This window comes from Salmo salar, chromosome 05 (genome assembly GCF_965601325.2).
Source record: "Salmo salar chromosome 05, fSalSal1, whole genome shotgun sequence".
Lineage (NCBI taxonomy): Eukaryota > Metazoa > Chordata > Actinopteri > Salmoniformes > Salmonidae > Salmo > Salmo salar.
The window spans coordinates 64031776-64150680 of record NC_138295.1 but is presented as its reverse complement, the minus strand read 5'-3'; the positions used below and the strand labels follow the sequence as shown (position 1 = coordinate 64150680).

Genomic DNA, 118905 nt, shown 5'->3' with positions numbered 1-118905 from the left:
TTGAATTATTGCCCATGGTTGAGTTCATGGAGTAAATCATATTGTAGGTGTCTTACTAGAATAATCAGATTGATAAATCACATACTGTGGCATATTAATAACACAATGGCTACATTTGCACAATTATATGAAGGAAAATATACTCACCACCAAGGTTAGTGCAGGGCATGTAACCCCCGTAAGCCTATTGCCACACAGTCCTTGGAGGGGGAAAATACCAAAACACTGCATAGGAGTAGGGAAAGGTAACTCCAGAGCATTGAACTCTTGATTAGACTTTTATGCAACAGGGCCAATAGGAGATTATGAAATTGAAAAACAACAACTGTACATTTTGTAGTGTACCCCAAAATGTTATATGTAATTAATTGTATGGTGTATGCTTACTTCCGACTCATTGATTTATAGTAGCTTGATGTAATAATAATATATGCTATTTAGCAGACGCTTTTATCCAAAGAGACTTACAGTTATGCGTGCATACATTTTTACATATGTGTGGTCCAGGGAATCAAACCCACAACCCTAGTGGTGCAAGTGCCACACTCTACCAACTGAGCCATACAGGACCACTATGTAAGTATCATATAGAATTACAGTGTGAAAAGCTATAAAATAGTGACACAATGGACTGAAATAAGGTTAGGCCAAAGGGCTGGAACTGAAATAAAACCTGAGCAATACTGTGAACTTTCCAGGGTCCCCACTCCACTTCTTAGCACCCACATGCTTACTTCAGGCTGAGACCTGAGACCCCAGTGCCTGATTTACATGGGAACGAGCATGGGGGCTGTATCTAGTGATTTGGGAAATGTTTGCTGTGTATAGAAGTGTCTATTTTTGCAGCAGTGTGCTATGTCTGCAGACAGGACTTCTCAGCATGTTTCTCCCCCCCTGCACACACACACTCCATGTTAATGTTTGAAAATGTATGTCAACTGTAAAGTATTTTATCTATAATGTATTTTTTGTTGTCGTACACTAGTAAGACTAGCTGTCACCATTGGCGTCGGCTAATGGGGATCTTAATAAATAAAATAAAATGCTATCTCTCTCTCAAGTGGCTTTATTGGCATGGGAAACATATGTATACATTGCCAAAGCAAGTGAAATAGATAAAAGTGAAATAAACAAAAAATGAACAGTAAACATTACACTCACAAAAGTTCCAAAAGAATAAAGACATTTCAAATGTCATATTATGTCTATATACAGTGTTGTGACGAGATGCAAGTTAAGTCGCATTTACAATGGTGTTTGTTCTTCACTTCTCTCTCTCTCTCTCTCTCTGTTCAGCTGATGAGTCTACTGAATATTCCTCTAGAACCCAGAGACATGAGGCGATGTGGGCGGAGTCAGCCGAGAGGGGAGGGAGGAGTTGTTTCGTGTGTGTTGAGGAGTCAGCTGAGAAATAAACTGTTAGCTGCTTGTCCTCATCGGGAATGTTGACCACTGGAGCGTTCTGAGCAACAAAAGCAAAGCTGTTGCGCGAGCTACTATTTTCAAGTTAAGTGTCTTCCCATCCCAAGTGCAAGGCTGTTTGATTGCTCTAGTTTTTGCAATTCTACAGAGACCTGTCAATAAGGTGAGTGTATTATTCAAAGATCAAGGGAGTCTTGTGTTATTTGAAATATGGTGTAATTGTATGCATCTTTCTTGACTTTCTAGAACACAGCAAGCAAAGTTTAGTGTAGCTAGCTAGCTAGTGCCTCTGGATGTAAACTGCCGTCGGGTGAGAAGAACACAGCGCAGCGTGGCTTGTAGCGTGAGGCTCTGTCTTTCTCGAAAGCGTGAGGGGGGTTTGGATGTGAATAGCTGTTAGAACTTGTTTTGCAAATCAGTGTAATTTGTTGTCTAAAACAGGTTACCGTTGTAGGTTAACATTGTTAATCACAAATGTGACAGTTACTAAATAGCCAGAGCCGAATATAGCCACATGTCTACCCAACGCTGTCGGGACTGCATGCAGGCAGATAAACAGTGTTCGTGTAGGGACGAGGTTGGGAGAAGCATGATATTCTGTATTGGGGCAACTAAAGCTTACTAAACTACTATAGTTAGGTTGGTAAAAGTACCAATCCAGCGGGGTATCAATGAGTTAGCCAGCTAACTTAGATTTTTTTTTAAACTATTGATTTTCTGGTTCATTAAGAAATGTGTTTTTGGTTGCTGAGTCAATTAGACCATGCCCATTTCAAGCTTATCGTAAACTGTTTACAGATATTGCATAACTGCTTACTATCCAACTACCAGCCAGGCGCAGCCCCTGGTGAAGTCCCTGCCTGTCCTACCCTCAGTAGCCTATCCGCCCTACCCTTTTCACCGGTCCGGTCAGTCTTATCCCATGGCTTCATGTTTCTTTGGGGGTGGGGTGAAAGGCGTTTTTCCAGGCATCTAGCTACTCGTGTACTGAACCATGGATGGTGGTTGGCTTCTACCACCCCTTTCAAAACGAGCAGCGAATATATACAGTATACATATAGTTGGCTTATTCAGAGGCTAAGTATTTGAAATCTAACTGGGTGGGACATCAGGGATGGATTTTGGCAAGGATTTTATCAAATAAAACGAATGTTATGCTGTAGATGTGATATGTGATCGTATTAGTAATCCAAAAACAACAGATTTGTTTGACTTGATGCTGATTCAGCAGAATTGCCCAGCAGTGTACTGTACAGCTCATCTAAGAAATGTAGTTGGTTAGAACCATAAGAATATATAGATTGATCATAATGGCATAGTACGTTTAGGGAACAGTCCCTATCCCCTTCCACTAAACTACATCTTTACTATACACTTAAAATGCCATTACTAGTGTAGGCCTACTATGTAACATGTTAATACAAAATTATTACTACATGTGCAATTACAGCGTCACTACACCAGTATAACAGCAACTTAATGGAAATTGTTACCAGTATAAGGTGTCACCAACTAGTTTTAAATTCACACCCTCTGATACAATCTAGCTATTTCAAGTCCATGCTCTGTAAGAGACCGACATGATGGGGCATGAGTTTAGGAGGCCGAAGACAGACAGCTAGCTCAGAGCTGCTGAGCTCACACATTTTACATATGCAACCTGTCTTGCCATGGCGGTTCAGATCTCTTCTCTGGAAGAGTCTGACTAACAAATGGCTTTGTTGGATCGTATCCTATTGGCATTTCATTTGTTCTACCAATCTATTCCATTCATCATACAAGCCGTTCATTCAGTGAATGTAGGCAGGCCTATTAGCTTGTTGGTTTCCTTTATTATCGGGGATGGAAAGTCAAAGGGATAGGCCTTGTTCACCCAAATTACAAATTCCCTTGTTGAGAGCTGTCCAAACTTTCAGTCTGAAGAGGCCTTGCAGACATAAATTGTACTCCCACATACACTTTATATTATTATTATTATGTTCTCTGTCATAGTGGTGATCTCTCTCACCCAGGCCCTAGCATTCCATTCGGCCTTGCGCCAGTTTGCAGTCATATAACACTCGCTATTCAGTGCCAATACCCCCTTATTGAAGGCTGGTCATGGCGCTTTCTCCGAAGTCTGGGATGCAGAGTCAGGGTTTTGGCCTAAATCAATGACACCAATTACTAGGTTATGTACTATTATTGCCCAAATTATTTCTCTCATCAGTTATGAGCACAGCTGATGTTGACACACCTCCTGTATTCTGTCTAATAAATTCTAGTAACTGATTTGAAACAGAATTTTGGTCTGTGGGTGTGGCGGTAGGTGCTGTTTGGAAACAGGTAGCTGAATCATGAAAAAAAACTGGATGTTATAGGCTAGGCCTACTTTTCTTGTGTAGGTAGGCGTCAATGGCTGTACAAAGCATAAAAATACTTCCGAAGAACCCCAAGGCTTGTGGATGAAAAAAGTTGTAATGCCTTTATTACATTACTTGGCAGCAGGACAAGATGAAAAAGCTTTGCAGGCAGCCAGAGAAGCCTTAGTTTGTCTGTGTCACTTACCTTTCATTTAAATGTAATCATTATTTTATCTAGCTACCTCAGTTATAGCTAAGTAATTACATTCTGCTTACTAAAGTAGTCTGTAATTGATTTCCAGAAGGGCAACTTAATATATTTAGCTTACTGGTCCTATAAATACTTGACTCTCACCCGCCATCATCCACCCATGATTACCCAGAAGGCAGAATGACGCAATGATTGTCTAACCAACCAACCAACCAACCACAGCACGGTGGATTCAATTTCTCAATGTCTGGAGGCGGTCCAAATCTGTCTGAAACCTGAGAAGCAGGAATGCTGTATTTTCTAAAGCAGGTAACTGAACACCCCTGCTAGTATGTTTGTGTGCAGGAAGATCAGGGAGAGTGGTGCAGAACGATGGCGATGTTCCAGAAAATGTCACTCAGCCTCTACGAGCTGGAATCTGTGCTGTAAAATCTAAAACAAACCAGGGTTAGTGGGCTTGGCGAGATGTATTCATGAAAACAAAAGGGTTTTGAGTGACATTCTTCCCCAGTGCAACTTCAGAACAATAGAGGCATTTTGTGCTCTTGAATTTTATCGCTGTGCCTGGACATCATTAGTATTCTCTTCTCAGAGTTGAATGTGACATTTGGCTTTATCTGTACATCGTTTCTCATATTATTATTAAAATATGTGTTGCGGACAATGCGAATGGAATCACGGAATCTAGACATTAAAACGGAATTCAACAATATAATTTTTTTATAGAATTTCGTAGGAAATCAAATAAATGTAAATGTATTGAACTTATTGGAAAATGCATTAATTTGCTCAAATAATCATAAGACATGAACAAAATGCATACGTAGCAAGATTTTCATCCAATTGGGACAGATTTTCATGCAAATATTCTAAAATAAAAATAATATGCGCATTTTCCCACCATTTCCCACCCATGTGTTTCCATCAAATTGACTTGTTGCGGATAAAAGGTTGTGCGTGATGACGTAGTGTACATAAACATTTATTTTGCAGTTAAATTCCCATGTACCAAATAAAAAATACAAGTTAAATGGGTTTCCATTGCATTTTCAACTCTACTGATGGTTTTGTCACAAAGAAATTGCGTTATATAGTGAATGTTCCCAGTCTGGTCTTGGCATGTGCGCTCTAGCTAATAGCTCGCAGATACAGTGTGGGTAGGTAGTGTAACGGCTGTCGTCGGATATAGACCAAAATGCAGCGGGGAAATGTGCACTCATCTTCTTTATTATAATCGGACAAGAAGGAGAACCAAAATAAACACGTACACAAAGAAAACACAACGACTATTCACAGGCTGGTAAGGCACAAGGCTATACACAGAACAATCTCCCACAAAGTACTCAAACACATACCTATATATAGGACTCTCAATCAGAGGCAACTAGAAAACACCTGCCTCCAATTGAGAGTCCAACCCCAATTAACAAAACATAGAAATACAAAAGACTAGACAGAACATAGAACAGTGCCCAAAAACCCCCAGAATACATAAATCAAATAACCTACTAAACAAACCACCACCCCGAAACACATAAAACAAATACCCTCTGCCACGTCCTGACCAAACTACAATAACAAATAACCCCTATTACTGGTCAGGACGTGACAGGTAGGTTACCTATATAATGAAATTTAGGGCAAAAGATCATTTTTTTATTTGTCAAACGGCAACCAAGCATGAAGCTCATCAGCCTAATAAACTGCATGCTTTCCCAGTCATAGTGGGAGGACCACACAACATATCATCACGTGACTCCCAAGTTCGATATGATGGTCGATATGATGGTTATTATATCAATATTTGCGTATAAAGACATTCCCACCACCATTTCTCGCATAATACATTTTACAGACACAAAAAGATCCCACATTGTCTAGTGTATTTTGTTTTGTTGACATTTGTAAATTTTACCAACAAATTTGCTTTTTCCATCAGGTCTGTTTATCCGACATGTACTTTACTCGCATGAAAAAGTTGGATGGAAACCTGGTTAGTGATTCGTACTTTCCTGCAACTTTCTGAAATGGCACAGGAATGCCCCTGTCTCTGTGTGTGTGGATCGTCCGTTTGCCCAGTCTACACTTTGTGTAGCCGTTAGCAATAATGCTAATGATAGTCAGCTGGTTGATAGAAAGGCTTTCCCAAAAACCTTATAAATTAAATGTTACCTACACAGTAACCTATGCCTACCTGGCGGAATGATATCATGATTATTTGCATCAATCCAGCTGTCATTTGTTTTGTAAACGGCTTTGTTTTGTAAAATCAAAATCACATTAGCGCTACAGCTGTACAGTAACAAACTATACATGATGTCAATGGTTTGCTGCAGTTCTACACATAATCTGCAAACTGTTCACTTTCAATTGATACCATGGTTATGCATATGCTTTTCATATTTCTTCTGGAACAAACATTTCAATGTTAAAGGGTTTAGCGTTGTTGTGGACTTAGAACATCCTATTTTGTTGTGATTTTTTTGTTATTGTTGTTGGAAAAACCAAAACCTGGAAAAACAAAACTGAGAAAATTGAATTTGGGGGTAGAACTAAATGCAATTGGGTACAAAATACACCAGATTTTATAAGGCCCTACTATCATAGGGATAGGGGGTTTCTGGTAAAATGAAGTTTGTCTAGGGGGTTTGTGTTGAAAATTACAAAGACCATAGATACAGCAAGCCTGTTCTTCCTTTTCTCTTCTAGCCTCATGAAGCCTAAATTCCCTATTGTTTATACCATGTTTATTACATAACTCAATGTAGGCTATTCAATGTTAGTTAGAAACTCTCATATGTCCAGATGATCAGTCTGATCCATTGTACAGTAGCCTAAATAATAATTTATTCTACTTACACTTCTTGATCTTATTTAAACTTTTTGAATAACACGTCCCATAGATGAAAGCTTAAGTTCTTAGTTTAATAAAAACTAAAATAGCCTAGCCATAGCCCACCCTGGCAGCAGGCTTGTGCACAAACATAACATCTCCCTCCCGTCCAAGCCATTCATTATGCACATTGCATAAGGTCATTTCTCCCAGCCGGCCCAATGAAATCCTCATCCAATTAGCGATTGTCCATGTCTCTCAAAGCCTTTCTCAGAGACTTCTGCTATTCAGCCCTCCACGATGACATCAGGTTCTCTCTTATAACCTTTACGCTGCTGCCCCGAAATAATGAAGCTGCCATTTAATGAAGAATCAACATGTGAAACAAGAACATCTACTGAGGTGTGACAACAATCTGAACCATCCACTGATAAAATAGTCAGTCATGACAGAGATGGCAGTGTTCATTTGGAACTCAGTCCAGTAAATTAAAGCCTGTACTGTACTACAGACAGTCAGAAGAACCTTATTGGAGAAGTAGGTACTTATTTATGATCTTCATTCTTCATATGCATTCATTACCGCAAGCTACTACATTCATCAACTATGCTTAAATGCTTGTATTGTCTATGGATTACTGTGTATTGTGCAATTTTACAGATTTAAAGTGATGATTTACTCCTCTCATGGCCCTTATTTTAGAAAGTTGTGGAATCTGGCTGGATTTTCTTAGCACAACAAATGAAACGTTGCAAAAATGCAGGCATTCCAGTAGTTGTCATCCCTTCAAGACACATCTCTCAGCAAACTGTTTTCTTAATTCATTTGCCATATCCTTTGAGTGCTTCTACCTTAAAAATAGGTTTCACCTTACTGTAGAGAGGCAGGCAGTCCCAAACCAAAATCTTCCTTAAATAATGAATTTTGTATGACGGTGAGTCTTCCAGCAACATCGGACTGCTCTGTTCTTGCTTGACTTCAGATTTTTTATGGTGTTCCATGTACAGCTTGAAATACTGCTGGAAAATACAAGGCTACATCTCTTCTTCAGTTGTTTGAGCCTAAACCTCTTGTCATTTGCCCTGATCAATGTGGACATGATGATGTAGGTTAGTGATAAGACAGATGCCCATGAACCCTAAAGAACAGCACCTTGCTAACTATTTGGCGCTTCCTACCATTGCAGCAGTCTCCTCAACCCTGAGTCTGTGCATGTCAGTTTCAGTTGGATGTTACATATGTCATTTAGGTGTGAGAAGGAAACAATGGGGTCTTGGGAGGGAGGAGATATGTTCAGTTGAATTTCACACGCTGCTCTTGCAACCGTCACTGCTTGGAGGGAGGACATTTTAGCTGTGTGAGCTCTTGTTGGCGTTTGGATGGTTCATAATGTGGCTCTTAATAGGGCTGGCACAATTACCATATAATCGTGTAACTGACGATTATGGATGAAGACCTTCACAAAAATAAAATAACTGTCATAACCGTTTAATTATTATTATGATTGTTATTACAGTGCATTCGGAAAATATTCAGTATTCAGATCCCTTGACTTTTAATAAAAACGGAAAGATCACATTTTATATAAGTATTCAGACCCTTTGTTGCACCTTTGGCAGTGATTACAGCCTCGAGTCTTCTTAGGTATGACGCTACAAGCTTGGCACACCTAAATGTAGGGAGTTTCTCCCATTCTTTGCAGATCCTCTCAAGCTCTGTCAGGTTGGATGGGGAGTGTCGCTCCACAGCTATTTAAAGGTCTCTCCAGAGATGTCTGATCGGGTTCAAGTCCGGGCTCTGGCTGGGTCACTCAAGGACATTCAGAGACTTGTCCCGAAGCCACTCCTGTGTTGTCTTGGGTGTGTCCTTAGGGTCATTGTCCTGTTGGAAGGTGAACATTTGCCCCAGTCTGAGGTCCTGAGTGCTCTGCAGCAGGTTTTCATGAAGGATCTCTCTGTACTTTGCTCCTTTCATCTTTCCTTCGATCCTGACTAGTCTCCCAGTCCCTGCCGCTGAAAAACATCCCCAAAGCATGATGCTGCCACCACCGTGCTTCACCGTAGGGATGGTACCAGGTTTCCTTCAGACTAGAGGTCGACCGATTATAATTTTTCAACACCGAGACCGATTATTGGAGGGCCGAAAAAGCCGCTACCGATTAATCGGACAATTTTTTTTACATTTTTCTTTTTTTAATAACGACAATTACAACAATACTGAATGAACACTTATTTTAACTTAATATAATACATAAATAAAATCAATTTAGCCTCAAATAAATAATGAAACATGTTCAATTTGGTTTAAATAATGCAAAAACAAAGTGTTGGAGAAGAAAATAAAAGTGCAACATGTGCCATGTAAGAAAGTCTTCAATATTTCCAGGTAAGAAGTTTTAGGTTGTAGTTATTATAGGAATTATAGGACTATTTCTCTCTATACCATTTGTATTTCATATACCTTTGACTATTGGATGTTCTTATAGGCACTACAGTATTGCCAGGCTAATCTCGGGAGTTGATAGGCTTGAAGTCAACAGCGCAATGCTTGAAGCACAGCGAAGAGCTGCTGGCAAACGCCGGAAAGTGCTGTTTGAATGAATGCGTACGAGCCTGCTGCTGCCTACCACCGCTCAGTCAGACTGCTCTATCAAATATCAAATCATAGACTTAATTATAATATAATAAACACACAGAAATATGAGCCCAGGTCATTAATATGGTCAAATCCGGAAACTATCATTTAGAAAACAAAACGCTTATTCTTTCAGTGAAATACGGAACCTTTTGTAACGATCGTCTGGAAGAGGGGACCAAGATGCAGCGTGGTCATAATGATTTTTACCCACAACTACCCACAAAACCCCAAAGGAAACAGGCCGCCTAAGTATGATTCCTAATCAGAGACAACGATAGACAGCTGCCTCTGATTAGGAACCCTACTCTGCCCAAAACAAAGAAATACAAAAACATGGAAAAAGGAACATAGAACGCCCACCCAATGTAACACCCTGGCCTAACCAAAATAAAGAACAAAAAACCCCTCTCTATGGCCAGGGCGTTACAGTACCCCCCCCCCCCCCCCCCCCCCCCCCAAAGGTGCGGACTCCGGCTGCAAAACCTGACTCTGAAGGGGAGGGTCCAGGTGGGCCTTCCTACGGCGGCGGCTCGGGTGCGGGACGTGGACCCGCTCCACCCTTGGCTTCGGCCCTATAGGTGGCGCCCCTAGCTGCGCCGGAGGACTGGTGGGCGACCCTGGCTGCGCCCGGCTGGCGGGCGACCCTGGCGGCTCCGGCGGCTCCGGGCTGGCGGGCGGCTCCGGCGGCTCCGGGCTGGCGGGCGGCTCCGGCAGCTCCAGGCTGGCGGGTGGCTCCGGGCTGGCGGGCGGCTCCGGGCTGGCGGGCGGCTCTGGCCCAGGATTCACCAGGCTTTATTCGTGGAGCTGGAACAGGTCTCACCGGACTAGGGAGACGCACTGAGGACCGAGTGCTCAAAGCAGGCACCGGCCGTACTGGGCTATGGAGGCGTACTGGAGGAAGAGTGCGAGGAGCAGGCACAGGACGTACTGGGCTATGGTGGTGCACTGGAGGGAGAGTGCGCGGAGCAGGCACAGGACGTACTGGGCTCTGGAGGCACACTGGAGGGAGAGTGTGAGGAGCAGGCACAGGACGTACTGGGCTTTGGTGGCGCACTGGAGGGGGAGTGCGCGGAGCAGGCACAGGACGTACTGGGCTCTGGAGGCACACTGGAGGGAGAGTGCGCGGAGCAGGCACAGGACGTACTGGGCTCTGGAGGCGCACTGGAGGGCAGGAATGCTGAGCGGGCATACTCCAAGCTGGCTGATTGCCAACCCATGGTAAGCACGGGGAGTTGGCTCAGGTCTTAAACCCGCCTTAGCCATTCTACCCGTGTGCCCCCCCAAAACATTATTTTGCCACTGCCTCTCGGGCTCCTGTAGCTCTCTTAGCCATTCTTCCTAGTATCGTTGTTCCGCCTTCGCTGCCTCTATCTCCTCCGGCGGGCGGCGATACTCTCCCGGCCTTGTCCAAGGTCCTGCCCTATCCAGGATCTCTTCCCAGGTCCAGTCCTCTGATCCACACTGCTTGGTCCTGCTCGTCTTCCTGGTGAGCGCACGCTGCTTGGCTTTCTTTTGGTGGGATCTTCTGTCACGAGTGCTGTCTTCGAATTCCCTGTCATAAATTAGCCAAGGCGCAGCGTGCCGGTAGTTCCACATCTTTTATTTGCGAACTCGAACAAAACAAGAAAACAGGTGAAAACTGAAACAAACGTGACGTTCTGGGGCTGCTCACACACAGCTGCACAAAAACAAGATCCCACAAAAACAAATCAGAGACAACGATAGACAGCTGCCTCTGATTAGGAACCATACTCGGCTCAACACAAGGAAATAGACCAACTAGATTGCCCACCCCACATCACACCCTGACCTAACCAAACTAGAGGAAAATAAACGTCTCTCTAAGGTCAGGGCGTGACAACAATCTCATTATGAATGTCGCATAATCCGGGAATCTGAACAAACTCGGGTCCCACCAATGAGTTCGTACCACACCAATTTTAGTTGATTATTTATTTACTAGAAAGCTAAAATGATGATAAAAGATACACATACACAAAACACAGTCTAGGCTATTGATTAGAACTTAGTATAACGGGCCAACACACTATGGCGCGTGTTACCCAAAATGGGGATTTAAAAGAGAGAGAAAAAGTGAAAGTACACGAGAGAAATATACATTTGGGTGCATTTGTCAGCTATGCTTATTTTAACCCTAGCCTTGCCCCGAACTGCCACTCTTATGGGTCAGAATATAATGATGTAATTACGTGTTGGAGGTCTCAGATGGGAAGCTCCACGTGGGTTGTTTAGGCTTCTAAATGACGCACTTCTCCAGCGCAACTCTCTGGTTATCCTCACGATTTCAGTGTCCTTTTGGCTTAGTGGTCTGATTCCTCGCCCTTGCTCTGAAAGGGGTCTTCTGAGGACAGACAGCTCTGTAGCTCGGAGCTCACAGCGTAGGAATGAAACAGCGTAGATACCACGATTCGATGGGGAGTGGAGACCAGGTGTTCCGGCTTGAATTCACCCGCTTAGACACAGCTACTCATCCGTAGCATGGGTAAAAAAAAAAGATTTCTTTGTCTTCAACCTTGTGTTGCGTTTTGGGTTTGTTGACTTTTTAGACCTTGGCTGCAGCTCGGGTCACTTAGTCTGATATGTTCATTCTTAACTCACATGTCTTATACCCTCGGGTCAGAAGTGGGCGTAACCGCCTTTAGGACAATTCTCTGGGCGTACCAAGTTAAGAGGCAAGGTCTAGATTTGACTCAAATCCAATTTTAGACAACTAACTTCACAATTCATCTTTACCAAAACATTCTCTTTGATTTGGACATTTTCCACACAACGTACAATGTATAAACATCAAGCATATACTAGGAAAACTCTTAAAGTTACAATGTTTTCGTAATAACGTAATCTATTAACCTTTAATAACAAAACCAAAATGACATACATTTTCATATTCCATCTATCGTCATGACCACCATTGTGGCTGACGGAAACCATTGTTCCAAAGTCCCTTTATTGCATGTTTAATTGTTCTGAGGCTGGTTCTCCATAGTGAGAGGACAAAGGAATTTTGTCTGTTGCCTAAGATTTACCATGGGCGTGAGGGGTCATAAAACCCCCACATCTTCCTATCCCTTGAGATGCCTTCTCCTCTGGTGGGGATGAAATCTCTCTGCAGGATTGTGGTCATTGGTAACCTGAGCCGACGAGGATAGTCATGACAACACCAAATAACTTGAAACTCTCGACCCGCTCCACTACAGCCCCGTCGTTGTTGATGGTTTCCTGTTCGGCCCGCCTTTTCCTGTAGTCCACGATCAGCTCCTTTGTCTTGCTCACATTGAGGGAGAGGTTGTTGTCCTGAACCACACTGCCAGGTCTCTGACCTCCTCCCTATAGGCTGTTTTGTAGCTGTTGGTGATCAGGCCTACCACTGTTGTGTCGTCAGCAAACTTAATGATGGTGTTGGAGTCGTGTTTGGTCACGCAGTCTTGGGTGAACAGGGAGTACAGGAGGGGACTAAGTACACACCCCTGAGGGGCTCCGGCCGCAGTCCCAGCTCCCCAACCCCAGCGTCTCCAGCCGAGTCCCAGCCCCATCCCAACCCCTCAAGTCCCAGCTTCCCTGCAGCTTCAGCCCAGCTCCCCTCCCAGGCAGCTCAGCTCCCCAGCCCCAGCTCTCATCCAGCCCAGCTCCAGCTCCCGTTTCCCCTCAAAGTCCAAGCAGCTCAGCTCCACAGCTGAACAGGCCAGTGCCCCGGCCCGCACACTGCCAGAGGGCCTTCTCTCATCACTACTCTTTGGCCTACAAATCAGTGCATACCATTCAGGGCATTGCTCTTTTTTTTATCCAATAGCCTATGTGGAAAGAATTTGCTCCCAGCATTCCAAAGAGGACTGCAGTGAGATCATCCAGCGATCATGTGGTGTGGTATGGAGGGGATGATCTGCAAGCAGGCAGGCAGTGAGGCAGGCAGTGTGGCAGGCAGGCAGTGTGGCAGGCAGGCAGTGTGGCAGGCAGGCAGTGTGGCAGGCAGGCAGTGTGGCAGGCAGCCAGTGTGGCAGGCAGGCAGTGTAGCAGGCAGGCAGTGTAGCAGGCAGGCAGTGTAGCAGGCAGGCAGTGTAGCAGGCAGGCAGTGTAGTAGGTTAGTAGGCAGACAGTAAGGCAGGCGGACAACGTAACAGTCTGCAAGAACGGGCCTCACCTGCTCATGTGGAAGCTGGCCTGTGTATTCTCAGGCACAATCTGGGATATTTCCTGCTGTTCAATCAATGGGCTGAAACACAGATTGTGGCTTTAAGGTGGGCCAGAATGCAGGGTCGCATAATTTACTGTTTGTTCTAGAGGTCGACCGATTAATTGGAATGGCCGATTAATTAGGGCCGATTTCAAGTTTTTGTAACAATCGGTATTTTTGGACACCGATTTGCCGATTTTTGTATTAATTTTCTTTATAAATTTTTTAAGATATTTTTTATTTATTTAACTAGGATTCGTTTTTGCAACCTTCCGGTTACTAGTCCAATGCTCTAACCACCTGCCTTACATTGCACTCCACGAGGAACCTGCGTGGCAGGCTGACTACCTGTTACGCGAGGGCAGCAAGAAGCCAAGGTAAGTTGCTAGCTAGCATTAAACTTATCTTATAAAAAATAATCAATCTTAACATAATCACTAGTTAACTACACATGGTTGATGATATTACTAGTTTATCTAGCGAGTCCTGCGTTGCATATAATCGATGCGGTGTCTGTTAATTTCTCATTGAATCACAGCCTACTTCGACAAACGGGTGATGATTTAACAAGCGCATTTGCGAACAAAGCACTGTCCTTGCACCAATGTACCTACTAACCATAAACATCAATGCCTTTCTCTAAAATCAATACACAAGTATATATTCTTAAACCTGCATATTTAGTTAATATTGCCTGCTAACATTAATTTCTTATAACTAGGGAAATTGTGTCACTTCTCTTGCGTTCCGTTCAAGCAGTCAGGGTATATGCAGCAGTTTGGGCCGCCTGGCTTATTGCGAACTGTGTGAAGTCCATTTATTCCTAACAAAGGCCGTAATTAATTTGCCAGAATTGTACATAATTATGACATAACATTGAAGGTTGTACAATGTAACAGCAATATTTAGACTTAGGGATGCCATCCATTAGATAAAATACGGAATGGTTCCGTATTTCACTGAAAGAATAAACGTTTTGTTTTTTAAATGATAGTTTCCGGATTCAACCATTTTAATGACCAAAGGCTCGTATTTCTGTGTGTTATTATGTTATAATTAAGTCTATGATTTGATAGAGCAGTCTGACTGAGCAATGGTAGGCACCAGCACGCTCGTAAGCATTCATTCAAACAGCACTTTCGTGTGTTTGCCAGCAGCTCTTCGTAATGCTTCAAGCATTGTGCTGTTTATGACTTCAAGACTATCAACTCCCGAGATTAGGCTGGTGTAACCGATGTTAAATGGCTAGCTAGTTAGCGGGGTGCGCGCTAATAGCGTTTCAAATGTCACTCGCTCTGAGACTTGGAGTAGTTGTTCCCCTTGCTCTGCATGGGTAACGCTGCTTCAAGGGTGGCTGTTGTTGATGTGTTCCTGGTTCGAGCCCAGGAAGGAGCGAGGAGAGGAATGGAAGCTATACTGTTACACTGGCAATACTAAAGTGCCTATAAGAACATCCAATAGTCAAAGGTATATGAAATACAAATCGTATAGAGAGAAATAGTCCTATAATTCCTATAATAACTACAACCTAAAACTTCTTACCTGGGAATATTGAAGACTCATGCTAAAAGGAACCACCAGCTTTCATATGTTCTCATGTTCTGAGCAAGGAACTTAAATGTTAGCTTTTTTACATGGCACATATTGCACTTTTACTTTCTTTTCCAACACTTTGTTTTTGCATTATTTAAACCAAATTGAACATGTTTCATTATTTATTTGAGGCTAAATTGATTTTATTGATGTATTATATTAAGTTAAAATAAGTGTTCATTCAGTATTGTTGTAATTGTCATTATTACAACAAAAAAATAAAGAATCAGCCGATTAATCGGTACCGGGGTTTTTTGGCGCTCCAATAATCGGTATTGGTATCGGCGTTGAAAAATCATAATCGGTCGACCTCTAGTTTGTTCAACATACAGTGAAGCTTTTTGTTTTGTTTGGAGAAACAATGCCACTAGAAGATTGTCACACTCTTGAGGGTTACCACCCAACAATTGGCTTTCAATGCATATTAGTACTAATCTTTTATCTTTGATGGACCTTGAGGTCACCATTATTCTTTGCATTTGAGAACCAAGCCCTATCAGTGGTTGTGTTTGAACTGTTTTTCAAGACGGAAGGACAGAGTTAGGCTATTTCATATAAATGTTTCTTTAAAAAAAGAAGACATGAAAGCAATTCAACTGCAATTGACCTTCAGTTTGATCTTAGTCATACTATTTTTGTCCGAAGGCTCAGACGGTAAGAAACACCAGTTGTTTGTATTTCAAGTTTACACATCTATGCCTATATGCCCATTTCAAAGTTTTCCCCAACGTCCACAGGCCTACCTCACAGATCTCAGGCTTGTAAGCATAGTGCTGTAAACGTACTGGGTAGTAATGACTAGACTGACTTGTGTACAGGTCTGCTGCACAGGTTGCTGTTATGATTCTGGACGGGCAGAACTATAAATAGCCCTACTATTTTGAAGTGTGCCCCAATTTGGAAAGGAGGGGAATGTATAGCCCTGTGAATGCTATGCATTTCTGCAGTGTGAGGTGAGGAGGGAACACAGACAGGTCCCAGAGAACCCAACCCACCAACTCCGTTTACAAGGAAATATTTGGCAGCCTGAGCCATAAGAAGTTTATAGATTTCTGCTTTACTTCAATTATTTGGCCCAGAAAGATGAGGTTAAAAGTTTAATATTTCCCACTCACACTGTATTTAATGGAATGTAGGCCTATTCAAGAGAATGTGTTAGCAGTTTTCTACTTTCCTGAAGTTTAGGCACTTGTTTAGGACCATATATTTATTTATTGTTTTACGTATAATTTGCTCAAGTATCTATTTTAAGCTGTTCTGTTTACCCTATGTTAAGTTTAGCATTAAGTTATGCATATCATTAGGGTGTTTGTAGTTGATGGAGGCATTTGTACATATTTTTTACCTAGAGGTTTGAGGTAGAGGTCGCCCGATTAATTGGCATGGCCAATTAATTAGGGCCAATCACATGTTTTCATAACAATTTGGTAATCAGCATTTTTGGATGCCGATTATGGCCAATTACATTGCATTCCACGAGGAAACTGCGTGGCAGGCTGACCACCTGTTACGCGAGTGCAGCAAGGAGTCAAGGTAAGTTGCTAGCTAGCATTAAACTTAGCTGATAAAAAACAATCAACCTTCACATAATCACTAGTTAACTCCACATGGTTGATGATATTACTAGGTTAACTAGCTTGTCCTGCGTTGCATATAATCAATGCGGTGCCTGTTACTTTATCATTGAATCACAGCCTACTTTGCCAAACGGGGGATGATTTAACAAAAGCGCATTCGCAAAAAAGCACAATCGTTGCACGAATGTACCTAACCATAAACATCAATGCCTTTCTTAAAATCAATATACAGAAGTATATTTTTTTAAACCTGCATATGTAGTTAAAATAAATTCATGTTAGCACGCAATATTAACTAGGGAAATTGTGTCACTTCTCTTACGTTCATTGCACGCAGAGTCAGGGTATATGCAACAGTTTGGGCCGCCTGGCTCGTTGCGAACTAATTTGACAGAATTGTACATAATTATGACATAACATTGAAGGTTGTGCAATGTAACAGCAATATTTAGACTTAGGGTTGCCACCCATTCGATAAAATACGGAACGGTTCCGTATTTCACTGAAAGAATAAACGTTTTGTTTTGGAAATGATAGTTTCCGGATTTAACCATATTAATGACCAACGGCTTGTATTTCTGTGTTTATTATATTATAATTAAGTCTATGATTTCATAGAGAAGTCTGACTGAGCGGTGGTAGGCGGCAGCAGGCTCATAAGCATTCATTCAAACTTTACTGCGTTGGCCAGCAGCTCTTAGCAATGCTTGCTCACAGTGCTGTTTATGACTTCAAGCCTATCAACTCCTGAGATTAGGCTGCCAATACTAAAGTGCCTATTAGAACAGCCAATAGTCAAAGTTATATGAAATACAAATGGCATAGAGAGAAATAGTTGACTCGTCATAATTCCTATAATAACTACAACCTAAAACTTCTTAATCTCTCTAGGGTGGATAGGCTTTCAATGAAAAAACAGGCATTTCAAAATAATAGCACTTCCTGGATGGATTTTCCTCAGGTTTTCGCCTGCCAAATCAGTTCTGTTATACTCACAGAAATTATTTTAACAGTTTTGGAAACTTTAGAGTGTGTTCTATCCAAATCTACCAATTATATGCATATCCTAGCTTCTGGACCTGAGTAGCAGGCAGTTTACTTTGGGCACGCTTTTCATCCAAAATTCTGAATGCTGCCCCCTACCCTAGTGAAGTTAGCTGGGAATATTGAAAAACTTGGAATATTGAACCACCAGCTTTCATATGTTCTCATGTTCTGAGCAAGGAACTTACACGTTAGCTTTTTTACATGGCACATATTGCACTTTTACTTTCTTCTCCAACACTGTGTTTTTGCATTATTTAAACCAAATTGAGCATGTTTCATTATTTATTTGAGACTAAATAGATTTTATTTATGTATTATATTAAGTTAAAATAAAAGTGTTCATTGTTCATTAAGTATTGTTGTAATTGTCATTATTACATATATATATGAAGGAGGACCAAATATATTTGGTCCTCCAAGAATCAGTATCGGTATCGGCGCTGAAAAATCATAATCGGTCGTTCTCTAGTATGAGGCGTATAGGCTATTTGATACCAGTGTAGGTCTTAATTAAATGATTTGGTGTTCCATTCCTTCATTCAGTCCGTGTTAATGGAAGCAATGATGTTGACGACACCGTTTGTAAATCTGTGCTCGATTAAGAAGCTTGTTAACCAAGAGAGATTCCACCTTGCATGGAATCACAGCCACTGACTGCCCATGCAGTTAGTGTGGTAGCTAAAGTCTCCTTAACACCCATCTCTGGTCCCAGCATGGGCCTTAAAACCAGCAGCGACATGCAAAAGAGGAGATCTCTTCAGGGAAATGTTGGTTCAGTTTCAATTAGGCTTTACTTTAAATAGCCAGCGCTCTTGATGATCCCAAGCCTGGGCTTTGCCTCTGTTCTGGTGCTAATCACTGCAGGATATTAAACCTTTCCCCTCACAGTGTAAGCACACATGAAGTTCTTACTGTATTGTACCAAGCAAACCAAGCCATCCCACCACCGTATGACTATCAATGTGTGGTTGAAATCTAGAACGTAAAGAATAAGCACACATGAACTTGTTACTGTACCATAATGACCAAGCAAAGCAAACAAGCCATCCCAGAGCCTGCCACAGTAGGGCTACTGCATAGTTCCAGTATTGCACATGAAGAATGAATCCCAATGAAATTCATGCAGTCAGCTCTCATCATAACATCAAGGACCAAGTACAGTATAGTAGCTATGTTCTTGTTAGGTGCCCCTTTTCCACCGTATGTTAAGATGACATTGATTGTCACAACATAGTTGTACCGTCACGTACAGTATAGACCTACCATTGTTCTCTAGCTCTGTGTGACTAGACCGGCAAAGACAACAGAACGAGTTAACTGCAAGAGAAACATGAGCATAGCCCGAGGAATAGACCTCAAACCTCTGCCTGCACCCCTCCTTCCCTCTCTGGCATGGAGAAATGTTGACTTGAAATCCCACAAGCAGACAGAGGAAATTTGTCTTGTTGAATAAGAGCCCAGTGGAGAAGGAGAACCCCTTAGTTTAATAGTTAAGGCTAAAAGTTAGCATGCTCTCTCTCTCTCCGCTCTCACACGGCTGTAATAATTAAGCCTAGCTGTGATGAAGATGTCCATTGTTAAGGCTCTGTTTGAAGTTACATTCTTCGTTCATGCAAGCTTGAGCAACAATCTCTCTAATTAGTACAGATGCGTACAGTACCAGTGGCACATGGTGCTCTAAAGTGCCCAGCCATTCTAGTTGATCTATGCTTTGGGGCTAATTGCTCCGTTAAGGTCACAGTTAATCATATTTCACTATTCTGTTCAAGTGGAATGAGTCAAATCAAAGGCCCTTTTAACCCCATCCACACACAGAATGACTTTGATTCTGAAAAGGAATGATTAAACATAGGTATATGTTTTTTGTCAATTTGTCCAATTATGCCAAGTAACCCCCAAGGCACGTGTCATAAGAACACACTAGAATGTTCTGATTTTATTCATGGAGGAAAGCCCTTCCATCCATATCTCACAGCAAAGAGTGTTTATCACACATAGGAATGCCTTTTGTGCCTCTCCTCTCAGACCAGCTTTATGATGAGGGCTTTACTGTTAAGTGTCGTAGGCGAGGGGCAAGAGATCAATGTGTTCTCAAGATCACCCGTACAGTACAGTATGAATTGTGACAGTAAATTAACCTTGGCTCTTACATCGGTGGGGCAACACACACAGACCGGGACTGAGACACACATAGCAGTTCAAAGTGAGGTGCATACACACAGAGCGCACACACACCGCACACACACACACACACACACACACACACACACACACACACACACACACCACACACACACACACACACACACACACACACACACACACACACACACACACACACACACACACACTAATTACAAGTGAGCCCATTCAGTGGTCCTATTGATCCAAGTGCCAAGCTCTTTATTGCAGATAAACTCATGAGTTGATCATTATTTGCATGTTAAAAACTTTGTTCATGCTGTGCTTTCTCAACAAATTGGAAACGATGACAGTTGCTCAGGAGTTTTAATGTAATTTATGTCCAATCAGCTTTTTCTATTTTGGGGATAATTCATATTTTATTATCAGGTTTGGCGGACTGTGTTGCTGAAAATACACAGTTATTTAATTCTGAGGAACTTGGAGGAACTGTTGTAAACTATAAATTCATTGTTTGGGCTACAACAAAATTTTTATTTAAATGTTTGCCTAGCTGAAGTTTGCTTGACTACTCAAGATGGCGATGATGAGGGTCCAAGAAAACTCTCTGTGCTTTCTCACATCAGACCTTATCTCTGCTACCTCACCCTACCAAGCCTGTTTCTCTAGGTTTTTCTATTTAAGTCATTATTTAAAAACCCCAGGAGAAGATTTTGCTGCATTTGTTTGTCAATCTCAGAGAGAGGCAGCTTTAGGAAAAAAGCTCATGGAATCTGCCCACTACTTTTCTGTTGAAGCTATTGGCAAGGTCCTCCGCTACCCACTGGAACAGACATCTTTTTCAAGGAACTCAAACTGTTCAGTCAGTTCCACTCAGCATCAAGGCCTGGGCCTGCCTGGCTCTAGTTCTCTATCCGATGAGAGTGGAAGGCAGAACTGGTGCTGAATGAAAATGCTGTGCAACTGTATTTCCCCTGCTGATAAATTAACAGCAGATACCTACTAACAAAAGGAGGTCTCTCTCTCGGCTCTGACGATGGTCCACATGATCTATGGCTACAATTACATCCTTCAGGGGGCTTCTTCTAATTTGGTTTTGGAGCAGGAAAGAGTAGGAGTGGTGCTCCTTCTGGCTGTGAAACTTGCGGCCAGCTTTTACTTTCTTATGTAATCAGGCAGGGCCATGGGATGGGAAATAGCACTGTAAAAGTACCAGGCAACCTGAAAATCCTGACAATTCCTGAAAATAGTCCATGACTACATGGCATGGGACAGTCTAGGCTTACTGCAACTCCAAACACCAATTAATAGCCTGATATAAGTATTTCTGGAATAGCATCAAAAGGGTCTCACTCAGAGCCATCTACATTGAGTGTACAAAACATTAGGAACACCTGCTCTTTCCACGACAGACTGACCGGGTAAATCCAGGTGAAAGTTATGATCCCTTATTGATGTCACATATTAAATCCACTTCAATCAGTGTAGATCAGTGGTTCCCAAACTTTTTATAGTCCCGTACCGGTCAGCGCATTCTCAAATGTTGTTTTTTGCCATCATTGTAAGCCTGCCACACACACACTATACGATACATTTATTAAACATAAGAACCGCTTGTTGTAATTTTGATGAGGCTCTCTTGTTCAGATATCGGTAAGTAGACTGGAGGCAGGGAATGAAAGGGATAACGAATCCAGTTGTTTGTGTCGTCCGTTTCGTGAAAGTACTTGCGTAATTGCGCACCCATTTCACTCAGGTGCTTCGCTACATCACATTTGACATTGTCTGTAAGCTTGAGTTCATTTGCACACAAAAAATCATACAATGATGGAAAGACCTGTGTGTTGTCCTTGTTAATGCAGACAGAAAAGAGCTCCAACTTCTTAATCATAGCCCCAATTTTGTCCCGCACATTGAATATACACTGCTCAAAAAAATAAAGGGAACACTTAAACAACACATCCTAGATCTGAATGAAAGAAATAATCTTATTAAATACTTTTTTCTTTACATAGTTGAATGTGCTGACAACAAAATCACACAAAAAGAATCAATGGAAATCCAATTTATCAACCCATGGAGGTCTGGATTTAGAGTCACACTCAAAATTAAAGTGGAAAACCACACTACAGGCTGATCCAACTTTGATGTAATGTCTTTAAAACAGGTCAAAATGAGGCTCAGTAGTGTGTGGCCTCCACGTGCCTGTATGACCTCCCTACAACGCCTGGGCATGCTCCTGATGAGGTGGCGGATGGTCTCCTGAGGGATCTCCTCCCAGACCTGGACTAAAGCATCCGCCAACTCCTGGACAGTCTGTGGTGCAACGTGGCGTTGGTGGATGGAGCGAGACATGATGTCCCAGATGTGCTCAATTGGATTCAGGTCTGGGGAACGGGCGGGCCAGTCCATAGCATCAATGCCTTCCTCTTGCAGGAACTGCTGACACACTCCAGCCACATGAGGTCTAGCATTGTCTTGCATTAGGAGGAACCCAGGGCCAACCGCACCAGCATATGGTCTCACAAGGGGTCTGAGGATCTCATCTCGGTACCTAATGGCAGTCAGGCTACCTCTGGCGAGCACATGGAGGGCTGTGCGGCCCCCCAAAGAAATGCCACCCCACACCATGACTGACCCACCGCCAAACCGGTCATGCTGGAGGATGTTGCAGGCATCAGAACGTTCTCCACGGCGTCTCCAGACTCTGTCACGTCTGTCACGTCTGTCACATGTGCTCAGTGTGAACCTGCTTTCATCTGTGAAGAGCACAGGGCGCCAGTGGCGAATTTGCCAATCTTGGTGTTCTCTGGCAAATGCCAAACGTCCTGCACGGTGTTGGGCTGTAAGCACAACCCCCACCTGTGGACGTCAGGCCCTCATACCACCCTCATGGAGTCTGTTTCTGACCGTTTGAGCAGACACATGCACATTTGTGGCCTGCTGGAGGTCATTTTGCAGGGCTCTGGCAGTGCTCCTCCTGCTCCTCCTTGCACAAAGGCGGAGGTAGCGGTCCTGCTGCTGGGTTGTTGCCTTCCTACGGCCTCCTCCACGTCTCCTGTTGTAATGGCCTGTCTCCTGGTAGCGCCTCCATGCTCTGGAGACTACGCTGACAGACACAGCAAACCTTCTTGCCACAGCTCGCATTGATGTGCCATCCTGGATGAGCTGCACTACCTGAGCCACTTGTGTGGGTTGTAGACTCCGTTTCATGCTACCACTAGAGTGAAAGCACCGCCAGCATTCAAAAGTGACCAAAACATCAGCCAGGAAGCATAGGAACTGAGAAGTGGTCTGTGGTCACCACCTGCTGAACCACTCCTTTATTGGGGGTGTCTTGCTTATTGCCTGTAATTTCCACCTGTTGTCTAGTCCATTTGCACAACAGCATGTGAAATTTATTGTCAATCAGTGTTGCTTCCTAAGTGGACAGTTTGATTTCACAGAAGTGTGATTGACTTGGAGTTACATTGTGTTGTTTAAGTGTTCTCTTTATTTTTTTGAGCAGTATAGTTGCGTAGAGTCCCTGTAATCCTAGATTCAGATCATTCAGGCGAGAAAAAACATCACCCAGATAGGCCAGTCGTGTGAGATACTCATCATCATGCAAGCGGTCAGACAAGGGAAAATGATGGTCTGTAAAGAAAACTTTAAGCTCGTCTAGCAATTCCAAAACACGTGTCAATACTTTGCCCCTTGATAACCAGCGCACTTCTGTATGTTGTAAAAGCGTTACATGGTCACTGCCCATATCATTGCATAATGCAGAAAATAAACGAGAGTTCAGGGGCCTTGCTTTAACAAAGTTAACCATTTTCACTGTGGTATCCAAAACGTATTTCAAGCTGTCAGGCATTCCCTTGGCAGCATTAGCCTCTCGGTGGATGCTGCAGTGTACCCAAGTGGTGTCGGGAGCAACTGCTTGCATGTGCGTTACCACTCCACCATGTCTCCCTGTCATGACTTGACCACCAAAGTCCATTTGATGTCACAAAGCTGTCCAGTACTTTAAACAGATCCTCATGTCCTGGTTTCCAGTGGTTTGCAGAAGAGGATGTCTTCCTTAATTGATCCCCCATAAACGTAACGGACATATACCAGGAGCCTTGCCAGGCCCGCCACGTCTGTTGACTCATCCAGCTGTAACGATTCACTGGTTTGTATGCAAAGCAGTAATTGTTTCAAAACATGTCCTGCCATGTCACTGATGCGTTGTGAAACAGTGTTGTTTGATGAATGCGTTGTCTGTATAGTGTTTTTGGCCTTTTCCACCAGCATTGTCACCTCCATATCCGCGGCAGGAGGAAGAATTAAGTCCTCCACAATAGTATGGGGCTTGCCTGTCCTAGCCACTCGGTAACTCGCCATATAAGACGCTTCTAGCCCCTTCTTATTAACGGTATATGTTGCTTTTATTCATGTCTTACTACTTGAAAGTCATCTTTATTCTCGCTCAAAAAACTCCCGTGGCTTATTTTTCAAATTGTCATGTTTCGTTAATAAATGACTGTGCAAGAGTGAAGGTTTCCCGCAAGAGAGTAACGGTTAATGTGATTGGATGTTAATTATTTGACTAGGCTACCTGTATTTGACGTGTTGTTATTTCGCTGAACACTAGATGGTTTAATTTTATTTTTGGCAGTGAAATGAGGCTACTCATGCGAGAAAAAAAACTCACCCAAGTTTATAGCCCCGTTGGAAAATATAAATGTACTGTTTGAAAATGTGAACTTCTTTTTCTCTTCTTTTTCTCAATCACATTTTTATGTGTCAAGAACTGCAATTCTGCTGGGTTTTTCACGCAGTTTTCTATGTTTATCAAGAATGGTCCACCACCTAAATGTCATCCAGCCAACTTGACACAACTGTGGGAAGCATTGGAGTCAACATGGGCCAGCATCTCTGTGGAACGCTTTCAACACGTTGTAGTCCATACCCCCAACGAATTGAAGCTGTTCTTAGGGCAAAAGGGGGTGCAACTCAATATTAGGAAGGTGTTCCTAATGTTTTGTCCACCCTGTGTATACGTCCAAACGTGCAAAATCTATGGTTCTTGTCTAACTGTACATGTATGAAAAAGTATTGTAAGGTAATTGTGGTTTGAGTTGGGGGGAAAAACTCCAAAAAGGCATTCACCTTCATTCAGTGAGAAACTGTGCTAGGCCTAAGCCTGCAGAGGACTGTGTCATGTATAGGGCCTGTATTTCAGGGGAAATGTTTACAAGTGTTTGTATTTGTAGATGTAGGCTATCAAGAGGTTAATAGGATACTGACTTTAAGATGTTCAAATAGACCAAAGGTCCAACTTGTTGTTGAACGTTCTCCTGTCTTGACCCAGGGATTGGACGAGGCTTTAGCTACATGTCAACACTCACAGGAAGCACCAGCAAAGTATTGGCTGAAGGGCTTGGAATAACAGCATCATTGTGTCAGTCTCCGTTTCTGTTTCTCATAAGTTTAAAATGTGATCTTGTCTGACTGACCAGGATTCTCAGACAGTGGTTGCATCAAAATACTACGTGATCTGATCTGCACCAACTTTTTCCTTTTGTATCTGTTTTCATCTGGGTTGGAATGATCAACACCACCAACCAGGCCGGGTGATAAAGGTGGTCAATTGTAGTCTATAAACCTCTTGAGAATGATTATAAAAGCAACATAAAAAGCTTTTTTGAGTGAGGAAGTTCACTGTAGGTTTAATTTCTATCCACACACCACATGAGTACAGTAGTTTCAATTTAGAATTTTTGAACAATCATACCATAGCCTTTAACTAAGACCTGAGAGTTGTTTGCTGCTAGAAGCTGTTTACTGTTTACGCTAGTGTTTACTGACCTGTAGAACTATGTGGGTTAAGATGTGCTCTGTGCTATATTAGTCTCCACTGTTTGTGAGACTTCCTTTTCCTTCTGAAGCATTTTAGATTAATTCACGTCCGTCATGAAGCTACACAGTGAAGAAAGATGTTAACCCAAAACGTCTGTGTATGCTATCCTTGATGCAGTAAAATTAATTGTAAAAGATCATCAGAAACTGTTTTATTGTGGACCCATTAGCTACATTTTTGTGTATCTAGTTACATTAATCTCTCCTGTTTTCTTTTACAGGTTCTTGCATCATCTATCAAAAGTGAATGGGAAAACCCAAAGAACAGAGATTGAGAAATAGCTCCATAACATGGCTGTAGCCGGATGTCCAGATTATTTTCTACACCATCCAAATTATCAGGTAAATAATACATGTCTTTTACTAGATGTTTTGAACCATCTATATTTCAGTACATTGACCTCTTTGTCTTTGGTCTTGAGTGTTCATGTGTAGATTTTAAAGGTTTTAATATGTCAGAGATATCAATTAATTTGGAATAGCAATTACAAATGTTACAATTACTCAAATTTACTACTGTGATGTTTTCTGTTAAAACTATTGGCTTGGACCATAGTTTAACCACACCATCTATCAGACCTAGCTTCAAATATGATTTGTTTTCTTTCAGTAACTTTGAGCGTTTACTTGAGCCTGGCTGCAGTGCCAGTTGGGCGCGGTTTTCACTTTTGTGAGTATTCCATTGGTACTTTTTCACAAGGCAAGCACAGCTAAAGCAAGCACAGCTAAAGTGTTAAAAGGATTTCAAATACTATTTGAACCCAGGTCTGCCATGTTTTATAAGCTCTTTATTAGCTGTGGTAATATTCTAGTGTTTGCTGAAGCAGCACCATTTGGGATTTGGAACTCTTATTTACACAAGTCATAAACTTAAAAATAATAAAACGCTGTATATGCATCTAACATATGGAACTGTATATAAAACTATACATGGAGTGGTTAGGAAAAGACTGTTTAAACACTCCCAGTTCTCCTGCTATAAGCCCTCCCTCACCCCAGAGCCAGAGCCGAGGGAAGACGGGAGCGAGAGGTAAAAACCAGAGCCCACTCTCTCAGCTGGGCCGTAGCATAAAAACCTTGCTGTGAATGTACCTGTCATGGCCAATAGATTTAGTGGCAGAGCATGAATGAAAACAGAAGAGCCAATGAATGGCAGTGGCATGGACGCACATTCCTTTGGGCTGAATACATTGATGGTGATTCACATGGTGCATGGCCCAGCATGGGGAATCTGGACCCGACGTAAAACCGTCAGCAGTGGTCTCAATCAATGGATTAACCGGATTGTTTTTTACATTGTTTGTTTCCACGTGCAGCAGTTCAACCCCAGTCTAGTGGGAAATAGACTATCAATCAGCCTGGTCACTCGCGCTGTAGAGGAGAGTTCAACCCATCCAGCCCTAAAGGGCTATTTAGGAAGCCTGTGCTGTGGGGATTTTAGCTTGTCATCCACCACCCACCCTCTCCCTTGGGCTTTCATTGTGGTTAAGGCTAAAGAATAGAATATGAATAGGCTATGTCCACTTTTCTAGTATAAGACACACTCGTTTAGTCATGCAGCTAAACTCAAAGTATCTCTGCTAGCTTAACAGTTCTTAGAAGTAGCTAGCCTATGCATCTGATCTCTTCCTCGACGGGCTCATTCACACTGTCAGTTTTTTCATTTGTAAATAATGGGCAGAAACAGCCTCTTTATCCTGGGGTTATATAACTAGTAAATGTTATGGGATTCTGGGCTCAGCTCCAAGGCGGTGTTGGAGAAAGAGCGAGAGAGAGCTGGGTGAACTGACTGGAGGTTTGCCACAGCACTCCAAGGAAAGCTTACCAACTTAATTACTGTATTGAGTAGAACTATTGAACTGGATTTTATATGGATTGAAATGTCTCCGTTTTTTGTACTTTCAATTAGAGCTGGGGGATATGGACCAAAATCCATATCGCAATAAATTACCTGAGTTGATGCAATAACGATAAATAGAACTATACTTTTATAAAAAAAATAACAATTATGATCCTTTAAACTACTACTATTAGTCTGATGGAAATTGTCCCATTTAAAAATCACCCATATTAGGAAACGTATTTCATTTCAAACTTCACATTTCTCTAGTATAGGCTACTTATAGTAATGAACGATATCAGCAATGTGATCGATATTTTCCGGTTTATCGTCCCAGCTCTACTTTCAATTAAACACTGTGTGTGAAAGGTCAGGTGTTTAGTCCTGTTATGAGTTTCTGCTTATGGTCTAGGATGCCAGTGGGATGCCAGTGAAGGAGAACTGTATCTTCTGAGTCGTGTTCATTAGTCACCAAACGGAGGCAAACGGTCTGAAACAGGGAGGGTCTGGACACAAACATTTCATTTTCGGTTGCTAAAGGTTTTCCAGCGTTTTACGTGGCGTGCCCTAATGAGCAGAAGTCTGGTTTTTCTTTGTTTGGTAGATCTGGAGGGGCGCGTCATGTTTCCATGTTGGGTCAGTCAGTGATGGATCGATAGACTTCTGTCATCAAAGATGGTACAGTATATAATAGTGCAGTACATACAGTGTGGTCTGAAATGATTGACACCCTTGATAAAGATGAGCAAAAATGACTGTATAAAATAAATAATTAAAATACTGAACTATATTGTATGGGGAAATTATATTATTTTATACTAATACCATTGCTAAATTAACTCGATTTTGTTTAACAAATAATATTATTGACACCCCTAAAGATTCTTAGAAATAAAGTAGCAGTGACTACTAAACTTGTTGGATGCATTTGCAGTTTGTTTTGGTTGTGTTTCAGATTATTTTGTGCCCAATAGAAATTAATGGTAAGTAATGTATTGTTTCATTTTGGAGTCACTTTTATTGTAAATAAGAATAGAATATGTTTCTAAACACTTTACATTAATGTGGATGCTACCATGATTACGGATAATCCTGAATGAATCGTGAATAATGACGAGTGAGAAATTTACAGAGGGTCAAAGATCACAAGCTTGATGTAGTCATTACGTGCTAGGAATATGGGACCAAATACTAAACTTTTGACTACTTTATTTGTAAGAATATTTAGGGGTGTCAATAATTTTGCCCACTACCTTTAAAAAAATAGATGACTTGTTAAACAAAATCTCTTTCTCTGAGAAATTGAATTAGTATAAAATAATAAAATGTCCCCATTTTTTTTAACATACATCGTAGCTCAGAATTTGAATGATTTATTTTCTACAATGATTTTTGCTCATCTTAATCAAGGGTGTCAATAATTTTCAACCCCACTGTAATTGATGTAGGCCTACATGTAGGGTTATGATCTTTAATAGTTAATGGACACATGGATTGCGTTGTCACTCTTGGTTTGCTTCTAATAGGTCTTTGGGTCACAGTGTCTGTCGAATTAACTTTATTGATCCCCAGAGGGTTAAATGGGTTTCGCCACCAGCGGCAGACATACAAAGCCAGTGAGACAGTTACGTGAAAGTTCACTGGCGGTGCCAGACATTTTTCACTGGGGAAGCTTTTTAAAGAAAGGACTGTCCAGCCAGCGATCCCAGTTGATTGGTGTTTATTCTGACGATAGACACAAGGAACCACATTAGATGGCTGTAGATTCGTGATTCGTCTGTTAGCATGGAAATAACCAATGCGAACATTACAATTAGAGCAAGCTAGCTAACTTGCTCTTACAGCAAATACATACAAAAGCACATCCCAGGTTGCCCCCAATATCTAACAGGCACCGTACACATTTATACATCAAGACATGTACTTTGTGAACGTGTACACATTGTAAATATGAAAATAGAATACAGTATTTCAGAACGTGACCTACCAATTGCATGTCAATATCAGACTGGGAAGAATTTACGTTCGTGATCTCCCCCTATCTGAAAGCATAACCAATGGTATAGCACCTATCAATCTGCAAATTCAACCAACCAATAGGAATACATAAACATTGAATCAATACAGTTGAAGTCGGAAGTTTACATGCACCTTAGCAAAATACATTTAAACTCAGTTTTTCACAATTCCTGACATTTAATCCTAGTAAAAATTCCCTGTCTTAGGTCAGTTAGGATCAGTACTTTATTTTAAGAATGTGAAATGTCAGAATAATAGTAGAGAGAATGATTTATTTCAGCTTTTATTTCTTTCATCACATTCCCAGTGGGTCAGAAGTTTACATACACTCAATTAGTATTTGGTAGCATTGCCTTTAAATTGTTTAACTTGGGTCAAACGTTTTGGGTAGCCTTCCACAAGCTTCCCACAATGAGTTGGGTGAATTTTGGCCCATTCCACCTGACAGAGCTGGTGTAACTGAGTCAGGTTTGTAGGCCTCTTTGCTCGCACCCGCTTTTTCAGGTCTGCCCACAAATTTTCCATAGGATTGAGGTCAGGGCTTTGTGATGGCCACTCCAATACCTTGACTTTGTTGTCCTTAAACCATTTTGCCACAACTTTGGAAGTATGCTTGGGGTCATTGTCCATTTGGAAGACCCATTTGCGACCAAGCTTGAACTTCCTGACTGATGTCTTGAGATGTTTCTTCAATATATCCGCATAATTTTCCTGCCTCATGATGCCATCTATTTTGTGAAGTGCACCAGTACCTCCTGCAGCAAAGCACCCCCACAACATGATGCTGCCACCCCTGTGCTTCACGGTTGGGATGGTGTTCTTTGGCTTGCAAGCCTCCCCTTTTTCCTCCAAACATAATGATGGTCATTATGGCCAAACGGTTCTATTTTTGTTTCATCAGACCAGAGGACATTTCTCCAAAAAGTACGATATTTGTCCCCATGTGCAGTTGCAAACCGTAGTCTGGCTTTTTTATGCCGGTTTTGGAGCAGTGGCTTCTTCCTTGCTGAGCGGCCTTTCAGGTTATGTCGATATAGGACTTGTTTTATTGTGGATATAGATACTTTTGTACCCGTTTCCTCCAGCATCTTCACAAGGTCCTTTGCTGTTGTTCTGGGATTGATTTGCACGTTTCACACCAAAGTACGTTCATCTCTAGGAGACAGAACGCGTCTCCTTCCTGAGCGGTATGACGGCTGTGTGGTCCCATGGTGTTTATACTTGCGTACTATTGTTTGTACAGATGAATGTGGTACCTTCAGGCATTTGGAAATTGCTCCCAACGATGAACCAGACTTGTGGAGGTCTACAATTGTTTTTCTGAGGTCTTGGCTGATTTCTTAGATTTTCCCATGATGTCAAGCAAAGAGGCACTGAGTTTGAAGGTAGGCCTTGAAATACATCCACATGTACACCTCGAATTGACATACATGATGTAAATTAGTATATCAGAAGCTTCTAAAGCCATGACATCATTTTCTGGAATTTTCCAAGCTGTTTAAAGGCACAGTCAACTTAGTGTATGTAAACTTCTGACCCACTGGAATTGTGATACATTGAATTATAAGTGAAATAATCTGTCTGTGAACAATTGTTGGAAAAATGATTTGTGTCATGCACAAGGTAGATGTCCTAACCAACTTGCCAAAACTATAGTTTGTTTACAATACATTTGTGGAGTGGTTGAAAAACGAGTTTTAATGACTCCATCCTAAGTATATGTAAACTTCCGACTTCAACTGTATGTCCGCAACTCGAAAACAGCCAATGCAATGATGTTCATGAATATGTAATAATGAACCATCGGACTATGGCTGCTACACAGCTGTGGACTTAGTATTGAGCTCAAGAGTCTGTGTTAAATAGTATTGTGGTTAGTTTAATGTTTTAGTGTACTGAATAGACTAGGCGTATTCCGTGGAAACAGAGGTTGGCCTACTTGCTAAAGTAGTTTCCATTTGTCAAGATGGTTTACTGTTTCAGTTTATACTGACTGTAAAATGTAAATAGGATTCCGTGAAGGCCTAAACTCTGAAGAAAATAAGTGACATTTAAAGATGCACTATGCAGAAATCGCGCCGCCATTTCCTGGTTGCTACAAAGGGTAACACTTTACTTGACACCCAGCATCATAACACGTTATGACACGGTCATAACCATGTCATAACAGCTGACATAACTTGTCATAACTTTTATAATATGGTCATAACACTGTCATGACACATATATTTAGACCTGTTGTGACATATATTGTGTTATTTTATGGCTGGTTATGACACCTACAAATGTGTGTAAAAACCTACCACACAAGGCAAAACATTCCATTACATCATAACCTACATGTCAACAATATGTTTATGTTATATATATATATATTTTTTTTATTGGAATTGTGCACACATGCACCTAACCCAATGCTCTGTTGCTGATGACTGGGATGAACGCAGGAGCAGACTGATATAAGGGCATGTACGGCATTATCTGGCATTATGATGCTGATAATGCTTCTTGACAGTGTCATAAAGTGTATTTTCTTAGTCCAAGTAAAGTGACCCAAGATGGCCATAATGCTTCATGACAGTGTTATTTAAAATATGTTGAAAAAAGCATGACTGTAAAGAATTCATTACAACAACAAAGGATTTAAGAAACAAACTTTCAAACGAAAGGAAACTTCTTGAAATGGAAAAAACAAATTTGAATAAATGTGGGTTTTGACACTCTTATGTAGGTGTCATAACCAGCCATAAAATAACGCAATATATGTCACAACAGGTGTAAATATATGGGTCATGACAGTGTTATGACCATATTATGACAGGTTATGACAAGTTATGTCAGCTGTAATGACCTTACACTGGGTGTCAAGTAAAGTGTTACCAAAATGGTAATAGTTTGCCTAATTTCAGTTTATGTGGCAAAACAAGCAAGTATTGTGTAGAGAATCATTGTACCATCTAAAAAGCTGTGAAATATATTTTCCAGAAACAAAAATATTATATTTTTAGCTGTTTGAAGCTGGTGTACAAAACTAAAGGAAGACACAAAAACTAATCTTAAGCAAGGGATGCATAGAAATAGTGCACATAGAACAGATCTGCCATTTCTTAGATTTGCTTTCAATGAGAATGATAGATCTATAACTTTTCTATGTGAATTCGGTCGGGTCGCCCAAAAAGTGACATATTGCAGCTTTTTAAACGATTCAAAGAATTGAACTCACTAGAATACGATTACAAGGAAAATCTCTATGGAAGTGACAGAGGTGAAATGCAAATTTGGCAATGTGAAGCAGCACATTTTAACTTGAGTCAAAGTTTGCATGAGTTAAAGTTCTGCAGAGAGAAATATATTTTAGCTATAGGTTTATCATCTGGTCGGGGGCCATGTTTGTTTGTGTCCCAAATGGCATCCTATCCCCCATGTAATGCAGTATTTTTGTGGGCCCTGGTCAAAATAAGTGCACAATGTAGTGAATATTGTGCCATTTGGGACACAGGCTCTGGCTTCACGCTGCTGTAGCCATTAAAGCTGATCTTATTCCCTGAAACACATCAGTCTTTGCAGAGCAGTACATTCTTCGCCTTGATTTTTGTAGGTGTTTTTAGAGTGAATGAAGTGGGGATTTTTCTGGCAGAAGCATATGGTTTCCTGTTCCTGGAAGTCAAGCTTTCTTGTTCTGGTTTTTCTTGGAAGTAAATAGGGAGATTCAAAAATCTGGTTCTTATACTTTATTTTTGAGACACAGACCGACAGGAAAGGTTTGGGTTGAGCTGCGTTTGTTGAATCAGGATGCATTTTAGGCATCTAGTGGGTTACATGACAAATGTGCCCTGACTTGTAAAAGAAGTTCAGTGTTTCAAAGCCTCTCTCTCTCTACCAGAGAAACCCCAGAGGAAACCGTAGGCTTATCTACATAAACATACAGCAATAAAATCTGCTATTTAAATTGATATTTGACTTTACCATGAATTTGCAGGGCTAACTATCCTTCTGAATTAGGCTACTAGACTTGGAGTTTGACGTCATCTAGCAGTAGAGTAGGCCATTTCACCCTAGCCTCGAGTCCACTATACATCCATGCACTTGTATTTAGGTTAGCATGCAATGAAATGTAACTCTATGACAATTGGACCACATATTGTTATTGTTTTTATTCAGGAGAGTTAAACAATGTGATTTTTGAACGTAATAGCATGACCAATGGAAGTTCAAGGTGGGAGAAATTGTGACCTTTTCTGGAATGTGAGGTAGCATTTAAATGATCCTTAGTGTGAGGATTATGCTGGCTTTATAGAGAGCTAACATTTAGGAAATGCCTCATGAAAGTTATTAATGCACCATGCAAAACAACACCATCAGTTATTGAGGAAATTGAACCAGTGTTGAGTATTATGAATACGCCTGCCAGAGTAGAACCTAGGCCTAAACATGAATAGGCCCCTACTTGTTCAGTGAGGTAGCCCTGCATATGGAAAGGGACTGTGTTTATTTTATATTGTAGTGGGTGTACTGGGTCTGTTAGTGCCGAACGATAGCAATACAGGAATGATGCCTATTGTACTTAACAGCTGTTAGGCTATTCTATATCCACCCATTACTGTGGAAACAAATAATAGGTCACACCTACTCTCATTCTCATCTTCTCACTCTGTGTTCCTCCAAAGAGACAGCATAGTGAGGAAAGTCCAAATTGAACTCTTGATCTTAGGTTGGAGTCATTAAAACTCATTTTTCAACCACTCCACAAATTTATTGTTAACAAACTATAGCTTTGGCAAGTCGGTTAGGACATCTACTTTGTGCATGACACAAGTAATTTTTCCAACAATTGTTTACAGACAGATTATTTCACTTATAAATCACTGTAACATAATTCCACTGGGTCAGAAGTTTACATACACTAAGTTGACTGTGCCTTTAAACAACTTGGAAAATTCCAAAAATTGATGTCATGGCTTTAGAAGATTCTGATAGGCTAATTGACATAATTTGAGTTAATTGGAGGTGTACCTGTGGATGTATTTCAAGGCCTACCTTCAAACTCAGTGCCTCTTTGCTTGACATCATGGGAAAATCAAAAGAAATCAGCCAAGACCTCAGAAAAAGAATTGTAGACCTCCACAAGTCTGGTTCACCCTTGAGAGCAATTTCCAAACGCCTGAAGGTACCACGTTCATCTGTACAAACAATAGCACGCAAGTATAAACACCATGGGACCACACAGCCGTCATAGCTCTCAGGGAGGAGACGCGTTCTGTCTCCTAGAGATGAATGTACTTTGGTGCGAAAAGTGCAAATGAATCCCAGAACAACAGCAAAGGACCTTGTGAAGATGCTGGAGGAAACAGGTACAAAGTATCTATATCCACAGTAAAACGAGTCCTATATCGACATAACCTGAAAGGCCGCTCAGCAAGGAAGAAGCCACTGCTCCAAAACTGCCATAAAAAAGCCAGACTACGGTTTGCAACAGCACATGGGGACAAAGATCGTACTTTGTGGAGAAATGTCCTCTGGTCTGATGAAACAAAAATATAACTGTTTGGCCATAATGACCATCGTTATGTTTGGAGGAAAAAGGGGGAGGCTGGCAAGCCAAAGAACACCATCCCAACCGTGAAGCACAGGGGTGGCAGCATCATGTTGTGGGGGTGCTTTTCTGCAGGAGGGACTGGTGCACTTCACAAAATAGATGGCATCATGAAAAATTTGAATTCTTCTATTAATTATATTTCTATGGTGTAGAATGTAGGTGGCCATGTTTTGAGATAGCATCACTAAATCACAGTGTTGTAGTTGTACTTTATTTACTGATCTAAACCCAACATATAGTGTTTAGGTCAATAGCTTCTTCTCAGAGTGAATTGAGCAGGTGTTCGTTTCCAACCCCATGTTAATATAGAGTAGTAATACTGTTGGAAGACTTGGCATGGCTGAGAAGAATTATCCTGTGGAAGCCAACAAAACGTTGTCCTAGTCCTATTAAAAACTTTGGGAGCGTTATACCAGCTTGCAGATTTACTTTTTTGTTCTACGTTGTCCTCTCGGATCCAGCACCTAGGTAACGTTTTTTTCATGGGTGTGCGCATACCACCCCTCTAAACATGGCTGAGAATTATGCAAAAACAGAGTCCTATTTTTTTGGCTCCCAAATATTAAAAGGTTAACATTCAGTCAATTGTCAAGGGTGTGTCAAAGGATGTGTGATCGTTGGGCTTGTTGTTGACAGTCCAGACCAACCCATGTTTTTAAGGTCTGCTCATTTCCCTGGAGGCTTAGGCTGTGGTGCGTCTGGTGCCGGGGTGGGGGGCTCACTGGAGCTGAACCCTGGGCTCGCTGGGACTGGCATACATGGTTGGCCCCTTCCCAGCAAGCATGTCACTGGCTGGCTGCAGCCATTTGGGAGGTGGGAGTCGGTCGGGGCTGGGTTGGTGGGATCAGTCACACTCTGGTAGCTGGACCTTTAGCCCTGTCTAGTCTGGTGGTGTCGACCATGTCCAGACACTTTGCACTGGGATTAGCTTGGAGTCAGGAGGACGAGACTGGAGAGGGCCACCACTATACTGCTGCTGCTTTTTCTCAGTGAGTTGATTTAGATCGTATTAAAAAACGGTTTGGGTTCAAAGGGTTATTATTACACGTTTTGTTATAATAGGCCAGAGGCCTAATTAAGATTGTGTAGAGTTTATTTATTGAAGTGGGCTCCTTCAAGTTGTGAATCATACTTACCAAGGATCCATCATGAAAACCAGTGTTCAAAATTACGAAAGAATGTTCGAGCCTCTTCAGTTTCACAACAAAACCATTTCATAAACACATTACCTCTCTAACTGAGGCATTATAACAGCTACAGCTTTTTCTGCCGTATCAAAAGAGGTCTTAGTCTTGACATGTGTTTGAGTGCGCGTGTGAGTGCGTGTGTGTGAGCACCCTAACAAGCCAAACACAGAAGTCCACCACAGTACATTCTGTTCCCGCGGCATACTGTGAGTGCTCCAATCAGTGATGACAGTATGGATCTCCCACACTTGTTTTGTAGTGATTTATTTATTTTATGTTTTTGTCCAAGAAGACACGGTGTTCTCTGGAAGTATGTGTTTCTGTGGGAAGCCCTGTAATCGTATCAAGTTCTCTGCTACTTGTTGTTTAGGCCTACATCTGAGGCAGAACAAAGCAAAGTTGCTTTAAGAAAACATCTAGCCTATCTACCGAACAACTAGCATAAACACTGGGGAGAACTCTGAACATTGACTTTTCGCTTTTAACATCTGTACTATCTCCTTTGGACACCGTTCTACTGAACACATTCTATGGTCCTAAAGACTGAAAAACTTCTGCTGTGGACTAACAGGGAAACCAGACCGGCCATGCTTCATGCGCAAGCGTCGCAATATAAATTAACGTGTACATGTTATTCACTCATTTTATCCATGCACATCGAGTGTCTGCGTTGCCGAACGCTGAAATAGAACTTGGTTCTATTTGAGACGCTTGACACGCAGCAATCTTCTCATTGGTTTTCACAAGCATACAAAGCATACATGCTTGAAAGATGAAAGAGGAGAGATTAATCAACGATAACTAACTAAAAACTAACTAGGCTTCCCCTTTTATCTGTGGATTAATCATCGGAGTATATGAACACACAATTTTGTATGACTCCTGGTCAAAACTTTACAAAGATCCAGCAAAAAAAAGGACCATATGCATTTCAGGTAAAATAACAACCCCAATGTTCATCTCCTAAAACAAACTAGGTAGCAACAGCTTACTGCCACAGTAACTGCTTCCTAGGCCTCGACTGAAGACAACAGCTTACTGCCACAGTAACTGCTTCCTAGGCCTCGACTGAAGACAACAGCTTACTGCCACAGTAACTGCTTCCTAGGCCTTGACTGAAGACAACAGTTTACTGCCACAGTAACTGCTTCCTAGGCCTCGACTGAAGACAACAGCTTACTGCCACAGTAACTGCTTCCTAGGCCTCGACTGAAGACAACAGCTTACTGCCACAGTAACTGCTTCCTAGGCCTCGACTGAAGACAACAGCTTACTGCCACAGTAACTGCTTCCTAGGCCTTGACCGAAGACAACAGCTTACTGCCACAGTAACTGCTTCCTAGGCCTCGACTGAAGACAACAGCTTACTGCCACAGTAACTGCTTCCTAGGCCTCGACCGAAGACAACAGCTTACTGCCACAGTAACTGCTTCCTAGGCCTCGACTGAAGACAACAGCTTACTGCCACAGTAACTGCTTCCTAGGCCTCGACTGAAGACAACAGCTTACTGCCACAGTAACTGCTTCCTAGGCCTCGACTGAAGACAACCGCTTACTGCCACAGTAACTGGGAGGCTCCCGAGTGGCGCCGCGGTCTAAGGCACTGCATCTCAGTGCTAGAGGCATCACTACAGACCCTGTTTTGATTCCAGGCTGTATCACAACTGGCTGTGATTGGGAGTCCTTCTAGGGCGGTGCACAATTGGCCCAGCGTCCTCCGGGTTTGGCCGGGGTAGGCCGTCATTGTAAATAACAATTTGTTCTTAACTGGCTTGCCTAGTTAAATAAAAAATTAAAACTGCTTCCTAGGCCTTGACTGAAGACAACAGCTTAGTATGGAGTCTTCCTTACTGGTTCTAGTTCATTAGTCTCTTTGCCATGATCTCATATCCAGCCTAAAACATGGTATGTTGTCTCTTCATGGTAGTGCCCCACGCTGCTCTGAGGGGATGCTCTGGTTTAGACCAGCAGGAGGAGAGCCAAGTATAGGCCTGTACACAGACATACACCCACACACACGCGCTTGGGCATACACGCACTGCAATGAGATTGTGTTGCTTTTTTAACCTCATAATTGACCAGATTGATACTGCATACAATACGGTCTTAACCAAATGAGTGTTCCTCTGCGTGTTAGACTAGATAGACAAAGACAAACCCAGTGTTCTGATGTGATTCTGAAGTTGTGAATAAACGCTTTTGGCATGACTGCTCTGTTGGCTTTTTTTCTCAGCAGGACAATGTAGACCGAGCCTCCAATCACAGACCAGCAGATCTAATTGGGCCGAGTTTCCAGAAGTCAACCAATCGGAACTCTCCTAACCATCAAGGTTGGTATTCTAAGAATATCAGTACTTAGAAATCGGCATGGAAATATTCATTAGATTATTGTGTCTCTGCTCAAATGATTTGACAGATGTAGACTAATTATATGGTGTAAGTATTGACGGTCCAGAACTAGGATGCAACATATTTGAGGCTGCATAATTGAAAACAAAGACAACTGTTTAAAAAAATTTATAATAATAATAATCCAATTTTTTTGCTCTGAGAATACTAACGTCACTAACAAGATTTTGTTCTGAAATGCGGCCTATTTGTATTGGAATTGCAGCTTCAAGACGATCCTTATCACATTGTTAATTCCCAGATCCGAGATTTGCAGTCTCATTTTCTGTATTCCGCTTTAATCTACAGTTGTGTGTGTGTCTTTTCAGTGTTTGTGTGTGCATGCATGAGCACTTTGATATGGGTGGGGGGTTACTGTTGACACATTTTATGGCAGAGGGCTCTGCCGCTCATTAAGTTCAGATTAGGATGTATATTCGGGGGCTCTTCCGCTGTAAACATTTCAGCAGTTCAAAGGGTGATTTGTAAAGACATGGGGTGCCATTATAATTAAGCTTTCAATCTAATTGTGCTATACAAATTTCATCTGTGATAATCGGAGCGTGAGATTTACACACAATATTGCCCCAGCATGGGAGGTAAAGCTTGAAGGTTTTTGAACTGTCTGGTAGTGTATGAGAAAGCTTGGTGCTGTCATGGAAATAAATGGAGCAGAAATTACATTGCCATTTTTTTCACTGTCAAGGGAGAGCACTGCACTGGAATTTGTGAATGGGGAGACGGATCAAATAATTTTCACAGTGATTCCATTACGACTGATTTATAATAATATGAGAGTTAGGGTAAAAAAAGAAGAGAACGCTTTGCAAAAAATATTTGCCCCAAAATGTTTAATATGTGCAAAGACCTCCCTCCCTCCATAATATCAAGATCAGATTGAGAGAATTAATGAATCAATCAAGGAATGCATTGATAACCATTGTATACTTGAAAGGCAACTGTTCATTGTTTATATTGTTGAAACTATACATTTCAACATTGGTCAATATTATTAATATAGACCCTTTGATAACGCATTGTCTGATATCCATATAGGCATGGGCATTTGACATTTATTTTACTGTTCGAGTACTCAAATGAAAAACAAACAATATTTTTAGTACACAAGGCCCACACTGGAAAAAAATGGGTGTACATTTATCTATATGCCAACAGCGTGAAACAGTTCCTAATTTATCATAACCATTACAGATAACAAGTTGTAATTGCTAAATTCCCCCATATACAGTACAAGTAAAACGTTTGGACACACCTACTCATTCAAAAGTTTTTTGTTATTTTTACTATTTTCTACATTGTAGAATAATAGTGAAAACATCAAAACTATAAAATAACACATATGGAATAATGTAGTAACCAAAAAGTGTTTTAGATTTTAGATTCTTCAAAGTAGCCACCTTTTGCCTTGATGACAGTTTTGCACACTCTTGGTATTCTCAACCAGCTTTACCTGGGATGCTTTTCCAACAGTCTTGAAGGTGTTCCCACATATGCTGAGCACTTGTTGGCTGCTTTTCCTTCACTCTGCGGTCCAACTCATCCCAAACCATCTCAATTGGGTTGAGGTCGGGTGATTTGTGGAGGCCAGGTCATCTGATGGGGCACTCCATCACTCTCCTTCTTGGTCAAATAGCCCTTACACAGCCTGGAGGTGTGTTTGGGTCATTGTCCAGTTGAAAAACAAATGATAGTCCCACTAAGGGCAAACCAGGTGGGATGGTTTATCGCTGCAGAATGCTGTGGTAGCCATATAGGTTAAGTGTGCCTTGAATTCTAAATAAATCACAGACAGTGTCACCAGCAAAGCACCCCCACACCATCACACCACCTCCATGCTTCACGGTGGGAACCAGACATGCAGAGATCATCCGTTCACCTACTCTGCGTCTCACAAAGACACAGCGGTTGGAACTAAAAATCTTACATTTGGACTCATCAGACCAAAGGACAGATTTCCAATGGTCTAATGTCCATTGCTCGTGTTTCTTGGTCCAAGCAAGTCTCTTCTTGTTATTGGTGTCCTTTAGTAGTCGTTTCTTTGCAGCAATTCGACCATGAAGGCCTGATTCACGTAGTCTCCTCTGAAAAGTTGATGTTGAGATGTGTCTGTTACTTGAACTCTGTGAAGTATTTATTTGGGCTGCAATTTCTGAGGCTGGTAACTCTAATGAACTTATCCTCTGCAGCAGATGTAACTCTGGGTCTTCTTTTCCTGTGGCGGTCCTCATGAGAGCCAGTTTCATCATAGCGCTTCATGGTTTTTGCGACTGCACTTGAAGAAACTTTCAAAGTTCTTGAAGTTTTTTGTATTGACTGAGCTTCATGTCTTAAAGTAATAATGGACAGTCGTTTCTCTTTGCTTATTTGAGCTGTTCTTGCTATAATATATACTTGGTCTTTTACCAAATAGGGCTATCTTCTGTATACCACCCCTACCTTGTCACAACACATTTACATTACATTTTAGTCATTTAGCAGACGCTCTTATCCAGAGCGACTTACAGTAGTGAATACATACATTTCATTTTCACAAATGATTGGCTGAAATGCATTAAGATGCAAAGAAATTAGACAAATACATTTTTAACGAGGCACACCTGTTAATTTAAATGCATTCCAGGTGACTACCTCATAATGCTGGTTGAGAGAATGCCAAGAGTGTGCAAAGCTGTCATCAAGGCAAAGGGTGGCTACTTTGAAGAATCTCAAATATAAAATATAAAAAACACTTTTTTGGTTATTACCTGATTCCATTTGTGTTATTTCATAGTTTTGATGTCTTCACTATTATTCTACAATGTAGAAAATAGTAAAAAAATAAAGCAAAACCCTTGAATGAATAGGTGTGTCCAAGCTGCGCTTTGCAGTGGCAAAAATATTTGATGCGAGATTGCTGCTGCTGCTTGTCCCCGTTTTTCATGCAAAAAAGAGGATAAAACGCGTAAGAAATATCTTGCTGCATTTTCTAAACGCAGATTTAAAATGTTTATTATTGTAATTTCTGCTTAGCATCAGACAAATTTGGTGCTTCAGTTGTGCTTCTCCACTCGGATGACAATTCACTAACTGGGATTCTATCAGCAGACAGCGCTCTGACAGATGTGTAGTTACTTTTCTCCTGTACTTTTCTTGGTGTAGCCTCCTTTCATCTGGTAAAATGCAAGATTAACTTCAAGCAAAACATTAGATTAGGAATTGGCTGGCTACATTTCTAAGGATAAACATTAGAATTACAGTATGACGGCCATGCATAGTTTTTGTAAAAAAAATAGATTTTTCATTGTAAGCTCATTTACTTGTGTAGCTGTTAACCAAATAACTTTGCACTCTGATGGAAATGAAGCTATTTTCCGAATAAAGTGTTGCACTAATTGTATTTCTGTGAAGTAAAAATATAGTTGCACACCCCTGATCACTATTGAATTTTTTTAAAACACGGACTTTCAACATAAAACACAGCTTTGTTGATGGTCTGCATTTTGAAAATGCAGATTTATGAACTCTAACGCCGATGCCTATCCTGGCGCTCAGGCCAGGTATAGCCAACACTCAAGCGTGCACGTTTACACAATAGTGACAAGATGGAGAAACCAGACAGACATGCCTGGCTGTGGAAAGTAGGGGTGCTGAAGGTGCTGCAACACCCACTGAAAAATCGGAATAAAAAAAAACTAGATAATTTTTTTTTTCTTCACAAAAGTAATGCTGGGCCTTTATTAGTCCTGTATGAGCAGACTGATGTACCGCGGGGGGAAAAAAATTAAATCTGCAGTGATTAACGCCTACATTTACTACTGGTTATACTTTTGATATATAGCAGGGAATTCATAAACATTGACAAACAATTCACACCATGAAATCAATGAAATAGCACAAATTGGCGGAAGAGTGTGCTTGGAGAGCGATGTGCCTAACACTTTGTCGCCACACACTATTCTATTTGTTTTGCCTCTGCTTAAAGACCAAGTTTTGACATCCGTTCGAGTATTTGAGGACTCAATTACTCATGCTCATCCCTAAATCCATAGCACAATGTTTATGACATCAACGCTCATACATATTTCTGGAACATATTTCTGGTGTTATGACATTGTTGTAGTGCTATAATCCTCTGTGAAATTCTGACCTCATTTTCCCCAAAACCCACACTTGTGCTTATAGGATTTTAATAGAGCTGAGGGCTAAGACCTACTTTGTGTGTTTGTCATAAACCTCATTGGTGCTTAGGCAGAAAGAACAACATGCTTTTGTTGGAACCGCACCCTGAATAATTTGATATTTCAAGAATGAGAAGGATTGAAGCAGTTTATTATAGGTTTGCTTTTAAAAGGACTGATATAATTTGTCAACACACACAAATGTACTGTAGAAACTGACCCGGGTATGTTATGGCATGTTCTTATAAGATGCTATAACATTGTTGTGTTATGAAATGTCTTGATGTCAAGGTGCAGTTTTGTTGACATGGCTACATCCTGTTGCAGATTAGCATTTTTCAGATAATTAAGTACGTCAGTAGTGAGAATTAATACTAGTCCGAAAGGAGGTGAAAGATTATTTGGGTTTTGCGCTGGTACTGTGTGTGGGTGTGTGTGTGTGGGTATCATGGTGTTGTGTTGGGCTTTTAACTATTGACTTACTATTTAATATGTTCATACCTAGGCTACACTGAAGGCCAGGTGTGGTCTGGTCGCTGAAGGGTTAATATGAGATCTTTATCATACAGGACTGTGGTATGCAGTGAATAATGTGTTTGGGCTCCATTCTTAAAGAAACCCCATGGGACGCTCCCCTTTCTTCAAAAAGATTGGTACCTCCTCTCTCTCCCATACATTCCCATGAGAGGAGCTGGGAAGGTGGGAGAGAGATTAGCAGGAGAGATCAGATAAACACTGCTGTGTGCATTCCAAATGGCACCCTATTTCCTATTTAGTGCACTACTTTTGACCGGAGCCTTATGGGCACTGCTCTGGTCAAAAGTAGTGCACCATATAGGGGATAAGGGGACCTGTGGCCGTTGGTCTAAAGTAGTGCACTATAAAGATAGGGTGCCATTTGGGATGCAGGCACTGCTGCTGCTACCCTGGCTAGGTTGTTTGGGAGCAGCAGGATCTCATCCTCATTCTCCACCCACTTGCTCACTCCCCACTCCCGTCACGGATTGAACAATGGTGGTCACTCCCTCTCCAGCCAATCTTTACACCAATGCAATGCTTTTAAATCCATGACGGGGAAGTTCACACTTTGGGAGAAGTGTGGAGAGTCATAATGCAGCCTTCAATTATATGTCATGGTGGAGTGGAGGAGGCTGGGGCTACGTCTCAAATGGCACCCCATTCCCTATGTAATGCACTATAGGGCTCATAGGGCTCTGGTTTAAAAGTAGTGCACTATTAAGGGAATAGGGAGCCATTTGGGACTGAATCTGGAGGACATACATAGCTAAAGGCTGAGGCTGAATCTCAGGGGCCCCTCCTCAGCAGGGTTGTTGGGATCCAGACACGGCAGGCCCTCTATGAGGCATTAACAACATCAACTTAGTGAATAATGTTAAAAGGGCCAGAGATAATTAGACACCTGTGATTATCTGAAGTACCCAAAACAGCCACTAGATGTCTTGTGATAGATTACATAAAATCCTTGAAAGATACCAACATTCTGGTAGTTTACTGGTAAACTTAGAACGTTTCCAGTAATATACCCTCCCTTTGCAACCCTAGGCTGAAGCATAGGGCTGAACAATAGGACTGAAGCATAGGGCTGTACTCAAAATGGCACCCTCTTCCCTATATAGTGTACTACTTTTGACCAGAGCCCTATGGGCCATAGGGTGCCATTTGGGACAAACAAGACTGATGGCAGTGTGGGTGTGTCTGCCCCAGCCCCAAACCCAGACAGACACAGTTGCTAGGTAATAAATCCTATCAATGGTACCAATGCACTCCAATAATACACTTTCTAGTTGAGAAGTTAACTTGTATTTCAAGTATCAAAATGTAAGTCCTGTTCCCAAAGTTATTCCTTTGGGACGGCAGGTAGCCTAGTGGTTAGAGCGTTGGGATAGTAACTGAAAGGTTTCCGGATCGAATCCCTGAGCTGACAAGGTAAAAATCGGTCATTCTGCCCCTGAACAAGGCAACCCACTGTTCACCAGGAGGCTGTTATTGTAAATAAGAATTTGTTCCTAACTGACTTGCCTAGTTAAATAAAGGATAAAAAATATATATATATTCTTTGCCCCGGCTGGTGCTCAGGTTTTGGAACAGGCAATATCCAATCACACATTCCTCAGATGAAAGACATGGTTTTAGTGGTGAGGAGGGTGGTTCTTTTGAGATTATGGTAGCTGATGTAAATTAAATATGCTGATTTAAACTGATTAAGTGTTTCCCAAGAACAGGCTTCTGCTCATTCTGATTGGGCTTTAATTTTTGCTTTGCTTTTTCTCCACCCCTCCTGTCCTCAGTGAGTGTGTAGAACCACGCTATACAGTTAAGACTGTATCTGTGTGAACCGTGAAAGAATGGGTCCACTGATTCCTTTCACGTGGGCCATTTTTCCCTGTGTTGTCTTCCTATCGTCCGGTCTCCTCGTCACATCCCAAGGACGCTGTGCCATTTCCCGACTACCACCCTCCCCAGCCATGCCAGCTCCCCTTTGTTTTCTACACATTTGAATGCTAATTGACAGTGGCTGGTTAGAGGGACTGGGCTACGTTGTCAACACATCACTCTTACTAAAGTACTTTTTGATTTATTATCTCGAACTCCTGATAAGAGCAAGACAAAAACTATCACACATATTATTTCCCTTTAGTTTAGTAGGTGTGTGTGTAGCACCAGTACATTGGGAAAGGGCGAGGGGAAATTTGGTTGAGACAACGCCACTCATAATTAATTCAGATAGGAAGATTCTAATGAATACATACATTACTGAGTGGTTGTAAAGAAAAGCCATATGGAATTTGGTCCATATAATGGTCTGCTAAGCATCGGAAACATCCCAAACAGCTTTTATGGAGTTATCACCAGGGCTTGCCAGTCTTTTCCCTTTTGCAAGTTAATAACAGACAGTGAAAAGGGAAGAGAGCGGGGGAACCATTCTGTCGCGGTGGAGGGCTTTATGCTAACCGCTATGCCCCGCCACCAGCCAGCCCCGGCTTGGCCCCTACAGTACTGACAGTGTGTGTCCCAACTGGCACCCTATTGCCTAGGTAATGCACCCTATTGCCTAGGTAATGCACCCTATTGCCTATGTAGTGCTCTGCTTTTGACCAGAGCCCTATGGCCCCTGGTCAAAAGTAGTGTTCTATATAGGGAATACAAACAGGACAGGCCCTAAATTAGACAGACAATAACCTGAATAGGGGTATGTCTGTGACTGTTGTTGTCACACTGAGAGACAGTGAGAGGCTGTCAGACTTACAGTTGGCTGGACGCTCTTCTAGACTGACTGAGCATATGTGTAGACGTAGTAGTAGGAGTATGATGTGGGTTCAATTAGTATTTGTTTTCTTTCATATACTTTGAGCGTTTGATTAAGCCTGTCTGGATGGGCAGGGTTTGCACTTTTGGGACTATTGTCTTGGTTCCCTTGTGCTAGGCAACATCAGTCAAGCGCGGCAAAAATATATATATTTTTTGTAAGTTTAGATTATTTATTTTGACAGTACAAAACATACTCATACAAACGACAGCACACCCCATCTCCAGAGCCCACATAACTCTCCGCCACATGGCCTCAGACTGCACCTTTCCATTGTGTTAACGATTGACGATTGGTTGATTTCCAGTTTTTAAGTATATGTTTTTTCAAGACGATTGACGAGAAAAGTATTCTCCAACCCATCTTGTATCTCCCTGCACCCTCATATGCCATGTCTTGAAATATACAGGCAGGCGGATTAAAGTACATTTACATTGTAATACTTCTGACAGACAACTTTCTAACTCCACCCATAACTTTTTGAATTTCTAGCATTCCCAGAAGGCATGGATTATTGAGTCATTATTAGTTTTACACTTAAGACATGACTCTGCCGTTGTGCTGTATCATTTGGGAATTTTGTCTCATGTATAATACATTCTATACTTTAGTTTATACTGGATTAAGCATACATATTTGTTAACTGTAATTTTGTTAGTTACGTTCCAACATTCCCTCCATCTTATGCCAATATCTGTTATTTTTAAGTCATGGTTTTAATAGTTTATATTTTTTTCTAAGAGGCTATTATATTCTAATGTATTATTCAGCCATATCGAAATAAGCCTGAAAGCTGAACGAGATGTTCTCAATCCAAAATGTAAATTCGGCCGATTGATTTAATCAGAGAGTGAGATGACTGCTCTTAATAAGGTATTCAGATTGCATGACAGCCATTTAAGGAAATGGAACAGCGCCCTCTCTCTCTCTTTCTCCTTGCCTCTGCATGAGACGGATCTCTAGACCAGCGAGACAATGTTGCATGGGGATGTCAGGTTAGTGTTAGCCACTGGCACTGGAGGGAGTTGTATAACTACTACTAGAATTCCTTTTCCTGGTAGATCTCGCATGCAAGACAAGATGTGATTGTGGTCTCAACATCATTTAGACAGTCCAGTCTCTCTAGCCTAATTCAGGGACTACTTGAAATGTAAAAAAGATGCATCATTTGAGACAACATGAGCCGGTGCCTTATAACAGACAGTAATGGACGTTATTATTAGATATTATAAACTGGATGGTTCGAGCCCTGAATGCTGATTGGCTGACAGCCGTGGTATATCAGACCGCATACCACGGGAAGGACAAAACATTTATTTTTACTACTCTAATTACGTAGGTAACCAGTTTATAAAAGCAATAAGGCGCCTCAGAGGTTTGTGGTATATGGCCCATATACCACGGCTAAGGGCTGTATCCAGGCACTCGTCATGCTAAGAACATCCCTTAGGCATGGTATATTGGCCATATACCACACCCCCTTGTGCCTTATTGCTTAAGTGTCTAAACCTTCAAGTGCTCCCCTGACCCTGCAAATACCTTCTGATGTACCAGACTTTCTACTCCTGACCTTGGCTCTATTCCAGACAGACTTCTATTAGCCTTGTGCCCCACTAGCCTCTGCTGTTCCTGAACCCGAGCATCCCGTTCCATCCCTTCCCATCCCTGTCTATGCTTGTTGTCCTCGTGCTTCATAGCCATCCTGTCACTGGCTGTGCTTGTCTTGTTAATAATAATATTACATGGGACTTATACAGCGCTTTTCAACGACCCAACGTCTCTTAAAGGTTTCTTTGTTGTCCATATGCTTCATCCTCATCCCGTCGCTTCCCATTCCATCCTATCCTTCAATCCCTGGCTCTGCTAGCCTTGTTCTCCTTGTGCTTCATCCCCATTCCATTCTTGGCTTTGCCTGTTGTCCCATCCTGTCTCTGTCTGGGCTTGCCTTGTTGTCCTCGTGCTCCAGAGCCAAAGGTAATTGATGAACGCTGCTGTCTGCTCTCATGGTATTTTAAGAGTGTCTAATTTATGGCAGTAATATTGTAGGGCCAGGCCTTCTGTCTGTTGCTTGTTTTACGGGCATAAATAAAGATGTTTATGTCCCTAAAACTTCTGCCAAGCCCCACTAGTGCAATTTTTCAATTTTCTAAACACAGTGTCAAAGACAAACAACCCTGGCCCTGTTGCCACATTGGGGTGTGTGTGTGTCTGTGTGTGCGTGAGTGTTTGCCTGTCACAGTTCTAGCTAATAAATTGGGCCATAAACTTATTGTTGACAATCTAGTATGGCTATTATCCAACCACGCCCCCAAATATCTTGATCGGATTGCATCTTTCTTTCTAGAGTTTCACCCTCACATGTAGACAACATGCCTGATTACTTAGGTATAAGTAACTTTATGTTATCTTGTTAGAAAACACATGAATACTATTCACCAAACACAAAGCTATTTTAGACCGTACAGTACACTTTCTGTAGCCTACGTGTGTCTTTAACTCTCCAGGATCTTGTAGAGAAGGGGCTATTTATACTGACAGATTAGGCACCTGTGATACAGCTGGTTAGGGGACACCTTTTCAGGAAAGGTTCCTCAAAAGGCATAGGTTAGTCTGCCTGTCTGTCAGCTGCAGCTCTGTATGGGGGGGGTGGGGGTAGGTAGGGACTGCATCACTGGGTCAGCATAGGTTGTTGGGAGATACTGGGGACTGTTCTCAATGGCACATTATTTGTTTGAATATTAGGCTATAGTTACATGCTTTACATTTGAAAATGTGTACAATGGTTCATTATGAAGGAATTATAATTCATACTATACCTTTTAGGCTTGCAAATCAATTGATACCATGGTGCAACATTTAGAAAATGTGGTGTGCCCTGTTGCACTTGCTATAGATTTCACCATTCAGAGTAATTGATTAAAACCACAACATAGAATAAATGAATGAAGAATTGCTTTGGTCTTTCTACTTACCTCAGCCCAGCCAGGTAACAATAGCATACAGTACAGAACATTCTAATTGCCAAAGTGGCCATCCAAATCCCTGAATTGCATGGTAGAGTTTGAGCAGCATCTAGCGGTGAAATAGGTAACTGCAGTATAGCAATGGCGAATAAAAGGGGAAACTTGAGAAAATATCAGTAGTTTTCTATTACTGGCTGTCCATTGTCTCAGAGATCATGATTATTAGGAGATGACATGCCCTGCAGACACTCCCCCACAGTAATGAAACTAACTAAGTCCCAAATGGCACCCTATTCCTTACCTTGTAAACTATATAGGGAATAGGGTGCCATTTGGGACATAACTCTGAACTGTCAAAACTTCCATCCACCATTGACTCACTGGGAGTGACCTCTGTGCCTCTTAACCAATGGCCTGGTTTGATCTCTTACCCTGAGGCCAGCTGAAGGATGGGAGTATTGAGACTACAGGCCTCGGCTTGTTCTCTAGTCTTCCCCAGAAATCCAGAGAGCCTTGATAACATGAACATGTAGTTAACTTAGGGAGTGTTTCAACAGGTGAATTAGCTTCACTGCCTGACTGGTTGGTGATGATGATTAAGCTACGTCATGTTAGGGTTTTTGTGTGTGTGCAGCTACACTGGTTGGGGATGACGGGTGTGCATGGAGTATTGAGAGAAGTAGATTCTTACACATGTAACCTACATGCAGGAATAAAGCACGTGAACAGTAGAGGTCAACCTGGTGCCCGAGAGATTTTTGGGATGTGCGTATGATATAACACACACACACATAGACACAATTTAGTGTTTGTCTCTAAATATCACTCACACAGACTCTCCCTGTCTCTCCCTCCTCCCCCTACAGAAGATGATGTGGACCTGGAGGCGCTGGTGAATGACATGAACTCCTCGTTCGAGAGCCTGTACTCCACATGCAGCAGCGTGCAGTCTGAGTCGGTTCCCCTCCTGCAGCACAACGGCCAGGTGCATGTGCACCGCGACCACCACCGCAGCGCCCCCATGCCCCCCCACACCCACACCTCCAACAGCGAGCTGCAGCACAGCACCACCTCCCCCAAACAGAGACTCCGACGCTCCCAGCCCATGCACATCCTCGCCGTCAGGTATGTCTACTGTGTTGGCACGCGCACATTCTCTCTCTCTCACACACACACACACACACACACACACACACACACACGCACACGCACACGCACACACACACAGCACTTACTGGACACAGTTGTTTGTCTGGCATGCTGTTAGTGAGCGCACACACACCTGATAGATACAAGTCCTCTACATCTAAACAAGGGACCATGTTCTCAGCATGCTCTGTGAGGACATGAATATGTGCTTAGTATAGTTCATCGTTTTGCCTATCAGCAATCTCTGCGTGACCCATTCTCCCCCTGTCACTTTCCCCTGTCACTTTCCCCTGTCACTTTCCCCTGTCCTAACATAGCTTAGCAGAGGGGGAGACCAAGTTAGAATTCTCTTTAATTCTAGAAACAGGCTGTCAACTACTCCCATAAGCTGAGAGGAACTTTTATTCACCTCCAGTCTTAATGCAATCTAAACCCGTCTGTCAGAGTTGTAGCATCCATTATTTTGGATCCCTAGAGAAAGTTTGGCACTGGCTGGTAATGAGCTGTATCGTTGGTGTATTCTGTCAGATTGAAATGATACGGTTCAGTTTATTATTCAGTTCTGACCTCTGAATAGCACCCTGCTCCTGCCTCACATGGAACTACATCAAACGCTTCTCCTTTTGAACTACCCTCCCCTACCCTCCCCTCCCCTCCCCGCTTGGGTTTGGAGAAAGTGTAGAGAGATGCTAATGATGGCTATCTGCCTGGCTGCTGCAGTTCACTTCAGATGCTAGTCATCTGATCAATCCAAGCCAACCTCTAGTCTGTTTCTGATTGACAGTCAGGGGCTCCATCCCAAATGGCATCCTATTCCCTACATAGTGTACTACTTTTGACCAGAGCCCTATAAACCCTGGTCAAAAGTAATGCACTATAAATGGTATAATAGGGTGCCATTGGGGACGCGGCCCTAGTCGGTTTCTTATTGACAGGCAGACAGTGAATGAACAGGCTGTTGCTCTTGCAGCAGGTCATGAAATGGGCACTTTGCTCTTGAAACTGCATGAAATAATGGTTTGATGAATATTGCATGTAATTAGTAGCTCCTCAAACGCTGGCAGTCTTCCTGTGGTGTGGCAGAAAGAATCAGCTCACAGTGCAGTGATCAGAGAGAAATGGGCATGAGGCCTCGGCTCGGCAGCAATCTCTCTCACTGTGAAACCATGGATTATTCATTATTCATTCTCAGCCACAAAGCATTGGGTTTATATCAGGGGAGACTGTCCTCATGTTCTCATGATCTGCATTCATCTGCTTCATAACAGTTTTTTCAGTCTGTCTGTGTGTGTCTGTCCCCCACTTTGTTAATGTCCTCCCTGAATGTTGTGATTCTCAGGAGACTGCAGGAAGAGGAGCAGCAGCTCCGGACGTCCTCTCTGCCGGCCATCCCCAACCCCTTTCCCGAGCTCTCCGGCTCTCCTGTCCTCAGCCCTGGGTCCTTACCTCCGTGTCAGCCCTCAGGCACATACGTAAGTCAGAGACCCTTCTCTTCACTCCTTACTATGGTAGCTTAGCTAACCATGAAGATTGTTCTTGAAAATGTCCACTAAACTATGGTATCGTACATGTTACAGTACCACAGTAGTTTGGTTTATTTCTCCCATGGTCATAATCTCTAATCAGAATCAGTGTTTTCCCTATATTCATTTAGCAGTGACGGGTTGCCTCTGCTGAATCGTTGCCGCCACTCCAAAATACAGTACCAGTCAAAAGTTTGGACACACCTACTCATTCAAGGGTTTTTCTTTATTTTTACTATTTTTACTACATTGAAGAATAATAGTGAAGACATCAAAACTATGAAATAACACATGGAATCATGTAGTAACCATTTGGTTAAATCAATCAAAATATATTTTAGATTCTTCAAAGTAGCCACCCTTTGCCTTGATGACACCTTTGCACACTCTTGGCATTCTCTCAACCAGCTTCATGAGGTAGTCACCTGGAATGCATTTAAATTAACAGGTGTGCCTTGTTAAAAGTTCATTTGTGGGATTTCTTTCCTTCTTAATGCGTTTGAGCCAATCAGTTGAGTTGTGACAAGGTAGGGGTGGGATACAGAACATAGCCCTATTTGGTAAAACACCAAGTCCATATTATGGCAAGAACAGCTAAAATAAATAAAGAGAAACAACAGTCATCATTACTTTAAGACATGGTCAGTCAATCTGGAAAATGTCAATAACTTTGAAAGTTTCTTCAAGTACAGTTGTAAAAACCATCAAGCGCTGTATTGAAACTGGCTCTCATGAGGACCACCACAGGAAAGGAAGACCCAGAGTTACCTCTGCTGCAAGTTCACTAGAGTTAACGGCACCTTAGATTGCAGCCCAAATAAATGCTTCACAGTGTTCAAGTAACAGACACATTTCAACATCAACTGTTCAGAGGAGACTGCATGAATCAGGCCTTCATGGTCGAATTGCTGCAAAGAAACCACTACTAAAGGACACCATTAAGAAGAGAATTGCTTGGGCCAAGAAACACGAGCAATGGACATTAGACCGGTGGAAATATATCCTTTGGTCTGTTTATTCCAAATTTTAGATTTTTGGTTCCAACTGCTGTGTCTTTGTGAGACGCAGAGTAGGTGAAAGAAAGATGATGCATGTGTGGTTCCCACCGTGAAGCATGGAGGGGGAGGTGTGATGGTGTGTTTTTTTTTGCTGGTGACACTGTCTGTGATTTATTTAGAATTCAAAGCACACTTAACCAGTATGGCTACCACAGCATTCTGCAGCGATACGCCATCCCATCTGGTTTGCCCTTAGTGGGAGTATCATTTGTTTTTCAACTGGACTATGACCCAAAACACACCTCCAGGGTGTGTAAGGGCTGTTTGACCAAGAAGGAGAGTGATGGAATGCTGCATTAGTTGAGCTGGTCTCCACAATCACCCATCCTCAAACAATTGAGATGGTTTAGGATGAGATTGACTGCAGAGTGAAAGAAACGCAGCCAACAAGTACTCAGCATATATGGGTACTCCTTCAAGACTATTGGAAAAGCATTCCTCATGAAGCTGGTTGAGAGAATGCCAAGAGTGTGCAAAGCTGTCATCAAGGCAAAAGGTGGCTACTTTGAAGAATATAAAATATATTTTGATTTAACATTTTTTTTGGTTACTTGTAACGGCCGTCAAAGGGAGAAGACCAAGGCGCATCGGGTTGAGTGCTCATTTTAACGTTTATTTTAATAAACTTGAACACGGAACAAAAACAAGAAAACAAATGACAGCTGAACAGTTTTGCAGGCTAACCCTAGCAGTGCAAAAACAACTTCCCACCAATGACAGGTGAAAACAGGGCTACCTAAGTATGACTCCCAATCAGCAACAACGATGTACAGCTGTTCCTGATTGAGAGCCATACCAGGCCAACACAAAGAAATACACAACATAGACAGAGCATAGAAATACAAAACATAGAACATAACCAAAAACCCCGGAATACTCTAAACAAACACCCCTCTACATAAACACATATCCCAACAAACCCCGAACCACATAAAACAAACACCCCCCTGCCACGTCCTGACCAAACTACAATAACAAATAACCCCTTTACTGCATGATTCCATATGTGTTATTTCATAGTTTTGATGTCTTCACTATTATTCTACAATGTAGTAAATAGTAAAAGTAAAGAAAAACCCTTGAATGAGTAGGTGTGTCCAAACTTTTGACTGGTACTGTAAATGTTTTTTTGTTTTATTAAAAATACATTTTTGGGATGGTAAAACTAGTTTTAAATGTAAACTTAAACGACTAAAACCAGATTTAAAGTATGTAGAAAAGATCATGGAGCTATATGTTTTTAAATAAGATCATCTTGAGAACTAAAATCACCAAAATAAAAACTAGACAGGGAGAATCTAAAATTCAAAAAATGTCATGGCATGGGCCCCCATTGATTTAAAAAAATTATGTTTGAGTCACACAGATAACATAAGAGCATGGCATAAGCCATGGCAAAATGTGTAGAATTGCAGGAAACTAGCTTTAGAACTGCAACATTTTGCCTCTGCGGCCAAGAGGACGGCCTTTAAAAAGTTTGGTTGGAGACCATGCCATTGGCCACGCCCACTACCCCACCTTAGTTGAAAGAGATAGGAAGGCTGCAGTGAACTCTTTCTTGGAAGAGAGTCACTCTTAATCATTACTATAACAGAGCCGAGATTATTGTAAAAGGGATGTATATTTCTAATAAATATGTCCCTGGCTAATCCTGACTCAACTTTTATGGCTCTGGGGTTCAGAGCCTGTATTAGCAGACCCTGGGTTCAAATTGTATTATTGTATTTCTTTCAATACTTTTAGCTGCTTGATAGAGCTTGCCTGGCTCAATGGAACCCGTGGAAAGTGCAAGCCCGCCAATCTGGCACTTCAGGCAGGCTCAATGAAAGTATTTGACAGAAGACAAATACTATTTGAACCCAGGTCTGGTCTGTAAGAACTGGCAGCATGAGCTGTAGTCTGTAGATGCACGGAGCTGGAGATGGAAAATAACCATATATTTATTTGGTACTATGTACCTTTGGTTAGAACATGCAGCGTTTGTAAAGCAGTTCTAAAGCGTGTTTTTCCGGCTTGTGATTGGCCCACGGTACTGAGATAAAGACATATGTTGCCTAAAAACTTTTGCGTAGTGTGTGTGAGTTTGTCTGAGTGTGTGTATGTGTATGCGCATTCGTGCATCTGTGTGTGTGTGCACATGTGAGGTTGGGGGTCGTAGAGATGGGCCCTGCTCCACAGCTGGCTCTGCTTTGCTCTCCCAGCATGCAGTGCCTGTCCTCTAGAATCGTCTCTGTCTGTTCGTCCGTCTTTCTGCCTTCCTGCCTGCCTGCATGCCGACCCTGGAGGCCTGGCTGGCTGGCGGAGTAGGGCTGGTGAGAAGTTAGCTGTTTACAGAATTTTCCAACCTCTGGGCGCTTTCTGACAGGCTCCCATTCCTCTTCCCCAGCCCCCGCGCATTGGAGGCACGTGAACGCTGCGCTGCCGGCTGGCCTGTCAGGGATCACTGCGCAATCTGTTACACGATGCCCATATGATTTTAATTTGCCTCCCCCCCAAAGTCTCAGTCAATGACCTAGCTCTCTCTGTGTCTCACCCCAGCCGTGCTCTTAAAATGGTAGTGTTAACAAATAACAGACTTGTTTCGTTATGGACGGACGGATCTTCACTGGCTGTTTTTGACAACCCTGGTGGCATAGGGTCTTTCATGATCTGTTAACTGGGCTGGAGATGGAGTTTAAAAAATATATATATATTTAAAAAAAAATATTATTTTACCCCCTATTTCTCCACAATTTCGTGGTATCCAATTGGTAGTAGTTACTGTCTTGTCTCATCACTGCAACTCCCGTACGGACTCGGGAGAGGCGAAGGTCGAGAGCCATGCGTCCTCCGAAACACAACCCAACCAAGCCGCACTGCTTCTTGACACAATACCCATCCAACCCGGAAGCCAGCCGCACCAATGTGTCGGAGGAAACACCGTACACCTAGCGACTGTGTCAGCGTGCACTGCGCCCGGCCCGCCACAGGAGTCACTAGAGCGCGATGAGACAAGGATACCCCTGCCGGCCAAACCCTCCCTAATCCGGACGACGCTGGGCCAATTGTGTGCCGCCCCATGGACCTCCCGGTCACAGCCGGCTGCGACAGAGCCTGGGCTCGACCCCGAATCTCTGGTGGCACAGCTTTAGACCCCTGCGCCACCCGGGAGGCCCGGAGATGGAGGGTTTTGACCAACCAGTAGTCACTATACTAACTGGTCCTGATGCTGCCAGCCTGACTGACCTGGACACCCTGTCCCTAGTGTTGTGTCTTCAACTGATCTGGACACAATGTTCTCTGTAATTAATGGACGTATGCTGATCTGATGTGAGTTGTCCATGGGTTGGCACTGTTTGGACAGGAGCTGCCGATCTGAATGTACTGTCTGTACCTTGAGCACCCTCCGTCCCAGTCCTGTCTGTCTGTCCGTCTCTGTCTGTCATGTCTGCTCTATAGTAAGTCATCAGTACTAAGAGGCAAGTTGGATGCGACCCACCTAACTGACTCTCACAGCACAGAGTCCAAGGGCCTCCATCACCATGCAGTCAGACTCTGGGTTCCAGCCCATACCACACACCATCAGGGACAGGTCTAAGCACACCAGCGACACCGCATGTGACACAACTGTGCTGCAGCCCTATTATTGGGTTAATAAACTGCACTGTCATGCCTGGTGCCTAGTCCTCCGTAGCTTAGCCTCCTTTCTGTTTCTATTAGACTGTTGTTAAGTTGACACACCGGTGACACAGGTTCACCTCCCGCTCCCATCCCCTCCCTCCGCCTCTTCCCTTGTGTGCAACGCTTTATCCTTTTAAATCTTTCTGTGAACTCAGCAGCTGGCACGCACACTGAAAGGAGAAGAGGAGTAGGAGTGTGTGGAGAGAGAGACGAGCAATATGGTTAATAGCCTCTGAGCTCATTACTGTGGCGATGCATATTTACGCATGGTGAGGTAAGAGGCTTGGAATAGTAGCCACTCAGTCAGTTAGTGAGTGACATTGGTGGCATACAGGGTGAAGTCAACATTGGTGGCATAGTGGGAGAAGTTGACATTGGTGGCATAGTGGGAGAAGTTGACATTGGTGGCATAGTGGGAGAAGTTGACATTGGTGGCATAGTGGGAGAAGTTGACATTGGTGGCATAGTGGGAGAAGTTGACATTGGTGGCATAGTGGGAGAAGTTGACATTGGTGGCATAGTGGGAGAACTTGACATTGGTGGCATAGAGGGCGAACTTAACATTGGTGGCATAGAGGGTGAACTTAACATTGGTGGCATAGTGGGAGAACTTGACATTGGTGGCATAGAGGGTGAACTTGACATTGGTGGCATAGTGGGAGAACTTGACATTGGTGGCATAGAGGGTGAACTTAACATTGGTGGCATAGTGGGAGAACTTGACATTGGTGGCATAGTGGGAGAACTTGACATTGGTGGCATAGTGGAAGAACTTGACATTGGTGGCATAGTGGGAGAACTTGACATTGGTGGCATAGTGGGAGAACTTGACATTGGTGACATAGTGGGAGAACTTGACATTGGTGGCGTAGAGGGAGAACTTGACATTGGTGGCGTAGTGGGAGAACTTGACATTGGTGGCGTAGTGGGAGAACTTGACATTGGTGGCATAGTGGGAGAACTTGACATTGGTGGCATAGTGGGAGAACTTGACATTGGTGGCGTAGAGGGAGAACTTGACATTGGTGGCATAGTGGGAGAACTTGACATTGGTGGCGTAGAGGGAGAACTTGACATTGGTGACATAGTGGGAGAACTTGACATTGGTGGCGTAGAGGGAGAACTTGACATTGGTGGCATAGTGGGAGAACTTGACATTGGTGGCGTAGAGGGAGAACTTGACATTGGTGGCGTAGAGGGAGAACTTGACATTGGTGGCGTAGTGGGAGAACTTGACATTGGTGGCGTAGAGGGAGAACTTGACATTGGTGGCGTAGAGGGAGAACTTGACATTGGTGGCGTAGAGGGAGAACTTGACATTGGTGGCGTAGAGGGAGAACTTGACATTGGTGGCGTAGAGGGAGAACTTGACATTGGTGGCGTAGAGGGAGAACTTGACATTGGTGGCGTAGAGGGAGAACTTGACATTGGTGACATAGTGGGAGAACTTGACATTGGTGACATAGTGGGAGAACTTGACATTGGTGGCGTAGAGGGAGAACTTGACATTGGTGACATAGTGGGAGAACTTGACATTGGTGGCGTAGAGGGAGAACTTGACATTGGTGGCGTAGAGGGAGAACTTGACATTGGTGGCGTAGAGGGAGAACTTGACATTGGTGGCATAGAGGGCGAACTTGACATTGGTGGCGTAGAGGGAGAACTTGACATTGCGAAAGGAGTCTCCACTAGATGTCGTCCACATTGTTTGGATTCACATGAACAGTAAAGGCTGTGTATGGAATGTAATAATTGGCTATTTAGAACATTGAATGAATATAATGTGCAAAATTGTAAATGTTGTAAATTCCATGGCAGAGCATTTGAGGCCACTCATCAATGTCACAGTAAACTCACTACATGTTAGTAGGGATGTGCAGCATTCTATCACCTCCACAGCTGAGCATCATACTTGGCTGCTGGGGATTCAGGAATGCCCGAGTTTGGGTCAGAGTTCACCTTTTTCCACTGTAAATAAAATGTTGGTATTTTGCTGATGTTGGCTTGTCTGAGTGTTTAGGTTAATTGCGTTGGAACAGAATTTCAGGTTAATGTGTTCTGCAGCGCTGAGTTGGAGATCAAAGTGACCAGTGGCAGAAATGTGCTGCCTCGCTTCTAGACTAGAGGGAGTCTGTTTTAACAGGCTCTTAAACCACACCAACAGTGAAGCAGCACATCCTAGATCCCACAGCGGGCTGACTTAGTGTACATGCCAAATGGCACCCTATTTCCTTTATAGTGCAATACTATTGATCACGGCCCATAGGGGGAAAAAAGTTGTGCACTGTGTACGGAATAGAGTCCCAGTTGGAACTTAGGCAAAGTATCATGTAATCACGGCCCATAATTGTTCAGAGCCCCGTGTATTGAAGCAATGCATGGTTATTGTTTCTCCTTCCCAAAGAATGTTCCCAAATGGAACATGGAAGGATTACATGGGACCAGTCAGCACTAGGCATTCTATGCTGCTGCTGGGAGAGAACATTCCTCCTGCAACTGCTTGTAGGGCTTTCAGCTGGCTCGGCTCTGACTACATCTTTCTCAACCCCCCCCAAAGAGAATTGTTTGGGTTCAATGTAATTCATTGAGGCACGTTGCAGGCAGAGGTACTGGAGAGGAGAGGCTGCTGTACTGTAGCCCAGTATCTAATCTCATACGTGGGTGAAGTAAGCATGCTGTTCACTTGCAGGTCTTAAATTGGTGCCTGCGTACGTGTGTGTACGTGCGCGTCCGCATTGACATCGTGTCTGTGTATATCTATGTGTTGCACGCTGACTGGCAGCACTCTTGAGATACAAATTGCAACTGTGTTGTTAACAAATGCTTGTTGGAGGCGTGCCAGGAAGCTTGTGGTTTATTCTGGAACATCTCATGTGTCAGGCCATATTTAACCCTCCACTTACCCAGCAAGACAAACCTCGACCTGCTGCTTGGATTACTTGGCCAGTGCACCAGTCACTCAGTGACAAATATCTGTGACTGTTTTATCGACAGCCCTGCCTTGCCCTGCTTTGTGTGTTGTTCTGGGGAACTGAGAGACGCTATGCTACGCTATATTAGGCTAGGCAAAGGGTATTTAAATCTTACCCGAGGTCCGGACTACTGCTTCTGCCAAACGCTATGCCACGCCAACGGATGTATATTTCTTCTCCGCAATGCGGCCCTGAGTACCTCCGCGGCCTTCTCTGATTGGTCCAGAAACCTGTCGGTTGGGCCTGAGCCAGAACACGGTTGGAAAATTCGTAATTGGCTTTGACACTCTGATTGGTTAGAGATGTTCCAATTTATGATGACTTACTCTTTTTGCAACGCCCCTCGTCACCACAAACAATTTCAATGAAATTACTACTAAACTAGGTAGTGAACGACAGAGCAGCGGAAGAATTTAGTGTGAGTCGTCAGGTTAGACTACGGCTGGTTTTCTGTTCTACGTACCTGATAATTAATTGCACCAACATGGTGTCCCAGGTTTAAATCGAACCCCGATTAGAGGGGAACAATGATATGCTTTGAGGTCCAGATATGAATTGGAGGGGGTTAGGCTATGCTAGACCATGCTAGTATAGGCTATGCTAAACGCTAACTGCTATGATGTAGGCTTAGCTGGACAAACTGGCTGGCTGTGGTCCTCCATTGGGAGAAGGACGTTAAGGTCCCTCACTCTGTACACTGAGCCTGCCAGGTCACAGGTCAAACTAAGTAACAAACCTGTCCCTCTGTGTTTTATGTCTCTTATTTTGAGACTGCTAGACGATAGCCTGGTTAGCTGTGTCATGTTAGCTTAACTGAGATAGACACGGTGAGTTCTCTTCACAGGTAAAGTTACAAGCCAGAACAATTCCCTCACTTAGTACAGGCCTGTTCATTACTACAGGGATCATCAACTAGATTCAGCTGTGGGTCGATTTTTTTCTAATCACTAAGGTAAGGACCCTGGGACTGATCACCTCCCTCTGCAACTCGATCCTGGACTTCTTGACGGGTCGCCTGCAGGTGGTGAGGGTAGGCAACACATCTGCAACACTGACCCTGAACATGTGGCCCTTCAGGGGTGTGTGCTTAGTCCCCTCCTGTACTCCCTGTTCACCCACGATTGCGTGTCCGCGCACGACTCGCAACATTATCATTAAGTTTGCAGACACGATGGTGGTAGGCCTGATCACTGACAACGATGAGACAGCCTATAGGAATGCAACAACCTCTCCCTCAACGTCAGCAAGACAAAGGAGCTGACCGTGGAGAGCCGAGCACGCCCCCGTTCACATCAACTTGGCTGTAGTGGAGCAGGTCGAGAGCTTCAAGTTCCTCAGTGTCCACATCACTAAGGATCTATCATGATCCAAACACACCAACACAGTTGTGAAGAGGGCACGACAACTCCTCTTCCCCCTCAGGAGGCTGAAAAGATTTGGCATGGGCTCTCAGATCCTCAAAAAGTTCTGCAACTGCACCATTGAGAGCATCTTGACTAGCTGCATCACCGCTTGGTTTGGCAACTGCTTGGTATCTGACCGCAAGGCGCTATAGAGGGTAGTGCATACGGCCCAGTACATCACTGGTGCCGAGCTCCCTGCCATCCAGGACCTCTATACCAGGCAGTATCAGAGGAAGGCCCTAAAAATTGTCAGACTCCAGCCACCCAAGTCGTAGACTGTTCTCTCTGCTACCGTACAGCAAGCGGTACCTTCTGCACCAAGTCTGGAACCAAAAGAACCCGGAACAGCTACTACCTCCAAGCCATAATACTGCTAAATAGTTAGTCCGGGTAGCTATTTGGTTAACGATTTAACTATCTGCATTGACCCTTTTTTCACAAAATGTTTTGATTCACATACGCTGCTGCTACTGTTCACTATCTGTCACTTTATTCCTGATTATATGTGCATATCTACCTCAATTACCTCGTACCCCTGCACATCAACTGGTACTGGTAGTCCTTGTACAGCCAAGTTATTATTACTCATTATGTATATATCTACCTCTTACCTCGTACCCCTGCACATTAACTGGTACTGGTAGTCCTTGTACAGCCAGGTTATTATTACTCATTATGTATATATCTACCTCAATTACCTCGTACCCCTGCACATCAACTGGTACTGGTAGTCCTTGTACAGCCAGGTTATTATTACTCATTATGTATATATCTACCTCTTACCTCGTACCCCTGCACATCAACTGGTACTAGTAGTCCTTGTACAGCCAAGTTATTATTACTCATTATGTATATATCTACCTCTTACCTCGTACCCCTGCACATCAACTGGTACTGGTAGTCCTTGTACAGCCAGGTTATTATTACTCATTATGTATATATCTACCTCTTACCTCGTACCCCTGCACATCAACTGGTACTGGTAGTCCTTGTACAGCCAGGTTATTATTACTCATTATGTATATATCTACCTCTTACCTCGTACCCCTGCACATCAACTGGTACTGGTAGTCCTTGTACAGCCAGGTTATTATTACTCATTATGTATATATCTACCTCTTACCTCGTACCCCTGCACATCAACTGGTACTGGTAGTCCTTGTACAGCCAGGTTATTATTACTCATTATGTATATATCTACCTCTTACCTCGTACCCCTGCACATCAACTGGTACTGGTAGTCCTTGTACAGCCAGGTTATTATTACTCATTATGTATATATCTACCTCGTACCCCTGCACATCAACTGGTACTGGTAGTCCTTGTACAGCCAAGTTATTATTACTCATTATGTATCTGTTATTACTTTTATTATTACATGTTTAACTATTTTCTTTCTCTCTGCATTGTTGGGAAGGGCCCGTAAGTAAGCATTTCAGTAGTCCACACCTGTTGTTTAGGAAGCATGTGACAAATAACATTTGATTTGATTTGAATTGGGCCTGCAGGCCTAGTCGCCAGTTGGGAACCCTGCTCTATCATATGTGAGTCCCTGATCGTGTCCCTGTTTTAGAGATTTGCTGTTATGGTTAGTATGACCTATTTCTGTTCATTATACTCATTATGTGGACTGATGATTTTCACTCTGTCTTTGGGGAAATTAATCCATGATTTTCAGTATTTTAATGTGATCGTCTGTAATAAACACAAATGGATAGTTTTTCACCAGTGTCAAGCATGGATATGTTCCCAAAGTTCCTGCATGGGCCACAGTTTTAGTCTGAGAAAATGATTCAATAGCCGTCTATATATAGAAGTGTGTGTTTAGCCCATATTGAACGTGTGAGAAAAGACCAGTTGATTCATCATTGCATGACTTTACTGGAGGGAATGTGAACTGCCCTGCTCTGTGTCCAGGATGGAGTCTTGACAGGGTGGAATGTGTTGCTGCAAGCTGTTAGTTCATCTGGCCCGAGTAGAGTGTCTCCTCGGGCCCGCCAAGCTTCAGCTGGACTCATGTAGGTCATGGAGACTGCATGGAACCCTCCACTGCAGGGCAGAGCAGGCCTCTCTCCCTCACAACTCTCAAGCTCTCTAAACTGAGAAGAGGGTAGCTTCTCTCACTCTCAACTCTCACTCTCAACTTTCTGCTTTTCTCTCTGCCCTGCGTCTCTCTTCCTCCCTCTCTCTCTCAACTCTATCTCTCTCTGCCTCTCTCAACTCTCTCTCTCATACAGGAAAGTAGGACAGCTCAGATTTCTCTCAAGTGGAACTAGTGTTCACAGAGAGAGGAGGGAAAAGAGGGGAAAAGAAAGGGGGAGAGAGTGAGAGATGGAGACACAAGGAAAGTGCTTTCTGTAAACAGGAAAAAAGAGATGCAACAATACTCCCACACTCTCAGCATATACATTCAATTCATCTCTAACTTGTTCAATTTTGAAAAGGCAACCATTGGAGGAAATGCAGACAGACAACTGGCTTAATTCAAATAGCAGTAATGACTAAGTCCAGAGCAGAGTAGCGCCATTGGAATGGGACCTGATCTCGGCTTCTCTCCAGAAACACCTAATTACACTGGAACACAATGTACAGCTATGTTAAATCTCTGAAATTAAATCTCTCTCACCGTTTCTCAGCATTCACCTTTAATAAACTGATTCTGCTGCTGACTTCTTGTATTGTAGTAGGTAGGCCTATATCAGAGTAGAGCATTATATAGTTTGAGTGAGCTGGTTCCCAGTGTGTGTGTGGGTGTGTGTGCGCGCCACCAGCAGCTAGCTGGCCTTGGCCTGGCCTTACAGCTTGGGTGACCAGTGCAAGTAGAAGTACAGTGAGTGCAGCTTGCGGGCGGCTGGTTTTATTGTGTAGTCAAAATTGAATGATGTCATCCTTTTGTGAGTGCCAATGGCAGTCCCTGAGTCCCGTAAGGGGACAATGATCTGCGGTGCGGTGGCCTGAAAGGGTGCTACCCAGGTCCCTGCTGCGCAATTAACCAGTCTGCTCCTATTGGAGAAATATTTGTCTCCTCTCTGGATTGATCTCAGTAGGGAGCCGCAGGGAAAGAACTCGGCCATTCAAAGGGGATTGTTGGGGTTGGAGGCTGGAGCAGATATGATGTGTGTGGCAGGGAGGAGGTATGGGAGCTTCAGGCTCCGCTCAGGGGGGATTCTTCCCAGAGCCGATGGATCAGCCTCTATTTGATCTATGTATAGACACCGTCCGTGTGTCTTTTTGCTTGTGGTTTGTTCTGGTTTGAAGGGACTAAGGAACTGAGGGATTGTTTGGTTTTGGGGGTGTGTTCCATAATGGTAGCTTGTTGAGTTTTAGTTAATGAGTCAAGCTATTCTGAATTTTTGGAACATATGCTGATATCTGGAACCACCAGACTTTTTTACAAATATATGCAGAGTTAGTCATATATTATAACCTAATCATTGTTTTCCAAAGAGAGTAGTTTTTTTCATCATGCCCTTTGAGCCAATAGACTGACTGGGCTGCCCTTTTGACTGGGCTGCCCTGTACTGTACTCTGTACTCCCATGGCTAACATTCGTTATATCAATGGGATATGGTTGAGTTTCAGCCACGAGCTGGGTGGTTTGCATGTGGGAGTTCGATGGGGATGAGTAGTCACTGTGGCCTAGATGTTAACCACAGTATGGGGTTAGTTCATCCACATCTCTCCACTTCTGAAAGCATCAAAGTACTGTTTTAACTGGCCCCAGCATCTGCTAAATACACTGGTAAACGTGCACGATAGTACTTCAAAACTTTCCGAATCATCCATATTATTATATATTCTGTTGTTTTATTGTTCTGTACCTAGCTCACTAACTAACTGCGTTGGAGGGAGAGGGCATTGTACATGACTTGGTATTGTGCATCCGAAAGCCCCCATTTTAGTCCTTGGCCAATGTTCTGGTCATTTTTCTGCAATAGTGAGCCTGGATAAATCCCCTCTTTGGGGTTGCTTAATTTGAGACAAAAATTTGACAACAAGAAGCGGTTCATGTCCACCTCATGAGTCAGCAGTATTTACGTAGCGTTCCCTTTAGAGGCCGACTCAGCCCAGCACTTCTCCCCGGGCCAGCAGGCTGCAGGCAGCGAGTGAAGCTCAGGACATGACAAGCTTTGTCTTTATTGTCTTTATTCCAGGTTTTGTCTCACATTCTCATTAGTGGATGTCAATGGCCACTGCAGTTCAGAGACCACACAGAGCACACAGTACATTTGGCTTCATTAAAGAGGTACTTGTAAACGGGACTGGTTTGTTGGTGGGTTGCAGAGAGGGGGCGAGACCACCGCTCTGTCGACCGCTAGCCAACACTGTTTAATCAATGACTGTTCTTTTGGGGGATTAGAGAGTAGAGCCACTTCTTTGGTTTTGGTTTTTAATAACTTAGGGAGATAATGGAGTTAGCCTACAGAGAAGCACTAGATTTAGAATTGCCTCCTTAGAGATTTAATTGAACTCAGGTTTTTCTTATGAAGAAGATTTACGCCTAAAGGTATTCAATTGTAGGTCCGGGAAGATACCAGTATCACGATACTCGTCAGTATCGTGGCAAGGAAACAAAATACAAACTTATTTAGGAAAACAGCCCTAATGTTGAAAACAAACATCCTTATGTTGTCATCCAGAGTCACATGTATTTATTACATACAGCAGGATTTTAAAGAACCAAAGAGTTTGGTCTGCTTCGTGTTTTCATTTTTGACATGGAAATATTGAGATACTGGTATCGTCACAGCCCTATTTAATTGGTTCCACCACTCACTCTTTGCTTCTTATGTCATAGCCAATAAAATGTTGTTATATGGCCTGGTACAGTAGGCTATATAAAATGCCTCTCAAAGAGATCAGGTCAGATGTTTCCATCAGAGGAATTACCCATAGAAAGAGAATGAACAGAATAGACTTGGAACCTCTGACTTTGGCAATTTCACTGGTACACTCATGGGTGCACTGTGTTCTACGCATTCTAATTCTATGGCATTATCACTACTACCCCACTGTAGCCTGTTTATTGAAGACCCAAATGAGATGTCAGTGCCATCTTCATTGGCTGCATCCCAAATGGCACCATTTACAGTACTTAGCATGGTAAAACCTATTCAGTGGTGACCCTCTATATTACTTCACCATTCCTTTCCTGTGTGTGATATAAGCAGAGAGGACCTGATGTGTCACCACAACCTTATAGATTTCTCCCTATTAGACTGAGGTTAATCATCCCTAAGAGGCTAGTAACCAGTAATAACCAGTAATCTAGAGTTTTTAACACATCCCTCATGTAAATGTTGTGCTTTTAATGCACTTGTAATGTGTATGAGCGAGAGTGGCTGAAGAATGACATTGCCCGCGTGTGTTTGTGTGTGTGTTTGTGAGAGAATGAGAGTGGCTGAAAAGGGACATTGCCTGTGTGTGTGTGTAGCTTGGGGCTCTCAGCAGCTTGTCCCTGGGTAATTACATCAGAAGTCCTGAGTCATCCTGGAGGCCCACCACTGAATGAGAATAGTGTTCAGAAAGAACAGGAAGACAACCCAGCATGCCCCCCCCCTCTCTCTCTCACTCTCTCTCTGTCTTTCTCTTTCCTTCTCTGCCTCTCTCTTTCTCCCTCCCCTCTCTTCCCCTTCCTTCCTTTCATTTTCCCTCTCTCTTTCTCCCCTCCCTCCATCCCTCTTGCTCTTTCTTTCCCTCTCTCTCTTTATCACGAGGACATCTTTTCTCTTTTAGAAAAAAGAAGTGGAGTAGGTCAAGGAAGCGTGCCATGTCTCCTCAGTCCTCATCACTCACTTGAATGTCTTTCTGTTCCTTTCATCACATTGGGATGCAATGTTGGATTGAAACATTTTCCACTTAGAGGTTGAGAGGTAATGTTCTTGTTCAGTTAAGTTAGGACCAGGTGCTCCAATTCTCTACCCCATGAAGTTTGTAATTGTTAACTCCTCTACACACACGTCAAAGCACATGACTCCTCTCCTCATAATATCCAGTACAGTATGTATTCTAGGATAATAATACGATGTACTAGTGATGTAATAGGCATAGTGGTGTAGTACTGGTTATGCTATCTCATTCCACATAAGGAGTGTTAGCTGCTGGCAGTAGTCGTGTGTCCTGTTGTAGTACGGCATGGTAGGTATGTGACATGGGGTTTTCCCCACTGACTCACCAGGCAGGCCAGTAGTGAGGTAGTGATAAGTCAATGAGGAGAGGGGTGTGGCTGCAGTGACAACAGGAAGTCTAGTATAGTGGCATGTACACTACACATAGCCCTACTTACTACTATCACAGAACATTCTTTTGTCTCTTCTTTTCCCTCTCTTTCTCTCTCTTTCTTGTTCTCTCTCACCTCACTGTCTCTCTCACTCACCTCAGTCTCTCACCTCTCTCACTATTGTCTGTCTCTGTGTATCTGCTCCCTCTCTCTTTCACTATCTCTTCCTCTACTTACGTCTCTTTCTTTTCCTCTCTCTCTCTCTCTCTCTCTCTCTCTCTCTCTCTCTCTCGATGAAATGGCAATTTAAGGGGCTTTATTGGCATAGGACTCTTTCTCTTGCTCTCTGTCTCTCTGTCCCCTTCTCTCTGTCTCTATCTCCCTTCCTCCCACCCCCTCCTCTGTCTGGTCATACTCCCCTCCCCTAACACAGCCCCGCTGTCTTTAAGGCTTTATGGTGCTTTCAAGACAACTGGAAACTCTGAAATAAAATCAAGGTAGAATCGTGACGTCAGTGATCTTTAGGTCGGAATGTCGGAGCTCTAGAAAGAGGCCTGAGTTGCTGACTTGGACTTCCCAGTTGTCTTGAACGCACTGAAGTCAGAAGTCAGACATTTCCCAGTTTCGAGTTCCCAGTTGTTTTGAAAGTGGCAATAGTAGTGAAACCCTAAATCATCCTCCCTGACCACTATGGCTGCTTCCTGCTTCCTACACTGGAAGGAAGGGAACTGTTATTTAAGACCTCCCATTATCCTCCTTCTCCCTTCAGCGTAGTGTTTTGTATATAGATATTGACCCATTGAGATGAGAGGATGTTGAAAGGACATCGGCTAAATGTCTACCCCAGACGGGGTGGGGCAGAGCCTTTGTCAGTCCAGTCAGTGGGGTATTAAGTATCTGAAGTAAAACAAAAAAAAAGGGGGTGGGGGGCGAGCCGAATAGTGAACACACTAAGTTTCCTGGTTTTGTTCTTTTGAGAGAAAGAATGTTGGCATGAAGCTAGACTCGAGGGGAGGCCAACGAGAAGTTCAAGTACTCAGGTTTGTTTCATTTAGCCCGTAATGAGCCTTGCGCTGTCGTGAGAGAGATTTCTGACTGCAAAGTTCAAAGCTGAGCCACGGAGAGAAAAAAGAAAAGAAACAAGCCCTCACTTGAAACTTCAGAACATGTTGCGAGGTTAAAACGACGGCTTCTTTCGCTCTGCCCCACACCCCTCTTAAATGATCATTTTCACTTTTACTCAAAAAGAATCCGAAAGCTATTCAGAGCTGCAGCCTGATAAAGTTGACTGTGTCTGTGCATGACTGTGCGTCTGTGTATGTGAGTCTGTGTGTGCGTGAGAGAGAGAGAGAGAGAGAGAGAGGGTGTGTTTGTCTGTGAGTGTGTGTCTGTGTGGGAATGATTACATCAGCCTGAGCGAGCCCTATGATTGGTTAAGGAAGTGTGGTTTGATTCACTACCTAAAAGCCCATGGCTGTAACCCTTTGTGAGAGAAGCAGAGGGAAGTTGTCAGCTAGCCGGACTGGAAATAGTGCCATCTGCTTGTCCTGCACTAGGCAGAGGAGAGGAGAGGAGATTATGTGACAGGTACCATAACAGGCAGTCGCTGACAGAGAGGAAGGAACTGTGCTGTACTAGTATTTATTTCGACCAAGTTGAGGAGAGGGTTGTTCGTCTGTGTGTGTTCTGTGCGGAGGCAGGCTCACTCCAAAAAATGCCATCGTGCTCTCCCGACTGCTGCCTATTACAGGCCGTAGAGGTAAGCTCTTAGAGACATATTTAACCGCTTTTCCCTTTTTCTCCGAAGTCTGACAAAGGTTAGCTGAGACGAGGGTCAAAGTACATGCTTTAAAGGTCGAAGCTAATTTGTCTTTTTTTGTTGTTGAAGATATGATGAGCGAGGAGGGAATATGTGAGAGGCTCAGAATGGATCGAAGCCCGTTTGAAAGGAGGAATCGTTATTTTCTTTCCTGTCAAAAGAAGATAGGATGTTCTGTTGTACGGCTTTGAATTTGTTGAAGCTATAGCTGGAGAAGGAAATGAGAATGTATTTTTATAAGGCATCATGTTCAAAGTGTGCGTACTGTAGCCTAAGTGGGAAGGCTAAGGAAGCTAAATTCCTACTAAAATCTCTTTGGGGGAACCAGAGGAAATAGGATCTGTGCTCAGAGGGGGATTTATCAGGGCTTTATCCGTTGTTTCTATTAATCTGCTATATTCCTCTTTACAGTATCTTTCTATACAGTATATTTCAGTATCTTTCTATACAGTATCTTGTTCTATACTGTATTGTTCTATACACTATTTTTCTATACAGTATTTATCTATACATTGTATCTCTATACACAATCTTTCTATGCAGTATCTTTCAGTCAGTGGGTAATCTCTATGGAAACAGGTGGTGTGGATTGAAGGACTAAAACAGTCCCCTTAGTATTTAAGCTTGAAGTATGATTCTGATGAGTGTCACATTTATGTTTTTAGAACCTATATTTTCCCACAAACCGCTGCCATTGAGAATGGATTGTATATGTCTGGTATGCTCATCAAACGCGCCTGGTTATGAATGAAAGTGAATTAGCTCTTGGTATTATATTGCAAATGTTGTGCTATCTAGTTATGCTTTCTATGTAAAACTGTGCCTGTCTACTCCTGAACTATGCGTCTCATCTATCTGAATTATGTCTGTCTGCCTACGAGGTTGTGTCTGGGAATAGTTCTAACATGAAAGGGCCTTTTCTTTCCTCTTTTAGATCATAAACATTTTCAGCGAGGACGGCATGGGGAAAGTAGTGGAAATCCCAGCCGACATGACTGCAAGAGATCTTTGTCAGCTCCTCGTGTACAAAAGCCATTGTGTGGACGACAACAGTTGGGCACTTGTTGAGCATCACCCTCTTCTCGGACTTGGTAAGTGGCAACCTGGTGCGCTGGATGGGTGGGCTGGTGGGCAGGCTGGCTGGCAGGACATAGCCTAGCGCTCCCTCCCCCCTCGGCCCTCGCTCTGTGAGAAGCCAACAGGATAATGAACATGTTCTCCTGCTCATGTTAAAGTCAACAGAGGTCTCGCTATGGAAACCAAGAGTCATCATAAATAATAGATAGCCTACATCTATAGCCTATATTTTCTCTTGTATATCATTATTTTGGTTAACAGTCATTAGCTGCCTGTCTGTGCCTGCTCTTAGTCTTTTAGGCGGTTTCAGAGTCTGGTGTATGGGGCACCTTATATAGTACACTACTTTTGACCAGAGCGCTATGGCCCCTGTTAGAGGAAGTTCACTATGTAGGGAATAGAGTGCCATTTGAGACGCAGTCTGAGACAACGGGCTCTTAGTTCAGGACCGGGAACCCTCCTGACATCACTCTCCCAAACCTTAGTTTGTTACCGTACCTGAGAACGGATATACGGCTACTTACATTTAGAGATAAGAATGTACCATAATATGGTCACGTGTAATAATATGGTAAAAATATGATTAGAGATTATTATCTAATTCTGGACCAGGAGTAGCGATCACTGGCTCATACAGGTACCTTGCTGTGTCTAGTTACTGTATAACTAGTCCCCCCCCCCATGCTAGTCAACATTTGTACAGGGACTTTACTTTGGGCTTATACGATAGCTGAACAGGATAACGCTAGTCTCACTGAATGTTAGTTGCATTGATATTAGGTTGTGTAAGTCAAGACGTGGAATTGTTAATGTGGCGGCATTGCAGTGATTTGTTAAGAGTTCTGAGAAGCAGAATGCTCCAAACTTCAACCCCCTAAGGAACGAGCAATCATAAAACACATGTTGTGTCTGGGCTTATATCTTCATTATAGCAGATGGGTAAAATGAAAGTACTGTATTTCTGGGAATGTTTAGGCCTAAACACTGAGATATAGGCTACACAATATGTACGCACAACATAAAGGGTAACAATTATATGCAGTATTATTTGCAGTAATTATTTAGGTTTTATGTTGCATATGTGAAGAGGGTATAGTTCATATTGATATGTGTGTCTGAATTATCCAGGCTTTGAACGTTTTTTTAATGAATTTGCTAATAAACGTCAATTTCCTTTTGATATCCTGAGCGCATTATAATCCAAAGGAAATGGCATATTTATTTCTAAATCTTCAAACTAATAACATTATATGGCGATTTAGAACACAACAATATTACATATCTGAAGCACAGGCCTCTAAAGCTCTTAAAATACCGTCACATGATCTGTTCTGATTGGTTTGGTGTCAGCGCTGCCAGAACCGTGCTAAGTGCAGTAGGGATAGCCAGTATAACATCATCCCTCTACAATGGCCAAATTATACAGACTATGGGTGCATCTCAAATGGCACTCTTTTCTTATAGTGAACTACAAGGCACTATATTGCACTATAAGGTGCCATTTGTACGCAACCTCCATTCGTTGTAGAAGGAACCAGTGCTGATCTGACCTTTAGAAGCTGCCTGAATGGAGCTAGGGCAGGCTCTCTATGGTGAGTCCAGTCCACTAGAGGCAAGGCAAGGTCACTCTTCCTAATTGCTCCTTAATCTGACCAGGCCTGTCCAGATGGGCTTTGTTGTATAAGAATGACATCCAGCCAATTAGATATGTTGCTTTCGCAACCTTGCTCCCAATCCCCTCACTAAGGAGGAAACTGGAAAAGACATAGAGACACACAGATCCAAAATGGAGACAGAGTCCCTGACTCCCTGGTATAAAGAAGGCTAACGCTTCTGTCATTACTGAGTCGTCTCTTCTCTTCAGAATGGCGGAATCCAGAGGAGATAGTTGAAAGACAACCCAACAATCAGTGGGGGTGTTTCCTTAGAGAGAGAGAGAGCGAGAGAGCGAGAGAAGGCCACTGTCAGTCATCGGGTGAAGAGAATAGCTGATAAGTATAATGGCCAATGACCCTCCCTCAGCTTCCCCCACAAAGGGTTACAACCTCTACAGGCTTTAAGCTAGTGAGTCAGGGGCTTGACTGACTCATGGTCAGAGAGGTAGTGACTCACCAAAGAGCCTCAGTAAAGGCAAGGTAGAGGAGGTACTGGATTGGCTCTCCATTTTTTGGGATGTAAGCGGACTGGAATCCAACCAGGTTGCAACATCAGTACCCACATAGTTTCTGAAAACGTCCACATTGTCTATTTCCTCTTTCTCTCCCTCCTAATGAGTGCGAGTATCTTACTGCATGTCCAAGAAAGCCTGGGCCCTTCCTCCCCAGTCCCCAGTGTCTCCTTTCCTGCTGCCAAAATCTATTTAGGAATCCTGCTTCCACAGTTGGATGTGAAACATGTGTTACTGCAGAGAGAGCAGGGGCCAGGCAGGGTCAGTGGTCCAGGCAGACAGCAGGGCCTGTATAGCATAGCAGCATAGCCCCACTAATTGTTTGAGAGAGGGGGGAGTGAATGTATGCTCAAGACATCGACAGGATGGGGGGGGGGGATATAGCAGGGTTGGGGTCAATTCAGAAAGTAAACCAAATTCCAATTCCAAATCCAAATGCTCCTCATTGAAAAGCATTGAAGAGAATTGGAATTGGAATTTCAGTGTACTTCCTGAATTGACTGGAATTGATCCCAACCCTGGAATATAGTGAGAACATGCTGATTTGTCTGCAAGTTTGGGATAAGATAAGGGTGTGTGTGGGGTGGTGTGTTAGGGTGAGGGGGTGGGCAGAGTACGCAGGGAGTGGGGGATGGGGGGGGGGCGTCATAGGCTGAACTGCTTGTTCTTTCATTGTTTGCTCTACACCCAATGTTCAGGACATGAAAATGATTACAAATGTTGTTCTTTTTCTTGTTAAAGACGTGATATTGTGTCCTTCCATTTGGCTTCCATTAGACTTCCATTTGGTAACTAGCTCCTTCTCTCTCTCTCTCTGTCTCGACAGAGAGGTGCTTGGAGGACCATGAGCTGGTGGTACAAGTGCAGGCATCCATGACCAGCGAGGGCAGATTTCTGTTCAGGAAGAACTATGCCAAATATGAATTCTTCAGAAATCCCTTGGTAGGTTTTTTTTTCTTTTTTTTCCCAAAGAATCTCAGAGCTCGCCTGCAGAGTTTTTGCTTGTCCTATTTATATTCTTTACATGTGTAAACAGTTACAACAAGCTAAACAGCCTGGATTTTATTTTTTGTTTACAAGCAGTGCACTTCATAAATGAGTGGAGAATGTTTGGTTGGGCTTGTTAAATTTTGCATATTACCCAGAAAAATCCCACTACACTCTCACAATCAAGTGGGCGTTATCTTTCACTCACTTTATAGGAATGTACCCACTCACATTCGGAAAAATGAACAGATTGTGATAATACTGTTAGACTGGTGGATATAACTGTCCAGGACTCAGAAAGACTAGGCTAAACCAGGGTCCGGGAAACTGTCCCTAAACATACTTATTTAAGAAACAGTTTGAAACTAGTTTGAAAAGCTATGAGACAAATGCTATTGTTTAATGTTTTTCTTCATTTTCATTTGGGAAAGGGCATTCATTTAATGTCTCTTGGCGTTCCACCTCCATCCTTCTGAGTTTCCTTTCCATCCTTCTGAGTTTCCTTTTACCCACAACCTCCTCGCTAAATGACTGCTTTCCTCTCTCACTTACCAACAGAATTTCTTTCCCGAGCATATGGTTGCATGGTGCCAGGAAACAAATGGTGCAATCCCACCATCTCAACTTTTACAGGTATGTACCGTAGAACCGTGAAGACCGTAGAACCGTGAAGACCGTGGAACCGTGAAGATACTTCAGTCTGTGTTGTGTACTGTATGTCTGATCTCCTTCAAAAATCTCACCTTTGACCTCCTTGTGCGCATGTCTTGTCAGAGAACAGACTGTAACACTTGATGTTCTGTTGACATACGAGTGTCTCTGCACACGCAGGCCAGGCGTGCCTAACAGAAAGACAAACAGACAGACAGACATTACAGCTTCTGAAGGGAAGCAACTGTGAGAGGAGAGTAAAGGAACGTACTGAATGTTAAAGCACAGCGCGTCAGGCCATCATCCTCCCATCCTGCGCCAGGCAGCACAGCGTAGATGCATGGTGCCTTTAAAGACCTGAGGCTCTAATGGAATGAAGTTTACATGTTCAGCCTGCAAATGTAATAGTGTGACAAAGCGTTATTAAAAGGCCCATGACTGGAATCCATCCACTATGGCAGAAAGCTTTTAAAATGATACCATTCCTGACATGGTCAGATTGAAGGAGCAGGCTGGGGGCGGTTCCAGGAATCCAGTGAAGGCAGATCATAAACAGTGGATCACTTAAAGGTGCACTACGCAAAACTCCGCTACGCTATTTTCTGGTTGCAAAAATTCTAATAGTTAGCCTACTTTCAGTCATTATGTAGAGATTCAGTGTGCTGTCTAAACCGCTGTAAAATAACTTTTCCATTACCAAAAATAATGTATTTTCAGCTGTTTGAAGCTGGTGTACAAAGCCGGGAGTGAAAGACGCAAAAGCGGAACTTAAGAACGGGAAGCATAGAAATGGCACACATAAAACACATCTACCGCTTCTAAGACTTGCTTTCAATGAGAATGTCAGATCCTTAACTTAAATTTCTATGTCGGTTTGGTCGGGTCATCAAAAAGTGACATATTGCACCTTTAATTAGTGTCTTGTCAGGTCAGGAGACAGTGTCTGAATGTGGCAGAGAGAGTTCTGTATTCTGCAGGGCATGTTAAAAGCAGTAGGTGCTTATCTTATCGCTCCAGTCAGTTCTTGCAACAACTTGCTGTCAGAATCAGAACTCCTTGTTGAATTGTCTGTCTCTATAGTGTGTATGTGTCTTGGTTGATACTGTTACATAAGACAGAACATCTGTCTGAACATTTCTCTCCCATGCTTAAGGTGGCTCATAAAAATTGGTATCACAAGAATGCCAAGATTGTTCGTTATATAAATGTTTGTTTTCTGGCTAGGAAGGAAGGCGGTGGAGGTTTATTTCTCCGAGCCCCATGAAAATTATGATATTTGATTTGTGCTAAAGCCTTCTTCTCTCTCCTTCTCTCAGAATTTCTTGAATTCCAGCAGTTGTCCTGAGATCCAGGGCTTTTTATATGTGAAAGAGATGGGCAGGAAATCCTGGAAGAAGCTGTATGTGTTCCTTAGACGCTCAGGACTTTACTTTTCTACAAAAGGAACGTCGAAGGTATTTGGCCAACTCTTTTCTACTGTATGCTTAGTACACTAACTCTGTTAGTATTAGGCTTGTATTGCCAAATCCTTGAGCCAATATCCTACATTTAAACTGCACTAGTAATAGCCTACAAAGTGTAATACTTTAGTTGCTAGTTAAGAGGCTGCTTGCCTCAATCATCTGTGTACATACTTGCTGCTCAGAGATGCCTGCCTTCTCTATGTCCCATACAACCACACAAGCTGCTATTGATTTGAGTGGACCTCTGCTCTCTGTTACCTCCAGGCTTAAGTTTCTTTGTGATGAAATGACATCGGCTATTGATTTATCCTCCACAGGAGCCCAGGCATTTACAGTTACTAGCAGACCTGGAGGACAGCAATGTCTTCACAGTAACAACAGGCAAGAAGCTACACAGTGCGCCGACAGACTACGAGTTCTGTATAAAGGTGCGTTCAAGAGAAAGAAAGGCCTCTGCACTCGAGGCATTGCAAGTCATTCAGATGCTCATATGTTGTCTATTATTCCGCTGTCTTCTATGGAGGACAAGCCGTCTCCTATTACAGTTATTGAATAGTGTCGTGTCTAGACTGTGTCTGCTTCCCAAATGGTGCACTATATAGGGAATAGGTTGCCATTTGGTACGCATCCTGTATCTTGCTGAGACATGCCTGACGAGAGGCAGGCCTCGCTGCCATTGTGTGCTCTGTGTTGACCCACTTACTGGCTATATAATAAATGGATAGAGAATGAAACCAAAATCAAACAAAATCCTATTTTATTCTGCAACAAGATCAGGTTTGGGTAGGTTCCTTTCTAAATGTAATCCGTTACAGTTACTAGTTACCTGTCGCAAATTGTAATCAGTAACATAACTTTTGGATTACCTCAACTCAGTAATGTAATCTGATTACTTGCAGATTACTTTCACCTTAAGAGGCATTAGAAGAAGAAAAAACATTATATTACCAATTGAACAACATATATTGCAGGATAAATCAATGTTAGAGGTTACATAGCTGGCCATAAATGGATGTTGCATTTTACTTTATGGGTTTGTTATGTTGGCTTCTTCTAATCCATTCTTTCTAATTTTATACAGATAATAATACAATTATCCTACAGTATTTACATTCATTCCAGTTAATTTAATACCCCTTTATCTTCAAGAATAAGACCTAGAAATATGGAAGTATAGATTAGGCAAATTGCTTTACCTGAGCACAACCCAAAAACAAAGGACTTATTAGCCAACTCTGTTGTTTTTGTTGTCATAGAGGACTGATTGGGCTCATTGCTTCGAGTAAGAAAAATAAATGCTGCTCTCATGGAATGGCATGCTTTGAGCACTTCCTGAAAAAAGCTATTTGCATGTAAAAAATGTATGCCATATGCTGCATTTACTATAGGCCTATTGCATACGTTTTTGTTGGTGACAATTTGGTATCTGGATAATTTGCAGCTGTTTAAGTCTAAGTGTGTGAGTTTGATCATGTATCCATTAGGCCCATGGGCATTTTGAATCAGCACAAATTAGATTGAACAATAAAAGCCCCACTCGTGGTCTTCTTAAATGAAACTTGTTTTTGACATTATGGCGCACAATACCACAGAGGAGTTTAGAAGGGAGCAACTCATACTTTTATTCTATAGGCTGGGATCCGCACTATGCAGCTGTTGAGGGAGTGCATTTTTTCACTCGCTGTCCACTGGTTGCAAAAACAATGATTGATAGGCAGCTTAAACTTCAATTCAACTATTATTGGGTTAAAATACACATAAACATTTGTAAATAGCCATCCGCAACAATCACAATCTGTAATGAGCAAATAACTAACAGAGAGAGCAGCGGTGTGATTCACATCATTGTGCTATGTAGATATCAATAATACGTGATATCCGTATCGCCCGTAGACTGCACCACTGCTGTCGTCCTTACCTCTACGCATTTATTCAAGTTGGATAATCTTTGGACTGTAGCCTACAAAAGCCCATTCCTGCTCTTTTTCCGCATTCCATCTAACGCATTTGGTGTGTCATCATAGTGGTCTCTGACTCGCTCAGGTGGAAAAACTTAAACTTACACCTTTTTCAATGCCGATTTGAATGTCATTGAGACAACAGAAAGGTGTCAAAGAATTTCTGAATTTCAAAGTAATCCTAGAAGTAATCATCCAGTTTTTCAAAAGTATCTGTAATCTGATTACAATATTTTGCTGGTAACATAATGGATTACAGTTCCCCCCCGCCAACCCTGAACAAGATCAACTATCATCTCATGGGATATGTCAGTGTACGAGGGAGGAGGGTTTTAGTACAACCATACTGTCTGAATGGTTGTTTCTAATGATGAGGTGTTTGTTTGGTCTCTCTAATTGGTTGTTGTGTGTTAATTGACAGCCCAACAAGAGGACTGAGCTGAAAGAGTTGAGGATGTTGTGTACTGAAGACGAACAGAGCAGAACTTCCTGGATGACAGCCTTCAGACTCTTCAAGGTACCAACGCCATGGCAACAAGCCCTCAATACACTGCAAAGTAGTGCCACAGTTATACCAGAGGGTTGTATCAGATGCCAGTTCACCTGGGTTGTTGTGAGAGTCAGTTATACCATGCTAATTTGAATACTATCTATCTTTATGAATTTGATGAATATTTTGGAAGGTTTGCTATTGGTTGACTTAACCCAAACAAAAGCAAACCTTTTCATTTGTGGATATTCTCCTTATTCTTCACAGTATGGAATAGTCCTCTATCAGAACTACAAGATTCCTCAGCAGAGAAAAACTCTGTCACACTTTTCAACACCAGTGGTAAGCCTCTCCTTTTAGCTCCTTACAGGTGCCAGCCAAACTGTTGTTAACATCCAGACTCTTTCTCGGTTGTCTTTCTTGATTCTTTGTGTCCTCTATTTCGGTGATTCGAACCAGCGACCTTTCGGTTACTGGCCCAACACTGTCCAGTGCATTCTGAGAAGGAAGTGAGGAGAGAGGAGGACTTCAATGACAGACAATTGAGAAATAGCCCTAGTACTTAACAGGGCATTTTCTACATTGGAAGTGTATTGACATTGACACTGCTTTGTCGCCCCCTAGCGGAGTGTGTCCGAGAATTCTCTGGTTGCCATGGATTTCTCAGGAAGGATAGGCAGGGTGATCGACAATCCCTTGGAGGCCCAGAGCGCTGCCATGGAGGAGGGTAATGCCTGGAGGGTGAGTCTCTTTCTACAACATTACTACAACCTTACTACAATGTTACTATTACAATGGTTCTACAACAATAATACAACCTTACTACAACGTAACTACGTTACAGCAATGTTACTACAACGTGACCACAATGCGACTACGACGTTATTAAGATATTACAATGATGCGACTACGACGTTATTAAGCTATTACAATGCTTATATGACCTTATGGTCTGAAAGAAAACTTACTTCTGAAACATTGGTGATTTATAAATAATCTGAGCAAGAGTGCAACAACTTTTCTCTGGGTCATGCTTGTCACAAAGCTATCATGCTATCCGTAATGCAGCTGTGCCAATGAAGTAAGAACCTTTTATTAACAAACTAATCCATGTTTGTTTGTTCTGTATCTCAGAAGAGAAGTCAACGGATGAACATTCTAGGTAGTCCCAGTCCACTACATCCCTGTTTATTAAACTCAGGTAATTCAACAACATAAATTCTCACAATCCCTGTGTTATTTGAGTTGGCTACATTCTGTGTAGATAAAGCCTTGACCCTGTCCTAAAGCTCTCCTTTCCACTTCCACGTCCAGTTATTCACAGAACACAGCTGTGGTTCCATGGGCGGATAACGCGAGAAGAGTCCCATCGGATGATCCACCAACAAGGCCAGGTGGACGGGTAAGACTCCTCAGTCTCTGCAACCACACGGCCAACCTAATATTTGATTAGGATTTATTTCATTATTAAAGTGTCTTGCATCTTCAGAATGCCCAGCCCACATGCCAACATATGTTGGATTTAAATTTGTAAATTTGACAGACGTTGAAGTTTTCACCAAAGACTGATTTTCTCCATTTTCTGCTCAGGTTGTTTCTCTTGAGGGACAGTCAAAGCAACCCAAAGGCCTTTGTCCTCACACTGTGCCATCACCAGAAAATTAAGCATTTCCAGATCTTACCAGTAAGTGAGCTTTACCTTGCCTCTGGGCTTCTCTTTGACCTCCCCCTCTCTCTTATGTCTACAGGCACACTAGAAAACCAAGTAAAACAGCCAACAATTTTATGGAGTAAAGTAACTTTTGTTGTTCATTACTTCCTCTTGTTCTCACCTGACTATTGTCTCTATGGTCCGTCCTGCAGTGTGAAGAGGACGGCCAGATCTTCTTCAGCCTTGACGACGGGTCCACCAAATTCACCGACCTGATCCAGCTGGTGGAGTTCTACCAGCTCAACAGAGGAGTCCTGCCTTGTAAACTCAAGCACCCCTGCACCCTCGTAGCCTTATGACCCCTGACCTATGACTTGACCGGACTCTGCCTAAAAACAAACTCAATACTTTTTCTTTAGGAGAAGCTGATGTGATGAACTCATGTTGTTGTGGATGTGTCATGAGCTGCCAGAGACTGCGGATGGAACGGGATGGAGTGGTTGGTGGGTTAGGATGGACGCTAGTGGACTTCAGTGACCTCTGTGTTCCAGATGGAAGAAGGAGATAAAGAAGCAAAAATTAAAGCAAAAAGATGCACCACGTTGTTATTAACTCTTATAAAAAAAATTAAAAAACATTTTCAAGTTTGTATTCATAGTCACCAATAAGCTCTGATCCACTGACACGGTTTAGTGACAGTTTATGAGATCAAAGTAGTTTTTATTTTCCTTGTCCAATCATCAGGACTTTGTTTAGTCTGGGCCACTTTTTTACATAATGAAAGTATTTTTTTGTTGTTGCAAATCATCTATACTACAACCTTTTTTTGAAAAGCTGATTGTTTTCTAGTTTGGCGCTTGTGAAACTGGGAACAGGCCTTTCCACACTGACTGAAGAAGAATTCCTCTACTCTCATTCTTCTCGTTACCAACAATGGCAAATCCCTCCTGTGTTGGAGGGACGGATGGACAATCTGATATTCGTAAAAAGAACATCACGAGACAGATCACGAGGCCAGCTGTCTGTCAGGCTGTGGGAAAGGAGAGGCTGGAGCTGGTAACTTAGGATGGAGCTGAAGGATACTCAAGGACTACACAGGATCCATTCATTCCACTCTCATAGGACTTTTCTTCATTTCTTTCTTTCCTTCTTTGGTGACCTCACAGGCTTTTGTATTCATAACATTTTAGTACTGCATCATCAAATGTGTTCTTAGTCCGTTTTAGTTTCTTATCAGTAGTCTGGAGCGTATAGAGTTCTAACAGTCACACAACAACAACTAAATCACTACATCCAGTTCAGTGTTAAATCAATCCGTCATCAGCTCCACCATCCGGTGTTCCACATACAACCACATGAACTTCCCCCCCAAAATATAAACTACTACAGGTATTCCTTCACTCCCCATCTCATCCACTCATTTAAGTCCACGTAATAGATAGCTGTTGAGGTCCACGCTGCTAGCCTAGTCCTATACTGTGTGCTATAACCAACCCTTCTATTGTTGCCTACAGTACGTATTCAGAATGGCACTAGGCTACCAAGCTGCTCTTCAGGTGATAACAAGCAACATAACAGCTAAGGAAGGCTCTGCTCTTGGGTCTCTCTTGGTGTCAACACAATAATAATCTATATGTAAAACATTGGAAAGCATATGGCCATCTTGTGGACTGTAATTCCATGTTGTACGCTCTCTGAAGACATGGTTATGATTATATGACTAAAACCTAACTTAGGCCACTGGGGAGGTTGCCACAGTTTCCTTTTAAAGCCACCTGTTTGCATTCCCTCCGTCAGAACACAGGGAAATATAACCACTACACCAACCTGTTGTGATCCACTAGAGGGATCTGACTAGCTCAGAGTTGACGTGTACAGTCCAAGGTCGGTCTGTCTGTTGTGCTGTCTGTAGAATTGAACTGGAATCAATCGACTCATCTGCTGTGAGGACCCATCTTCTTAATCCACGGGTGCGTCCCAAATGGCACCGTATTCCCTACATAGTGCATTACCTTACTTTTGACTAGGGCCCATAAGGCTTTGGTCAAAAGTAGTGCACTATATCGGGAATAGGGTGCCATTTGGGACTCACACCAAGCCCATTCGTTTTGGACTTGTTGCTTTTCTTTTCCATGATGTGATTGAATGATTGTTTTTCGAACAGACACTGTGAAGCCCTAGTAATGGATGATACCCTGAAGTGGAAGGGTTTTTACTGTCCAGGCTGTCCAAGGTTGCAGTGTACACACCGATTTGTAAAGATGTTTTTACCTGTAACGCAACATTAAGAAAGAGCCATCTTTTTATTTTATTTATGGTGTCTTAAGCTAGATAGATTCAGATACAGAATATTAGCCACACTATCTACAAGTTCTGCACAGTGACATTTTTTAAAATAAGATGCAATGACTCAATCATTTCAAGTATTGTTTCGGAAATTTATTTATTTATCTAGATGTGAGTGATTACTTGAAATGTAGCTCTTTTCTCAGCGCTGTTCGGTACTGTTTTATCATTACCATGGAATGATTGAACTGCGTAATTATTACATAGCATCTATTACATAGCCTATATTTCACTCAAACTATTTTATCACCAACACTTACTATGAAGTAACATTGAAGCAAGTGGTGTTCCCTAATGTCATGGTTTTCATTCCAAATTGGTGTCGGTAGAAAAGGTGTGGGGAATAAAAGTCACTAATATTTCAGTCACAGTGCGTTTCACATCGATATTCAGTTTAATGCCTTTCTCTCACACATTCTTCTACATTTAGGAAATCTTTTCACATGAACTCCTCAATAATATTTCAAACACACAGGTTGAATTAGATGACATATAATTTTTTTTTACATATTTAAACATTTGACCTCTTCTTAAGTGTGACTTTCACTGATACTGTCAATCGAATGAATTTCATATCTGGATATTTAATTCATGAGTTGATTTTCAAATTCACACCGTTTTTTGATTTGTCAGTTCAGTTGCTCTGTCACTTTCATTACAGTTAGTTGTCTTCCATTTTACAGAACTTTCACTGTTTAAACTTTGCGTTAATCAGAACTTAGTTTTTTGTGTCAGAAGTGAAGCTATACCTTTACAATACTTGAGCCACAATTGTAAAAAACAAATTGGTGTACAGTACATTAAATAGTTAAGTCTTTTCCACAACATAGTGTGCTATGCGTATTATCCAATTAGAAAGGCTTGGATGTGATGGCACCACTAGATGCCCACTGCAGTATTTTTTCCATGGAATTTTGAGAGCTACACTTCACTGTTTATTGGGTGTGATCAGATTCATGAATATTTAATATATGTTAATGTCTGGCTCTGGGTGTGGCATCATTATGACTATACAATGAGCAGGTTAGGTGCCAAAGCTGTTTCCTACTCCTATGCTAAATTAGGTCAAAACGTCGGACAATATATCTTCCCATTGGTCATAATGATTTCAGTAGAAATCAGTTAGGATTGCCTCCTCCGATGGTAATCTTAGCTGTACAATGTTATATGCAACTCATGTAAAAGTTGTGTACTGAATCAATGTACCATATTAGCATATGAAACCATGTAGATGCAACACTGTATTTAGGTTACAGATCACTATTATTACCGCATTGGCTTACTCTTTTAACTACTTATGAAATGAAGAAACTTGATTTATTTTAGTGGTTTTTATCATTTGGTTTAATGTGCATATCGAGTTTGTTTCTTATGTGTTTGTCATGTAAAAACCTCTTCACAAATGTCTGTAATATTGAAATGTTGCTGGTATGGAACTGGAGTTGGCTTGGGTGTACATCTTTTCATAGTTCCTGCAGGTCATCTTAAGCTACTCAGACATCACTGACTTCTCAACACTAACTGGTTAGGCCTGTTAGATACAGATACATAGGTGTTTTTCGTATTCAGAAACATTCATATCAGAGGCGAGTTCTCTCACATAGTGTCTTGCTATGAACTAGTAGAATATTACTAGTGACATTGAATCACCTGCAAAGTAGTGAACTGATGAAAGTGAATTAAGTAAATGTACTTTTTTATGTCAGAGAAATGAATGTAACTGGGTTGCTCAGGGTTGACATGGAGCCTGTTGAAAACTGGTCATATCGTCAGACCAGTGAGATTTTGTATGTGCAACGAATACATTGTGTAGTTGTTTTGATCAACTTGGGGTTAATAGTATTTCGCCAAACAATTTTTTTCTTTAGTAAGTAGTTTGGCCTTTATGATATTCTTTCAGCATACCAGTAGTTTCTCCAAAACAGTAGTACAGCACAGTTGATTTAAGGTGCCCTCTTTTCTCTTGTGTAAGTCTGTTTGTCTCAAGAAGCCTAAAACGCAGCAGGTGCCTCTGATGACCTTTTTCTCTGCACTAAACTAGAGCTGACTTTGGACCGTTCATGGGAACCTTTCCCAGTGATCGATAATGACTCTTGTGCTTTGCATATATTGTCACAATGCAAGATACGGTGACTGTACAAAGGAGTAAAGCAAATATATATAGATCTATATAAAAATAAACGATTATGTATTTCAGGGAATGCAAAAAAAAAGAACCTGTATCTCTTTTTAAGAGAAAGATCCTGTATTCATACTGTGCTTTGCTTCGATCTGTAAATAGCTGAATGGCTTATATATCTTCATTGTAACCTTTTCAGGTATTTTTGTACAAATAAGGGACTGATATGTTCTGTTTATTGTAATTAGAATAAAACATTAATTCATTGCTATTAATTTAAGCTGTGCTGTATTGTCTTGGTAGGGAAGTCCTCATCAAGGACATTTAAATCACTACTCTATTTGCAAATCATTCTGTTTCTTTTGAATACTATTGCAAATGCTACTTCTTCTAGATGGCATTACAATTCTACTGCAACTTACCATGAGTTTAGTTATATATTTTCATCTAGCTTGAAATGTCTGCTTGAAATGTTCAACTGTACGTGGGGTTGTACTTCACCATGTTTGCCCAGTAGATGGCAGACAACCACTACGAATAGCGAATCAAATACTCTATTTAAATGGGCAATCATCCATTGAAACAATAACAAAGCATATTCCCCGCACAATGTTTCCGTCAAAAGCTGAGGGATGGGGCTGGAGTAACTACTCTCAAATTCATAGACAGAGCTATGGATGCAAGGACTGACCATTCATGATATAGAAATGATAGTTTTAATCTTGTTTTGAAGGCATGTAGTTTGTTTACATTTTCTTTGTTTACAAACATTGAAGTAAAACAAGCTTATATTTTGGGTTCTGGTGGGGGTACGACAGTTGGACTAAGCTCATGAGGCATTTATAAGTTATATTCTTCAATAATCAGTGGGAAGCTACTTATCATTCATTTATAAATCCCAAAAATGATGTAGCACCTGCAGATTGCCCCTTTAAGGGACAAATGTCACGAACTAACATATTTCAAATGTTCAGGATTGTTCACGTCCCAACAATCAATATTCATTCAAAAGCATTACAGATGTTGGCACAAAACGGTTAAGAGCTGAGATGCATAGAATTTGACTTGGACAATTTACTCTATACAGACCTAATGCTGTGTTAATAACATCTTGTAAGGTCGTAAATACAAGCATACAACTGTAAAGAAAAATCCACTTGACCGCCCCTCCAACAGGTAATTACTAGGAAACTGTTCTATTATCCCTGAGCTCCGACTTCTCCCATGCTGAACTCTGACGTAACCCACTAAGGAAATGACCTCTATAACAGTATTTTCGGCAGTTAAATGAAACAACAAAACATTATTTATTGATTTGGTTTGTGAACACTATAATTTGTTTGCGAGCACCAGCTGTACTTTTAGTTTATGGTTGATGAATGTATCTAACTCGTACTCACAACTTCACAATTGGTAATTACCATCCAGGGCCCATAAGAGAATGTAGATAAACCAACATCCTGGTTATGCAGATGAGTATTCAGATGTACTCTGATTTTCAGATGACAAGAGGTATCAGGTTATCTTGCTTGAGGTCTTTCATCAGATTGACATCTGGCCAGTCTGTATAAACTAAAATGTGTATTTAAGCATTAAGATATCCACAGACCCTAGAGGATGCATAACCATATGGATTTTGGAACTAGGTTTAGCTTGTTGACAATGGGTTAAGTCTAAAATATTAACCCTGAAGGCAAAAAGTGTATAAAGTCAACATAGTTCACATTATTTCAATTTCCTCTATCAATATAATCCATTTTACCCAGATTTCCACCACAAATCAACAAAGGAGTTTGGTTTATTGATTTAACTATATCAAATATCAACCAAAACGGTATACTTAAAATGAGTCATATCAGGGTTTATAAGTAGTTTGTAAACGTTAAATTAGTAGTTAATAAGTATGTAATAAACAGTTATACCACATTGGTTGAAATGATGTTTGTCAGTTAAATGCTTGCCAAAACCCAAGATTATGAGGCTTTATTGGTAAGTGGTAATACTAACAGTAATATCAATTAACAATAGTAGTTATAACAGTGCCGTGCAACAGGTAGCTGTGTGCTAAGCCTTTGTGTCGATCAGGCTGTGTGGAAAATTAGTAGGATCTCATTAACTCCTTGTGAATCAGTCCTTCCTGCCTGTGCACACTGCCTTGGCCAGGAGCCACACTCCCATTGGCTGGCTGAGGGGGGCCACTGGGCAGATAAAAGAGCTGTGCTCGTCGCTCCTGCTGTACACCACTCCACTGCTCACTGCTGCTGTGTGTGAAGACTGAAGGAGAGGAGGACCCGACCACGACTGTGCCCGACAACGTGAGTACACCCACCGCCAACCACCTACTACCACCCACCATCTACCCACCCACCGCTCTATTATTCTTATGGTTTTTCAGGACTGCAGGTCTCTACTGGGCTGCAGAATACATGCACACCAGGGGATGTATGTACCGTATCATAGTAAGAGTGCTGATCTAGGATCAGGTCCCTCCGGTGTATATATAATCTTAGTGATTATGGTCCAAAGGTCAAAACTGTTCCTAGATCAACACTCCTTAACTTGATACGTACAGCTCTGGCAGAGAGGATTGATAGAAATAACAACACCTGAATGACTATGTTTGGTTGTACGCTCTTACGAAAAAAAAATCCAAAAGGGTTCTTCAGCTGTCCCCATAGGAGAACCGATTTTGGTTCCAGGTAGAACTCTTTTGTGGGTGGCATTCAGAATGATACGATTCTGTAGATGTACTGTGGTGTTTCGTAACAGCTTGATAGACTATAGTGCAATTGCTTTAGTTTTTTTTCTCTCGCTTCTCTATTGCTCTTGAAATTCCCTCTGATCTGTGTCATTTGAATCAGATCGTTTGTTCTATTACAGTTAGCTTTATGTATTGAATTTTGTAGGCTGTCGTTCCCCATTTTGATAAATCTTCAATATGTAAACATTGCAAGAAACTTGCTGACATACCTTACATTTTTAGCCTGCATGTGTTATTCATCATACATTTCAGATTAGGCCACCACGGAAACAGATTAGAAATCTCTTTTAGACACTTTGTTTCCGTGGCGCTGCATGGGAAATGCTGCACTAAACCACTTGCTGAATGTTAGATATGTACATTTTGGAGTCTGGATAGGGCATAAAGAGCCAGAAGTGTACCAGCACGGTGATTAGGTTTATCACCACTAATGGAATTTTCTGTCAAGCAATCAAATAGAGCAGTAGACTTAGTGGGTCACACACACACACACACATACATGCACACCACACAAACACACACACACACACCTGCATTAGAGCGGATTATAGGGGACTATCAGTAGCAGTGTTACCCGTGGTCAGTCAGGGGCAGAACACCTCTCTGTACTGTATTAGCCTCACTATGTTATCTATCTGATCAGTACATCAACTCACAATATAAGTATGTAGTATTTGTCATGCTGCTCTTGTGTTCAAATCAAGTTGTATTGGTCGCGTACACAGTTTAGCAGGTGTTATGGCGGGTGCAGCGAAATGCTTATGTTCCTGGTTCCTATCAATCAATACAGTAAATGTCAAACAAGCGCACAATAATATAAAATCTAAAACATTTAATGCAGTAGATATAGAAATAGTATATAAACTTTATTAAAGTTAAAAGCGTTCAATTACTATGTACATATGGCAGCATTCCCTAAGGTGCAGGGTAGAGTACCCGGTGGTAGCCGGCTAGTGACAGTGACAAGGGGTAAAGTAGGGTACTGGACAGTCTCTCGGTCCTAGCTTAGATTCACCTGTATTGTGTCTGCCTTGTAGATGAAGGACCAGTACGAAAAAGTATAAAAAATATATGTAGTTACTACAATAAGTCGCCTTTGGATAAGAGCATCTGCTAAATGACTAAAACGTAAAGAATGTAAAAATAAATAAAAAAACTTGGTAGTGGGGTCAACAAGCCGTGGCTTGGGTGGCGGAGGTCCTTGATGATCTTCTTGGCCTTCCTGTGACACCGGGTGCTGTAGATGTCCTGTAGGGCAGGCAGTGTGCTCCCGATGGTGCGTTGGACTGACCGCACCACCCTCTGGAGAGCCCTGAGATTGAGGACAGTGCAAATGCCGTACCAGGCGGTGATACAGCCTGACAGGATGCTCTCAATGGTGCATCTGTAGAAGTTTGTGAGGATCTTAGGAGCCGAATGTCGTGTAAAGGGACCATTTCAGGTCCTCAGCAATGTGCACACAGAGAAACTTTAAGCTTTTGACCCTCTGTCTAGATGTGGATGGGGGCTTGTTATCTTTGCTGTCTCCTGTAGTCCACGATCAGATCCTTTGTTTTTTTTACGTTGAGGTAGAGGTTATTTCCTAGCACCAGTCTGCCAAGGCACTCACCTCCTCCCTGTTGACTGTCTTGCCGTTGTTGCTAGTGTCACATCCTGGCCAGTATAAGGGTTAATTGGTATTGTAGTTTGGTCAGGACGTGGCAGAGGGTATTTGTTTTATGTGGTTAGGGGTGGTGTGTTTGTTGTAGGGCAGTTGATTTAGGTATTCCGGGGTTTTTGGGCACTGTTTGATTTTCATGTATTCTATGTTTAGTCTAGTGTGTCTGTTTCTATGTTTGGGTTCATTGGGGTTGGGACTCTCAATTGAAGGCAGGTGTTGTCTATTTGCCTTTGATTGAGAGTCCCATATATGAGGGTGTGTTTGTCTTTTGTGGGAGATTGTTGTGCGCACTGCGTTTGTTTGAGCCTGCTACACTGTTGCCGTTGTGAGTATTGTTTATTGTTTTGTTTTTCTTCAAGTGGATACCTTACCTGTTTTTATCAGGAATAAACATGAGTGTCCACAATCCCGCTGCATTTTGGTCCTCCTTTCCTCAACACAACGAAATACGTGACAGTTAGTCAGGTCTACCACTGTTATGTAGTCAGCAAACTTGAGTTGGAGACGTGCGTGGGTTAACAGGGAGGACAGGAGGGGGCTGGGCGCACACCCCTGTGGGGCCCACGTGTTGAGGATCAGCGTGGCAGAGGTGTTGTAGCCTACCTTCCCCATCTAGGGTTGGCCCATCAGGAAGTCCAGGTCCCAATTTCTACAGGGAGGGGTTCAGACCCAGGGCCCTGAGCTTAGTGATGAGCTTGGAGGGCATTACGGTGTTGAAGGCTGAGCTATAGTTGATGAACAGCATTCTTACATGCAAATTGTAGTGGGTCTATATGCAAATTGTAGTGGGTCTAGGTTGTCAGGAAAGATGGAGGTGTTATGGTCCTTAACTAGCCTTTCAAAGCACTTTAAAGATGACAGAAGTGAGTGCTGCGGGGCGATAGTCATTTAGTTCAGTTACCTTCGCTTTCATGGGTACAGTAACAATGGTGGACATCTTGAAGCAAGTTGGGACAACAGACTGAGATAGTAAGAGATTGAATATGTCTGTAAACACTTCAACCACCTGGTCTGCGCATGCTTTGAGGACATGGCTTGGGATGCCGTCTGGGCCGGCAGCCTTGCTTGGGTTAAAACGCTTAAATGTCTTACTCGCTTTAGCCATGTAGATTGGGAGCACACAGTCCTCGTGAGTGGCAGGGGCCCACGTCTGCAGCTCAGTGTTGTTTTCCTCGCAGCAGGGCAAAGAGGTTTAGTTTGTCCAGAAAGCGAGGCGTCGATGTCCGCAACGTGGCTGGCTTTCCCTTAATAATACATTATGCTAAGTTGTGTGTGTGTGTGTGTGTGTGTGTGTGTGTGCGTGCGCGTGAATGTACTCAGGGATTACGTGTATGGGACTGTTACTAAAGGTTGGGACAATAAAGTGGGACATTTGTCTGTTCCAGTTGTACAATGGACGCTGCAGAGTTCCGGAGGAGAGGGAAGGAGATGGTAGACCTGATAGCAGATTACCTGGAGAACATAGAGCAGAGGCCGGTGTACCCCGATGTGGAGCCTGGGTACCTGCGGTCCCTCATCCCTGAGGAGGCCCCTGAGGAGCCCGAAACCTACGAGGACGTAGTCAAAGACATTGAGAGGGTCATCATGCCTGGGGTAGGCGGCTTAGATTATTATATTATTATAGATGAGGTGACTATTGATTGAAGGGTGATTACAGCTATAAAATGACGGTAACACTTTGCTTGAAGGTGGCATACATAAGGCCTTCATAACTCTGTCTAGGTCAGGTACTCCGTTATTGGAGATCCGCTTTCTCCCAGATTTCGTCAGTGAAAAGTTCATAATTAAAAATTATAATATTGATGATACCAATGAGCTGTTTACCCAGTGGTATCCGGCTGCATTGAACGATCACGAGAACATACACAACACTCAATGCACAGAGTCACTAACCGCTAACCCTGTGCTGCTCCCAACCTCTTCCATGGCAGTAAGAATACACATTTCCACTGTACAATGGATAAAAAAAGATCTATTTCAAGAGATTATTCATTATATTAAATAAATGTGTTATAATTGCTATTATTAATCATACTGCAATAGTCATTATGACAGATTTCATAAAGGTGTTTGAATCTCTTATGCATACTTCCTTATGAATAGGTGGTGCATATGGAATTCCATATTTTGGTCTGGTCTGTTGACTGTTGTTTAGAAATCATTCAGAAGATGTACAGTAAGGAGCTTCAGTGTTGAACGTTTTGCTAACGAGACAAGGTGTTCCATTGTCCTTTGTTGTTTGCACTGAGCAATCAGTTAATGAAAGCTCACATTAACTCTATATGACACGTATCAGCCATATAGTTGTTTTAACAAGTGGTTGTAAAATGCCCCGCATTCTGTGGCCTTTCACATGGCAAAGTTCAAAGACTTTAAATGAATGATTAACCTCACAACAATAATCTCACTGCCAGAGAAACAAACCAGTTTCAATCTATCTGCCCCCGACTCCCAACCCAAACTCTTTCCTTAGCTGTAACATGAAAGCCGTTATTCCATTATCAATCATTATCATCTTTTTTTCCTCTACCACCTCTGCTTTTAACAGTGTGGAATAAGCCCAGTTAGTCTAATGAATGACTCACCATGGGAAAAGCATGTAAGGGAGACAGACGGGGACACTGGCAGCCTCTACCGTGGTGCCCCATACAGGCACAAGACGGGATTTCAGCCTGGAACAGTTTATCGGGTTAACTGCCTTGCTCAAGGGCTCAGTGGCACCATGGCAAGACATGTTATTTAGCAGGATTTTGATACCAGCAAACCTCTGATTGCCAGCACACATCCTGTCAGATTTTCTCCGTCAGGTTACACCTGGGATTCGAACTAGACTCTAACCTCTAGGCTACCTGACACGACTCTTCCTCTGTGTTAAGGTGACCCACTGGCACAGCCCGTACTTCTATGCCTACTTCCCCACGGCTAACTCCTTCCCGGCCATGCTGGCAGACATGCTGTCTGGAGCTATTGGTTGCATCGGATTCTCCTGGGTATGTATGACCTTGTCATCTGTTTCTGTCATCCTCTCTCTTTCTTTTTAATGTGATTTGAACAGTATCACCATTTTAAGACATTAAAGGGATAGTTCACCAAAATTACAAAATTACACATTGGCTTCCTTACCTTGTAAACTGTTTATGGACAAGGTATGACAGCAATCCATGCTTTGGTTTAGATTCCATGGCACTGTTTCCAAATATAAATGTTTTAGCATTTGTGGCACAAATCCCATTCAATTCAATGGACCGATATTAGCATTTTTCGCTCATCATGTCCAAATGGTGTGGTAACTCTACACTCCACGTACTGTAGGCTGCCATTCCGGCGTGTACAGAGCTGTGTGTTGACCCTATCTCTAACCCCATGTTACTGTAGGCTGCCAGCCCAGCGTGTACAGAGCTGTGTGTTGACCCTATCTCTAACCCCATGTTACTGTAGGCTGCCAGCCCAGCGTGTACAGAGCTGTGTGTTGACCCTATCTCTAACCCCATGTTACTATAGGCTGCCATTCCGGCATGTACAGAGCTGTGTGTTGACCCTATCTCTAACCCCATGTTACTGTAGGCTGCCAGCCCGGCGTGTACAGAGCTGGAGACAGTCATGATGGACTGGCTGGGGAAGATGCTCAAGCTGCCAGAGGACTTCATCGCCGGGACACACGGACAAGGAGGAGGCGTCATCCAGGTATGGTAAAACTACCCACCATTTCTTTGGGGTTAGACAATACTTTGGTTTTATTTACACAGTTGTATTGCTGCATTTCCACAGCGTACTTTGAAATACATGAATTGCTCAATTAATGAATTGAAATGAAAAATTTGATGGGATATTTGTCATAGTCATATTCAAAGTAAGGACTGCCAAGTACAGAACATATGGCATTCACAGTAGGGTCAATGCCATATTTACAGTCCATGCCACTGCCTTTACAAACAATGTAGATGTTAGGAAAATAGGAAAAGCAATTGACTGCTCTCGATTCTGTCGCTGCCAGCAATTTGTCTGTCATATATTTTTTGTTATTTTTCACTTCACAACACCAAATAAACAGCAGGAAATTGCCTTTTTAATATGTCAGCCAAAGATGGACTAGTGTGTGTGTGTGTGTGTGTGTGTGGGTTGTTGGGGGTGTGGGTACTTACTTCGTGTGGTGAAGCGTTCAGCATTCATTTATTGTTGTGGATACTGCAGTGCAGCTGAAGTGAATGTCTCAGCAAGTGATAAGATAGGAGAGGTGGCTGAGGCATGAGAGAGAGAGAGAGCGAGAGATAAAAGGCTGGCCCTCTATTGAAGCAATCGAGGAGCATGGCTCATCCTAGGGGTGTTTTGTTTATGGCTGGGGTTTTAAGTGCACTTCACTATGGCAACAAATAGGCCTCCTCTCACTTGTTGCCAGCCTAATGAGAGCTGTGACAAGTTGCCATCTCACATGATGCACCATGTTCCGAGGAGCATTCGAAAGAGTATGAGATGCATTTAGGAGCAGTTTTATTAAAACAGAAGCTAATGAATGAGATTTGCGTTTATGATTGCGAGTGAAATTATAATACTGTCAAATCAAATCAAATTGTATTCGTCACATGCTTGGTAAACAACATGTGTGGACTAACAGTGGAGTGCTTACTTACGGGTCATTCCCAACAATGCAGAGAGAAAGAAAATTGAAAAATAAAGCACATAATAATAAAAGTAATAACAGATACACAATGAGAAACGATAAGTTGGCTATATACTGTACAATGGGTACCAGTAGTGAGTCGATGTGCAGGGGTGCAAGGTATTTAAATAAAATATGTATATATAAGTAGGAATAAAGTGACAGATAGTAAACAGTAGCAGCAAAGGTTAGTGCAAAAAGTGTCAATGCAGATAGTCCGGGTAGCTATTTTGTTAACTATTTAAATAACTATTTATGGCTTGGGGGTAGAATCTGTTCAGGGTCCTGAAGGTTCCAGACTTGATGCATTGGTACCGCTTGCCATGCGGTAGCAGAGAGAAAGGTCTATAACTTGGGTGGCTGGAGTCTTTGACAATTTTTAGGACCTTCCTCTGACACCAACTGGTATAGAGGTCTTGGATGGCAGGGAGCTCGGCACCAGTGATGTACTGGGCCATACGCACTTCCCTCTGTAGCGTCTTGTGGTCGGATGCCAAGCAGTTGCCATACCAAGCAGTGATGCAGCCAGTCAAGATGCTCTCAATGGTGTAGCTATATAAAACATTTTGAGGATTTGAGGACCCATGACAAGTCTTTTCAGCTTCCTCGTCACGACTGTGTTGGTATTTGAACCGTGATAGATCCTTAGGGATGTGGACACCGAGGAACTTGAAGCTCTCAACCCGCTCCACTACAGCCCTGTCAATGTGAATGGGGGCGTGCTCGGCCCTCCGATTCCTGTAGTCCACGATCAGCTCCTTTGTCTTGCTGACATTGAGTGTGGTCTCTGACCTCCTCCCTATAGGTTGTCTCATCGTTGTCGGTGATCAAGCCTATCACCGTTGTGTCGTCGGCAAACTTAATGATGGTGTTGGAGTCGTACGCGGCCACACAGTTGTGGGTGAACAGGGAAAACAGGAGGGGACTAAGCACGCACCTATGAGGGGCTCCCGTGTTGAGGGTCAGCGTGACGGATGTGTTGTTGCCTACCCTCACCACCTGGGGGTGTCCGGTCAGGAATTCCAGGATACAGTTGCAGAGGGAGGTGTTCAGTCCCAGGGTCCTTAGCTTAGTGATGTGCTTGGATGAGACTATGGTGTTAAATGCTGAGCTGTAGTCAATGAACAGCATTCTAACATAAGTGGGAAAGGGCAGTGTGGAGTGCAATAGAGATTGCGTCATCTGTGGATCTGTTGGGGAATTGGAGTGAGTCCAGGGTGTCTGGGATGACAGTGTGGATGTGAGCCATGACCAACCTTTCAAAGCACTTCATGGCTACAGATGTGAGTGCTACGGGGCGGTAGTCATTTAGACAGGTTACCTTGGCGTTGTTGGGCACAGGGATTATGGTGGTCTGCTTGAAACATGTTGGTATTACAGACTGGGTCAGGGAGAGGTTTAAAATGTCAGTGAAGATACTTGCCAGCTGGTCAGTGCATGCACTGAGTTTGCGTCCTGGTAATCCGTCTTGCCCTGCGGTCTTGTGAATGTTAACCTGGTTAAAGCTCTTACTCACATTGGCTACAGATCACACAGTCGTCTGGAACAGCTGGGGCTCTCATGCATGGTTCAGTGTTGCTTGCCTTGAAGCAAGCATAGAAGGCATTTAGCTTGTCTGATAGGCTACCCTTTGTAATCTGTGATAGTTTGCAAGCCCTGACACATCTGACGAGCTTCAGATTCGATCTTAGTCCTGTATTAACACTTTGCCTGTTGATGGTTCTTCGGAGGGCGTAGCTGCATTTCTTATAAGCGTCCGGGTTAGTGTCCCGCTCCTTGAAAGCGGCAGCTCTAGCCTCTATCTCAGTGCAGATGTTGCTTGTAATCAATGGCTTCTGATTGGGATATGTACGGTCACTGTGGGAAAATGTTTTTGTCAATGCACTTATTAATGATGCCGGTGATTGATGTGGTAAACCTATTCCAGTCTGTGCTAGCACAACAGTCCTGTAGCATAGCATCTGCTTCATCGATCCACTTCCATATTGAGCGTTTCACTGGTATTTCCTGTTTGAGTTTTTGCTTGTAAGCAGGAATCAGGAGAATAAAATCATGGTCAGACTTGCCAAATGGAGGGTGAGGGAAAGCGTTGTATGCGTCTCTGTGTGTGGAGCAAAGGTGATCTAGAGTTTTTTTCACCTCTAATTGCACAGGTGACATGCTGGTAGAAATTAGGTAAGATGAATTTCAGTTTTCCTGCATAAAAATCAGCTTGTTGAGTGCGGTCGTAGTGCCAGCATTGGTGTGTGGTGGTAAATGGACAGCTACTGTCACGCCTGCTCCCGCTCCCCCTCCCTGGCGCCCGAGGGCACCAGGCTGCCCATCATTATGCACACTTGTCACCATCGTTACGCACATCGGCGCTTCTTTGGACTCACCTGGACTCCATTACTTTGTTGATTGCCCCTCTTATATCGGTCTGCTCCTCAGTTTGATCCAGCATAATTGTCGTTATGTTTCCCCTGTCCAGACACTGTTCCTTGTTTGTTTTATGTCAGTTATTTATTAAATGTTCACTCTCTGTACTTGCTTCTCGTCTCTCAACGTCTGTCCTCACAGAATGCTGACACCAATATTGGAAGCATCAGGGAGTTTTTTGTTGTTGTTTTGGTTGGTGACATCGGGTCCGGGTGCCGCTGCAAAAGGAACCGGGGTTGCCTCAGTTGGCTGGTCAGTCTTCCACACCTTATCTGGCTCAAGAGATTTCCTTGCCTCGGGTTGGCTCGGCAGGCTCTTCGGGCCTCACATCATGCTCTCAGCCGGCTCGTCGGGCTCCCACGCCTCAGACGGCTCGTCGGGCTCCCATGCCTCAGCCGGCTCGTCGGGCTCCCACGCCTCAGACGGCTCGTCGGGCTCCAATGCCTCAGCCGGCTCGTTGGGCTCCAATGCCTCAGCCGGCTCGTTGGGCTCCCACGCCTCAGCCGGCTCGTCGGGCTCCCACGCCTCAGCCGGCTTGTCTGCATCTCAGTCTCACTGTCCCCAGGCTGACCACTCACAAACTCTGCTGCTGTTCTTTGCCCAGAGACAGCAGACACCCCATTCCACTTTCTGGCGTCTTTAGAGAGCCAATGGAAGCCTTAGAAAATGTCACGTTACAGCACAGATGCTGTATTTTTGATAGAGATGCAACAGAAGGACAACAAATTGTCAGACAGGGCACTTCCTGTATGGAATCTTCTCAGGTTTTGGCCTGCCATATAAGTTCTGTTATACTCACAGACACCATTCAAACAGTTTTAGAAACTTTAAAGTGTTTTCTATCCAAATCTACTAATTATATGCATATTCTAGTTTCTGGGCAGGAGTAGTAACCAGATTAAATCGGGTACGTTTTTTTTATCCGGCCGTGAAAATACTGCCCCCTATCCCAAATAAGTTAATGTTCGCTATTTCTACTTTATGGAATTGTTGCAAATTGACCAACGTAATGGTACAGTGTTTCCAGATTTATATGTAATGTGACCTATAATTAATTACAATATGAGTGAAATAGTTTTCCTTCCAAAAATGTTTAATGAAGAATGTTTAAAAGCTGTTTTTAGGTGTTGGAAGGGTATGGGCGTACCCCAACAACAGAAGGGTGTGGGTGTATGCTGGTCATTAAAATATTAATGCGAGTGGAGTGCTGTAAAAACTGTAATATCTTATGTTTCACTGAGTCGTGGCTGAACGACGACATGGATAACATACAGCTGGCTGGGTTTTCCATGCATCGGCAAGATAGAACAGCTGCCTCCAGTAAGACAGGGGCTGGCAGTCTGTGTCTATTTGTCAATAACAGCATGTTAGATGTGCAACCACAGGAAAAAAACTCTAGACCACCTTTACTCCACACACAGAGACAAGTACAAAGCTCTCCCTCGCCCTCCATTTGGCAAATCTGACCATAACTCTATCCTCCTGATTCCTGCTTACAAGCAAAAACTAAAGCAGGAAATACCAGTGACTCGCTCAATACGGAGGGGTCAGATGATGCAGATGCAATGCTACAGGACTGTTTTGCTAGCACAGACTATAATATGTTCCGGGATTCTTCCGATGGCATTGAGGAGTACACCACATCAGTCACTGGCTTCATCAATAAGTGCATCGATGACGTCGTCCCCACAGTGACCGTACGTGCATACCCCAACCAGTATCCATGGATTACAGGCAACATCTGCACTGAGCTAAAGGGTAGAGCTGGCGCTTTCAAGGAGAGGGCTCTAACCTGGACGCTTATAGGAAATCACACTATGCCCTCCGACAAACCATCAAACAGGCAAAGCATCAATACAGGACTAAGATTGAATCCTACTACACCGGCTCCGACGCTCGTCGGATATGGCAGGCAAACTATTACGGACTACAAAGGGAAGCACAGCCGCGAGCTGCCCAGTGACACAAGCCTACCAGACAGGCATAAAGACATCTATGCACGCTTCGAGGAAAAAGCAACACTGAAGCATACATGAGAGCACCAACTGTTCCGGATGACTATGTGATCACACTCTGCGTAGCCGATGTGAGTAAGACCTTTAAACAGGTCAACATTTACAAGGCCGCAGGGCCAGACGGATAACCAGGACATGCACTCTGAGCATGCGCTGACCAACTGGCAAGTGTCTTCACTGACATTTTCAACCTGTCCCTAACCGAGTCTGTAATACCTACATGTTTCAAACAGACCACCATAGTCCCTGTGTCCAAGAACACCAAGGTAACCTGCCCAAATGACTATCGACCCGTAGCACTCACGTCTGTAGCCATGAAGTGCTTTGAAAGGCTGGTCATTATCCCAGAAACCCTAGACCCACTGCAATTTGCATACCGCACCAACAGATCCACAGATGAAACCATTTATATTGCACTTAACACTGCCCTTTCCCACATGGAAAAAAGGAATACCAATATGAGAATGCTATTCATTGACTACAGCTCAGTGTTCAACACAGAGTGCCCTCAAAGCTCATCACTGTGCTAAGGACCATGGAACTAAACACCTTCCTTTGCAACTGGATCCTGGACTTCCTGACGGGCCGCTCCCAGGTGGTAAGGTTAGGTAACAACACATCTGCCACGCTGATCATCAACACGGGGCCCCTAAGGTGTGCATGCTCAGTCCCCTCCTGTACTCCCTGTTCACCCATGACTGCACGGCGAAGCACGACTCCAACACCATCATTAAGTTTGCCGACAACACAACATTGGTAGGCCTGATCACCGACAACGATGAGACAGCCTATAGGGAGGAGGTCAGAGACCTGGCAGTGATAACAACCTCTCCCTCAATGTGATCAAGACAAAGGAGATGATCGTGGACTACAGGAAAAGGAGGGCCGAGCACACCCCCATTCTCATCGACAGGGATGTAGTGGAGCAGGTTGAGAGCTTCAAGTTCCTTGGTGTCCACAACACCAACGAGTTTCTTTGGTCCAAACACACCATGACAGTCGTGAAGAGGGTACGACAATGCCTATTCTCCCTCAGAAGACTGAAAAGATTTGGCATGGATCCTCAGATCCTCAAAAAGTTCTACAGCTGCACCATCAAGAGCATCCTTACTGGTTGCATCACCACCTGGTATGGCAACTGCTTGGCCTCCGACCACAAGGCACTACAGAGGGTAGTGCGTATGGCCCAGTGCATCACTGGGGCCAAGCTTCCTGCCATCCAGGATCTCTATACCAGGCGTTGTCAGAGGAAGGCCCTAAAAATTGCCAAAGACTCCAGCCACCCTAGTCATAGACTGTTCTCTCTGCTACCGCAAGCGGTACCGGAGCGGCAAGTCTAGGTCCAAAAGGCTTCTTAACAGCTTCTACCCCTGAACAGCTAATCAAATGGCTACTCGGACGATTTGCATTGTCGGCCCCCCATTGTTCCGCTTCTTTTACTTTCTGTTTATTATCTATGCATGGTCACTTTACCTCTACCTAGATGTACATATTACCTCAATTACCTTGACTAACCTGTGCCCCCGCACATTGACTCTGTACCGGTACCACCTGTATATAGCCTCGTTACTGTTATTTTATTTTTTCTTTCTTTATTTTAGTAAATACTTTCTTAACACTTATTTTTCATAAAACTGAATTGTTGGTTAAGGGATTGCAAGTAAGCATTTCTACAGCTGTTGTATTTGGCGCATGTGATAAATAAAATGTTATTTGATTGGCCAGCTCATCCTTCTCAGGAGGATGATATCATCTTGTATGAGGAAATGGCAAGCATTTTTGAAACGGTCTGTTTGTGATACAAGTTTGAGGTGGAGTTTTTTCTCCAATTCTTGCTTTGGCCACAAATACAAGTATAGGATGAGTCAACAAAATGTGGGTATAAGCTAACAGAATCTGAACTTTTAATAGGGAGATTTTCACTGGACAATTACTTTAATCCTTGAATTTGAAGAGGTGAATTGTTTTTTCCTTTTGGGGGTCTGTCAAACAAGCTGTGTTCGGGAGTGCCAATTATCTTGTGGTGTTGGGTAATGCAATGTTGCTAAATATCATCGGGGAGAGAAATATGTATCCTGGGTTTTTAATGCTTTAGGCATGGTTTTACAATATTATTTAAATGTGTATAGGCTAATTACAGTATGTAATGTCAAATGCATTACCTGAAAATGGTCATGATGATTTGGAGCCTATGTTCATGTATGCCCTTTTTATTAAACATGTTGATTAATGATTGGTATCCTATTTAATACCTGTTGTTCACCTACTAGACAGGCAGACAGGGTAAAGGTCAGTATGCAACCTTTATTTAACTAGGCAAGTCAGTTAAGAACAAATTGTTATTTACAATGACGGCCTACCCCGGCCGAACCTGGACGACACTGGGCTAATTGTGCAAGGCCCCTATGGGACTCCCAATCACAGCCGGATGTGATACAGCCTGGATTCAAACCAGGGACTGTAGTGATGCCTCTTGCACTGAGATGCAGTGCCTTAGACCGCTGCGCCACTCGGGAGCCCCACGCAGGCATGATTGAGGTCTGGTTTAGGCTATTTGACAGCGCAACGGTAGTGTATATTTTTGACGGCTTTGTTATTTACTCCCTGTTAATAGACTAAACACCCTCATCCTGAGTTTTACACCATACCAACTTGTCGGCCGCCTCCTTTCTGAAACCTCCACAGCCAGAGCGCCACTTCACACCATTGTAAAAATCATGATGGATTGATTTACGTGATCTAACTTGATATTTCCAATAGTTCAGGAGTCATGCTCGATATTTGCAATCTGAACATTTGTTGTGCCGCATACAATTTCCTAAATAATAGTTGTACAATGACTTGTGGCTGTCTGAGACATATCAGTTATTTTCAGTCATTAAGGTGTGGACATTATTGTTAACAGGCAGGCTAGCAGATAGGATCAAAGGATGATTCTAACAGCACAACAAGCTGACTCAATAGTCATTGATGATGCTTAGGTGGCTGTGCATATGAATAGCATCAGCAAAGAACAAGAGTTCTTTGAAAACCATCAGGTTTGTATGGATCAGATTTTACATGTTATGTACGTGTTTTATAGAACATTTTGCACTGGATATCTGATCTAACCAGACTTCCCAAGACAGTTTTTCTGGACCCTCCCTATGACACCAGATGAGGTACATGTTGCAAGGTCTACTGGTTTGACTGAAGTCATTGAAAGTCACCCCGCTTACTTTCCTGTCTTTCTGAAGGGTACGGCCAGTGAGGCGACTCTGGTGGCTCTCCTAGCTGCCCGCTCCAGGGCTGTCAGAATGATCCTGGCCAGTGACCCACAGCGTCCAGAGACTGGCATTACCTCCAAACTGGTGGCCTACTCCTCCGATCAGGTCAGGTTTCTACTCTTACTATTATTAATCCTACTCCTACCCTGAACAGGTCAGGCCACAAAATTGATGAGCACTTTAGAGCACTTGAACCCAATCAGTCCCACCGTAATGCAGGTGCGTTTTGGACTTCTAATATATCTATTGGTTATTAACCAGTAGATAAAGAGGGAATAATTCACAAAATAATAAACAAATGTTTGGTTTTTATCTTTATAATTTGGGATATTAGTTCCTCTTCATCTATTGTTTAAAATATGATATACAGTGCATTAGGAAAGTATTCAGACCCCCTCACTTTTTCCACATTTTGTTACATAAGGCCTTGTTCTAAAATTGATTAAATAAAAATTTTCCCTCATCAATCTACACATAATAACCCATAATGACAAAGCGAAAACAGGTTTTTAGAAACTGTTTGCAAATGTGTATATTTAAAAAACATATAGCTTATTTACATAAGTATTCAGATCCTTTGCTATGAGACTTTAAATTGAGAGGTTGAGAGGTTTCTACAGCTTGATTGGAGTTCACCTGTGGTAAATTAAATTGATTGGACATGATTTAGAAAGGCACACACCTGTCTATAAGGTCCAACAGTTGACAGTGCATGTCAGAGCAATTGTCTGTAGAGCTCCAAGACAGGATTGTGTCAAGGCACAGATCTGGGAAGGGTACCAAAAAATGTCTGCAGCATCGAAACTCCCCAAGAACACTGTGGCCTCGATCATTCTTAAATGTAAGAAGTTTGGAACCACCAAGAGTCTTCCTAGAGCTGGCCACCCGGCCAAACTGAGCAATCAGGGGAGAAGGACCTTGGTCAGGGAGGTGACCAAGAACCCGATGGTCTCTCTGACAGAGCTCTAGAGTTCCTCTGTGGAGATGGGAGAACCTTCCAGAAGGACAACCATCTCTGCAGCACTCCACCAATCAGGCCTTTATGGTAGAGTGGCCAGACGGAAGCCACTCCTCAGGAAAAGGCACAAGACAGCCCGCTTGGAGTTTGCCAAAAGGCACCTAAGGACTCTCAGACTATGAGAAACAAGATTCTCTGGTCTGATGAAACCAAGATTGAACACTTTGGCCTGAATGCTAAGCATCATGTTTGGAGGAAACCAGGCACTGCTCATCACCTGGCCAATACCATCCCTACAGTGAAGCATGGTGGTGGCAGCATCATGCTGTGGGAATGTTTTTCAATGGCAGGGATTGGGAGACTAGTCTGGATTGAGGGAAAGATGAACAGAGCAAAGTACAGAGAGATCCTTGATGAAAACCTGCTCCAAAGCGCTCAGGACCTGAGACTGGGGCGAAGGTTCACCTTCCAACAGGACAACAACCTTAAGCATACAGCCAAGACAACGGAGGAGTGGCTTCGTGACAAGTTTCTGAATGTCCTTGAGTGGCCCAGCCAGAGCCCGGAAGATGACGTCTTCAGTGACCTGACCATAGCACTTATGTATAGCCTAGTGGCCCGTTGAGACTCAACAATTTCAAATAATAATGATAATATGTTTCAAGGTAAATGGCAAATTCTAGTACAAAATAATACTAATGATAAGATAAATAATGTCTCATTAATCAAAGCTTCATTAATTGTAGCACTACAAATATCATATACTGTACATGCTCAAATGCACATTATTATTAGTATTTGGTGCTATAATTTTCCAATTACCGTGAAATATATTATCATCATATTTGTTTTATATTGTTGTGTTTATTATTATTATTATTCATTTTTTGTATATATATTTTTTACCCCCTTTTTCTCCCCAATTTTTGATCTTGTCTCATCGCTGCAACTCCCCAATGAGCTCGCGAGAGGCGAAGGTGGAGTCATGCGTCCTCTGAAACATGACCCGCCTAACCACGCTCCTTAACACCCGCCAGCTTAACCTGGAAGCCAGCCACACCAATGTGTCAGAAGAAACACCGTTCAACTGGTGACCGGGGTCAGCCCGCAGGCACCTGGCCTGCCACAAGGAGTCACTAAAGCGCGATGAGCCAAGTAAAGCCCCACCGGTGCCTTAGACTGCTGCCCCACTCAGGAGACCCCTATATTGTTTTGTTTCAATGGGCCACTAGGCTATAAATAGGAGGTAAGTGCAATGGTCAGGTCACTCTGAGGGAGACATCACCATTTTTGCATCCTGTACAATGGATTAAAGTGAGCTAAAATAAATACATCTCTGCTTTTTTTGTAGCTTTCTCCAACTCCTTTCTGCCTTGAATTAGTCATTTTGGAAGTTTTCCTTGGTAAGCCTTTCTTGTGATATGGGTCTGTTTGTCAGGCAGCACAGTCATGCTATCTCTGCTCTGTTGACCTGAGCAGGATGGGATTAGATTATGGCTCTGCCCCTAGGACAACACTGGCCTTTAAGGGGAAGAGGAAAATAGCCGTGACGTTACACAGTGCAACTGGTTCTTTAACGTCTTACTTGATGGACAGACTGCAAACATTATTTCATCTTTGGCCAAATGTACAGTACTATATGCTGAGATAGAATGATAACTTAGAATGCTGTAAAATAACCTATTATCATGATCTGGCTTAAGTCTGGTTGCCGTGACGATGTTGGCTGTCTTTAAGTCACCAAAATCATTATCTCTCTTTGGGCTGTGATGTTGTTGGCTATCTTGGGAGCTCTACTCTCTTTGGTCTGACGTTGTTACATTTTTTTGAAGTGATCTACATGTATATCACCTACTCTTTTGGGGTTGTGACATAGTTGGCTATCTTGAAGTCACCTGTGTTAACTCTACTCTACTCTCTTTGAACAGGCTCATTGCTCGGTGGAACGAGCAGGTATGATTGCCGGAGTGAGGATGAAGAAGATTCCGACGGAGCAGTCAGACAAGTATGCTGTCCAGGGAGAGACCCTCCGGAGAATGATACAGGAAGACAAGGCTGCAGGACTTATCCCCTTCTACGTAAGAACAGAACACATTCATCCCCTTCTACAGTACAGTGGCTTGCGAAAGTATTCACCCCCTTGGCATTTTTCCTATTTTGTTGCCTTATAAGGATCGGCGTTCCGTCAACGGGACAGTTGTAAATCATGCAGCGTGTTATGTTAAGATCGCAGATTTTAGAGAAACAACAAATGCCGGTACATATAAGTGTCTTATATCAGCTGAAAGCTGAAATTCTTGTTAATATAACTGCACTGTCCAATTTACAGTAGCTATTACTGCGAAAAAAATGCCATGCTATTTTTTGAGGAGAGTTCCTAACAACAAAACACTTTTTTCATCGTGACAGGTTTGATAAATTCACCTCTGAAGGTGAAATGTGTGCTTACATTCAAATCAATCAAATTGTATTTGTCACATACACATGGTTAGCAGATGTTAATACGAGTGTAGTGAAATGCTTGTGCTTCTAGTTCCGACCATGGGGTAATATCTAACAAGTAATCTAACAATTTCACAACTACCTTAAACACACAAGTGTGAAGGAATGAATAAGAATATGTACATAAAAATATATGGATGAGTGATGGCCGAACGGCATAGGCAAGATGCAGTAGATGGTATAGAGTACAGTATATACATACATTCTGAAATCTTGTTCTGATTTATCATCCAAAGGGTCCCAGAGATAACATGAGGTGTCGTTTTGTTAGAGAAAATCCTTTTTCATATCCTAAAAAGGTCCATATAGCATGCACGATTGATTTTGTATTTCCACTCCTTCAATTTGCAAAGAGAGGAATCTGTGAAAATCTCACCCTTAACGTTGTTTCAACAAGTCAAATCACATTCGTATCTATTCCTCAGAGATCCTAGAAGGTAACAAGACTTCACTATTTAATTAGGGGTGTAGTATATCTTATAGGACACCATATTTGGTCAGAGAGCGACGCCTTCATGGCACGCCGATAACACGGGCGGCCATCACTTGAATGACTTTGTCAAATAAGCACCAATCGGGGTCAAACAAAGCTAGCTAGATAGCCAATGAGCTGGGCTTTACGGGAGTATCTGGAAACCATGTATATCCAATTCACCGTTTGCAGCAATTACAGCTGCAAGTCTCTTGGGATATGTCTCTATAAGCTTGGCACATCTAGCCACTTGGATTTTTGCCCATTCTTCAAGACAAAACTGCTCCAGCTCCTTCAAACTGGATGCGTTCCGCTGGTGTACAGCAATATTTAAGTCATACCACAGATTCTATACTGGATTGAGGTCTGGGCCATTCCAAGCCATTTAAATGTTTCCCCCTAAACCACTCGAGTGTTGCTTTAGCAGTATGCTTAGGGTCATTGTCCTGCTAGAAGGTGAACCTCTGTCCCAGTCTCAAATCTCTGGAAGACTGAAATAGGTTTCCCTCAAGAATTGTTTCCCTTAAGAATTTCCCTGTATTTAGCGCCATCCATCATTCCTTCAATTCTGACCAGTTTCCCAGTCCCTGCCGATGAAAAACATCCCCACAGCATGATGCTGCCACCACCATGCTTCACTGTGGGGATGGTGTTCTCAGGGTGATGAGAGGAGTTGGGTTTGCGCCAGACACAGCGTTTTCCTTGATGGCCAAAAAGCTCAATTGTAGTTTCATCTGACCAGAGTACCGTCTTCCAGATGTTTGCTTATTTTTTTCTTTAAGCAATGCCTTTTTTTGGCCACTCTTCCATAAAGCCCAGCTCTGTGGAGTGTACAGCTTAAAGTGGTCCTATGGACAGATACTCCGTTCTCCGCTGTGGAGCTTTGCAGGCTCCTTCATTGTTATCTTTGGTCTCTTTATTGCCTCTTTGATTAATGCCCTCCTTGCCTGGTCTGTGAGTTTTGGCCCTCTCTTGGCAGGTTTGTTGTGGTGCCATATTCTATCCATTTTTTAATAATGGATTTAATGGTGATCTGTGGGATGTTCAAAGTTTCTGATATTTTTTTGTAACCCAACCCTGATCTGTACTTCTCCACAACTTTGTCCCTGACCTGTTTGGAGAGCTTCTTGGTCTTCATAGTGCCACTTGCTTGGTGGTGCCCCTTCCTGGGGCCTTTCAGAACAAGTGTATATATGCTGAGATCACGTGACAGATCATGTGACACTTAGATTGCACACAGGTGGACTTTATTTAACTAATTATGTGACTTCTGAAGGTAATTGGTTGCACCAGATCTTATTTTATTTTTTGGAATTTTTGGAAACAAGTAATTTTTCATTTCACTTCACCAATTTGGACTATTATGTGTATGTTCATTACATGAAATCCAAATAAAAATCTATTTAAATTACAGGTTGTAATGCTACAAAATAGGAAAAATGCCAAGGGGGTGAATACTTTTGCAAGGCACTGTATGTAAGAACAGAACACACTCATCCCCTTCTACGTAACAACAGAACACACGTCCATATACATGGACAAGCTTTGAGGCGGCAGATTGCCACTTAGAATGGAAACATTCATTTTCCCCTTATTATAAAGAATATGCCACAATCAACTGTCCAGACAATAGTCAATCAGAAATAACCAATAGTCCAATACAGTCCACAAACACACTCTTATGAATATAATGTAAAGTACTGTATATTTCCAGAAAGAACATGCGTAGTGAAACGACAGTCTAGCCCTAGAACCCACACATAGACTCACAGTGACAACAGTTGAACGATGAATTACATCTTTCTCCCATCTTCCTCTCCCGGTCCACTGCTGTTTGTGTGTACCATGCCCTGAGGCCTAAATGGCATGAAATTTTAATTTTAATCGCCTCCACTGCCAAATCAAATGAAACTGGATCTTGTTAACCCATGATAAATGCCAGGAGATCAGTATCTGTAAATGATTACTATACTGGGCTAGTTTGTCTCCCAACGGACAAAGATGTCCTAATCACAGTCTTTATCTGAATGGACAAATCTCTTTCTATGGCTGTCTTTAGAGGAGGAAATGACATGTATGATTACCATATCGTTCAAGTATTATGGCATTATATTTTCAGTTATGGTAGAGCCCTTTGTTAGACCATCATAATACAGTACACCTCACTCATTGTTGTCATGAAGATGTTACTTTATGAGTCATTGATTTTTGTTCTTTCATTTAGTTCTGTGCTACTCTTGGGACCACTCCCTCATGTGCATTTGATCACATTACTGAACTTGGGCCCATATGTAAGTATGATTCTCAAAAGCATGATTAACATACTCCTAAAGGCTGTCTATTAGCACCGACACATGGTTATAGACTGATAAAGACGTAGGAATCTACTGTACAGTCATGTCTCAGGACCAGCTCTGTATGTTTCTGTACTACTGGTTCTACACATTTGTATTTTTGTCTCAGGTAATGCAGAGAAAATCTGGATGCACATTGATGCTGCATATGCTGGGAGCTCCTTTATCTGTCCTGAATTCAGACCCCTGTTGAATGGCATTGAGGTTAGAAACCAGCCACAAATACACACACACACACACACACACACACACCACACACACACACACACACACACACACACACACACACACTTCCAGCTTCCAGTTAAATTGTCAGTGAACATACTTGTATTTACACCCATTATAATTTGTATTTGATAATAACTTAATTTGACTGTCAAGAGGGAAGCGTGCTAGAATGAGTAATATGCCCAAAAATCGGTAGGAAATGAGAAAAGCATCCGTTGGCCTTTTGAACAGCGTGCGTCTCTCCAGCCGAGCGAAGCCGAGTGGAGAGCCACACTGAGAGCACAGATAAGGCTAAAGTCATTTCCTCAGGCATCATCAGACCTTTAGATAAAACCCTGCTGCTCTCCTCGTCCAAGAAATATCACTGTTTATTAGCGACACAAGTTCAAACAATGTTGGAGAGAGGGGGTGGGGGGGGGGGGGCAAGGAAAGGATGTAGTAGAGGAGGCGGACACACACACACACACACACACACACACACACCTGAATGACAGGCAGTCAGGCACACCGGCTCCCTCTGCAGCTGAGGCTGGTTGCTAGGATATGAGTGATAGGCAGTCTCCTGCATCTGTCAGCATGGTAACAACTGGGCACAAGCCCCTCTGATTGATATTGTCTCCTATTGCTGCCTGCTTTTATTGCGTCTGTGAAGGCAGATGGTGAAGGATATTAGAAAAGCAACGATAGAGAGCAAATAGATGAGACTGGAGATTTCTATCTTTGAGGAACCAAGGTGGTGACAATAGAGTTATTGTGCAAGATGCTCTATTTAGCATTTCAAATAAAGGTTGCCTGGGTGTTAGATATGCTGCGTGCGCCATATAATTGGAGCCATCCTAGTGAAATATTATTATCTGTTGTGGTGGTAGGCCAGCTGCAGTCAGTGCAAACCTAGTGATGGCAGCAAGGGGCTTTGACAAGTCAAATATATTATAAGACTACTGTTTTCCTACAATTAAATGGGAAAAATTGCTTGTGTATTAAGAGGGTGACCTACACATTTGGGTTGAAATCAGCTGATTTGAATGGCTGACTCTTTTATCCCTTTCAGTTTGCAGACTCTTTCAATTTCAACCCACACAAATGGCTGTTAGTCAACTTTGACTGCTCTACAATGTGGTAAGTTATCAAGTGATTGACAGTCAGCCTTTGTAGAAACATTGTTTTATTATTGAACAGGTTGTTTTATCTGACCAGGGGGACAGTCTGTAAAATTCCCTGCTGGTCATTTAAATAAAAACGTAGTTTCCTTAAGTAAAATCTTTATTTGTATAATATATATTTTTTACATTTTGTAGGACCCTTTAGTTTATTTTCTGTTCAATGGGGAGAGGGGAGCGGCTTCAACATGGTTTTTAATATTGATTCAAATCTAAACTGCCTTGTGAGCTCAGCACGACACTGTGCAACTGTATACGCGTCTATAACCTAAAATCTAAGGTTGTACTTTTCTCCCCATCCTTAGTTACACTGTTGCTTAATTGACTACACTACTCTACAATGGGCCGTCATAACAAAGTCACCTCCAGAAGTACTATCTAGACACCTAAAGCATTCTTTAAACAGAGTGGGTGGGAATAGGCATCCCATCTGCCCTCTCTCTCATCACCCCACAAACAACATTTCTTGTTGATAGAACGCTCAATGCCCTCTTCCATCCCCGGTGAGTTGCCATGACAAAATCAGTTAACAAAGGAAATGAATTATGCAAGGAGAGACTTATGTAGTCTGCTCAGAAATAGCTGTCTGCTTCTTTTTTTATGACGCTATAGTGTATTTTAATAACTGGAACAAAGTTAAAATTACTTGTAGCATCTCAGTTTATGAATGGTAGTATGGTATTATTGGTTTATAACAGTTTGTAACAATGGCAGGTGAATGTGTTACTGAGAGACCCTGGTCTCACTTATAATCTTACTTCCTTATTTCATGCTCAACTGATTGTGAAAACAGAATTCTTTCAACTCATTCTCAGAGAAAAATCTAGAGCGCAGTGTCACCCCCTGTAGGGTGTCCCCTTAGACCATTGTCACTTTACAATACAATACAACTTTATTGTTCAATATAAGTTAACAAAAAGAGAATATACGTCAATAAAATAGAGATTATAATTTACTTCAATACTGTGTGTCTTTTGTAAGACTTAATGTAGCACTGAACAGCATCTGTATGTGGGGGAGCTGTTCTCTGTGCTTTTCTTTAAAAAGCCTTGCCCTTTAGCCTACCCTTCTGTTTTCTGTGCTCTTCTTTAAAAAGCCTTGCCCTTTAGCCTACCCTTCTGTTCTCTGTGCTCTTCTTTAAAAAGCCTTGCCCTTTAGCCTACCCTTCTGTTTTCTGTGCTCTTCTTTAAAAAGCCTTGCCCTTTAGCCTACCCTTCTGTTCTCTGTGCTCTTCTTTAAAAAGCCTTGCCCTTTAGCCTACCCTTCTGTTTTCTGTGCTCTTCTTTAAAAAGCCTTGCCCTTTAGCCTACCCTTCTGTTCTCTGTGCTCTTCTTTAAAAAGCCTTGCCCTTTAGCCTACCCTTCTGTTCTCTGTGCTCTTCTTTAAAAAGCCTTGCCCTTTAGCCTACCCTTCTGTTCTCTGTGCTCTTCTTTAAAAAGCCTTGCCCTTTAGCCTACCCTTCTGTTTTCTGTGCTCTTCTTTAAAAAGCCTTGCCCTTTAGCCTACCCTTCTGTTCTCTGTGCTCTTCTTTAAAAAGCCTTGCCCTTTAGCCTACCCTTCTGTTTTCTGTGCTCTTCTTTAAAAAGCCTTGCCCTTTAGCCTACCCTTCTGTTTTCTGTGCTCTTCTTTAAAAAGCCTTGCCCTTTAGCCTACCCTTCTGTTTTCTGTGCTCTTCTTTAAAAAGCCTTGCCCTTTAGCCTACCCTTCTGTTCTCTGTGCTCTTCTTTAAAAAGCCTTGCCCTTTAGCCTACCCTTCTGTTTTCTGTGCTCTTCTTTAAAAAGCCTTGCCCTTTAGCCTACCCTTCTGTTTTCTGTGCTCTTCTTTAAAAAGCCTTGCCCTTTATCCTACCCTTCTGTTTTCTGTGCTCTTCTTTAAAAAGCCTTGCCCTTTAGCCTACCCTTCTGTTTTCTGTGCTCTTCTTTAAAAAGCCTTGCCCTTTAGCCTACCCTTCTGTTTTCTGTGCTCTTCTTTAAAAAGCCTTGCCCTTTAGCCTACCCTTCTGTTTTCTGTGCTCTTCTTTAAAAAGCCTTGTCCTTTAGCCTACCCTTCTGTTTTCTGTGGGAGCTCTCAGAGGGTAACAGTGTTTCAGTGTCTGTCCATAGGGTGAGGAAAAGATCTGATCTCATTGGGGCCTTCAAGATGGATCCTCTATACCTGAAACATGATCATCAAGAGTCAGGTAGATATTTTGACATCACTTTTTCGTGTTATTCCCAATCTATTAGGTTTAAATGTGGTAAATCTAGCAATCGTCTCATCAGCCTATTTACAGTATAGTGGTTTAATTTGATCAAGTGCAGATGATGCCTGGAGTCCCTGTAATGTAATGTGATGTGAATGGTGTTAGTGTGAGAGCCCAGTACATCACATCAAGGGTCTGTCGGCTTACTCACCTCACAATCCTGCTGGCTTTAGGCTTGCTAATAAACCCAAGGTGGATAAACTAATACTCACCACCATAGCCCCATGTTTTATATGGCTCGGGTGTGTGTGTGTGCGTATGCTCGAGTGTGCGTGTGCAAACGTGTGTGTGTGTGTGTGTGTGTGTTCATGTACTGTAGTTGCACCGTATGTTTGTGTGTTCTTGTGTTAGAGAGCTAATACAATAAGGTGTGGCAAATGCTCTCCTAATAACACGCCTTACACAATATGTCACTTTAAAACAATCCAATTAAATTACCGATGTCCCTCATGTCCTCCCAACAAAACATTTGCACTGTAATAGTCCACTAATGGTCCTGTTGCATCGCTGCCTGCCAGTGTTAGCCAGTGACAGAGTGTCACCCTTCTTAGATGCAGATGTAGGCTGTGTCCCAATTGGAACCCTATTCCTTAAATAGTGCACTACTTTGACCAGGACCCATAGGACTCGGGTAAAAAGTAGTGCACTATGTAGGGAATAGGATGCCATTTGGGACGCAGAAACACAGCACAAGAGTCTGCCTCTGGCAGGCTGCAGCTGTGCCTGAAGCCTCCTCCTCCTTAATTGGACTGACAGAAAGACAAAAGACTGGCCAACCTCTCCTCACAGAGGGAGGCTGCTCACAGTAAGGCCACTGCTCCCCCAGTTCCAGCTCAATGAAATTACAGGTTATTACCACTGCAACAGGGCTTTTCTACTGTATGTGGAGGCAATGAGAGAGCGAGAGACATCTGTTTTCCATGCCAATAAAGCCCTTGAATTTAATTATATATAGAGAGCGAGAGAGACTCATATTTATGTGAATTTTTTTCCCTTTTGTACTTTAACTATTTGCACATCGTTATGAGTGTAATGTTTACTGTTAATTTTTATTGTTTATTTTACTTTTGTTTATTATCTACTTCACTTGCTTTGGCAATGTTAACATGATTCCCATGCCAATAAAGCCCTGAGAGAGAGAGAGAGAGAGAGAGGTGTAGAATTAATGGTGCTGTAATGATTTGGTATAAAGGTCAGCGATGGTTACAACATTCCATAATATGCTAATAATTATGGTATAGATACACACTACAAGTGATGGACTACAGTGAATTAAAATGTTGGTTGTGAATTGCTAATAAAATAATTACTCATCTGTTTATTTACAGGGCTGGTCACAGATTACAGGGTAAACTGAATGCTTACCTATTATCATTATATTCTGTCGTTGTGTAAGAGTGACGCTGGATGTCATATCAGATGAATTCATTCTGTTTGCTCCACTAACCCTAACCCACTTATCCCCCTCTGCCTCACCCTATCTCCCCCTCTACCTCACACTACCTCACAGCACTGGCAGATTCCACTGGGCCGAAGATTCCGCTCTCTCAAGATGTGGTTTGTGTTCCGGATGTATGGGCTCAAAGGCCTTCAGGACTACATCCGTAAGGTAACAGCAAAGCACAGAAACAGCTTTGGTTCCCTTCCCTTCCTCTGTCTGTCAATCAAATCAGCCTGGTCTGTGTCTATCTAGCTCTATCAGTAAATGAAGCAACAGCAGCAGCAACACAAGGCCTCCAGCCATACACTGAGGCATAATGCATTCATCTACTGTCTATATTAGATAGAACAATTCCAGTAAAGCATGTTTGTAATCAATCATATGTAGGCTACAGTTGTCTTTTTACAAAACAGTGCTATTCAACAAGTTGACCAGTGACTACTGTAGGTCAGATTACATAGGAAAAGCCCCATACAGAGACATTTCTATCATCTTGGTACAGCAGCATACAGTTTGTGAATAGACATACAAACAGTAAGTTAATTATAGTGGACACACACGGACCATTAAACCTCATAGCGGTGGTGACCTACTGGCTGGGAATGAGGAAGTGGAGTGGTCAGCTAATAATCACAGTTAGGACCAGAGTTTTGGCCTCATTAATGAGTGAGTTGGCATTGGAGTTATTACTAATAGTCCTGTCCTGGCTGTTCTCACTCAGCCTTTGGTTACAAATACTGTACACCATGATGTACTACTGTGTAGTTGTGATTACATGCAATGATACACGTTTCGGTTCTCATTAAGCATTCAATGCCACACACAGATTAGTGAATGAATTACATGTTTGATCCTGTGGTGAATAAGAGTTTGAACAGGGTTGAGCTGGAATAGGACATGGTATTTAGCTTGGAGGTTTACCTCCAAGGAAGGTTGGACAGTATGACGACTATTTCATGGTTATTTTCTTCAGATTTCTGGATGTCTTTGTACAAACATAAAAGTACATACTGACCTAGCCCAAAGGCCGGCAGATGGCGATTTTGAGTTGTTTCATTTTATCATCCAAAGGGAATCTATGCAACCGGCTATACATTCGTATCCCCTGTGGACTGGTTCGTACATAAAACATTCTCCATTCAGGCTGCAAAGTCATCGATTTGCTTCTTAACTTGATTTAATGGTGAGAAGGCATAAAAAAACAGGGGAAATATGCATACTTACTTTATGAAACAACATTTTCCACCACCATGCTAGAGTGGCTAATTGCAATTCCCGGATGTTGTGTATCGCGTTCAGCCAATCAGGTTGCAGCATACTGTTGTTTACCATTGGTCTGAACACTGTACGCAATGTCAGGAAGTAGCATTAGCCACCATTTTGTCGCCACTAAATCAAGTTAAAAAGGAAATCGAAATCCTTTTCAGCCTGAATGGAGATTGTTTTATGTACTAACCGGTCCACGGGGATACAAATGTATAGCAGGCTGCATACTGTAGATCCTCTTTGGACAGTAAGCTGAAATTACTCAATATCGCCATCTGCCAGCCTTTGGGCTAACACTGACCTTTTTATGACTAGATTCACTGTCAAAGAGCTTGTGCTTTTAATTTCTGTACTAAAACTGAGATATATCTGGTTCCATAGGCATACTAAACAACAATGCATTTTCTGTTCGATTCAGAAGTTGTATGGATAGGGCTATGTACTTTAATGTTCATCTAGTATTTTCATCACATTAACCCTTTGGTTGAGAATGGAGCCCTTCTCAAGGGTAAATGAACATTAAAGACAATGTAGCTACAATTTATGGTTTCAGCATTTGCTGAAGGTATATTACAACAGCCAGCTAGCTAGCTGCTGTAAGGACACCACCCTCTAGGAAAATGTATTAATTCAAATTAAGTTACTAGGCTGCCACCTAGTGTCCATAAGAAGAAGTTCACCTTAACTAATTTCCATCTGCAGCACCTCAGACTTCAGTGGAAGGCTGTCTGAGTATGAATGAATGACTGTCTCTCTGCCTTCACAGCATGTGGAGTTGGCCAAAGAGTTTGAGAGCCTGGTTCGCGCTGACCAGCGCTTTGAGATCAGCGCAGACGTCGTCTTGGGGCTGGTCTGCTTTAGACTAAAGGTAAGACAATTCAGCCAACTGTGAATGTTAGTTCAGCACATGATCATCGAACGTTCAACAGACCATCGTAAACTATCTTTGGACTGGAGTAGACTAAAATTATTTATCGTTAGGTCTATGGTATATAGTTTTAGTTGACGTTTTTGCACCTATGCTTATTATGCATTGTTCAGATTGCCGGCATACATTTCTTTAAGTGTTTAAAAAGTATTTGACTATTGTTACATCCTAAATGGCACACTATTCCCTATATAGTGCACTGCTTTTTACCAGAGCCCAATGGGATGTATAGGTAATAGGGTGCACTATATAGGGAATAGGGTGCTATTTGGGACGCAAACTATCTTACCTTTCCTCCTAAAAGGGCTCCAACGAGGTGAACGAGACCTTGCTGAAGAGGATCAACAATGGCAGGAAGATCCACCTGGTGCCGTGCCAGCTGTCTGGTCAGTTTGTGCTGCGCTTCGCCGTCTGCGCCCGCACCACCGAGTCACGTCACATCCGTGAGGCCTGGCGACTCATCACCCAGCTGGCCGAAGAGGTCATGCAGGAGCTGCCCCACTGACCATCCACATTGACTAGACAGGCTGGGTTGGACCAGGAGCTGTATCAAGCAGTATTTCAGAGTAAGAGTGCAGGTCTAGGATCAGGTCCCCCCCTGTCCATTCATTAAAATATAAAAGGCAAAATTGATCCTAGAAACGTATCTTAGATCAGCACTCCTACTCTGAGACGCTTGATGAATAAGGGCACTAACCCCACCTGACCATGGCCGGTATTCAAAAAGTGTCTCAGAGTAGGAGTGTCCATGTTATCTTATTCCTTGTGAAGTAAAAGGCTAAACTGATCCTAGTTCAGCACTCCTACTCTGAGATGCTATATGAATACAGGCCTGGATCTCACTCAGTGGAGGCTGCTGAGGGGAGGACGGCTCATAATAATGGCTGAAAGGGAGCAACTGGAATGGCATCAAACCATGTGTTTGATACCATTCCACCGATTCCGCTCCAGTCATTACCACGAGCCCATCCTCCCTAATTGAGGTGGCACCAACCTCCTGTGATCTTACTGTGTATACATCATCAGCATAGTGTAACTGCAGCCCTTTCTCTTTGCTGTGTCATCCCATGTGTGTATTTATATGTGTGGTTGTATGTGAATCAGTGAATTTGTGTGGGTGAGTGAATAAATTAAAGGTGCGTATGTGGATGAAGCAAATCATATCCAGATGTTAAGGTTTTGCCTGATAGGTTACTGTAGTGTAGGGTTTTCTGACAACACTCAAGCATGTGTTCTATGTAAAACCAGACTGACTTAGTTCTGCTCTGACTCCACACCAGTGTGCTAAATGAGAGAGGCCAGGCTAGAGACGGGCATCCCCCCCCCCCTCACCCTCACCCTCACCCTCACCCTCACCTACCCTGCCCTGTCCCTTCTCAACCAACTGTTCATCCAAATCACTTTAGAGAAAGGCCAGCATGCTAAAAATACAGGCAAGGACTTAGTATGTGGGGCTTTATCCTGCCTGAGGTTTATCCAGGCTGATCAGTCAGCTGTGTTTACCTGCTCTAGTAGCGTGATTAGTAGAGATATTCAGTACAACATTATTTATCCCCTTAGGAGCATATTGATTAAAACATTGGGATAGTATAGGTCCCTAAAACAAGATTGCACATTATACATGTTCACAATTCAGAACATTTAAGAGTCAGAAAACATTATATGGTTTGGCACAATTATACAGTAAGTAGAGATATAAACAGTTAGTGTCCCACAAGGTTTGCGCTGTTCACTGTTTTCATGAAGCCAAAAAAATAAGTACAAAAATTAGCAGCATGTTGAGATTATGCCAAAGAGAGAAACAGGTATCTTATACCAGACAAACATTTAACTTATACCAGAAAAACAGGTATCTTATACCAGAGACAGTTATCTTATACCAGACAAACATTTATCTTATACCAGAAAAACAGGTATCTTATACCAGAGACACAGTTATCTTATACCAGAGACACAGTTATCTTATACCAGAGACACAGTTATCTTATACCAGAGACACAGTTATCTTATACCAGAGACACAGTTATCTTATACCAGAGACACAGTTATCTTATACCAGAGACACAGTTATCTTATACCAGAGACACAGGTATCTTATACCAGAGACACAGTTATCTTATACCAGAGACACAGTTATCTTATACCAGAGACACAGTTATCTTATACCAGAGACACAGTTATCTTATACCAGAGACACAGTTATCTTTATACCAGACAAACATTTATCTTATACCAGACAAACATTTATCTTATACCAGACAAACATTTATCTTATACCAGAGACACAGGTATCTTATACCAGAGACACAGGTATCTTATACCAGAGACACAGGTATCTTATACCAGAGACACAGTTATCTTATACCAGAGACACGGGTATCTTATACCAGAGACACGGTTATCTTATACCAGAGACACGGGTATCTTATACCAGAGACACGGGTATCTTATACCAGAGACACAGTTATCTTATACCAGAGACACAGTTATCTTATACCAGAGACACGGGTATCTTATACCAGAGACACGGGTATCTTATACCAGAGACACAGTTATCTTATACCAGAGACACAGGTATCTTATACCAGAGAAATGGGTAGCTTATACCAGAGTTGTGGCCATTCCCATTTCAATTCAGTCAATTCTGAAAGTAAACTAAAATTCTAATTCTAAAATGTACTCATAGAGAAGCATTGAGCAAAAACATTTAATTCCATAATCGACTGAATTGAAAAGGAAGTGACCCCAACCCTGTTTCATAAGCAGCTTTGTCCTGAACATCATAATAACCCATGAGACACATGAGGAGACAAATAGGAGCTCTTATGGGAGCAACAGTTAAAACACTTACAGTAGGCCTTCGCCCTGCATGAATAAAATATACAGACAACAGTTAGTGTCTCAGTTGATTTGAAGAGACACAAAAACAATACGTACCTAGCTTCACTTAATGCCCTCAGCAGTAGCAGTGAGCCAAGGAGGAATTGACTTGAGAGGGGTCTCTCCTTAAGAAGGTAATATGAATGTGTTTCAAATGTGTACTTTACTGTATGCACATCATATGATGTTTCTTTTGGGCTGTTGGATAAACAAACCAGTTGAATTGGATTAGACCTTTAAGCTGTGAATCCCAGCATGTCATGGAGTCACTCGAAATAAATTAACTAAGTCATCTTAAGAGATAAAATATCCCTGTCCCTGGTTTGATTCACAAGTCAAGTGTGCCTTTTGAATGAGGGATGGAGGGGTGTGTGTGTGTGTAGAATATGTGTAGTGGTCTCTATTTGTCTCTTTTGTATCTGTGTTTACTTGATATAACCAGCAGTGGGCTGACTGCTTCAGTCTCACACTGGGGGGAAATTGTATTGTTAACTTGATCATCTTTTACCTGGCGATAAGGTGGTAGTGCAATCCTATGTTTTTTGAAGGAGGAAAACCTTAAGCGTAGCTGTATTCTTTTATATGCTTTGAGTGGCATTGTGGCTTCCTGCTACTTATCTGCCTTGTGGCATCATTGTACGGTCCTCTTTACACAACAAAATAAATGGGTTTGCAATGTGTGTTTGAGTATGTCATACTTTCACATTGGATTGGAAAGGTCCATTGGTACCCACAACTGATTATGTATGATTAGCCTATTTAAAACTCAATCAGCACTATCAAAATCACACCATTTCAAATACAATATTTGAGTTTTGGTGCGACGCCCTTACAAACCACTAGATGGCAGCATTGTCCCAGTCCAGCGAGGGTTGGAGCAGTGAAACCATAGACAGAACAATGAGACCGGTATTTCACCGGATGGATAAATGTGAAGCATCTGCTTGGCGTTTCCACTCACTACGGAATATAATAGTGAGAGGAAACCCACTGGCCGGCCGTGGGAGAAGATGGAATGAGATGGATTTTGGGCGACATTCTGCACATTTTCTCATCGATTAATAATTTGATTTCAATACAGTTTTCTGTTCCCAAAACTAGGATATGTTATGAACAGAGTGCCCTAAGTTGTTTAGAAGGAATGCAAAGGTTGAATTGAGTTATTGCACAAGCGCACTTCACAGAGGAGGCGAGCCCTAATGAAAATATGCATATGAGAATGCGAGAACGCGCCAATAGGATCTCACTAGCTCGTGCTTGGCTCTGCCTACCTCCTTACTTCTTCAGCCCACTATGACTAATTTGTTCCCATTGAAAACGACAGGCGGTGGTCTATCTTGGTTTAGTTATAAAAATCTTTGGTAAAACCTTTAGCTAAAAAGCCTAACATACCCAGTCTGCATCCGTATTGGCACCATATTCCCTATATAGTATTGCACTAAATAGGGACTGGGGTGTAATTTGGGACGTACACCCAGGTTCCAAACAGGTCCACCAGGGGAGCCCAACAACCAGATCTGGTATGTATTGAAAAGCAGCTCTGGGATCTGTCACAAACAAGTGCCAGTACCTTATTCAGTGTGTTGGAGTACTGGAGTTGTT

The 118905-nt window shown here is 42.6% G+C and overlaps 2 protein-coding genes across 10 annotated transcripts; both read left to right on the top strand.

Annotated features, from left to right (window-relative positions):
- The first annotated feature begins 1401 nt into the window (after positions 1 to 1401).
- LOC106605415 (growth factor receptor-bound protein 10) lies at positions 1402 to 84369 on the top strand. Of its 7 annotated transcripts, none has more exons than XM_014201041.3 (17): positions 1402 to 1585; positions 26104 to 26224; positions 38761 to 38854; positions 50248 to 50506; positions 51870 to 52002; positions 70120 to 70276; positions 73256 to 73371; positions 73975 to 74049; positions 75384 to 75521; positions 75848 to 75958; positions 77910 to 78005; positions 78246 to 78320; positions 78603 to 78719; positions 79113 to 79179; positions 79293 to 79380; positions 79569 to 79662; positions 79842 to 84369. In XM_014201041.3, the coding sequence occupies exons 2-17, from the start codon at positions 26174 to 26176 to the stop codon at positions 79986 to 79988; spliced, it is 1818 nt and encodes a 605-aa protein (XP_014056516.1). In that variant the 5' UTR covers positions 1402 to 1585; positions 26104 to 26173; the 3' UTR covers positions 79989 to 84369. The 7 variants fall into 7 exon arrangements, with proteins under 7 accessions (XP_014056516.1, XP_014056515.1, XP_082831515.1 ...); XM_014201040.3 differs by having other exon boundaries at positions 38758 to 38854; XM_082975389.1 differs by lacking the exon at positions 1402 to 1585 and adding an exon at positions 26493 to 26552 and having other exon boundaries at positions 38758 to 38854.
- A 1888-nt stretch (positions 84370 to 86257) lies between these two features.
- On the top strand, positions 86258 to 117983 carry ddc (dopa decarboxylase). 3 transcript variants are annotated; one of them, XM_014201049.3, is made up of 14 exons: positions 86258 to 86409; positions 89901 to 90108; positions 91392 to 91505; positions 92080 to 92199; positions 100842 to 100976; positions 103758 to 103907; positions 107028 to 107094; positions 107267 to 107361; positions 108437 to 108504; positions 110649 to 110725; positions 112117 to 112136; positions 112299 to 112397; positions 114262 to 114363; positions 114728 to 117983. In XM_014201049.3, exons 2-14 carry the CDS (start codon positions 89908 to 89910, stop codon positions 114926 to 114928), a joined length of 1449 nt encoding a protein of 482 aa, XP_014056524.1. In that variant the 5' UTR covers positions 86258 to 86409; positions 89901 to 89907; the 3' UTR covers positions 114929 to 117983. The 3 variants fall into 3 exon arrangements, with proteins under 3 accessions (XP_014056524.1, XP_045574490.1, XP_014056525.1); XM_045718534.2 differs by lacking the exon at positions 86258 to 86409 and adding an exon at positions 86651 to 86793; XM_014201050.3 differs by lacking the exon at positions 86258 to 86409 and adding an exon at positions 88822 to 88840.
- Positions 117984 to 118905: the final 922 nt, after the last annotated feature.

What these genes read in the sequence shown, in the direction of transcription:
- ddc (XM_045718534.2), top strand. Translation starts at nt 86,705, where the DNA reads ATGACTATGTTTGGTTGTACGCTCTTACGAAAAAAAAATCCAAAAGGG. An exon ending in CCCTGTTGAATGGCATTGAG is followed by an intron (nt 107,362 to 108,436) that starts GTTAGAAACCAG and finishes TATCCCTTTCAG; the next exon opens with TTTGCAGACTCTTTCAATTT. An exon ending in TTCAGGACTACATCCGTAAG is followed by an intron (nt 112,398 to 114,261) that starts GTAACAGCAAAG and finishes CTGCCTTCACAG; the next exon opens with CATGTGGAGTTGGCCAAAGA.
- LOC106605415 (XM_014201040.3), top strand. Translation starts at nt 26,174, where the DNA reads ATGGCTGTAGCCGGATGTCCAGATTATTTTCTACACCATCCAAATTAT. An exon ending in ACTACGAGTTCTGTATAAAG is followed by an intron (nt 75,959 to 77,909) that starts GTGCGTTCAAGA and finishes GTTAATTGACAG; the next exon opens with CCCAACAAGAGGACTGAGCT. An exon ending in CAGCCTTCAGACTCTTCAAG is followed by an intron (nt 78,006 to 78,245) that starts GTACCAACGCCA and finishes TATTCTTCACAG; the next exon opens with TATGGAATAGTCCTCTATCA.